At 41.9% G+C, this 136,434-nt stretch overlaps 17 protein-coding genes across 30 annotated transcripts; 11 read left to right on the forward strand and 6 right to left on the reverse strand.

Moving 5' to 3' along the window:
• Positions 1-424: 424 nt before the first annotated feature.
• Positions 425-8,313, forward strand: LOC127776335 (uncharacterized). The gene is made up of 13 exons (XM_052302686.1): positions 425-693; positions 1,633-2,755; positions 3,512-3,730; positions 3,826-4,052; positions 4,408-4,482; positions 4,849-4,920; positions 5,363-5,461; positions 5,572-5,643; positions 5,727-5,841; positions 6,051-6,119; positions 6,221-6,548; positions 6,916-7,033; positions 7,118-8,313. The coding sequence occupies exons 1-13, from the start codon at positions 571-573 to the stop codon at positions 8,042-8,044; spliced, it is 3,567 nt and encodes a 1,188-aa protein (XP_052158646.1). The 5' UTR covers positions 425-570; the 3' UTR covers positions 8,045-8,313.
• Positions 8,314-12,656: 4,343 nt separating this feature from the next.
• Positions 12,657-15,749, reverse strand: LOC127777849 (protein REVEILLE 1-like). 2 transcript variants are annotated; one of them, XM_052304471.1, is made up of 7 exons: positions 15,436-15,749; positions 15,040-15,241; positions 14,719-14,856; positions 14,471-14,582; positions 14,279-14,340; positions 13,738-14,103; positions 12,657-13,646 (listed from the first exon to the last, which is right to left on the reverse strand). In XM_052304471.1, exons 3-7 carry the CDS (start codon positions 14,788-14,790, stop codon positions 12,993-12,995), a joined length of 1,266 nt encoding a protein of 421 aa, XP_052160431.1. In that variant the 5' UTR covers positions 14,791-14,856; positions 15,040-15,241; positions 15,436-15,749; the 3' UTR covers positions 12,657-12,992. The 2 variants fall into 2 exon arrangements, with proteins under 2 accessions (XP_052160431.1, XP_052160430.1); XM_052304470.1 differs by lacking the exon at positions 15,040-15,241.
• Positions 15,750-19,717: 3,968 nt separating this feature from the next.
• On the reverse strand, positions 19,718-35,114 carry LOC127777261 (callose synthase 3-like). The gene is made up of 42 exons (XM_052303832.1): positions 34,941-35,114; positions 34,574-34,842; positions 34,372-34,472; positions 34,101-34,225; positions 33,898-33,991; positions 33,656-33,766; positions 33,419-33,550; positions 33,225-33,317; positions 33,014-33,105; positions 32,651-32,777; positions 31,414-31,551; positions 31,246-31,322; positions 31,056-31,149; positions 30,526-30,648; positions 30,314-30,428; positions 29,524-29,858; positions 29,393-29,445; positions 29,251-29,311; positions 28,758-28,839; positions 28,629-28,678; positions 28,465-28,551; positions 27,939-28,067; positions 27,645-27,833; positions 27,402-27,562; positions 27,180-27,303; positions 26,998-27,101; positions 26,427-26,553; positions 26,178-26,329; positions 25,810-25,919; positions 25,566-25,691; positions 25,353-25,421; positions 25,098-25,272; positions 24,455-24,599; positions 23,426-23,545; positions 23,225-23,343; positions 23,038-23,121; positions 22,085-22,197; positions 21,775-22,004; positions 20,897-21,694; positions 20,760-20,810; positions 20,426-20,611; positions 19,718-20,327 (listed from the first exon to the last, which is right to left on the reverse strand). Exons 2-42 carry the CDS (start codon positions 34,800-34,802, stop codon positions 20,079-20,081), a joined length of 5,880 nt encoding a protein of 1,959 aa, XP_052159792.1. The 5' UTR covers positions 34,803-34,842; positions 34,941-35,114; the 3' UTR covers positions 19,718-20,078.
• Positions 35,115-39,757: 4,643 nt separating this feature from the next.
• On the reverse strand, positions 39,758-43,724 carry LOC127776755 (phytoene synthase 1, chloroplastic). Of its 2 annotated transcripts, none has more exons than XM_052303288.1 (7): positions 43,462-43,724; positions 42,687-43,177; positions 42,527-42,577; positions 41,532-41,704; positions 40,699-40,934; positions 40,402-40,594; positions 39,758-40,288 (listed from the first exon to the last, which is right to left on the reverse strand). In XM_052303288.1, exons 2-7 carry the CDS (start codon positions 43,120-43,122, stop codon positions 40,115-40,117), a joined length of 1,263 nt encoding a protein of 420 aa, XP_052159248.1. In that variant the 5' UTR covers positions 43,123-43,177; positions 43,462-43,724; the 3' UTR covers positions 39,758-40,114. The 2 variants fall into 2 exon arrangements, with proteins under 2 accessions (XP_052159248.1, XP_052159249.1); XM_052303289.1 differs by having other exon boundaries at positions 43,317-43,463.
• Positions 43,725-53,098: 9,374 nt separating this feature from the next.
• LOC127776440 (protein argonaute 1D) lies at positions 53,099-61,524 on the forward strand. 2 transcript variants are annotated; one of them, XM_052302802.1, is made up of 23 exons: positions 53,099-53,315; positions 54,955-55,668; positions 55,767-55,975; positions 56,066-56,215; positions 56,314-56,447; positions 56,914-57,023; positions 57,278-57,384; positions 57,505-57,643; positions 57,769-57,885; positions 57,982-58,089; positions 58,285-58,356; positions 58,593-58,715; positions 58,847-59,012; positions 59,108-59,229; positions 59,309-59,446; positions 59,526-59,668; positions 59,760-59,822; positions 60,168-60,231; positions 60,299-60,434; positions 60,539-60,612; positions 60,701-60,795; positions 60,890-60,921; positions 61,034-61,524. In XM_052302802.1, exons 2-23 carry the CDS (start codon positions 55,048-55,050, stop codon positions 61,234-61,236), a joined length of 3,126 nt encoding a protein of 1,041 aa, XP_052158762.1. In that variant the 5' UTR covers positions 53,099-53,315; positions 54,955-55,047; the 3' UTR covers positions 61,237-61,524. The 2 variants fall into 2 exon arrangements, with proteins under 2 accessions (XP_052158762.1, XP_052158761.1); XM_052302801.1 differs by having other exon boundaries at positions 55,027-55,668.
• Positions 61,525-66,684: 5,160 nt separating this feature from the next.
• On the forward strand, positions 66,685-67,510 carry LOC127775715 (snakin-2-like). 2 transcript variants are annotated; one of them, XM_052302005.1, is made up of 3 exons: positions 66,685-67,074; positions 67,171-67,225; positions 67,310-67,510. In XM_052302005.1, exons 1-3 carry the CDS (start codon positions 66,916-66,918, stop codon positions 67,495-67,497), a joined length of 402 nt encoding a protein of 133 aa, XP_052157965.1. In that variant the 5' UTR covers positions 66,685-66,915; the 3' UTR covers positions 67,498-67,510. The 2 variants fall into 2 exon arrangements, with proteins under 2 accessions (XP_052157965.1, XP_052157964.1); XM_052302004.1 differs by having other exon boundaries at positions 66,686-67,074; positions 67,168-67,225.
• Positions 67,511-67,701: 191 nt separating this feature from the next.
• LOC127775713 (uncharacterized) lies at positions 67,702-73,660 on the reverse strand. The gene is made up of 7 exons (XM_052302001.1): positions 73,519-73,660; positions 72,527-72,640; positions 72,383-72,411; positions 69,065-71,836; positions 68,625-68,726; positions 68,335-68,503; positions 67,702-68,200 (listed from the first exon to the last, which is right to left on the reverse strand). Exons 2-7 carry the CDS (start codon positions 72,626-72,628, stop codon positions 67,958-67,960), a joined length of 3,417 nt encoding a protein of 1,138 aa, XP_052157961.1. The 5' UTR covers positions 72,629-72,640; positions 73,519-73,660; the 3' UTR covers positions 67,702-67,957.
• A 529-nt stretch (positions 73,661-74,189) lies between these two features.
• On the reverse strand, positions 74,190-77,382 carry LOC127775714 (photosystem II stability/assembly factor HCF136, chloroplastic). The gene is made up of 8 exons (XM_052302002.1): positions 77,020-77,382; positions 76,025-76,260; positions 75,802-75,932; positions 75,306-75,438; positions 75,081-75,203; positions 74,888-74,962; positions 74,690-74,805; positions 74,190-74,565 (listed from the first exon to the last, which is right to left on the reverse strand). Exons 1-8 carry the CDS (start codon positions 77,321-77,323, stop codon positions 74,499-74,501), a joined length of 1,185 nt encoding a protein of 394 aa, XP_052157962.1. The 5' UTR covers positions 77,324-77,382; the 3' UTR covers positions 74,190-74,498.
• Positions 77,383-80,235: 2,853 nt separating this feature from the next.
• Positions 80,236-82,160, forward strand: LOC127776635 (tRNA dimethylallyltransferase 9). Its single transcript, XM_052303120.1, has one exon. The coding sequence runs from the start codon at positions 80,344-80,346 to the stop codon at positions 81,595-81,597; it is 1,254 nt and encodes a 417-aa protein (XP_052159080.1). The 5' UTR covers positions 80,236-80,343; the 3' UTR covers positions 81,598-82,160.
• A 2,542-nt stretch (positions 82,161-84,702) lies between these two features.
• On the forward strand, positions 84,703-87,214 carry LOC127776636 (uncharacterized). Its single transcript, XM_052303121.1, has 3 exons — positions 84,703-85,077; positions 85,717-85,853; positions 86,073-87,214. The coding sequence occupies exons 1-3, from the start codon at positions 84,910-84,912 to the stop codon at positions 86,788-86,790; spliced, it is 1,023 nt and encodes a 340-aa protein (XP_052159081.1). The 5' UTR covers positions 84,703-84,909; the 3' UTR covers positions 86,791-87,214.
• Positions 87,215-88,390: 1,176 nt separating this feature from the next.
• On the forward strand, positions 88,391-91,049 carry LOC127776634 (serine carboxypeptidase-like 34). Its single transcript, XM_052303119.1, has 3 exons — positions 88,391-88,970; positions 89,446-89,541; positions 89,863-91,049. Exons 1-3 carry the CDS (start codon positions 88,550-88,552, stop codon positions 90,852-90,854), a joined length of 1,509 nt encoding a protein of 502 aa, XP_052159079.1. The 5' UTR covers positions 88,391-88,549; the 3' UTR covers positions 90,855-91,049.
• A 7,271-nt stretch (positions 91,050-98,320) lies between these two features.
• On the forward strand, positions 98,321-101,864 carry LOC127776602 (DNA-binding protein RHL1-like). The gene is made up of 11 exons (XM_052303062.1): positions 98,321-98,683; positions 98,773-98,845; positions 98,926-99,095; positions 99,206-99,438; positions 99,655-99,733; positions 99,849-99,993; positions 100,192-100,245; positions 100,344-100,406; positions 100,871-100,902; positions 100,998-101,039; positions 101,163-101,864. Exons 1-11 carry the CDS (start codon positions 98,375-98,377, stop codon positions 101,205-101,207), a joined length of 1,245 nt encoding a protein of 414 aa, XP_052159022.1. The 5' UTR covers positions 98,321-98,374; the 3' UTR covers positions 101,208-101,864.
• Positions 101,865-106,999: 5,135 nt separating this feature from the next.
• Positions 107,000-110,336, forward strand: LOC127776601 (uncharacterized). Its single transcript, XM_052303061.1, has 6 exons — positions 107,000-107,200; positions 107,741-107,833; positions 108,110-108,847; positions 108,933-109,038; positions 109,269-109,471; positions 109,748-110,336. Exons 3-6 carry the CDS (start codon positions 108,177-108,179, stop codon positions 110,055-110,057), a joined length of 1,290 nt encoding a protein of 429 aa, XP_052159021.1. The 5' UTR covers positions 107,000-107,200; positions 107,741-107,833; positions 108,110-108,176; the 3' UTR covers positions 110,058-110,336.
• Positions 110,337-112,472: 2,136 nt separating this feature from the next.
• Positions 112,473-115,620, forward strand: LOC127776696 (uncharacterized). Of its 10 annotated transcripts, none has more exons than XM_052303211.1 (7): positions 112,473-112,869; positions 113,570-113,626; positions 113,761-113,880; positions 114,323-114,427; positions 114,507-114,609; positions 114,696-114,888; positions 115,173-115,620. In XM_052303211.1, exons 3-7 carry the CDS (start codon positions 113,812-113,814, stop codon positions 115,222-115,224), a joined length of 522 nt encoding a protein of 173 aa, XP_052159171.1. In that variant the 5' UTR covers positions 112,473-112,869; positions 113,570-113,626; positions 113,761-113,811; the 3' UTR covers positions 115,225-115,620. The 10 variants fall into 10 exon arrangements, with proteins under 10 accessions (XP_052159171.1, XP_052159170.1, XP_052159172.1 ...); XM_052303208.1 differs by having other exon boundaries at positions 112,474-112,869; positions 113,696-113,880; XM_052303210.1 differs by lacking the exon at positions 113,570-113,626.
• A 779-nt stretch (positions 115,621-116,399) lies between these two features.
• On the reverse strand, positions 116,400-125,339 carry LOC127776693 (uncharacterized). Its single transcript, XM_052303201.1, has 11 exons — positions 125,059-125,339; positions 123,050-123,330; positions 122,771-122,965; positions 121,783-122,129; positions 120,411-120,702; positions 118,830-118,988; positions 117,954-118,319; positions 117,316-117,381; positions 117,001-117,049; positions 116,797-116,920; positions 116,400-116,709 (listed from the first exon to the last, which is right to left on the reverse strand). Exons 1-11 carry the CDS (start codon positions 125,336-125,338, stop codon positions 116,628-116,630), a joined length of 2,241 nt encoding a protein of 746 aa, XP_052159161.1. The 5' UTR covers position 125,339; the 3' UTR covers positions 116,400-116,627.
• A 2,226-nt stretch (positions 125,340-127,565) lies between these two features.
• LOC127776695 (uncharacterized) lies at positions 127,566-130,159 on the forward strand. Its single transcript, XM_052303203.1, has 5 exons — positions 127,566-127,804; positions 128,814-128,945; positions 129,318-129,453; positions 129,544-129,658; positions 129,782-130,159. Exons 1-5 carry the CDS (start codon positions 127,698-127,700, stop codon positions 129,838-129,840), a joined length of 549 nt encoding a protein of 182 aa, XP_052159163.1. The 5' UTR covers positions 127,566-127,697; the 3' UTR covers positions 129,841-130,159.
• Positions 130,160-131,023: 864 nt separating this feature from the next.
• On the forward strand, positions 131,024-136,252 carry LOC127776694 (signal peptide peptidase-like 5). Its single transcript, XM_052303202.1, has 14 exons — positions 131,024-131,271; positions 132,541-132,699; positions 132,781-132,892; positions 133,569-133,688; positions 133,830-133,981; positions 134,065-134,247; positions 134,504-134,538; positions 134,643-134,799; positions 134,894-134,947; positions 135,068-135,160; positions 135,251-135,393; positions 135,505-135,575; positions 135,722-135,805; positions 135,889-136,252. The coding sequence occupies exons 1-14, from the start codon at positions 131,137-131,139 to the stop codon at positions 136,026-136,028; spliced, it is 1,638 nt and encodes a 545-aa protein (XP_052159162.1). The 5' UTR covers positions 131,024-131,136; the 3' UTR covers positions 136,029-136,252.
• The last annotated feature ends 182 nt before the right edge of the window (positions 136,253-136,434 follow it).

Genomic DNA, 136,434 nt, shown 5'->3' on the forward strand with positions numbered 1-136,434 from the left:
AATAAAGAAAAGTTTTTTTTAAAAAAAATTTGAATATGAATAATTTATAAAATATTTGTGTTAAAAACATGAAGAACATATGTAAAGATTAGTCTTAAAAATTATATTTCAATAAAATCATATATTTACTAATATTTATATATATTATAACGGAGAATAGTTATCGAGTTGTTTTTTTTGAGATCATATTTTTATCTAAGTATTATCAACCTGTTACTGGAAAGGAGTATAGTAGAAACATTGTTTATTTAGTAAAGAAAAACCCTAGTGGATTAGTGGAAATTACTGCAACAGTTACAGGCTTACAGCGGAGTAAGTAGTGTAGTACTGGTGATTTTACAAAAGGGCCCTCAACATTCCAGCGAAATCGAGGGTAAGCCCTGCGCCGCACCAAATAATCTCTCGGCTTCCAATTTTTCCACACAACACAACACCCATACCCTCTCTCTCCTCTCCTCCCGATCTCGCCGCGCCGGGAACCCTCGCCGCCGGCCACCCCCGCCGCCTCCGCCGCCCTCGCGCCAGGCGAATCCGCACGGCCCCCGCTGCCCGCCGCCTCCTCCGGCCGCGATGGAGGCGGCGTTCGACGCTTACTTCCGCGCCGCGGATCTGGACCGCGACGGCCGGATCAGCGGGCAGGAGGCCGTCGCCTTCTTCAAGGCCTCCGCTCTCCCCCAACCCGTCCTAGCCCAGGTATTCAATCCCCCCGCCCCTCCCCACATAGATCTTGCATTCGATTCCCCCGACCACCTCAATCCGCCTCAATTCCGCGCTCTCCTGCCCTCTAGCCCTGCGGATTTCGACCCATGCTATCTGTGCTCATTTCTTCATGCTCCCTCATCTCATCTACTCCTACCTCTCACTCATCGCTGCTGCTGCTTTATCTGCTTCCTAATTCAATCACTCCCTTTCTCTGTATTTTTCTACTACTCATACTTACCAACTACTAGTTCACTTCTCTTACCCTATGGATTGTACCTATTTGGAGTACCTCTCAATCAATATATATATATATATATAGTCACATAGATAGGGAACTCTACTCCTCCGAGGAGTGTCATTTTCTTTTATCATTTATAATCTACACAATTTTGTGCCCCCTGTTACCTCAATGGGCTCAACTTGGATCCTAGTTACTTCTGCACTACAAGATCACACTGTTTGTCTAATTATGCTGACCTTGTACTTCACTGTTTGGAATCTACTAGGTGCTTAAAAAAACAACTCAACTGTAGCTCGAATCTTGAATGATTTATGGACTGCTGCTTTCTGATGCCAAAATTTAGGACCTTTCAGCTGTGCCTGTTTTCAGCGACATTAGGTTTCGAGATTATGTGATTTTGTTTTCAAAGGAAGGGAGTTGTATGGTTTGGTTTCTTAAAAAAAAAAAACTGGACCCTGGATCTTTTGTATCATTGTCAATATGACCCTGTTCCGTACTATCCTAGAACACTCACCTCTCAAATTTTCATGCGAGTATATTGGTTTGAGGTGAGAATTTCATTTAAAAAAAAAACCATCCGTGAACTGATCTTAGTGTGTTCCCTTTACTTTCTGGTATTCTTAACATTCTGCTTTGGCACCCTCAATATTTTGCTTACTAATTGCATGCCACTTAATTTTCTGCTGCAGATCTGGACGTATGCTGATAAAAATCGAACTGGTTTTCTTGGCCGTGAAGATTTCTACAATGCTCTTAGACTTGTCACGGTAGCGCAGAGTGGCCGAGAACTGACACCGGATATTGTTAGGTCAGCGTTATATGGTCCAGCTGCTGCAAAAATTCCCGCTCCTAGGATAAATGTTTCAACTCCACTTCCTAATGCAACTAGTGTCACTAGCCCCTTGCAACCCACTCAAGCACCTCGCCCTGCTCAGCAGAGTCCTGCTATACAAGGATCCCAGGGCCCCCTTAGCACATCACTAAATCCACAGGTCCTTCAACCTGGTAATGTTGTCAGGCCACCACAAGCGTCAATAGCAAACACTCCTGCTCAGGCAATTGCTCCAAGGGCGCCCGCAGGTGGTGTTCCAAACCATACTGTTCCAGCAACAACAGGTCTATCAACTGATTGGTTTAATGGCAAGAAAAGCGCAAGTCCATTGGGTGTAACTTCACAAACTCCAACCAGAGGTGTTTCTCCACAGGTCAACCTTGCTACCGCGGGAATACCAACACAGAGTTCAACTCCTATAGCAGGCTATGGCTCTCACACTCCAGCCAGTACAACATCTGTAAAGGCGAATTCAGCAGATTTAAACCTTCTGTCTTCACCGCCAGCTGCTAATGACTCCAAGGCATTGGTGCCTTTGGGGAATGGATTATCATCGGCCTCAACATTTGGTGTCGACCCTTTTGCTGCAACTCCACAAGCAAAGCAAGATTCATCTTCCCCCCCTGTGGTTTCAAATAGTTTGCCTAGTGCTAATGCTCTTGGACCATCCGCTGGACCTCATCACCCCCCTAAACCATTGCAGACTGGTCCCATGCAGGGTGTAGCATCACTCCCTTCACAGCCAGCTCCAAAGCAAAACCAGTTTAATTCCATGCCAAGCGCTCCAGCACCTATGGGTAGTTTTCCTGGTGGACAAATTCCTTCAAACACGAACCAGTCTCAAGCTCCATGGCCGAAAATCACTCAAGCTGATGTAAGGAAATATATGATTGTATTTATTAAGGTAGACAGGGACCGAGATGGAAAAATTACTGGTGAAGAGGCTAGGAATCTGTTCTTAAGTTGGAGGCTTCCAAGAGGTACATCACTTTTTTTTCCCATTCTAACTTCTGCGGGCTCTGCTGCCATGGCCCATGATCTGTGTGATCTATGCATTTTAGTTACCATTGTTTGTGATTATAGGCGCAGGCACCGCACCAGTTTGTGTGTGAAAGTAAAACTGTTAGTTTGGAAATTCATCCTGTAATTGTTAGCATCCTTTTTTCCTTTTCTACCTTTTATATGATTAGTTGTACATGAGTTCAGTTTATTCCTTTGTGGATGCTAAATTCATGTGGAGATTGATGTGTACTGTATACTGGTGGACATACATAAATTGTTATTATTTTACTTGGATTATTTCCTCTTAGCTGCACGTTGAATTAAACCTACTAGACTATGGATGCTAACCTGCCATCAATATCGTATTGTTTCTTGTATAGCTGAAGCTCCGTTACAGTTTGTTATTGTATTCTTGGAATTTAGCGGCTTAGCACTATAATCTTTTGGTATTCCTTACTTCTATTTACATGTTCTATTATCGATGAATAAAAAGCACACGAACAAACTTCTATTTCTTTCTTAGCATATATTTATTAGCTCTTTTTTCTTCAAGTGTAGATTCTTTCTTTCTATTTTTTTGAGCCAGAGGGAAAACCTTCGTTACTAGAAACAAGCTACAACAGCATCAGACTGTACATTCTTCTGATGCTTGCAGTTCTCCTTTGACATTTGAGTTTCCCTTCTTCTTTTCTCTTCTATATAAGTTTCTAAATACCTGCCCTCTCCATTTGTAGAGCTCTTAAGGAAGGTGTGGGATTTGTCCGACCAGGATAAAGATGGGATGCTATCTTTCCGGGAATTTTGTACTGCTGTGTACTTAATGGAGAGGCACAGAGAGCAGCGTCCTCTTCCTGATGTACTACCAGATGGTATCTGGGCAGAAGGAATTTCACTACCTTCTACGGGGCAATTTGCAGAAAACCCTACTGGCCCAGCTTCCCATCCAAGTGCTGGTATCCATCTCAAAAAGCTGTTTTGTTCATTTCCTGTTACTAACTGCTAAGGAAGTCTCTTGTCAATAACGGGTTTTAATGAATGTTTGCTGAAGGATTTACAAGTAGAGCAATGCCAGGACAACATCATGGGATGCCTCCGTCATCCATGAAACCACCACCTCGAAGGCCGCTTTCTTTGGATGCTGATGATGCAGTGCGAACAGAAAAACAGAAGCCAAAGATCCCAGTCTTGGAGGAACATCTTACTGGCCAGCTAAGCAAGGAGGAGCAAAGTGCATTAGATGCAAAGTTTAAAGAAGCTTCAGATGCTGATAAAAAAGTGTGTTCCTCATAGCATTTATTTAATTGAAATATTTCAAGAACTTGAATGTACTAAAAATTGAGACAAACAGTAGCAAATCATAAAAAAAAATTGAAGTAAATTTTACAACTGGATTCATGTGCCTAATATTTTCATTGGGAAGTGGATTCATGTTTAACATTTCCTTTGGGAAAAAAAGCTAGTGGCATTAAATCCTCAATAGATATATTTGTCTTGGCGGTAACAGCGTATATTACCTTTTTTATTCATCTTTGGAATTCCAACATAGATTTGCATCTTCATACGTGATAGAATGTGCAAATTTAGGCCTTCATGATGTGTTTTATGAACACATTTTAAATCTTTTATGAAGGTTCAAGAATTGGAAAAGGAAATCCTGGATTCGAGAGAGAAGACTGAGTTCTATCGCACAAAGATGCAGGAGCTTGTAAGTGATCTTTATCATCATGCCTTGTTACATATTTGGCACATGTGTATTGATAAGTAATACAGTTTATGTTTCTTGATATGCTTGGGAAATCTTCAGGAAGTCTTCATTGTTTCATATTCTAGTTTCAATTTCCATGAATCGTGCACTGCTTTAGGTGCTGGTACAAAATTTCCATTCAACTACTGTCATGATTAATACTCAAACCTGCTGTATCCTACCTACCACCGTGCCATAACCCAAATATGCAGAGCTCTTTGTTGATAGGCAATAGATGAAATTGGATTGTTGAACATGATCTATTCGTGCTTTGCTATTTTTGTGAACACATGTCTAACTTGTTTTTTTTTTCTTATTTTCTCCTAGATTCTTTACAAAAGTAGGTGCGATAACAGGTTTAATGAAGTTTCAGAAAGGATGTCTGCTGATAAACGTGAGGTACTGTTTCCTGTAACTTTTGATTAAGAAAATGAGCTCCATGCATACAAGTTTTAATGTGCAGACGGAGGCAAAAGAGACATGAAAATTCATATCTCTGGTCTCGGTCCTCTCATACAATGAACTGTTTACATTGTTTTACATCATGAGATATTGTTCTGTATGCATCTGTAAAAACCTCCCATTGTTGCATGCTCTTCGATTAACTGCCGGTCATAGATCTTGCAATGTGCAACTTGTCGTTTCTATAGAATTATATGTTGCTTGAGTTGAAGCCAGAATGATTGTTTTGTGCACTCTTAATTTGTGTGAATTGCAATTCAAGCATTCAACTATGCCATCTGATGTATCTTGTTGCATCATGATGTGTATTGCAACAATGGGCACTCTTTATATATGGTATTTTACTTGATCTCACAGTCTCTGCGAATTCCATGTTCAGGTTCAATCCCTTGCAGCGAAATATGATGAGAGATGTAAGAAGGTTGGAGATGTAGCATCAAAGTTATCGATGGATGAGGCCACTTTCCGTGAGATTCAGGTACACCAGTGATATTTATGGCATTATCTCAGCCAGTAGAAAATTGTTAAAAAAAAATTCATGAGATATGGACTGTGTGAGTCTGACATTATTTTTTCTGCTATCTACAGGAGAAGAAATTGGAGATTTATAATGCGATAGTTAAACTGCAGAAAGGGGATGGAAATGATGAAAAGCTTCAGGTGTTTTTTTAGGTTCTTCCAGTACCTTCCATTTCATCATACTATACAACTGTTGTTTGACCATCTTTTTGTTCGTTTTATAGGAGCGAGCTAACCAGATACAATCTGATCTTGAGGAGCTTGTTAAATCTTTGAATGAACAGTGCAAGAGATATGGGTTGAGAGCTAAGCCAACTACTCTTGTGGAGCTTCCTTTTGGTATTTGCTACCATCCTGTTTGTCTATATATTTCTATCCAACATATTCTTGTATTCTTACTTTAGTTTGCCAGGTAAACTAAGCCAAAACGCATTTTAGTTCACTGCTATTAACTTCATTTGCTCCTTGTTATTAATGAGGATCCCGCTCTTCTTTTTATATTGCTTGGCATGGTAATGGTAGGTTAACTTTACTATCATATTTTTTAGGTTGGCAACCTGGAATACAAGAGACAGCAGCTGTATGGGATGAAGAATGGGACAAATTTGGTGATGATGGTATACTAACTTGAATCTTGATTCTGTTACCAGCTATGCTATTAAATTTGTTCTTATATAACATTTCTGAATTCTACTGTTGTACACCACTTGTTCACCAGGCTTCTCCACAATAAAGGAACTCACAGTTGAAATGGAGCCACCTGTTGTACAAAAGGATCAGCCTACCGTTGAAGACAGTAAAGTGTCTACCAATGGGCCATCAGCACCTACATCAACAGAGAAAGAAGATAGCAGGGGTGATAAATCTGCCGCTGCCTCTGAGCAAACTGTAGAACCTGATGCAACTCCTTCCGATAGCAAAACGGTTGCAGCAAAAAGTCCTACAGTTAGTCCTGTTAAGAACACAAAGGATGGCCATAGTGATGAACGTGATAAAAAACAATCTGGGACAAACGACACTTCGTCACGTGCAGTTGAGAGTGTCAGGTATTCATCTTATATGAACTATACAGCAGATCGTCCTACTATGAAAACAGAAACTTGTTTCCTTCCCCCATATCATCAATTTCATACACAAAAGGTGTAATCTCTAATTGCTCTGAACCTGTCAACTTTGTTGATCAGTAAACATCCCAGGATTTGATACTGCCATTGAACTATTAAGACCGCTGGTCGCTCCTACATAATTCAACCTTACTAGTGCTTTGGTTTCCCAATATATAATTGTTAAATTTATCTGGAGTAGGGCCATTCAAATCCTGAACTTGATACGTGAAACAAGTCCCAGTCTGGGTAGTTCATTGTTGTTTACTTGTGTGAAACCTATGTTCTTATTTCATGGTAAATTTTGCAGTAACAATGGAGGAGCAGATTCCCCTGTTCATGGAGAAAAGAGAGACGATTCACATTATTGCGGCCCATCGTTTGATAATGGTGATGATAATGACTCCCTATGGAACTTCAATCGCAAGGTGCAACTCCTTTCATGCTTTTGTGCTACTGTGTCATGCTTATAAGCTTCTCATCCTACTTAAACTCTGCAATCTGTTTCTCAGGATGGTGAGAATGGTGATTCAGACCTATTCTTTGGGCCACAAGGTCTTCCTCCAATAAGGACCGGAGGCTCTTCTACGGCTGGTAGTGTTTATGGCAAGGAACAGAAACCATTCTTTGATTCTGTCCCAGGTACTCCAGTGGAGAAGCCTTTCTTTGATTCTGTCCCAGGCACACCCTTGCAGAAATCAGTCTTTGATTACTCTGTTCCTAGTACACCGATGCAGAAATCAGTGTTTGATTATTCTGTCCCAAGTACGCCATTGCAGAAGTCACTCTTTGATTCTGTCCCCAGTACTCCAATGCAGAAATCAGTATTTGATTCTGTACCAAGTACTCCTATGCAGAACTCTTTGTTTGACTCTTTTCCAAGCACCCCGATGCAGAGATCACTGTTTGATTCTGGCCCAAGCAGAGCAGAATCTCCTACTGCCAGCAGCATATATGGCAAAGAGCAAAGGGGTTTCTTTGATTCTTCTGTTCCCAGCACACCAATGTACAACTCTAGCTTCTCACCAAGATATAGCGAAGCTGGAGACGACAGTTCATTCGACACCTTCTCGCAGATGGACTCATTTGGCATGAATGACAGCAATTCATTTGGGCAGCGTGACAGCTTTTCAAGATTTGATTCCTTCCGGAGCAACGCTGATCAAGGCAGCAATGACACCTTTGGTAGATTTGATTCTTTCCGCAGCAATGCTGATCAAGGTGGTGGCAACAGCTTCACGAGGTATGATTCCATGAATAGCAGCAGCGACCATGACAGAACAGATGCTTTTGCGAGATTTGATTCAATGAAGAGCACGGACTACAACAGCCGAGGTTATTCGTTCGATGAGGATGATCCTTTTGGTACTGGACCGTTCAAGTCATCAGACACCTCTAGCCCGACGAAACATGGAACCGACAGATGGAGTGCATTTTGACAGGTATTGATTGTACTATAGAGGTCATCATCATGTGTTTGTGCACCTTACTGCAGATAAATATATATACACGTACAAGGGCAAGACAGTTTTTGCTTGGGCCTCAGCTTGCAATGGGGCTTGCTTGTGTGTTTGCTTTGTGTTTCTTATTTTTGTACCTAGGATCTGATGTTCTACCGCGCATATGTGTTGGTGGGATGGTGATTATAAACATTCTTTATACCTTGTATTATTGTACAAGATGTGAGTCAATCCAGCGGATTGAAAAATTACGAGCTGTCCATGTTTTTAGCGTTTTCATATTCTTGTGCCTTACATTTTCCTCCTGTAAATACCTTCACCCAGAATCTGGGGATGGATTGTACTGCGGACGTATTTCTGTTCAGTGACAGATTTTTCTTGTAATCCAGTGGCTTAGAAATTTGTAAGTTTTCTGTTCGAAATGCTTGACCTTTTTTTTCTCTTTGTGGATTGCACGGTCTACCGATCCTAGTTTAGAACCATGATAATATTATAGCAACGATGTTTATTTAGTGAACTTCTATCTTGTTCGTCGAGAAGCATTATTGGAATGGTGGGCCGAATTACAGGCCCATAATTCGTACATACTCATCTGTTTCTAGGCCGATGGATAAAATTTATTTTTCCCCCAAGGTTAATAATCACAAAACCTTGTGCAAGGGCTAACGTTCATGCGTTTTTACTTTTTAGCCCTTGTCCAAAACGATGAGTATCATCAATCCTGAGGGAGTACTAACAAAAACTATAGCACCAAGCTTGCCGACGGCAAAATTGTTGCATTTTTGGCTCCAAGGCCAATATTCACTAATTTTAGGCCGTAAGACTATTATTCATGTGTTTATAAGAGTATAAGACTTTATGTCCCAGGCTATACATGTGTCTCTAGGTCCCAGGCTATACATCAGTTCCTATGAAGGCTAATGTACTTGAAGTTTTGGCCAAAGGGTATTACCGATATATTCCTATGCCAATGGATAAAATTTATGCCTTTTGGTTCCAGGGTTACTCGTGAAATTCGGGACGGATAAAAATATTCATTTTTTCGTAAAGGTTAATTAGTCATGAATTTTGGCCGAAAGCTATAACTCACGAAATTATATGTCGAAGGATAGAAATCACGAAATTTGTTGTCATAATGTTAATATTCATGATTTATTTGTGTAACAATCCCTATGCTAATACTCCTGAAATTTTGGGCCATAGAAAAATATTCCTATGCTTTTTTTAAAAAAGCTAATTACTCAACAATTCCAGCCAAAGGCTACATAACTCACGAAAACCGAATGCTAAGAATCACAAATTTTTTTTGGTCATAAGGAAAATATTCGTGAATTTTGTACACAATGAGCCCAATGCTGGTACTTGTGAAATTTAGGGTAGGAGAAAAAAATATTTATGCCTTTTTTTTCCCCAAAGTTTACTACTCATGAATTTTGGCTGAAGACTCATGACTCACGAATATTCATGAACTTTAAGTGCAATGATCCCAAGGCTAATACTCATGAAATTTTGGATATGAGAAAAATAGTCATGCATTTTTTCCCAAAATGTTGGTGTTCATGAATTTTGACCAAAGGCTATATTACTCATGAAATTGTAAGCCAAAGGACAAAAACGAGAAAATTTTGTCCTAAGGTTCATTTTCACGAACTTTGTGAATTTTGGGTTGGAGAAAAATATTCATGCATTTGTTTTTCCAAATGTTATCACCCATGAAATTTGACCAAAGGCTACAACTCACGAAATTATAGGCCGAAGGACAAAAATCATGATTTTTTTGTCCTAGGGTTAATATTGATGAACTCTGTTGGTAAAGAGCCAAATGCTAATACTCATGAAATTTTATACCAGAGAAAAACATCAATGCACTTTTTTTTCTAATGTTAGTACTCATGAATTTTGGCCGAAATCTACAAAATAATAGGCAGTTGGCTAAAGATCACATTTTTTTTGGTCCCAAGGCTAATATTCACAAATATTGTGTGAAATAATCCTAATGTTAATACCCATGAAGTTTTGGACCTAAGAAAAATAACTTACGAAACTATAGATAGAAGGCTAAAAATGACGAAATGTTTTGCCCGAAGGCCAATTTTCATGAATTTTGTGTGCAACTATCCCAAAGAAATTACATGAAATATTTGACCAAGAAAAATATTCTGCATTTTTTAAAGATTAATACTCATGAATTTTGATGAAAAGGCATACGAAATTATATGCTGAAGGCTAAGAATCGCAATATTTTAGTTCTAAGATTATTTTTCATGAATTTTGTATATAACTATCCCAATGCAAATAATCATGAATTTTGGGCCAGAAAAAAATATTCATGCATTTTCCAAACGTTAATAACTCGCGAAATTATAGACAAAGTCTATAAATAAGAAATATTTCAGTCCTAAGGTTAATACTAACGAAATTTGTGCATGACAATCTCAATACTAATATTCGTGAAAATTTGGACTGGAGAAAGATTTCATGATTTGATTTTTCCACAAGCTAATACTCATTAATTTAGTCGAAGTCTATTACTTACTCCAATGAAATTATAGGACGAATTATGAAGATCACAAAAATTATGATCCTAAGGTTAATACTCATGAGTTTTGTACATAACAATCTCAAGGCTAATAGTAGTGAATTTTGAGACAGAAAAATATTCCGCATTTTTCCGAAGGGTAATACTCATGTATTTAGTTCGAAGGCTATAACTAAGAAAACTATAGGCCGAACGCTAAAAATCATGAATTTATGTTCCTAAGGTTAATAATCATGGGTTTTGATGAAAGGTTAATAGTGATGAATTTTGGCCGAAGGATACAAAATCACAAAATAATAGGCCAATGTGAAAAATCACAAATATTATCATCCAAATGTTAATATTCATGTACTTTGCACGGAGCAATCCTAATGCTAATATACGTGATTTTTTTTTACAGGAGAAAGCTAATTGTGTGTTTTCCCAAATGTTAATAATCATATATTCTGTTCAAATGCTATAACCTGTGAAGTTATTGGCCGAACGATGATAATCACAAAAACTTTGATCCCAAAGTAAATATTCAGGAACTTTGTGCACAATGATTTGAATAGTAATACTCGTAGAATTTTAGATGAGAAACATATTTATGCATTTTTTCCCACATGATTATACTCATTTTTTTTTCTGAAGGCTATAACTCATGAAACTATAAGTGCAAGGCTGAAAATCATGAAATTTTTTGTTCTAAGGTTAATACTCACGAATTTTGTGCTCAAATAACCCTAGGCTAATAGTCATGACTTGTGAAATATTGGACCATAGAGAAACATTCATCAGTTGAAAGCTATAACTCAAAAAATTATAGGCCGAAGGTGGAATTTTTTTTTCCTAAGATTGATATTCACGAATTTTGTTCATAAGAAGACAATGCTAATACCCATGAAATGTTGGACTGGTGAAAAATATTCATGCATTTTTTTCCAACAGGCTAATACTCAATTTTGGCCGAATGCTATAACTAACAAAGTTATGGGAAGAAAGATGAATATCACAAAACATTTGGTCCTAAGATTAATACTCATGGATTTTGAGCACAATGATCCCAGTGCTAATAGTCATGAGGTTTTGAGATGAAGATAAATATTAATGCATTTTCCCAAAGATTAGCACTTTATGTATTTTGTCCAAAAGTCTATAACTCACATAAAGAGGCCGAAGATTAAAAATCACGAAAGTTTTGGTCCTAAGGTTAATATTCATAAAATTTTTTTGCAAAAATTCCAATACTAATAGTCGTGAAAATTTAGACCAGAGCAAAATACTTATGTATTACTCCCTCCATCTACTTTTGATAGTCATATTTCCAAATCTGAAAATTTTATTTTTGATAAGCATATTTCACTTCAACACCCTATCATCTTAATGACTTTCTTAGATTTAATGCATGACTCTTTATTCTTCCACATGAGATTGGCTACATAGGCATCGAGAAACGTAAATATCAATAAATCGCTTGTTTACAAGGAATGACTAGTAGCATGTTTAAATGGATGATAAGTAGAATTAATTATCCTTGGTCTGTGTGCCAAGATGAAATATGACTATCAAAAGTAGATAAAGGGAGTATTTTCTAAAGATTAATACTCATGTATTTTGTTCAAATGCCATAGCTCGAGAATTTATGGGCCGTATGTTAAAAATCACAAAGAAAATGACCCTATGAAAATAATCAACAACAATCCCAATGTTAATACTCGTAAAATTTTGGAGTGGAGAAAAATATACATGTGGTTTTCCTAAGGTTAATACTCACAAAATTTTAGCCTAAGATAACTTACGAAAGTATATGCCAAGATTATGATTTTTTTTAAACTAAGGTTAATATTTATGAATTTTACATGCTATGATACCAAGAATAATAGCATGAAAAATTTGAACATGAAAAAAATATTCATGCATTTTTTTTTCCAAAATTAAATTTCGGCCAAATGCTAAAATTGACTTCTTTTCTAAGGTTAATTTACACGAACTTTGTGCGCAACAATCTTAAGGATAATAAACATGAAATTTTGGACCGAAGAAAATAGTCAAATCTGTAAAAGGGAGAAATCAAACAACCAAACAGTCCATAGAGATCAATTTCCATTAACAGCTTAGCTTTCAACCAGAGGTAAAACATGGTGCGTACTGCTTTTACAACATCATCAGGGCAGAGATTGGCATCCCCTATAATTTGAAGTACTAGTCTACATGTAACATTCTTACAGCAACAAACTGCTTACACCATCTCTGTCCTTTTTAAGGTGCAAGCAGCAAACAATTCATTAATACACCACCAATCCCCGCAAACAAACAAAAAAAAAATACAGTGATGCAAGCAACGTTCGTGCTCCTACTCTTCTCTGTTAAATTAGCAGCTTTCAAGAAAATACCCGCTTGCCTGCGTTATTGAAATTTGCATCTTTTATAAGGCACAAATCCCCTTATTACCTCTTCATCTCCGCTGTTGCTTGGCTTCACTCTTACAAACGCTGAATTTGCGCTCGGTTTTAGCTCAAAACTTGAACCTGAGTCTCGGACGTAAATCGCTCCAAGTGACTCCACTATTCTCGAGCTCTGGGGAGCGGTCATCTGCACATTTTCCCCGGAGTCCGAGCTTGATTCGGATGAGTGGCTCTTCCCACCGTCACTCTCGTCACTACCTTCAGTCTGCTGCATCACTGTGCTTAGTCCTCTAGGATGGCTAATGGGAGCAAAACCGTAGTAAGGCCACCACACGTGTAAAGGGGGAATTCTAGCATCTGCCGCTGATTCACCGAATTGGAATGGGAAAGAATTGTATGACATAAACCATCCATTTGGTGCACAATATGCCGCTGGAATCTCCCCAACCGATGAAGAAGCCTGCAACATTTCTTCATTGGAAGGCTGTGATATCTGCTCCTCACTTTCATGCTTCGGATCTGAGGAGCTTCTCTTCCTTGGATCTGGGATGACAACTGTCCTCCCAAATAGCTTCAAGCTTGTTTCTTGCACCTCTTCTTCTAAAGAATCCTCTTCAGACATATTATTCACGTCTTTTCTATCTTGGTCTATTTCCTGTGACAGAAACATGTTAACCCTAATAAGCTGATGAAGTGGCGATTTACCATGTTTGACAAAAAGATTCATTCGAAGGATGGATGTTTACCTTGTGGGACTGGGACGGATCTATCACTGTTGGTTCACAAGGCACATTATTATCTTCCCCACTCGTGAATGTGGGAATGTTATTTCCATCGTCAGATGACGCTGGGGAGGTACATCTGGTTGATGGATTGGATACTGACGATCCAAAAGCATCTGACTGCATCGCAGATAGCACCGATATAGGAGAACCATTCTCTTGATCAGAGCCAGATGAAGATGAACCAGGAGCAAGCTTCAATTGCGCTGTTGCTGGATTTGCGTCCGATCCAGAATTCGCACACTTTCGAGGGTACGGATGAAGTGGTTTTCTCTTTGGCCTAGGTGGAGGGATCTCAATCGCATTATTGGAACCGGGCTCACGCACCACCTGCTAAATAAAGCCCCCGCATTAGAAACGTTTGAGCATGCCATTTCAAGTTTACTGTTACCAATTCTGCTTTACAAGCACATGTAATATATATATAGAGAAAAATATAGCATCGGCAGTGTAGTAATAAATCAATCAGATTGATCAATTGGTACATGAAGGATTATTATATCACCTTTGAGAAAAACTTCTGGGCATGGCTCCGAATTTGGACAGCAGTCTTTGTGCCAATGTGCTCTAGAGAACAGCTTGGACAAATCAGACATACTACTCACTGAACTTGTTTAAAGCCTAATGTAAGGCAAAAATATGAAGAGAGAGAGAGAGAGAGAGAGAGAGAGAGAGAGAGAGAGAGGCCAAAACGCACCTTGTATCTGACGCCAAGAGCGACCATACAGCTTCAATGCCTCAAGGAACTTGTCGTGCTCTTCTTCCGTCCACTTCTCCCGCTGCTTGGTGATCGTGTAAGGCTTCCGAACCTGCTTCAAACATTGGGTTGGAGATTGTTAGGTACAGTGACAACGCTGTAAGCTAGAAGTACATTTTTTTCTGTTCCTCTCTGCCAGTAAGACATGCTAGTGAAGAAGGATCGGCTTGCATAGATGTCAAAAGTACCTTGACAGGGAACTCCTCCATCCCCTCGTTGGGCTGCATTGCAGTTACAGTTGCAGATGCATCATTCATCATCAAGGGAGATTTGACAAGATCCAGCGACTGGCCTTTGTTGATTGCCAAATCGGATGAATCCTTTTCCTAGATGGCCAGGAGAGGAACACAAAGTTCAGTGCTTTAGCAAAAGCATACACAAGTACTCGTATAATTTGCAATTGCCGCAGACAGTTTACAACAACAACTCCGTAGTTACTAGTACCACTTACCGCTGCAAAGGAAGGGATAATTACTAGTAAAAAGTAGTAGTAGAAACAGAATTGCTACCTAGTGTAGTGTAGTACTCCAGTAAGCAGAGGCAGAAGGATTTGTTAATTGAGGATTCGTGCCGTTATTGGAGAGAGAGAGTATAGGATGGAGGAGTATTGGCCATCCCATGTCGTTCTGGAAGCCTCTAAAGATAGATAATTATGACGTGTATCCGCCCCAGAACCAGGAGAGAAGCATCTAGAACACTCCCATTTTTTAACTAAAAAATTGCAATACATTTGTTTTTTAGGCAATAATAATGGATCGGTCCAGGAAAAATATATTTTTGCAAATAAAATCTGCAAAGTTAAGCAAATGACCACACAAATCATCATCAAACTCTCCATCAGCGGTTGCGCAAGGCCAGAAAAAGAAAAAGAAGAGCAACCTGGCTATACATGAGGAGATCTTTACCTCCAGCTGCGGTATGGAAGCCATGAGGAGGAGTAGTTCAAATCTTGCTTCCCGACCACCTCCTTCGCCGGGATCGACCAGGAACAGCCAAAAAAAAAGCGACCGAAGAAGCAAAGCCGAAAGAGAATCGAAGAAAAGTGAGTGCAAGCTCGCCGGGGGAACGAAAAAAAAATCCGGCGACGAGGCGGCCGTACGCCCGTACGGGAGTTGGGAGAGGGTAGAGGAGCGGCGGCGGCGGAGGAGGAGGAGGCTGCCGCTGCCGCTAGGATGCGAGAGGAAGAGGAAACTAGAAGAAAGGAGAGATTTTTGGAAGGAAGGAGGAGAAGAGAAGAGAAGAGAAAGAAGAGGAAAGGGCGCCACGTCGGACGTGGGACCCATCTGTCAGCGCTGGAATTTTCCAGAAGGCGCCTCACATCTTGTGGCTCTCGACTCCCCTGCGCTAGGCCCCACCTGCAGTCACACATCTTTATTATAACTATCTTACGAGTAATAGACAAGAATCCAGCACGTCACTCCATGTTTTGCTTTTCCTATTGGATTAAAATTACTACTCCTAGTAGATAAATTGTCTCTAAAACCATTCCGATTACTCTTCTCTTGTCTAATTCTTTTAGCATTATGCTTTGGCGTTTTGCACATGCGGAAAACTGTTACTATTTGGGGTTGGGGAAAAAGAAGACAGACAGATAATAAGCTGAAAATATCCACAACCGTTCAAACAGGAGAGGCCAGGAGTGAATCGATAGAGAGATATTTGTGACCAGAAACAACCGACTGGATTTTTCTTTTCTTTTTGATGAAAAAACCACAAAGGGAAAATTGCGTGATTAAGCACACAAAATGAGATATAGTACTAGTAATAATTATCCACTTGTATAAACTTTTGTCCTAGTCTAGCTGCAGGCAAAAACGGGTGGGCGTTGTTGGTCCAGCTTGGGAAATATCGGAGAGAGGAGAGCAAAGCGCAGCCACAAGATTTCTTTCTTTTGCTACTCTACGCTTTTTGGCGGACACGTCACTCCTCCTCACGACACGTGTCCCTTCTCCTCCTCCTCTTGCCCTCTTGGCTCCAGAGGGTTCCAGACAATAAAAATAAGAGAAAGATCTGCTGCATGCTATCACGGGCCCACCCTCACCTTACCTTGGCCTTTTCTCATCTTCCTTACAAAAAAAAAAAAAATTGGGTTTTGCTGCCCAAAAATCCCTGGCCACATGTTTTTAGGAGGCTGGCTTGGATCCTACTGTGCTTCAATTAGTATAATCCCGAGCGATTAACAAATGATTGCTTCTAGTTCTGTGCTCATCTAATCTGCCTGTAATTTTTAAAGATCTAAGCTGCGTATCACTATAGCTTTTACCGCCCAAAACTTGCTTATGCCCTAGTTCACCAATTACTAGCTCCAAGCAACTCCAAAATTGCTCTAAACATGTTCTATAAAGCTAAATATCGACAACTAAGTATAGTACCACGTCTCTACCAGGTTTCCAAACAGTTGGATTGCCTGCGGTACTGGTGCTCTAGCAAACACTTCCGCGTGGCCTTAGACCCATATGTTAGTCATCGTTATTGTATCACTAGTGTTACAGAGGATATATGTCCGTTTTTTTAACACAATTACGCTATTGTAAGCAAGAACTAGTTGGAAGAGGACCTACCTGCCGATGTTGTGCCATATTTCAAAGTTTTTAGAGGAGGGGAGATTTTTGAACTTTTTTTAAGGATAGCCCTGACCTAAACTTTTGAGAGTCAAATGTTATGTCACCACTAGTTGAGTTTGGAGAGGAAGGCATAACCACCAAGGTCAACTTTTTAATTTTAAGAAAAATAAAAATTTTACTAAGCATATGAATCAACACTGGAGTATTTTCTTAGCAAATGAAGCTACTGGTAACAAAGGTGACTATAATGGGCAGGAGAGTTGAGTGCACGTCAGACATATTAATTCCATGGGGCAATGCAAAAAAAAAAATCAACATATACATGTGTGGCCTACATTATATTGCGTTGCTTTCAGTATTAAACAGGGAAATAACGACGGCCCGGATGGCTTTCCTTGAAAGAAATTAGTGGACAGGAGCATGACCAAGTTGCTGACTGTATTGCACACAAAAGCTACTACACTAGTTGTATTAGGGAGCTGGCTGAGATTTACGATATGCTTGTCGGAATTGAACAAGGTGCTCATGACAGGGATGGGTTTGATGCTAATCAACAATAATATCCAACCCCCTCAAACAAGGTTTCCTTCTACTATATCTTTTTTTTTGGAAACTAATTGAGCCAAGCTCTTTTAACCACTATGAGTAAGTAAAGGGATGTAGGCTAAATCATACTCACAGTGCACTCCAGGGAGCTAAATCAACTGCTAAACTACAGCACAAAAAGCAATAATACTGTCTTTTATTTTATCAGTATTGGAAGAAAAATACTATCAGTATGAAGAAAGGTTGCAGAGTGTTTGTATGGTAGCGGAAATATCTAGCGGCTGATATTGATCGAGTTAGGCAAGAAAGAGCGTGACGCGGCTGCTACGGATAAACAAATGCAATGGGCCACCCACAACACAAGCAAACCACGCGTCCCCTTTAGAAACCACCCTAAAGATTGTCCTCCCCGATAATCCAATCCAATATGCGCCAGCTGCAAGCTCTCACGCCAGCCACTCGCTCATTTTCTTCCCTTCCTGCATGTCATGTCCTCTTCTTCTCTTCTCTTCCCTCTATGCTTGATATTATTAGTACAGCTCACCAGCAACAGGTTCACTTGAAGAAACTCCACTCTACTGGATTTTCCTAAGTCCCCCTTTAATTCAAAGAAAATTCATAGGAATTTTAAAGGATTTTATTTCTATAGGAATTTTTCCTATATAGCCCTTTGAATCAAAGGAATGAATCCTATGTAATCTCATGAAATTCCTATGAAATACCTCTTCCCATGTAAGTTTTGGAGGAAATTTAGAATGAGGTTCTACCTCATGTTAAAAATCCTTTGAGTCTTTATCTCTCCTCAAATTCCTGTGTTTTTCCTACGACTCAATCAAACGGTCATTCCTATATTTTTTCTGTGTATATAATCCTCTGTTTTACACTTTTATTCCTGTCAGAATCCTATGTTTTTCCTATTCCTCGGTTTTTTCATTCCTATGATTCAAAGGGGCCCTAAGACTATACTTCTACTAGCACTCAGTTTTCCTTTTTGAAAGCAAGGCTTAATTGGTTAATCATTATTAGTACTCCTGCCCCCAAAGTTATCTGAATAATTAAGCTATTTCTAAACTCATATATGGATCCCGCTTGACAGTCGCGAGCCACATGAATGATGGTGTTGGCCCGTTTTCTCAATGGCGGCAGTACCAGCTAGGCCGTGTTTAGTTTCCCCCTTATTTTTAATTTTTCATCAATCATATCACATTAAAAATTTTTCTACATACATAAACTTTTAACTTTTTTCTAAACTCTCAACTTTCTTCAAACTTTCAACTTTTTTTAAGAACTAAACAAAGACCACATAATGGGACGAGGATCCGCTAATTTACTACAGAACGAACACAGAGGAGAATGAGAGCCACAAAGTGCATCGTATCGTGCTAGCCTCTTTCTTTTTCTGCTCCCACAGTCCACACCTTGATTTGTTCTTTTACTATTTTGATCTTTTTTTTTCTAATTATAGTTTGTGTCTACTATGATCTAATGTTTCTTCCATTTTGCGTAGGTGTGAACATCAGGCGTTTTGGATAATGGGTTACAATAGGCGGTGGTATTGGAAGATGGAAATAAATAGAAGGTCAGGAAAAAAATGGATGGTTCAGATTAAAACTTTTTTTAATGGTAAAACCCATGCATTAACCAAGCATGCCCTGTCCTTCCACCAGTGGAACGTGAATTTCTGTAATGTGCTTACACTAACATTTATGCTTCTCCATTTTTTTAGCAAATAAGTCACCATCACTTAGCTCCAAACATGCATGTATTGAGCAGTAAAAGCAGTCAAAACAGGCGGTTTAGTAACCATACCGTCATCAGCATAGGGCTGTAGCAATTTAGGGTGTTAGTTGGAGTTGTGGGTTCGGTGGTTGGTGCACTTCATCAAAGCAGAAAAAGAACATGTATGCTATGCATGCTTGGTCAGCAATCGCCGCGTACATTACCACCCACTCAAGCAAACAGCTTTCCCATTTGTCTGTATCACCTGAAAACTTAGTATGTGCATTTCCTTTTTCTTCTTTTCTTGGAGGGGAGACACATGCATCTGCCTGCCAATGATCCATGCTCACAAGTCACAAGCCGTTGCCCAGGAGCATACTCCACTTTATAGCTTAATAGTAGCTTTGCTCTATTTCTTTTTTTCCTGGAACACAATCAACTCTGTTCACCAGATATATTACTACTAACCCAGAAGACATCTCTAAATTAGATGCTCCGATTTGCTAATGAGCAATAGAGATTTACATAATGGAGAGGTGCGAATGTTGTGAATCTGCAGATACACTGAAACATGCTGATACGCTAGCCTAGCGTACGCCTCCCCCGGTCTCTGAATCTGGTGACAATCAGAGCACACGCAAAAATGGGGGCGGATACTCCTACTAGGATAATGCATACTACTACAACAATTGGTTTGGGGGGAGCCCTCGCCCCTCAGTCTACTCCTTGTTCCGGGTTGATCGGTCTTTCTTGTGCCCGCCAAGGATACGGGAGATCTGCAGACCTCTGCTGAAGGCCTGGTTGAAGAGCATCCTGGTCTGGAACTCGGACACGAAAGGAAACCAAGCAAGGAACGCTATGGGTGTGAATAACAGGAGTCCCATTAGGATCTCATAGCCCCGGGCAAGAGCCTTGATTGATCCCCAAAGCCCAATCGCCTGGACAGCAGGTTTGATGGCTTGCGCAATCTGATAGTGTGTTTTATCAAGTCAGACATTAGAATTTCTTTCCAAACCAAAAAAAATTGTAATAATAGGAATGATAGGAGACAGGTTTAGTTGCTAACCAGAAGCAAGCCCCATCCAGTTGGCATGAAAGCAAGGATGCAAACGAAGATATCAAGAACTGTCATGTGAGGGATGGCAATTAATATCACAACAATGGCGACAAATGTTATGAATATAAGGCCCTTGATCAACCGGAAGACAAGCTGGAACTCCGCACTGAACCTCCTCCTACCGACTGAAACAGTCTGGAAAGAAAATCATAACTCAGTTTTCCAGACAAGAAAGGTATCAAGCACTGATCAGTTAAACTTCAACCGTAAAATTCTAATATAAGATACATAAGGGGGGCAAAGTCCATATGGATTCACCAAGAGCTAAGGAACAGGTTGTTACCTTCATGACAAGTAAAATTACGAAAATCACAACCCATGAAAAGCAATAAACCTGCAAATTGCATTAATTAGAAGAACTGAGTATGAATAAAACGGATGTGACCACCAGGATAAAAAAGAAAACAAGGGACAACTTACCAGTACACTGCGAGTATGCTTGGTTATATTCAAATGATACACAAGCCCATATTGGTAGACAAAGAAGCGCAACGCGAGCAGAATTTCAAGAATAGTACCACGCTTTCCAGAGTATCGAAGAGGCTCCTGCTCTTTTTCCCACCATGATTCCCAACTTTTTGTTGGTGCTACACCAATACCTCCACGGTTGCTGATCCACTTATTCCAATCAGTCCAGTCATCCACAATCTTCTGCCACTCAAATCCAGAAGGATTGAATAGGAATGGTGCAAAGAGCCAGGTGCCCACCATAAACCACATGGAAACAGTGATGAAAATGTATGTGATAGCCCCTCTGTATGATTGCCCGAAGATTTCATACACAACCAGCAAAATCATCAGCTCAATACCCTTGACAAAATGGCTGCGAGAATAAAGTCGGTAGTTGTCAGCAAACTTGGCATGAAACACCACAAATCCACGCCCAGTGGCTCTATATTCAGCTCCTCCGTGGAGTAATGTCCTTCCGTAATAATGAGTTTTGGTCCCAAGTGAAAATGTAAAGAAAACAGATGCCAACTGAAGTTGCATGAGTACAAAGTCGCTTAGTGCTGTTCTGAATCCCCTCTCCAGACCAATTTCCATCATCATGGGCAACGCCATCAAAAATCCAAGTTGAACAAAAGACTCTGATGCAAGAGCAACTTGGAGGGGTGCATTATGCACAAACTTCTTTCCAGTGGCTAGTGCTTGGTCCAGTCCACTGAGGACAAGATATAAGCGCCCATAGAGGAAAACATATACAGTCCATACTGTAATCTATAACACCAAACAGAGAAACCTGGGTTAAGATTTGACCAACATATCAAACAGAGAGAAGTAGAGTTTATATGCCATACCATTGTACTAAAATAGAAGCCAATTGTTGTGTAATAGCATGACAGCATTCTGAAGAAATCAAACCGGTGCCCTAGTCGATAAATGTCACGGCTCAGTGTTTGTTCACCATTACCATTTGCTATCTTTGCCTCAAACAGAGAAATTTGGTTGAGACCCACATCTCTTCCCTTGCCAACTTGCATGTACTCATGATGAGTGACATTGCCTTCACGCAATGTTGAATTGAAACCTGCAGCAACACAAGTCACATTAACACCAGAGCAGTTCCAGATTCCATAAAATAAGCATCGATAGGGAATAAATCGGTACCGGCAAATATATCTTCACTAAGATTGATAATTTTGGATGCTTTACTTACACCACCCCTTGTGAGGTGGAAAAGACGATCAAAGATATCAGGATGGCCATAGTGAAATCGAACCCTGCAGATTGATGTTCAGAAAGAATAATGTCAGAGCTGAGCATCAGCAAACCTTGAATCATAGTTATTGAGACCGGACCAGCCATCGAACCGGTCAGGTCCTCGGTTCGATGGTTCACTGGTTTGACCGGTTGAACCGTAGGTTCAAAGTGGTTCAATAAGGTTAAATATATAACTGATTCACTCCAGACACAAACAACAGCATGGCTTGGTGGTTGGTGCGCCATGACTCCATTCAACCCATCCTGGGTTCGACTCCCACCATACACCCCTTTTTCCTATATTCTCTCCTCCTTCTCATGCGTGCACGTGGTCTGGCAGAGTAGCAGCTCACGGTTGAGCGGTCGAGTGCTGGTTTTCTGACCGGCTTTTAAGCGGAAACCGGGCGGCCCAACCGGTTTATACCGGGTCATTTGCACAGACGGTCTTTTAACTGGACCGAACCAGCGGAGGCCCTGGTTCCAGTTTTTTCCGGTCCAACCGCCGGTCCACTCCAGTCCTAATAACTATGCCTTGAATCATGAATAATAGTACTTCCCACCTCGCTCCTTTTGATTTCACATTTTAGAACCCAACTATCAGTATGTATAAAATTATCAGGACTGGTTGTATGCAAATTATATTAGTATGTTCACCATTAAAACTGCTTTCAGATATTATGATTTTTTAGTATATGTTAGTGTAATTTTTTTTATAAAAAAAGAAGGTAATGCTCAAGTTACATCTAGAGAGCCGTGACAAGTCAATAATTTCAAACAAAAAGAATGGGATGGTAATATATTTGAAAAAAAAAATGAATAAGCAATTAATGTGGTTATCATGCCATGACACAACGCAATACCTCAGGGGGTTGGCAAGCACACGCTGTCCAATAGTCACAAAACTGGTCTCCTGATTTGACATGAACCATGCAAGGGATGAAACACTGCACAAATTTAACAAAATGAAAACAATTGAGCAAATTGAAGGCTAGATAATCCAAAATGATGACAGAAGCAGTTAGTTACAAATGAAGCATGCCAAATTACCTGCCAGTAAATATATGCTCTCTTACTCCAAGTATTGATGGATATCTCACACCATCATGTTTCTTCAGAAACTCATCCAGCAGATTTCTCATTTTCAAAGCCTCCTCCATATAATGCTCCTGTTCGATAGTATGACATAAATAAGGTAACAAAAAGCTAAAAGAACACAGTTGCTTGAAGCAGCAAACACAAGAAACTTACCTGATTCATATCTATAGTTTGGAGGCATTCACCACGAGTAAAAATAATTGCATGATTCTGATTTTCTGGTTTTCCTTCACCTAAAATAGCATTACCTGGAAGTTTTATCTTGTATATGACCTACACAAGAAGTGATGGCAATTCATCAAATTTTGCACCAAAGAGGCTGACAAGAGAATTCCCCCAACAGAAAAAAAAGAGCAGTGTAAATAAGACTAAGGATATCTAAACGATACAAAGTATTTCTATACTCCTTTAAAAGACCCCAATGCTGGTGGAGAGTGGTGAATCTGCCCACAACCCATCACCACTGCCATGTGGGTCCCCCAAACAGTGAGGTATATGGACCTTCCCTTCCCCAAACTCAAGCCATCAAACAAGGAAATTTATTTAAATTGAGATAAAAATGATGACGAATAATATGACCTAAAGATTTTTACAATTAGAATAATTTTATTTTAATTTTTGAGGCTTCAAAGTGTACGGCGGGGTTCTCTTTTTTAATTCCCGTTGCAAAGCACGGGCATTCAGCTAGTTAGAACAAAAACCGAAAGATCAGACTCCTTCCAGCTTCCATACAATCAAAACAAGTACTCCAATGAAAAAAGGATCAACATCAGTTAATTGTGCAAATAGGTTCACCTCAGCACAGCAAAAAAAAAAACAAAAAAACAAAAAAAAAATAATTTGTAAATGTGTGCTGCTAAGCTTTAGCTCTGCAGAGAACAAACATGGGAATTGTGTATCGAAAAAGCGTTTTACTATGCCAGAGCCAACATTATCTTTACAGGCTACAGCGTGTATACTTGATTTAGATTTCCTTTTATTATACAAGGGAAAAAAAAGGAAGCCTTGACTTTATCTCCTTCCAAATGGGATAAAAAAAGAGGAATTGGTCAATTAACCTCAATCAAAGTATACTGTACCATTTTCACCTAAAAAATACTTCCTCCAATCATTAATACATGCCTTTTTAACACTAATTAATGGCCATAGGGAGTACTTATTTTACATGGCATTTTGACTTACCTGATCAAGACTTTGTCCTGGTTCATTAGGTTTTGTAACGGAAGCTTTCACCAATGCTGAGTAGTAAACTTTGTCAGTCTTCTTGTTTCTATCTTGGCTAGGTGCTTCAACCTCATCAATATAAGCAACTCGAAGTGATGGATATCTGCAAAAAAGGACCATTTCTACAAGTGTCTGACACTGAATAGACAGCAAACGGAACAGTGATAATATTAAGCTGCGGATGTTTGTCCTGACTCCTGAGCAAATATAATATCTAACATGTCAAGCTTTGTTTTTTGTTGTTTCTTCAATAGATATGAAATTAGATGATACAAAATGTTACACATGGTACTCCCAGCATAGTAAATAAACAAAGCTTACATTTATTTCATTACTCGCTACCAAAAATAATGCACATGGTACTCATTGTTTTAACCCAATTCACATATACTCACAGAAAGACACTCGATTGCACTGTTGCACTAAGAACAATCATGTGTGCTCCAACTTGATTGCATAAATTATAAAAGAAATAAAGCAAGAAAAAAAAGGCAATTTGTGCTACATACAGATAACATATATCCAGATCATTGCAATATTTGATTAAAACTTACACTATCACAACAGATCTCCTGCGCATTCAAGGGAAAGAAAAACTTACACTGTCATTAGCCTCAAAATATCATGCGCACAGGCTTCACCAGAACGTTTCTGGATTCCATATTGCTGGCACGAGACAACATATGTAAATTTCATGTCAGCTATAGCTTTGCATTGAGTCATCAATTGCGAGTCCTCAGACATCAGTTCAGTTGCTCTGTAACCTTCCATAAGATCTAATGGAAACAGGAAGATGAGTCATTGCATAGGTCACAGAGGAAAGTTCAGAACATATAGACTGAACTATTAGAAATACCATCATCTTTGGCCATGTCAAGGAAAGCCTGAAGCTCCAACGCTTTTCGGTAGTACATCATTCCTCTCACTGTAAAAAGAGCAATAATGACAACATAAATGAGAATAGTACGAAGTACTTTCACTGAACCACTACACATGATACCTTTGAGTTAGATTTTCTTGTGAGAACAAAATATAAAAGGAAAACATGAGGTGGAAGGAAAAAGAATACCAGTTCTTGTCAATGTCTGTCCCCTATATGATGCCCAAAGGCGAAGCTCCTCTTCCAATGTTTCATCCTCACGGAGCTCCTCCTCGCTCTTGCGGTCCACCCTATCAAGGAAATTTTTCCATTCATCTTTGAAAATTCAAAGAGATTAGGAAACACGATATTAATTATGATGGTCATCAGGAAACCAAAGGAAATGCACATGTACCTTAATCCAAGAAAAGAATTGCATAAGGGAGGAAAGAACCTGGGTAGATTTTTTGTAAGTAGAAAAGTATGGAAACCCCATCCTCATTTGGCTCTTCCAGATTATGAGAGGAGAAAAGAACATCTTCCTTGTAATAAGGAGTCAAGACACTAGCATTGCAGAAAGTTGTTTCAGCAATCAAGAAACCCAATCAAATAATTTTATCAAACAGTACAGATGTCTAGTTATCAACCAAATAAAAAAAACATAAGATATGAATGTACCAACAGCAAGAACACATACTAAGCAAAGAATAAGCATGGAGAGTATGAGATCAAAGGAGTCGGTGCCAATTTGAGCATGATATTACAACACACTTTTGTCTAAAAAATATTACAACACACAGAAAAGTAGTAATCAAAACTTACGAGAAGGGCAACATATGCCGCACTTTTGGAGCATTAGGCATCTCCATAAAAAGAGAATTTGCAAAGAACGATATCCGTCTCCTAGCATCAAGGTTCGTAGGGACATCCATAGCAGACTCTTTCACAGTGAGAAGAAGGTGAAGCCTCTTTATCTGATTAAAAATGAAACAAAAGTATATATCATTATAGCAACAGGAGGAACACGAGCATCATATCATGTATTCACTTCAATTAGGATATAAATCAAACCTTTTCCGTCCATGCATTTGATTCCTCCACGGGGAACCTAATAGCTTTAGTGAACAACTGATCTTGTTGATCAAGTGAAGTCATTCCTTCGTGTTTTCTATTTCCACCATGTACAGAATCCAATAGTCTGGAAGGAAAGGAAAACAATAATATACATAAAACCACCGCGCAAAATAATAATAATAATAATATATATATAACCAGTTACCAGAGTAGTTCAAGCAAAATCAACAAATAATCTCAATCACCATACTCTTATCAGCAAAAGGAGGTACATTAATCACCAAAGTTCATTTAGAGACGTTAATAAGACTCCTAGTATTATTAAACAAATACATGGAAAAAATCTGAACAGTGCTGGCAGAGTATCAATCACTCCATACTTCCATAGAACAATCAGTATTTTCATTTTTCTAAGTGATAAATTTAGGCAGCAAGCAGATGTGTTAGACAACAACAGAATGGCATTAACTAAAAATATGAACGCCAAGAAAGACACCATGCTATTATCTCTGTGAAAATTAAAAAAAAAAGATAACATGCTGTTATGACAGAACCAAGCTATCCTCACCCGCCTAGCTGGTCTTGCTCATCCATTATATCCCTTGTGACCACCTCAAGCATATCTTGGAATAAAATGACAACTTGGCCCAAGTCTTCTTCCTTATTCTTTTGCTGTATTCAGAAAATGGATACAGTGAGCGGGTATCATCTATGAACACAAATTATAGCCATGATAACAAAATTTTATACCAGTAATTCAAGTAGTTCAATGAACTTCTTGCTCAGGGCAGGAAGGCTCCTCATGTTCAAATCCTTTATTAGACTTCCCCCTTCTATGTGTTCATCAACAATTGTAAAAATCTGCTGTATTACTCTGGAATAGCATGCACAGATTAAGTCAGAAATTCAAGAGAACCAAATAGAATTTTGCAGTAGAAGCAAACAAAATTGTCACCAGATAATATTACATACATTTTCTCACGTTGACCAAACACTAAAGTATTGATGATGTTTTTGAATGAACCATAGCACTCTCTGATAGCATAGGAAAAATACGGATCTGATCCCATTCTCTTCTTCAGATCACGATCTTTTCCTCCACTGTCTGCCGCCATATCCAATGCTATTGGAATCTAAAATCCAGTAAATACAAACAGTAAATGCCTGAATGCGCCAATAAAACAAGCACACTTTAGAAAATGGTAGAGAAAACACCTTGCTAGCAAGTAGGAAAGGTGGCCACTGGAATATATTCAATTCACGGTCTTTACAGTATGGGACAAGTAGCAAGTCCATCTCCCTGTTATCTATAAGATCTTCCTCACGGAAACTTGTGATAATTAGGTTCCACATTTGAGCAAATCTTGCGGCTATTTTCTCTTTCTCTTGCTCATCACCAGAAGTCTAAAAAGAGGTATATGAGATGAAACAGATGATGGTGATATTACTTCAATACTTATCTGTCAATAATCAACTCATGATGTCAAGCTTAAGACACGAATTCCATACCTTAGAAGGTTTACCAGTAAAGGCAGCACGCAAACCTTTACTCTTGTGTGAATCAGAAGGAATCAAGTGCTCATTGAAGGCCTCAGGCAGAGATTCAAAACGAGATCTCAACATTCCTAATGTCCGTATCTGATGTCATGAAACATGAAAGGTGCCTACCATAAGTTCATGAGTTGATGACAATTGATAGGCCATAGAGCACAGCTAAGCTATACACCCTCCGTCCCAAAAAAGACTTGATTTCTGGCTATGCACCTTGACAAAAAAGTCTTTTTTTTGGGACGGTGGTTGTACACCACAAGATAATGCTTCAAATGAGCAAAATATAACTGGAAAAGGTAGCTTAAACGTAGAGATGTCACTGTGAATAACATCAGTCCAAGAACATTGTTTTCTTATACGCTATTGGATGCAGTACGCGGTATATTAGACAAGAAAACTGTTTTATCAGAGAAAGCAGGTCCAACAAATCAAACCAGTCATAAAATGACTTAATGAATGCCTGATAACAAAACATTTTACCAACCTCACCAAGACGACGATAAGCCCCATAGATACCACCGATCAATGTAGAGAAAAGTGCATACCAAATTTGGGTGTCCATGAAGTAGACCTGGACATATCAATTGATAAAACACAAAATATTGGCTAATCAACTTTTGTTAACAGGAAAAAATGAACAACACTCACAAGAATTATTGGAGCCCACAGCGCAATAACAACACCAATGTTATTGTTAGCTGCAAAATGCAAATTGAGATTGAAATAAGTGTGCCAAAAATTCCAAAAGGTAAAAACATCAGTTTTCAACTTAAGTACCACGAGGGAAAAATTCATGCCACTGGAAATCCCGGATCGGCTCTTTCATTATATCTTTGGTTGGCTGTACCAGAGGCTTGATCTGCATGGAGACCATGAGAGTATGAATACACACCGCAAGGTTTCCTTTGATATTTTCTAACACTTAACCCTCCATCAAGTAGTTTTTATACTTTTTAACATAGGTGCTGATACTCATCGATATGCTGGCATCTTGAACATTCAAGACCAAGGAAAATCCCTTTTTATACTTTATATTTATGAATAACAAAACATAAGTATTGAGACCACATTTGGGACGTAGGAATTTTACTAGGTTCCTGCAAGTATTGAACTGTTTTTAAAGAAATTCCTACATACAAAATAGGATCTGAGAATACGCCAACCCATAAAGTTAAGATACTGCAGAAATGTAGGCAATATATTCACATTTCAAGTTCGACACAAGAACAGCTAGTGATGAATGTGGAATAAAGAATAAATGAGTAGATACCTCTATATAGAAGCTTACTGTCAATTTCATTGCTAAAAGGAGGACCCAGAACATGGTATACCTATCACAACACAACTCTAGGTGATTAGAAAATGTGTTATATTAGAACAATCTGCAAAGATATGTCAACAACTTAACATACTTGAAGAGGGAAAATGCGCCTTCATGCATTCCTCTGCCAACAAATAGTCGAGGCTGCAGATACATTTGGCAAAACATATAAACAACTGTGACCACATAAATACCATCAGAAACCAATAGGCAGAAATTTACCTGAGACCACCACATGATGAATGTTATGACCTTAACATTTGAACTCTCAAGAAACCTTCTGAGGAACGGGAAAAGAAACAGCATAGCAGCAAGCATGTTTGGTGCCAAATATATCACAACAGCCAAAATATACAGTGAAGGCTGATTCTGACCATTGCCAAGCCAACTTTTAATTATTCTTGCAAGACCTGTAGGACTGTCCCAGGTATATGCATAAGTCACAGGCAAAATCACAACCCATGCAGATGATGAAATTAACTTCAAGACATATCGCAGCTTGACTGCAAATGACATGCTTCTTCTTGCTTTCCAGCCAAATACAATGTCCAGAATTGCTGTATTGGTTATACTTGTCAGTAAGTATCACTATAAGTATTATATATACAGGGCATAAGAAGTATGCATACAGCTAGAAGAACAAGGTGTTTTTTATTACAAGGAAAGTAGTTAAGCATATACAGTTCAGTTCAATGTTATCAAAATCTGTTGTTGTTGGGGAAGTATTTGCTAAGGTACATGAACATGACTATCAGGCTATCAATTGTTTCTGGCCAAAGCAAAAATACAAACAAAAGGTAATAGGGTAATACTCATGGTTTTCCTCTAGACAGAGAAGCCAGAGAAGTTACTTTAAGCCCTTTGCCAAAAGTATGTTAAAGAAACAGATACTGCTAACTAGACTAGCAGAGTTCTCTATCCAATATTAAAGATACCTACCAAACAAATAGGCTGTGCCTTGCCAAGTCTGTGAGCAGGGAGAGGAAGGGAGTGTACAAGTTCGACTAAATACCTTGCCCTAACTTCAAAACTGCAGCAGTTATAAATATGCTCAAAACCTGCTTAAATACTCCAACGTCGAATATATCACTTGGTGTGCCACCATTCCAGGCAATAATAATCATGGCCTGTATTAAAATATAAGACAATAAGAAATATGTTGAAAAAGAAGCAATGGCAAGTACTCCAAAAAAAGGGATAAATGTATATGAACGGTCAACCAACCTGTAAGGATAATATCAAGAAGATCCACATTCTGTCGAAACTACGAAATATGTGCCAGAATGAACGGATCTCGACAAAATTAATCTTTCCCATCCAATGGACATTACCTGCAGATCTGTTCTCCTGCATTCGCGACCAAACGAGAAATGGGTACCCAGAGGATTAATACTCCAAGCAAGTATTTCTTTTTCTTGGCATTACATTGAAGGACAAGGCTGGAAATGTAATCCATTCCAATTATCTAAGAAAGGAAGGCAATAATGTACAAGCCACGAATAAGCATAAGAACTTAAAAGACAATGCATCAAAACTGTGCGTGTGTTGGTGGGTGTGTGGGAGGGGGGATCCAACCAAGAAATAATGCTACATCACCTAAAAAACAGAACAAGCAGTAGCAGCGAGCATCTGATCAGAATATTCTATTTATGAATAACTGGGCTTTTATAAATTGTAATAGTGCATCACAAGCCACTACTAACACTTAGATATGAAATATGCGCAAGATATATCTGTATTATCAAAGAACCTACTCCATTAAGACGACTAGGGTAAGCATCTTCAGGAGTTTTGAAAAAATCAGCATCTGCTCTCATAGGCCATCCTAGCCGGAAACAATCCACTGACCTGCAATACAGTAACAATTCCATGACTTTCTTTAAAAAAAAAATCTTGGGAGCATAGGATGGTAAAAGCGACAACTAAAATCTGATAATTGCTTACCAAAAATACTCATTTAAATCATCATAGTTCCTCCAATGTGAGTGTTTTGACTTTATGGTCTTGCTCCGTTCAGCTTCCTGTAAAATTTCATAAGGGCGCTAACTGATCAACCTGAAAATAAAAGGAAAATAGGAAATAGTAACATATTTGATACACAAGTGAATATACCTTCTCTATAACTTTGTAAATTGGAGTCACTACTTTCATCAGGAAGGCCTCTTCATCACCACCATACGCTGGTTTAACATTTTCACCAGTCATTGGACTCACGTTTCCAGCCAACATGCCATAGAGTTCAAAAGCCATCTGTTAAGATGGAAAAGCATCATTACCATCAAGATGATCTCACCAGAACAAAAACTTATACATGCAGAGTCTCATACTAATACAAAAACATCCCCCAACGATTATCCCTACAAACTACTCTTCTTTCTCCATAACATACATGATACTATAATAACGCAAAGTACATTTCATTGGCATGGTATAAATAACAAACCTATCCTATGCCTTATATTTCCCACCGTTTATGGACAGTTAGACACGAGGAATTAAATTTAAGATTTCATAAGCTCAAAATAAAATTGCAAGTATTTCTAATTCAACAATATATTATGAATCCCATCAGTTTTTTTTCTTTGGTGTGTGTGTGTGCGCACGCGCACAAGGACATAGAACTGCAGGCACCTATATTTAGGTTCATCTGAATCCTTTGAAACATATTCTTGATTCCTCATACTACTTCTTGTGTTAACAAAACAACCAGTCCTCCATATCGCAATAGTGGGCCACAAACAAGGTGAAAGGGCATCAAAGTACAGAAGAGACCAAGCGGATATGAATTCTCCTAAGCTACTACAGGTTTTGTTAGAATCAATGGAATTCCTCACAAAAATGATCTGAGATGTTCATTATTCACTATCAAATTCCTAAACCAGTTATCAGGTACAACCCACAAATGGAGAACAGTCAAACCAAAGATATGAGAAACCTCAAATCTATATCATGGGAAAGAGCAATATCCTCTCTGTTGCAGGTTTTTTTTTTACTTACCCATTGGTCGTACATGGGTTATCCTTCAAAAGCCTGGTTTACTGGACCTGGTGGTTGCGGGCTTGCGGCGTTGCGGGGCAGTTGGAGAGGGTGGTCAAGGAGTTTTTTACCCAAGGTCATGGGTGGCGATCTTAGTCTTAGGAATGAATGTTACAACCATTAATTTTCCTGGTGATCCATTATGTTTTTTCTTTGGGTGGGTGTGTGTGTCTGAGTTGGTTGTGTGCATCTTAGCTACGTAGAGGCTGGGAGTGTTCTCATGACAATTGTATCACCTCAATGTAATTTATTGAGTTCAATAAAGCTTCCATTATCTAAAAAAAGATCATGGTAAAGAACAAGATTATCTTACATGATGGTAGATGTAGCAAAGACACTCTGGCATGAACCTCAAGTTAGCCGCCTCACCCCAAATTAGCAAATAGAGACCCATGTAGAGAAGCTTACGCTGCTGAACTTCCTGCTGGATAGTTGGCAACCTGCAGATCAATTGGCCGAATCATTTTGAGAGAAGGTAGAATAGGAAGAAAGGTTGAGACCATAATATCAGTTTCAAATGGCATAAGAGCAAGACCGAAACTATAAACCAAGTTTGTTCAAGGAAGTTAAAACAATGACCAGCAAATGACAAGTATTGGCATCTCTGGGAAAATCAGTGCATGTGGTCCCTATAAATCATCCCATTTACTTGACTTCACTGAAGCACTGAACCTACCATAAACTGCTTTTGCGGCCAAGGTACTTGCACCACTTCTTATAATTCTTAAATAGCTTCTTCATTACAGCATCTAGAGCTCTGTCGTCCAACTGGAAAACAGGATTCCAAGAAAATATATCAATAAAACATCAAGTCACTAGTGTGCGAGTGATGCGAGAGGGTGGGAAAAAACTCGGTCACTCCCGGAACAAAAGTGAAAAATAAGCACCTTTGCTTGTTGCTCAGTCTTAGGAGACTGCCTTATGTGCACATTTGCAAGTAACAGTATTAGATGTTCTCTTTGGTTGGACACATTATCTTTCTGTAAAGAAAGAGACTCACAGTTAGACTATGCACATTTCCAGGGCAAACTACATGTTGTGATGTCAACATGGAGAGTTTCACCAGGAAGTGGGTAACTACCTGAAACCCAAACATGGCCTGAAGCCAATCAAGAAGGTCTTTGCCAGTCTTCTTTTCATCAGGCTTCTTTTCATGTTCCTTGGGCCACGGCAGGCCTCTAATATTCCTTAGGGCATTAACAGCTGCTTGAATCTGTGTAGTTTATGAGGAACACAATGGGAAACATTTACAAAGGCTTGATTTGGTAAAAGGATAGTATTATTTTTAAAATGGTGTTGATTTGGGATAGATGGAAACCTCTGGATATTGCATAATAGGTTGATAAGTACTCTCAGGATCGAGTGGCAGAATATTGTAAGGAACATAGAGCTTTTTCTTTTCCTCAACTTTGTTGTGTGTATCCAGAATCTGCATAACGGTCACAGGCAGAGTGCATTCGCAAGAGAAGAGGAGAAGTTGCAGTTAGCAAAGAATGCATGGAACAATAAGCTGATAAAAGAAGAAGGCGAGCATAACAAAAAGGAAGTAAAATCAAGTACCGCTTGATCGACTTCAACAGATTGGGAAACATTGACGGCTTTCAAGACCTCGAACAAGACAGCAGCAGTTTGGTATGCCTTAGTGAGCAGAGCACTGGACAAGCAGAAGAAGGACATTGCTGTTAGTAAAGGAGCAGAGTTGTGTCGAAAAATAAAAAAGAGATGGTGCGAAACGGAAGAGAGGAAGGGTGGAAGCAACCAACCGGTCAGCCTTGTCGGCAGCATTTTGAAGTGCCTGGATGTACTTCTTGTAGTATTCACGGTAGAAACGTTGCATCTCTCGAGCGTCACTCTGGTGAACCCTTCCCTTCAATGTTGGATCATTTTCCTGAGGAATGGAATGGAAAAAAAAAAGAAGAAAGGAGGTAGCGCATTACAGATGAATTGTTGGTAGTGGTGAACAAATACGGGTTGTACTACATAAGTAGTAGAAAGAAAGGGATCGGGCAAGGAAGAAATAGATAAAGAGATTACCCTTTCAAGCCTCTGCAGAAGCGCGGTTTTGAATTGACGAACACCACGGCCATTGGAGGTGGGGTCGAGGCGATGAGCCTTCTCGAAAGCATAGAAACGGCCTGCAATGCAATGATGAATGGAGTAGTAGCTAGTAGTTGAGTAACTAGTCCAGTAAGGAAGGTAAGGAAGGAAGAAGAGCATTGAATTGAATGGAACATACATAGGTAGGCGACGCGTGGGTTGGTGGCCTCGACCTCGTTGGCGACACGGAGGATGGGGGCGATCTCGACGAGCGAGGAGGGGACGACCTCACTGTCGAAGATGGACTCGCCCAAGTTGCCGACGGTCTGGGTGCGGAGCAGCCTCCTCCCGGCTGCCCCCGCCGGCGAGGGAGAGGGCGAGGCCGCGGAGGAGAAGTCGGGCCTCCTGGCGCCGCCGGGCGCCGCCATCGGAATCTCAAATCAAATCAAATCTCCTCCTCTGCAACACCTAGATATCGAGCAAAAGGAAAGAAGAGAAAATCCGTCAAAAAGGAAAAAAAGAATGCGGAAAGCGGGACGGCGCGGTGTAGGGGAAGGGAAGCTTGCCTCGGCCTCGGGTGAGGCGCATGCATGGAGGCGGAAACCCTAGATTTGGCGGCGGCGAGGCGGAGGCGGAGGAGAAATCGGTAGTAGTAGTGGCAGTGAGCTACAGCTGCAAAAGGCGAGGCGAGGAGGGATGGGCGAAGAAAGAGTTAACGGACCAAAAGAGAGAGCGGAGGTTTTGCAGGCAGGCAGCGTGGGTTTTGTTGTTTTGAATCCCATAATAATAATAATATTCCCAATTGTTTGTTTTTGGGTTTCAATTCCAACTAGGGCCTGCCTTTCCATGCATTTTACGGTCTTGCCACTCATCTCTCATCTGCTTGTTTGCTATGCAGTGGCACTTTGGGAAATACTCAGGTACGTACGGTGGCTCTGAGCCTGTGGGCCCTACCTCTCAGCCTCATTTCGTCGTTTGCCCAAGGAGAGATGCTGGTTTTAGATGGTGTTTAAATCTTCTCAAGATAAAAGATCAAGTGTTGTAGTAATAATGTGAGATTAATTGAGTTTTAATTATTATAAATTTAAAAAATATATTAATCTAATATTTTATAGCAACTTTTATATAAAAGTTTTACGCACAAAACCGTAATCCTTTTTTTGTGGCGATTCCTTTTTCTGGCGATGCAGTGCACGTAGCAGTAGTAGTACCAACGCAGGCAGGCACGGTGACCGGGATCCGGATGGCCACACACAACCAGTACTAGAAGAGAAGAGACACAGTTTTGAATGCCATGCCATGGGCCATGACTCATGAGCTCGTGCGTGCATGTGCATGTGCGATCAAGATTCAGCTCTCAATCATCAATCATCGACCAACCATTCATTCATGCTGCTTTTCATTTTGTTTGCCATCTGCTCACCGGTCAATATCAACTTTACCACAACCATCACTACAGGTCCAGTACTTTCCTCTCCAACACTCATTAGCGTGTGATTAAGGAAAAAGTACAAATTACCTCCTGAAATATTGGGTGAGTATAAATTACCCCCCTAAACCTAAAAACCAGTCATTTTTCACTCTTAACTATCGATACCAGATGAAAACCCACCAGCAAATTTGCAAGCAGTTTTGGTCTACGTGGTAGTCCAGTCAACAAGTTTTTTATTAAAAAAAGGATAAGGCCCACCTGTCAGATATCTCTTCTCTCTATCTCTTTCCTTCTCACCCCCTCTCTCTCTCTCCCGTCAGATGCCGACGGTCTCGCGCGCCGGCGGCAATGGGCGCCACCTCATCCTCGACATCGACGACATCCCCCGCATCATCGAGGCCTTCTTCCTCACGTCCACCAGTCGCCCCGGCCCGGTGTTCGTCGATATCCCCAAGGATATCCAGTAGCAGATGCCCGTGCCGTCCTGGGACATGCCCATGCGCCTGTCGGGATACATCTCCTGGCTACCAAAGCCACCGGCCGCCAACTTGCTCAACGAAGTCATCCGTCTCATCGGCAACGCCAAGAAACCCGTCCTCTACATCAGCCGGCGGCTGCTCCGCGTCTGGCGATGAACTGCGCTGCTTCGTGGAGCTGACGGGCATCCCGTTGACTGAAGATGCACTTAAACCCCCTAGTGGGTTTTGGTGACTAATGACAAGGTGGTTAAAGGGGACTAACGTGTTTATCAAGTTTATTCACAGGAGTTTAGTCCCAAAGCAAGTTGTGATAGCTAAGAATGCAAGGAGACCCCCCAATTTGAATGTTCCTAAGTGCGAAAAACACCGAAGGTGATTAGACTAGATTTTTCTCTTTCGAAATTGAGTTTAGGAAGAACCGTACTATTAAGAGGGGTTTCAAGTGTGGTTCTAGGGTATACAAAGTGCTCTTAGTCTTTTCCATGAGTCAAAATATTTTTGGAATCATTTTTGAAAAATGATTTTTCTCCCCGGGACAGAGAGGGCTACCCGGAGGTTCTGGCCAGAACTTCCGGGCGCCATTTCAAAAGCAATTTTTTCCTAAGTGCTGCCCGGAAGTTCCTGGCACTTTTGCCCGGAACCTCCTGGCAGGTTTCCAGTTCAAACTTGTGAGTAACGGCTAGATGATGTCACCTAGCCGTTATATATATGGATTTCATCCCCAAGTCACCCTTTGGCCATTCCACTTCAGTTCTTTCATGTTCTAGGGTTTTCTAGCCACTCCCAAGCTTCCTTTGCATCCTCCACTCAAATCTAGAGCCTATCTTGTGAGATTGAGAGATTAGATTAGAGTGTAGGAGTGTTTTGGAGATGGCTTGAAGATTAGGTTTGATTGAGCACTTTGGATATCTTGTGGGCTGTCACTTGGGCTTATTACTCTTGGAGATCTTCTCCTAGACGGTTAGGTGTCGTCCGTGAGCTTCCAAAGATCTTGTGGATGTCTCAGGAAAGTTTGTGAAGGTTTTCCTCACCTCCGCAAGGAAACGAGGTAAGTGAGAAAAGATTCTTGTGCTGAGTTTTCAGAGGTTGTCCTAGGTAGAGCAACTTGCACTTGTGGTCTTTTCTAGAAGGAATTGTGAGTTGGATCTTGGTGGTCACTCAATTCTAGAAAACGACCTAGAAGTGTTGAGTTGAAGGCTGTGGACTTCTTCTGAGATCTTTGCATAAGTGAGGCAAGGGGTTAATCGAGACCCGGCTCTTTGAGCACCTCAACGGAGAGTAGGATCCGTGTGATCCGAACTTCGGGAAAAAAATCGCCTTTGTCTCTCTTGTGCATGATCTGTGTTTGAATCTGCTGGTATCTTGAGATTTACATCTTGTGCAACTCTGTGCCTGATCGTCTCTAGCTAGGACCTGTTTTACTTCCCCTAATTTCGTTTTTCTCTGTTGCCCGGAAGTTCCTGGCTCAAGAACTCCGGAAGTTCCAGGCTACTCATCCTGCTCGGAAGTTCCGGTGTTCATCACCAGGAGGTTCCGGGCCCTGTCAATTTAACCGCTGCGATTGTTGAGAAAATTTCAGGAAAGCCTATTCACCCCCCTCTAGGCTACATCTCTGCACGTTCATTGACGACCACCCTCATGGGCATCGGAAACTTCCCCAGCGACGGCCCCCTCTCCCTGTGGATGCTCGGGATGCATGGCACTGTGTACGCCAACTACGCCGTCGACAACACCGACCTCCTCCTTGCGTTCGGCGTGCGCTTCGATGACCGCACCAACCGGCAAAATCGATGCATTCGTGAGGAGGGGAAATTGACGACCGCGGAGGAGGGGACGGCGGTGAGCGGAGGAGGCGCCCACTGCTGCCGGCGCGTGAGCCGCAACCGCCGGCATCTGACGGGAGAGAGAGGGGGGTGAGAGGGAAAGAGATAGAGAGAAGAGATATCTGACAGGTGGGCCATATCCTTTTTTTTAATAAAAAACTTGCTGACTAGGTTGCCACGCAGACCAAAAACGCTTACAAATCTGCTGGGGGGGTGGGTTCATCCGGTATCGATAGTTAAGGGTGAAAAATGACTGGTTTTCTATTTTAGGGGGGCAACTCGTACTCATCTGATACTTCAGGGGGTAATTCGTACTTTTTCATATGATTAATTAAGTATTACTACTTTCTCTAAAAAAAGAATTCCTAGCTAGGAACCTGAACACACATGTGTCCAGGTTCATAGGTAAAACTAGTCATTTTTGCGTAAAAAAACTTAATCTTCATCTTTAGGAGAAAGGTCATGTTCGTTTCCACTACAAGCAGTGGATAAAGTTTTGGATTTTCGTGACACGCATTTCAAACTGCTAAACGATGCGTTTCGTGTAAAAATTTTTATATGAAAGTTGTTCTAAAATATCAGATTAATCCATTTTTCAAGTTTGTAATAATTACTCCCTCCATCCCAAAAAAAGACAACCTAGTATTGGAGGTGGCATTTCCTTTCCAGATTCGTTGTACTAGGAAATGTCACATCCAATACGAGGTTGCCTTTTTTTGGGACGGAGGGAGTAAAACTCAATTAATCACATGTTATTACCACATTGTTTTATGTGAAACACTTAATTTTTATCTTCAGAAGATTCAAGTGGTGTTTGGATCTAGGGACTAAACTTTAAGTCCCTGTCACATTGGATGTTTGGACGCTAATCCAGAGTATTAAACATAGACTAAATACAAAACTAATTGCATAAATGAGAGCTAATTTGCGAGACAAATTTTTTAAGCCTAATTAATCCATAATTAGACTACATTTACTGTAGCAATACATGGGCTAATCATGGATTAATTAGGCTCAATAGATTCATCTTGCGAATTAGTCCAGGGTTATGGAATGGGTTTTATCAATAGTCTACGTTTAATAGTTATAATTAATATCTAAACATCCGATATGACATGTACTAAAACTTTAATCCCTGATCCAAATAGGAACTCAAACACCACCAAAAGAACACCACCTTAGCTATAATACTAGTGCTAGCTTTTTGGCAAATGAAGACACGGAGAAGGGTATCCCGCCCAAACCCATAAAGCGCGGGAATTCATGCTACAGCTTATATTGGGCCCAAACTAAAAAAAGCCCAACTTCAACAGCCATGAACTCTCCGCACCCTCCAGACTCCATTCCTGCCACCGCCGCCGCCGCCGGCGGCGGCTGGCCCTCCTCTTCCGGTCGTGTGAAGGAATGGCCCCAACCCCAATAATCCCCTGCCGGTCAGTGATGTCCAGGCCACAGCGTGCGCCGCCCCACGGACTCCACATGGTGAGGTGAGGTCCTCCTGCAATCTCCTTCGTCAACCGACCAACTGACTTGTTCGCTCATGGAGTACTTGCTCTGCTCTCTCTCTCTCTCTCTCTCTCTCTCTCTCAAGTTTGTTACTCATTCTGCATTTTCCCTGGATAATGTATGTATGCTTGCTTTAGTAGTACTGTATCAATCAATCAATCAATCAATCCATGGATGATGATTTTTGTTTGCTCACCTCTGCGGCCCATACATAGGCCATAGCCGGTTAGCTACTATACAGGTTGCTCTTTCTTCAGAGTCATACATACATATGTGCTGTAGCATCAAGGAAGGATATACATACATGATGTGAAGGAAATATTCAACCATCACCTAGCCTGCCTGCCTGCCTGCCTGCAGCATTTTCCCTATACATGCTATGTATGATACACACAATAATATAATTTCCTCAACATTAATCGGAAGGCAGATGCTGTCTGATTTTTCCTATCTAAGCCTAACCTGCTCATCATCTTCCCTTTATCTCCTCTTCCCGCCTCCTACTTCTGGCTATTTCTCAGTGAGTAGGGCATCAGCAATGATCTACCATATGCAACTGGAAGCGCTAGCAATTTCTTCGCCTTCCCAACGTACGCCCTCTTTGTGAAGTTGTTGTAATCGTTTGCTTCTATCTCGTCAAGGATTTGCCGGTATAACAACAGAGACGCCCAGACCTGCAACGGGGCAATGCAATGATATTTTATTTTCCTTTTGACACCATGGCATAGAAGCACCGACAATAATAATCTGCTTTATGTTTCCTTGAGAATCAAGTGACTCTTCTTACCGGCCACCGGCTTGCCTGGCTGAGCTCGGTCACCCCTCTCTCTGCCTCCTCAAAAAACATCCTAGCTCTCTTGATCTGTCTCTTCATGAAGCTTCTCCATTTGTTAGTCACAACGCCATTGAAGATGTCCTCATCAGAGAGCCCTGCTTCTGCAAGTTCATCTTGTGGTAAATATATCCTCCCTCTTCTCGCGCTGTGAAAATAAAATGAAGTATTAGGATCAGTGAACTATATATATGCCGACATTCTGTTCTACAGCTTATGACCATTAGCGAAAACCACTGTATTGACACTTACTCCTCTCCAACGTCACGGAGTATATTCGTGAGCTGGTTTGCAATGCCGAGAGCCAAAGCAGCACTGTACACACTTTCAGTTGTTGCCTTCGACTCGGGTGCAATACCCATCACAGGAACACTCATTAGCCCCACAGTTCCAGCAACATAGTAGCAGTACATGTAGAGCTCGTCGAAGTTCTTGTATCTAGTCTTTCTGAGGTCTGACCGCATCCCTTCTATCATGTCCCTGAAAGGCTGGCATACGTGCATTGCATTTGATTAGTCATATTATTATACACCATGTGGTCTGTAAAAACTCAAAGGACAGATGATAAGTTTCCAATTGTGGGTTTTCATGTGTTCAGTAAAATTCTCAGTGGAACTTTTCCTTCCTTTTTTGTCATCCTAGATAATGAGCAAGTTATTTTATTCTGTATAGAACCTGCTTAATTCAGGTTAACAACTCCATAGAATTGCATAGGAATTATGGCCTTCCCCTTAGTATTCTACATGATGGGCTGTGCTCTATCAGTTGTCTGTTCTGAAAAGTCCTACCATATCTGTCCTTGGATTGATCTTTTTCCTAGACTAATACTGTGCATTGTGGCCACATGGAGTCCTGGACTAAGCCCAATAAATTGTGTGAAAAGTTAACAGTGGCATCAGAGACTAATGGCTGACAAGTCATATGATATTGTTGACCGATCAACTATTTGGTCGTCAACTTAGTAGGTCTATTCATCTTGCACTAGAATTGCGATGTGCAGGGAATCCATAGGGATTAGCAACCAATATAGTCTAGCAGTATTACATCATTTGGATTTTCGCTATATGCATATACCAGCTAGTTACCTGAATATCTATAGGAAACTTGGAGATGGTATCAGAAAGTGCAGCATCAAGCATGTCGTAGGGGCGTCCGGTGAAGAGATCATCAAGCCTCTTCTCCCACCGGTCCAGGGCTGACGGTGTGATGTGCGAGGCATTTGGTCCATCTACAAGCTCATCTGTCCTCCTACACCACACTGCAAAAAAAAAAGGTATACATCAGATTTCAAAATTCATGCCTGAACTAGCTCATTTAAAAGTTTAAAATTGTTAGTAGTACGGATTCATATTCATTTGGCATCTCAGGGAACATGTTCTCTCAACCTTTTTCACATGTCTTGAAACAGTTGGAGCCATTTAGCCTACCACAAGTCCAATTGTGATGCTTGCATAGATAGTGGTTTTAAAAGAAATGCACTAGTAAGTACTTTATTCTTCATTGACTTTGTATCTACAGATGCATCGCATGCAAGTGAAGTCTGACGACAAAGTTTCTGTCTGTTATAACTCCCATCAATAACCTAATTCTGACCATTACATCAAAACTTGACCAATTTGTGTCTTGCTAGTCGCTGTTAAATAGTAAGTAGTACAGCAACCTTCAACTCAAACAGTAGGTTACTATTCAATACTCCCTCCGTTTCAAAATACTTGACACCGTTGACTTTTTAGTACGTGTTTGACCATTCGTCTTATTCAAAAAATTTAAGTAATTATTTATTCTTGTCATATCATTTGATTCATTGTTAAATATACTTTCATGTACACATATAATTTTACATATTTCACAAATTTTTTTGAATAAGACGAACGGTCAAATATGTGTTAAAAAGTCAATGGTGTCAAACATTTTGAAACGGAGGGAGTACTATATAGTGACCTTCAACTCATATTAAACGTGAGGGGATATCTGATGATTTGAATTAAAAAATTAAATTACCTCCGCTTTTAATATTTACTGATACATAGTTAGGGAAGCAATGGAACAGTGGGGCAAGACATGGTGATTGTTGAAGTACCATAGATGGCCCATATGGCGCGCCGTCGGTCCTCCGTCATGAGCATAGTTCCTGCCATGAGAAAGCAGCATGAATTCCATGATATGATGCATGGCAAGAAAAAATGGATGGCACGCTGCAAGGCAGGGGTGAGAATTAAGAAGATAGACATACTACATACCAAGGTAAAAGGTCTTGGCATACTCCTCGCAGATCTCTCCGCAGCGATGATAGGCCTGCTTGAGGCCGTTTCTTGGCAGGTCCAGGTCCTTGGGAATGATGGGAATGGTGTGTGGTTGTGGGCGCAGGTGGCGTTTGAGCAATGCTGCCTGCTTGAGGACGACGTCGTACACCTTCTGCTCCGAGGAGATGACGGCCTCTCCAGCAGGGGTGACGGTGAGGCTGGAGTACACCGGCGAGGTCCGGGCAATCTCGCCCGGGGCAGGGTCGACGCCAAGGCAGGCGTACTTGAGCGAGCAGAGGATCCACCTCCTCTTCTTCTCCTTGTTGTTGTTGTTGTTGGGCAGGAAGGAGGAGCAGACATGTTGGGCGTCCCGGGCGAGGGCGTCGGAGAGGCCCGGAAGAGACGCTGAACGTAGGAGCGTGATGGCCGCCATTATTATACTGGATGGGATCAATCGCTGGCCGGAGATCGATCTGCAAGGTAGCTAGCTGCAAATAATATGCAGGTATGTGTGAGGTGAGGAGGAGAAATAATATTTTAAAAAGAAACAGACCAAGCGAGTGTCGTTGCTTTAATTTGGTGATAAACACAGAGAGCAGAAACACAGCTAGTGGTGGCCGCACTTACAATAGCGGGGCGTGTGTGCTGTGTGTATGTATCAGTATCAGGCAGGCAGGCATTCAGGCGCGCACACGTATGGTATGCAGTGGCAGAGGATGAGGAGTTTGGCAGGCAAAAGGCAAGGTTGGAATGAGTTGGAGGAAACAATTACCTCTTATCACTCTAGCTAGCTTGTTCTTCTTCTACCAGCACCAGGAAGGAATGAAGGAAAGGATATGCTGGTGCTTGGTTGCAGCTCAGCATCGATCATCAAGCAATGAAGAGAGGCATCATGCTAGTGACAAAGTCGAGAGTCTGCGTGTAGTGTCGGGATGCCTGGTCTGGTCTGTGTGGAAGGAAGGAAGGAAGGAAGGAAGAGAGGGTGGATGATGAGCTATGGCTGTAGGCTCTAGAGAGGGAGGGAGGGAGAGACGTGGAGAAGACAAGGGCCAGGACAGGAGGAGGATAGGGTTATCGCCAACTCACATGCCCTCCTGCCCTCTCACTGGTGACACTTGGAAATGACTCCTGCTGGGTTTCTCCTACGTGGCACCCACCAAAGAAAGAGCACCGCTACAGTACCACACACAGAGGCAAGATTGCAACTTTGGAGGAGAAAAATACACACCATACACCCGTTTGGTGACGCTGGGCCCGCTCTTCATCGATTCTCGACATAGTTGGACCAAGGAGGACAGGTGATAGAAAACCTTCTATAGTGGCCTAAGGAAAAGTCTTCTTTTAGTTGTAGCATTTTTCACTAGTTTTCTTTTTTTGTTTTGGGTATCTCTCTCTCTCTCTTTTTTTTCAAATTGCAGGTTTTATAATAATACATACATCACATTTTTATTTATACTAAAATATTAATGTTAGATGCATACAATACATATGCATAGATTTACCTTGAAAAGTATTATATGTTCGTTATGTTTTTACAAACACATTTTTTTTGGACCAAGTTCTTTACAAACATATTAGTACAATATAAATTAATTATTGAAGCTGTATTCTATCTGAATACCATACCAATGTCAAAAACGAAAATCTGTTTATACCAGTGGAATCGAAGTAGAAGTAATAAAGATCACAAGGGACATGATACGAGAAAAATGATTCAGGTGTTTTGTTATTACTTTTGTTCATACACATTAATTTGCTGTGTTTTTCAATACAAACAAATTCCTAAGTTTTGTTTCCTGTGTTATTCACATGTTTTATACTCTGCTCCAAACATGCCCTAAATGGATGGTAGCCTGATTTTACTACTCTGTCCTTGTTTCTTTTTCATCTCAAGTACTGATCCCTTCAGTTACATGCTGTTGAGTTTATCGTTGAGAGAGTCAGTGCTGCTTACTGGTCATAACTCATACTCCTTCCGTTCCGAAAAAAAAACGAATCTATTACTGGATGTGATATATTCTAGTGTAATGAATCTGGACAGAGGTATGTCCAAATTCATAATATTAGGATGTGTCACATTCAGTATTAGGTTGGTTTTTATAGGACGGAGGGAGTACGTAGTTTGTTTTTTAGGGTATTTTCTGAAATACTCCAGAGAATTATGTATAAAATTGAAGTTATTTTGTGACATAAGTAGTATATATACTACCTCCGTTTTTTAATAGATGATGCCGTTGATTTTTTCTCACATGTTTGACCATTCGTCTTATTCAAAAAATTTACGTAATTATAATTTATTTTCTTATGAGTTTTTTTATCACTCATAGTACTTTAAGTGTGATTTATATCTTATACATTTGCATAAAATTTTTGAATAAGACGAATGGTCAAACATGCGAGAAAAAGTCAATGGCGTCATCTATTAAAAAAACGGAGTGAGTATAATTTTGCAGGATATGGAACGGTGCCACCTGCCAGTATGAGCCTACTACTGAGCAAGACTAGTGTTTTGCATAATGTCACTGTTCTCTCTCAATCATGTAAGACTGAGTTTGGGGAGAAGGGGATTGAGAAGATTAGAAAGATACACAAAACGAAGTGAGCCATTAGCGCATGATTAATTGAGTATTAACTATTTTAAATTTTAAAAATAGATTAATATGATTTTTCAAAGCAACTTTCCTATAAAAAATTTTTGTAGATAGAATTTTTTTTATAAAAAATACATCGTTTAAAGTTATCATGATCATGTAAGACATGCATGGTTTTCTATAGGTGTGGGCAGGGGTGGCTGGGTGCACCAGAAACAGGACTAGCAGTAGCAGCATTGTGTGGTGGAGCAAAGAAGGCGAGGAAAAACAGCGTGCAGCAACTCAAGACGTGTAGGACTTGGCGTTTGTGTTTCCCTTTGATTTGCTGACCCTTTTTTTTTTTTGGAAGACTCTTTGATTTGCTGACTAGTAGTAGCAGTGGTAGCTAAAGCTTATTAGAGTACTTGCACTGTTGCAGTGCACGTCAATAGAACAAGTTCAGTTCATCATATATACTAGCGTGGACTAGCCTTAGCAAGCCGCCGGAATACATTGCATCTGAATATACATGCGATGGAGACTGCACTGCACTCTGCCTGCAATGCATTCCTCTTGTTCAATCTTCTTTTGACGTGCATACCCTCTTCCTACCGTACGCGTATATATACTGTTCTGCTCCTTCTTCTCGTTCTATTTGAACGTACCTGTAGAATTTATCGACGACTGTATATATAGATATGGGGAAAATGCGGTTATGAATCTTGTATATACTGTAAAAAATGTCTACTCTTGTTTATATCTTGCTCCTTGCATTTTACTCGCTTTCGCTGAAACTGTGACAGATGAGTTGCAGACAGGAGAGGGAAGTGGCATCAGCCGTCACCATTCATTTATTCAGCAAATGGATGGCTCGGTCAAAAAGGAAACCGAACCACTTGAGATGAGAGGAGAAAGACACAGAGCGAATATCCTCCTCCGACTGCATCTGCACTTCTACGGCTACATAGCACAGGTGAGCTGTGTCTTCTCTTGTCTTGCCTTTATGTACAATCTGTTTCATTAATCTAGCATGGCAATATTATTGTTTCCTTCTTTTTACTCCATATACCAACTATAAAAATACTACCAAGCAAGAATGCTTTAATAATAAATTTACCTTACCTATATTCTATCTCCGTTTTTTTAATAGATAACGCCGTTGACTTTTTGTCGCTCGTTTGATCATTTGTCTTATTCAAAAAAAATTACGTAATTATAATTCATTTTGTTGTGAATTGTTTTATCACTCGAAGTACTTTAAGTATGATTTATATTTTATACATTTGCATATTTTTTTAATAAGACGAATGATCAAACATGTGCTCAAAAGTCAACAGTGTCTATTAAAAAAGGAGGGAGTATATATATTATAAAAATTAAAAATGATTATGTATTCATATATTATTTCGTCTGTCGCTAAGAAAACCTCTACTTCGCGCATTTCGTCCGACCCTGCAGCTCTTCTCTAGTTCTATCTCCTCAGCACGGCTAGCAGCACCTCTTTTCTTTGTTTATATTTTTTTTTTACAGAGGAGATATGTACTTGGGTTTATACAGTAGCGTGGATAAGATTTGATGTAGGATTGAAGTAAACGATATAATGGTCTAATCAGGAAGCGGTTAATATGATCTTGTACTAATGCATAAGAGGCTCTGTTTTTCTCATATTGTTCATCGAATTTTTGAAATGTTTAACTTATCTCTATAATCCAGTAGATGATCTACTTTATAATCTAAATCAAACGGAGGAAAGTTATCAAACTCATATACACCGTATCCGTATGTAGTGTTTAAAAACAACACAAAGTATCTTCTATTTAATCTATGTAACAAATATTGCGCCTGTCATGTATATAATTAATGTGTATAAGTTTTTACCACAGTCTTCCGCATAGATTATAGAGGGGGGGGGGGGGTTGGGGTAGAATTGCCCCCTAAACTATCGCAGTCGACCGAATTACCCTCTTAACCCGAAAACTAGACATTGCTCACCCTGAACTTTCAAAAACGGACGAATTACCCCCCTCGACCCAATCCAGAGCGGTTTTATCCTACGTGACGTACGCGTGGCAATCCAGTCAGCATTTTATTTATTAAAAAAATGTGGGACCCATAAGTCATACACCTCTTCCCCTCTTTCTCTCTCTCCTTTGTCTTCTCTATCTCACACAGGGCAGCGCGCAGGGGCGGGGAGGTGGGCAGCGTCGTGGGGGTGGGCGGGCGGTTGGCGGCGGAGGCGAAGGTCGCTCGTGCGCCGGTGGTTGAGACGGAGGTCGCTCGTGTGGCCGGCAGCAAAGGCGGAGGCAAAGACGGGTAGCGGCGCACGGGGGAGGGCCGGCGGTCGGCACGCGTGGCCCGTGGGGAGGAACACGGCCGCGATGGTGAGCAGGGCAAGGATCGCGGCGGAGGCGACCCGGAGGAGCGGGCGGCGGGCGGCGGCACGAGACGAGAGGAGGAACCAGTCAGCGCCGTCGTCCACCGCCCGCCCCCTCGCGCCTCCCGCCTCAACGCCGTGCCCACGCAACCTTTTAGCCGCCCGCCGCGCTCGCCTCTCCCAGCCAGGCACACCCACCCCCACGCGCCGCCGTCCGCCGCCCGCCCAGCCAGGTGTGCCCACCTCCGCGCGCCGTCGTCAGCCGTCCGCCGCCTGCCCTTCCGCGCCGCTAGCGCCCGAGCAACCTCCGCCTTTACCGCTGCCATCCTCGGTGCCACCGTAGCCCGTGCCGGTGATCCGGTGAGGGAGGGAGAAGAGAGAGAGAGGTAGAGAGGGGTGGGGAACTGACAGGTGGGGCCCACCGATTTTTTTATTAAAAGATTTGCTGACTGGACTGCCACATAAGATTAAACCATCGCGGATTGAGGCGGTGGGGGGGGGGGTAATTATCCGGTTTGCATAGTTGGGGGTGAAGAATGTTCGGTTTTATGGTTTAGGGGGTAACTCGGTCGACCACGATGGTTCGGGGGGTAATTCGTATTTTTTCCTTAAAAAATCCTTTTAAAGTTATTTAATGTCTGATGTACTTTAGTTTTTCTCGTTTCAACGCACGAGCATAGATTATGAAACAAAATGTATTTTTAGAGTTATTTAATGTTTTGTGACGCATAGATACCTTTTCTAGTAAAGTGTAAACAAATAAGATACGGACTTGGCTCCGCAGTTCATAGCGAACGAGTCACCAAAGTCAGAAGAAGAATTGCATGGATATGGTTTCAAATGCAGCCCAAGTAGGCCCATGGGCAGCTGTGTTTCACGATCTATGCACAAAGCCACAAACGTGCCCCAAAAATCGATGATTATCCCCACATCAGATCAATGCCAAAAAATTTTTAAAGGAAAACAACACGAGACTATGCCTATCCATTAAATATAGCGGGAGAAAAATACAGTCCCTATGAGTAAAAAAGGGAACCGGACATATGAGGATCTAGCTGCTGGGGCAGTTGAAAACTAGAAAAGGGCCATGTTTCTCATTGACGTATGCTGTTGTGGTTTGTTTTCGGATGACCGAAGAAAGGTCATCCAAATGATATTAAGATAGAAGAAAAAAGTTACAAGTATGTTTTTATTGATAGTTGGTTGTCGAGAAACATGCACTATAGTGCACAATCCGAAAAGCTTGACAGACCACCAACCACACAAACACATACTACTGAGAAAGGAGTCAAGTACCGAACCGATCATCGCTGAGCCTACAAGTACAACGACGCTACAAAGCAGAGACACTAAAAAAGAATGACGCCTCCGGAAAGGTAGCGACGCTAAATATACCGATTCGAAGGACAGTCCGACAGTTGCAAGGAAGAGGAACGAAGGACGCCATCGAAGGTGAAGAAGGATGCTTGCGGCTAGGAGGAGGATCCGTGGAGCAGGGCATGGAGATCGAGCGCTACTGACCAGGACGATGACTCTCGTGTGATGAGGAATGAGTGAATGATGCTTGGAGGCAGCAGTTTGGATTGCCTCCACTATCGCCTATCAGGCCACGAGAGCATTCTATGCTGCTGCTTCCGTCGCTGGTATGTGCATTGCACTGCTACGATGTTGAGGAAATATTGGGGAAGAGAGGAGGGATGCAAGCGGGGCCGATCCACGAATTTACTTATAGGTTAAATAGATGATAACTAATGGATTTTTGTGTCGTGATCCGGTTTATCACATCTAGAGATGCAAGTGGGTCAATCTATGAACTCATTTATAGGTTAAGTTAATAGGTAACCAGTGAGTCAAACCCGCGAGTTACCCACTAATTTTGCCTATAAGCAGATTTGCTGATAAGCCCGCTTGTAACCCTAGTGAGTCAAACCCGTGGGTTACCCACTAATTTTGCCTATAAGCGGATTCGTGGACAAACCCGCTTGCATCCATAGAGAGGAGGGGATAGGGAAGAAAGCAGAGAGAGAGAGGTGGGATGGCATATGCCCCCTCTCTGTTTTTCAATTCCTATGATGATTGGACTGACGGCAATGTTAACCAATATCCCCTTAATATTATTTTAGAAGTCATTTTTATTACTTTTAATAGTTAAAAGAGTCATTATATCTGATTTTAGTAGGGTAAGATCTGGCCTATATTTAAGAGAGTTAAAGTGGATTTTTTTTCCTAATTTTGTTTCAAGTTTGTGGGCATAACAAATCCCTCGGTCTTTCTCCAACCTACATTAAAAGCTAATGCTGGAAAGTAGAGTATGATGAGAAAAAAAAACAACTCTAAAATTAAGTTAGAAATAAAAATTTGGACAGAACTAGTATGCTGCCAGCTTTGCCATACCATGAAGTACCGGTGCTTGGTTGGTTTGCTTAAGATAAAGGTTTAGATGGATTAAGATAATGCATGAGTAACAAATGACATGTCTGAAACATGAAGATCCATTCATCCAAGCACCAACTAGACAACGTTTTGATGCAGTACGCTTTAGTTGACAAAATACTGAGTCATATATATATATACATATATATATATATATATATATATATATATATATATATGTATATATATATACTTTAAAGTGAAAACAAAAGCTGCTCCAACTAACTTACTAAAATGTGCAATGATCCATCCAACAAGCTTTCAAGTTTGATTTGCCGCACGGCGCCGAGCGCGTAGTTTTGATCTCGATCCTGACGTCATGCAAGATAAAGTAGTAACGTACGTGTACTGATACAATTTCTTGGAGTATATACTAGTAGTACTAAATACTAAAACATGGTGCAGAAGTGTATATACTACTCCCTCCGATTTACAGTATAAATCATTCTAGCATTTTCTATACTCATATTGTTCGTATGAGTGCACTGATGACGCCGCCTAGCTAACTTTATAGCCGCCCAAGCCAATTCATGATCAGTGAGCAAAGCAAACTTTACTGGAATCCATGCTGCTATGCCTATGCTGATCACTCCTCGCTTGAAAGGAGTGATCGATCCGGTACTCTAATTAATAGCAGTATGAGCACAATTAGCAGGACATTTATCTGGTAGTACAATCCAATCCTACCCTACGTAATGCAAATGCTGTACTCTATTAATCATGTATGTATCGATAGCTTTCTTGTTCTGCAATAACAAACTTGTTCTATTATTAATAGCGAGTTGGGAGGGAAGGAGGGAAGGAAGGAAGGAGGGTCGATTGGTCAGAGGAGAAGAAAAAAAAAAGTTGTACACTAAAGTTGAAAAGGAATAGTACTGAGAATCGTCGTGGGGTTTAAATGCCATGGATGCCTTGAAACCGAAAAGATCCTCCTATCGTACAAAAGCAAAACAAAGGACGATCCTCCTAACATGCATGTGTTTCCTGCCACTGCCACTGCCACTGCCAAAGTGCCAATGCCAAGCTGATGGATGGATGCCATTGCTTACTGCAATTGTTTGGCTCACTTATCACTTGCAAAGCCAAAGCCAAAGCCAAAGCCCCGCTTATCAAAATGATCGTTCCCCTCCTCCTGAATCCGGATGAGTTAATTGTGATACTGGCGCATAATACTAATGAAGATGATCATCACATCCATCATTAATTGTGAGGCAGTAGAAACCTGAGCACTCGATCACTCAAGCTGTGTTTAGATTCAGAGCTTAAAAGTTTTTGTCGTGTCACATCGGATATACGGACACGTATTTGAAGTATTTAACGTAGTTTAAGGGGCTGTTTGGATGGGGCTAAAAATATTTAGTCCCTATCATATCAGATGTTAGACACTAATTAGAAGTATTAAACGTAGACTAATAACAAAACCCATTCTATAACCCTGGACTAATTCGCGAGACGAATCTATTGAACCTAATTAATCCATGATTAGCCTATGGATTAATTAGGCTTAAAAAATTGTCTCACATATTAGCTCTCATTTATTCAATTAGTTTTGTAAGTAGTCTATGTTTAATACTTCAAATTAGTGTCAAACATCCTATGTGATAGGGACTAAAGTTTAGTCCCTGGATCCAAACACCCCCTAATAACAAAATAAATTATAGATTCCGCCTGTAAACTGCAAGAAAATTTATTAAGCCCAATTAATCCATCATTAGAAAATATTTACTGTAGCGCAACATTGTCAAATCATGTAGCAATTAGGTTTAAAAGATTCGTCTCACAAATCAATTACAATTAGTTATTTTTTATCCTATATTTAATACTTTATGTAGGTGTTTAAATTTTCGATGTGATAGGGTGAAAAAAATTACAGATCTTAAACATGCCCTTAAAAAATTACTACTACTACGAGTATACTTCTACTTGTGTTGAAGTATTGAAGAAAAGAGATCTTGTGTGGGTCCTACTCGAAAGGGCCCACTGCTCACTATATAGAGCGTAGTACTCCACTGTGGACTACTCGCACTGTTGTAAACCGCACTGCTGTGTTGTTGTTGGCTTTAATAATTGACCTGCTGCCTGCCTGCTGTGTCCTGAGTCCTCACTCGGCCTTCGGGGTTAAGCAAACCTATCCTCTTTTCTCTTGTACTAGAAGTATTACCGTACAGACCACTAAAATCAAAAGCTTTGCCTGAAATGAAATGGCTGGGAGTAGTTATAGTTGTATCCCAGGCAGCATGGCCATGGACACACAACCAAGGTCCAGTTTAGTTACCATCCTATGTTTGATACATGTATAAAGTATTAAATATAGATAAAAAGCTAATTACATAGATTGCGTATAAATTAGAAAACAAATCTTTTAAGCCTAATTACTTAATGATTTGATAATGTGGTGCTACAGTAAACATTTGCTAATGACGGATTAATTAGACTTAATAAATTCGTTTCGCAGTATACATGCGGAATTTGTAATTTAATTTTTTATTAGTGCCTAAGCATGCTGACTCTGATTGGGTTACAAAGCATAATATTGTCAGTCTAAACATCTATGTGTGTTTATATCCCACCATAAAATTTTACACCCTATCACATTGAACGTTTGAACACCTCGATGAAGTATTAAATACATATTAAAAAATAACTAACTGCACAGTTTGTGACTAATTTGCAAGACGAATCTTTTAAGTCTAATTGCTCTATGATTTGACAATGTGTTGCTATAGTAAACATGTTGTAATAACGGATTAATTAGGTTTAATAAATTTGTCTCGCGGTTTACTAATGGATTCTATAATTAGTTTTTATATTAGTGTCTGAACACCTCATACGACACCCTATATAATACCCGACGTGACACGATAAAACTTTACACCCCGAATCTAAACTCGCCCTATGCAGATATTTTATGTCAATACTGTATGCATATATTAACATAAAATATCTCAGCAAGCAGGCAACCAACCAGAAATGAAATTACTACTGCAAATAATCTTGTTAAGTAGGAGTGGTAGTATATTAGATAGTGGTAGAAGCAGAGGTAAGCAGGGCAGAAAGTAGAAACAGGAGCACTGCATTACTGGTAGTGGGAGCGTAAAGCTCTCTCCTCTCTTCTTCTTCTTCTTCTTCTTCTTGGCGTTTTCCCTCATCTCCTTCTACTAGTACTAGTACATCACCCTCCCACTCTTCTTCATCTTCCGCCCAGCGAGGTTCGTCTGGATGTGAGCTGAATCTCTCCGTCTGCCCAAGGTGATCGCCAGTTCTTAGCTCCTCCCTCCTACCATCCAAGATGCTTCGATCTGTTTTCTCTTTCTTCATTTCTTTCCTTCAGTTGGTTTCCCGCTATCCTGCAACTTCTTTCTCGACTTCCCTTACTTTCAAACAAGAAAAATATCTCGAGTTTCTTGTGCTTTGATTACTGATTCCTTCGCTTCTCCCTTTCTGTTTGCTTATCGTCCAACAATGTAATGTGTTCGAGTTGATTTGCAACACCGACTTGCATATGAAATGCGCCTCTTTCTGTTTATTTTCTTCTTTCTTTGCTTTCTTCTTTTGAGTTGATTCTATCTTTCTTTACTTACATGCTGCGATTTTTCTTTTTAATCGACGTCTGTGAGACTACCTAAAAATATCCCGGTTTGTGAGTTGTTTTGTTGGGAAAAGGTTGGGCCTTTCCCTTCTATGCGCAGTGTTCAGTTTTCAGGATGTTCCTGTTCTTCCGTTATCCTTTGTTCTATGGCAACATAAACATATCCTATGCACACAGGCCCTCACGTGTACGACGCAATTTGCATGTGTATTTGCGTTCGGCTTTGCTACTTTCCTTCTAGACTAAAAAAGAATGTCCGCGGAAGGGAATAGTCTACGTGGCCCGGGGTAGTCTTTCAACGTGTAGACACGTGCACACCAACTAAAAAATGTCACCAAAAAATCTAGAAAAAATCATACACATACTTTCAATTATATTACACCTAGGGTTAAAATCTTAACATCAAATTCATTATATTTTAGCCGTAACAAAAAAAAACAAAAAATCTGACAGTTTTAAGGTTGCAATTTTGTCAGAATTTTATCTTTTTTGTTATTCTCTATGTAGAATGAATTTGAAGATGCGACTTTGCACGTAGATGTAATACTATTATAAGTACATGTATGAATTTTCCTAGAATTTTTTGTGATAATTTTTAGTTGGTGTACACGGTGTGTACACGCGAGTGCCTGTGTGCATAGGATACGCTCCCTTGTTCTATCCCTGCTAATACCCTAGTGGTAAAACGCATTGATATGCGGAAATGTTCCACATTTTTATTGTTTTTTCTATGAAAGACGTGATCTTCGGCGTTTAAAAGCCCTGCCTTATCTGGTTCTTACTTTTCTTATATACTCTATTTTCCCAACATAACAGTGTTCTTCGATCTCTTCACATGTTTGAGCCATTGGTAAAACTGAATGTACTTGAGTGTTTAATTTGGCTAGTTCAATATGCAGAACTCTCTTGTTTGATCTTAAAAAAAGCTCGATCAGTTTGTTAGGTTTGCTTCTTTCTCTCTCTGGTTTTAAGCCATTTGGTGGGTGTGTGCTTTATGGTGAGCCTACTGTCGTGTTCTCCACTTCTTCAACTCCTGTTTTAATTTGTTTACCTTTACCATCCTGTTAGTTCCTCTGTAAATTGTTTCTATTCCTGATTAATTAGTTCATGCTCCGTGCGTCCGAAGCATATATATTCTCCGATGCTATCCGAGCTAAGTCTAGATAGATGGTATATATTCTTACAAACAACACCGTGTTGAACCTAAACACTGGAGTAATAAACAAGTAGTATTTGATATTGACCTCGTTAGCTTGCCTTTGTAATTTACCAACAACCTGTATAATGTCTGGACTGCAGCTGTATAGATTTTGTGAATATGAAGTTGTCTGGATTATGGTAAGAAGTCGACTTAACTCTCCTTTGTGGCAGTTGATTGAGTTGGTCGACTGAATGGGATCAAGGAGACCAAGACTGCCTGGGTTTGGTGAGGACTGTGAGCCTCGTGGTGGTGGGAGAGGAGGAGGAGGAGGAGGTGGCCGTGGCCGTGGCAGCTACTACCCACAGGCACAGCAATACCACCCACAAGGACATGGTGGCCGTGGAGGAGCAGGCTACTACCATGGTGCTGCTCCTCAACCTCGCGGCGCAATGGTGGTGCAGCAATGGCGTCCTGCTACTGCTGCTGCTGAGCATTTGGGCCATCAACAGCCCTACAACAGCAGTGTGAGACCACAGCACTATTATGGTCCGTCTGCCATAGCTCCCGAGCTGCGCCAAGCAATGGATGCTCCACATGAGCCTCCTGCCAATGTCTCCTCACCAGAAGCAGCCTCTCCGGAGGCATCATCACCACGGTCTCTTGCTCTTGAGGTCACAGAGCAGCTTCAGGACTTGTCTGTGCAGTACCAATTAAGTGAGAGCCAGGAAGAGATTGTCCAACATGTTCCTGTGTCCACCAAATCATTTAAATTTCCTCACCGCCCTGGAAGTGGGAGTATTGGAACCAGATGTTTAGTGAAGGCGAATCACTTCTTTGCTCAACTGCCAGACAAGGATCTTCATCAGTATGACGTGCGTTTGTTTTTCCATGCCACATTCCTCCTTGCTCCTCCTACATGTTTTTCAATCTCTCAGTTTTTATTTGCCACCTTGTGGTTCATCTTTGACAGGTTTCAATCACCCCGGAGCTTACATCACGAATTCGGAGCCGTGCTGTGTTGGAAGAGTTGGTGAGACTGCACAAGATGTCATACTTGGGAGGACGTCTTCCAGCCTATGATGGTAGGAAGAGCCTTTACACGGCCGGTCCATTGCCGTTTACTTCAAAAGAATTTTGCATCTCTTTGCTTGAGGAAGATGATGGTTCTGGTTCGGAGAGGTGTGCCCCTATTCCTTTTTTGATCACCATGATATTCTAGTACCAGGGCAAATCATCTTGTATATTCTGACTCTTCTTTCTATGATCTAGGCGTCAGAAAACATATAACGTGGTGATTAAGTTTGCTGCAAGAGCTGATCTTCACCGTCTTGAGCAATTTCTAGCTGGAAGGCAGGCAGAGGCTCCCCAGGAGGCCTTGCAAGTTCTTGATATTGTCTTGCGAGAGTTGCCAACAGCAAGGTAGATTTCTTTGAAACATTACGTAGAATGTATATTCAGATAATAGGAGAATCAATCCAAACTATTGAGTCATCCTTCCAATCCCATTTTTCTTACAGATATGCACCCTTTGGTCGATCCTTCTTCTCTCCTGACCTGGGGAGGAGACGATCCCTCGGTGAGGGACTAGAAACCTGGCGTGGGTTTTATCAGAGCATTCGTCCTACTCAAATGGGCTTGTCACTGAATATTGGTAAAACTCTCTCTGTTTCTGTCGCATGATCTTTCTCATGAATCATGAATATGGGTATGATCTTGTGCATATGTGCATTTATGTTTGTATGTAATAATACATTGAAGACCCCAGTCAAAAAAAAAAAACATTGAAGACTCATGGAACCAGCAATAAAGTAGCCTGGTTTTCATAAATCCTTTGCCTTAAAACATCAGGCTGAGGCCAACTGGTCTGTCCAATTTTTTTTATCCTATCACCAATGCCATGTTTGCTGCACATTTCTGAATTTGAAAAACTTAGCTTTGATTTTTTTCCCCAGGCTTATGATCATGTCATGAAGGATCTCATGTACATAAAATTTACATGTTAACTCATAAATATCAATCTTGAACTTTAAACAGAGATGCCTTTGTATATTAGTACTCTTACTTTTTGAACATTTTGCCCTCAATTTATATCTTCTTTTCTTTTCCTGCCTTTTCAGATATGTCGGCAACTGCTTTCTTTGAGCCGTTACCAGTCATAGATTTTGTCATACAGCTTTTAAATACTGACATCCGCTCGAGGCCCTTATCAGATGCTGAGCGTGTCAAGGTATGCTGGTGATCCTGTTTTACTCATCTTTACCTTTTATTTCATTGGAAGAGCTATTCCTCAAATGAACTCAGTATATTTGTTGTAATACAGAAGATATACAGATAATTATTGCATCTGTTCCCAATGATTAATCTTTAGTTTCAACGGCTTTGTTTTGTCTTATGTTTTTGAATCATATGTCTAGCTTATTTGTATATCATTTTTGTCAACTAATTAAATAACGAATTTTATGTTATTATGCAACACCCTAGATCAAGAAGGCCTTAAGAGGAGTGAAGGTAGAAGTTACTCACCGTGGCAACATGCGCCGGAAGTATCGGATATCTGGTTTAACATCTCAGGCAACTCGGGAACTGACGTATTGATCTCTCTCTCTTTTTGTTCATAACAAATGCTATTTGCCTTTTAAGTCACTAGTAGATGGCAATCCTATGCCACTATTATTGTCTTCCTGAAATTAATGTTCATTTTGCCACAGTTTTCCTGTTGATCAAGGAGGCACAGTGAAATCTGTTGTACAATATTTTCAAGAGACATATGGATTTGCGATCCAGCATACCTATCTTCCTTGTCTGCAAGTTGGCAATCAGCAGCGTCCAAATTACCTACCAATGGAGGTTAGCTAGCAAAGCTCTATGATATTGTTCTGTTTCCTTGTTTAACTTGTCCTGCCAAAATTTTCAATTCTATTTTTTTTTTGGAAGGGGGGGGGGGTGCATACTTAACTTTTATGCTTATTCAGGTCTGCAAAATAGTGGAAGGACAGAGGTACTCCAAGAGACTGAACCAGAATCAGATAAGGGCTCTTTTAGAGGAGACATGTCAGCGCCCACACGATAGGGAGCGTGACATAATTCAGGTATGTCACACCTTGCATAGAATTATGACGCTCTACCATTGTACGTGTAAGTTCACATGCTTACATAAAAAAACATTTTCTTTTGTGTGTATGCAGATGGTGAATCACAACTCCTACCATGAAGATCCTTATGCAAAGGAGTTTGGCATTAAGATCAGCGAGCGTCTGGCCTCGGTTGAGGCACGGATTTTACCTGCCCCTCGGGTAGGTGGAAACCAATTCATGTAGAAACAATGGTTTTTCAAGTTCATTTTTATCATGTTGTCACCCTTTTCTGGATGGATGAAGCATAGCTTCAATGGTCAAATGAGAAGGCACATAAAAAAATTGGATGATTAACATCGCTTCAAACTCCTTTTAACATTTTTAACCTCGCAATCCTCCTATTTGTTCATGCAGCTCAAGTATAATGAGACTGGCAGAGAGAAGGATTGCTTGCCTAGAGTTGGTCAGTGGAATATGATGAACAAGGTAGTGATAATACTTAATGCATAAGTAGTGGCTAGTTTTTACAAATCATTATGTTCATTTTTTTTTACAGCTTTTGAACTTTGTCTGCATTGCACATACTTTATGACACTCATATGGCAATGTTGATTGTGCTTACTCTAGTCCTAGCTATTATATTTTGTTTCTTAAGTTTGGTTAATCAAATAGGTGTTCCTGTTTTATCTCAAACCTTATCATTTTCATTTCTCGCTATCCAGAAAATGGTAAATGGTGGTAGAGTCAGGAGCTGGATATGTGTCAATTTTGCTCGAAATGTGCAAGAGAATGTTGCTAGTGGATTTTGTCGTGAACTGGCCCGCATGTGCCAGGCCTCAGGAATGGCAAGTATCCCTTAATGCTTCCAGATGCATTTGCCCATTGACATACAGAAGCATCTATATAGTGCATTCAATTTTACATCATTTAGACATTTACTTGTGTACAGTAGTAACTGTTTTACAAGCAATTGTAGGACTTTGCTTTGGAGCCTGTTCTTCCATCTATGTATGCACGTCCTGATCAAGTGGAACGAGCTCTGAAAGCCAGGTTCCATGATGCAATGAACATACTTGGGCCACAGCACAAGGAGCTCGATTTACTTATCGGACTGCTTCCTGATAACAATGGTTCTCTTTATGGTATATAAATTTGCAACTCTGAATGGTTAACTTGTATTGATTTATGTCCTATTGTGCTCAAAATTCAAGTCAAATGCTGACTCTGTTGGTATCAGGTGATTTGAAGCGTATATGCGAAATTGACCTTGGATTGGTTTCCCAGTGCTGTTGCACAAAGCAAGTGTTTAAAATGAACAAACAAATCCTAGCAAATCTTGCTCTGAAGATAAATGTGAAGGTTGGTGGTCTAGTGATATCTCTACTCATCTTTGTATGGATTCCTTCAGGTTTTGTGTAACATAAATTTTATCTTATAGGTTGGGGGAAGGAACACTGTACTGGTTGATGCAGTGTCGAGACGCATTCCGTTGGTAACTGACAGGCCTACTATTATATTCGGTGCTGATGTCACCCATCCTCACCCTGGCGAAGATAGCAGCCCATCCATTGCTGCTGTAAGTTGAACAAGCTAATGCTTTATATTTAGTGACCATTCTTGTCAAAATCTGCGAACAAATGTATGTTGCCCTGCAGGTTGTGGCCTCCCAAGATTGGCCTGAAGTGACAAAGTATGCTGGTTTAGTTTCTGCTCAATCTCACAGACAAGAGTTAATAGATGATCTGTATAACATCACGCATGATCCTCATAGAGGGCCCATCTGCGGTGGAATGGTCAGGTATATGCCCATGCCACACTCAACATCTCTCCTCTCTGTGTCCTATTTCTTTTTAGCACAAAGTATTAATTGGTGATGTCCACATTTTCAGGGAACTTCTTATATCCTTCAAAAGATCAACTGGTCAAAAGCCTCAACGGATAATATTCTATAGGTATGTTCTTGCATAAATTACCACTCAAGCTTGTCTGAGCCAAGCTGATTCTTCAAATACTTAGCGGTTTCAGGCTGACTACTGGAAATCCTTGGCGGTAGTAGGTTGTTGAATCTCAGCAGTCTTTGATGCTTGACTGAGCCAATATGATTCTTGACATTTTATTATTTGAGGCTCACTGGAGCCATGAAATCAAAACAAGTTAATTTCCCTATGCAGAAAACTTGAGCTGAAGGCCATGTTTGTTTTCTGGTTGATTTTTATCATGGAGTTTAGGGTTGAGTTTGATTAGAAAAGCCGCATCAGTACACTTAAGTATAAAGCTGAAGTTTTGCCTTTTCACAGGGATGGTGTTAGTGAAGGGCAATTTTACCAGGTTCTATTGCATGAGCTTGATGCAATCCGAAAGGTAAAACTTTCCCCTATTTTTCAGACTTTATGACTTCTCTTAATCTTTGTGTCTTGCTCCCTCTCAGGCTTGTGCATCACTCGAAGCAAATTACCAACCGCAGGTGACTTTCATTGTGGTTCAGAAGCGCCACCACACGAGATTATTTGCACACAACCACAATGATCAGAATTCAGTCGACAGGAGTGGGAACATATTGCCTGGTGAGTATTGTTCTTCTGTCGTTATTATGCAGGTTGGCTATAGCTTCGGGTTTGCTAGTGTCGCTGTTTATGGAGTTGTCGTTGATTCTTCATTTGCATTGCAGGTACTGTTGTTGACTCCAAGATTTGCCATCCTACGGAGTTTGACTTCTTCTTGTGCAGCCATGCTGGAATCAAGGTAAACAACAATGAGAGACATTCTACCATCTATCATCATAATATACACAAGTTGAGAATTGAAATGATGAACTCCCATCTCTCCGTAGGGCACAAGCCGTCCCGCTCATTACCACGTCCTGTGGGATGAAAACAACTTCACAGCTGATGCGTTGCAGACCCTCACCAACAACCTCTGTTACACGTAAGTTTTTCTTTACCCCATGATCAGTTGTTCTCAGGGGCTTGAACGAGGAACAGTCTCTCTCTCTCTTAACTTGCAATCACTTGTTGTGCAGTTATGCGAGGTGCACACGATCCGTATCTATTGGTAAGTGACAGTTGCTGCGAAATCTTTTCCATGCATAATTAATTAATAAATAAATATGTTGGGAGTAAGAGATTTGTGGTGGCTGAATTAACAACCAATTTTGCTGTTGCAGTTCCACCAGCATACTATGCTCATCTGGCGGCGTTCAGAGCCCGTTTCTACATGGAGCCAGATAGCTCGGACAGTGGTTCAATGGCGAGTGGTCGTGGAGGAGGTTCGTCTACATCGCGCAGCACTCGTGCTGCAGGTGGTGGAGCCGTCAGGCCCCTTCCTGCACTCAAGGACAGCGTCAAGAATGTCATGTTCTACTGTTAGAATTCTACTACTGCTTCGCTTGGCTACTACTATCAGTTAGCCTTCAAATTGCCTCCCATTTGATTGCACTTAGTTGTTCATCATGGGAAGCCTCAAATAAGAAGTATGCAAGACTTCTGAAGCCACATGCTATCATGTTGTGTGTTTCTGGGACACCATTCTATTTCACATTATCTGTAGACTCTATCCCACTATTTCATAAAAGCTGGGCTTCCCCTGGCTCTATTTGTACTCTAATTCGTATGGACCTGTTTCATCATTTCAAAATGGTCAATTGTCTTGTTTGCATTTGGATTTTCGAAATGGTTCTTTCCTGGTTTCTATTTCCATTTTTTTTGCTAGTTAAGTGAATTGGATGTCTTTGTTATGAACTTTTTCTTAAATAACGGTTCGGTTGGGGTTCAGTTCAGATAGCCCTGCAGATGACATAAAAAAACAGTCTGCAATGTGTACAGGTAGTCAAGATACCCACAAACGCCTGTTGTGTGCTTGTGATAATGAAGTGTGTATGCTCTATAAGTTTGTAATTCTCCGTTTCTAAATATTATACGCCGTTGATTTTTTAAAATTTTAAAATATATTTGATCGTTCATCTTATTCAAAAAAAAATTAAGTAATTATTAATTCTTTTTCTATCATTTGATTCATTGGTAAATATACTTATATGTATACATATAGTTTTATATATTTCACAAAAGTTTTTAATAAGACGAACGGTCAAACGTATGCTTAAAAAGTTAACGGTGTCAAAAGAAATGGAGGGAGTAAGAAGTAGGATACCGGATAAGTTTGGGACAGATAAGCAACTAACCAATTGTATATGATAAAATCAGTTAGATGGACTGAAGACAACAGTTCAGAAACTGCAGCAATTAAGTGTGGCACCTCGGAGGCTTAAAGAGCTACCATAAGATCCAAGCACACAGCCCTAAAATAGAAAAGAAGAATTGTTGTTAATGTAAAATCAAAGGTGTTTTTGATTGTTATTTTGTGATGAACAATTGGCATTGGAGATTATTGGTTTTGATATTTGGAATTTATTTACGAAGTGGTTTTGGAGATAATTGGATTTACAGGTGAATTACAGGTGCTATTATTTTATGGACCGATTAGACCAGGCAAGGGTTGCCGGTCAGACCGGCGGTATGCGTGCGGTCAGACCGGCCAGCCCGCGGTCTGATCGGCCGACTCTGTGTCGGTTTCGGTTTTGGGTTGTTTGTTTGGATATCCGTGATTGTTTCATTGTTTTGACTTCTAGATGGATACTATACGTATGTAATACTGTTGTTTGCTACTCATGAGTCAAGTTGGAGATAGCTTGATCTCGGAATATGGTTTCTTTGTTTGTTCTATGTGTAGGTGACTCGATGCCTCGGGAGAGTATTTGCGGTGATGGACCGGGAGTCGACTTGGGGATAAGACGACATCCGTGTTGGTCAGAGATCATGCGGGATACTTAGGCTAGAGTTGATGCACGTGGTTGGTGAAGATTCCATATGGCATATGATGGAGGTATTGTATGCGTATGGGATGCGGAGTCGAATTTGGAAGGAGTCCAAATTTGGTATGATTGGTTATGTAAAATTTGTGTCTTGTACTAGAGGGTTTCCTAAGGTGTTTAGGACTTCTAGTATGAATTTGGTTCGTGGCTTTAGGCTGCCTACCTCGGGTATAAATAGAGGGGGAGTGTGAGGCTTCCCGGTATCGCTTTTGAGAGCAATTGAGTTGAGAGTTGAGTTAGGGTTTCGAGTTTAGTCGAAATTTTTGTAAGAAGTGCTGTTGGTGTACTTTGTAAACACAGAGAGAATCAATAAAGTCGTTATCCACTTTAAGAGTTCTTCGATTTGTGTTTCACCGGGTTTCAGCGGTCTAACCGGTGGCGCACCGGTGGTCAGACCGGCGGCGGCGACAGGCGCAGGCAGGCAACTTCAGCAGTCGGACCGATCGATCTACACCGGTCAGACCGACGGCACAGGTGCGGTCAGACCGGCAGATCAATCTCGGTCAGACCGATCTTCATCGAATTCGATGGTAACTTTTATTTCCGCTAAAAGTTTTCAGTTTTTGGGTATACCAACCATTCACCCCCCCTCTAGTTGGCTTAGTTGTTGTGATTCGATCCTACAGTTAAGGCCTCACCGTTTGGTCTAAAAAGAATCAGCCGTTGCCAAAATTTGTTGTAAAACATAATTTTTGAAGTTAAATTTAGGGCATTTTCAATGTAATTTCTTTTCCAGCAATGACTTTTAAGCCAGTAATTATTGTAGTCACTAATAAATCGTTTTGGATTGCTACCAAAGCTTAGCCCTACCAATATTTTGGTAGTTCATATAGTACATGTGCTTGTGCTTGGTTTGGATTAAAACCAAATTATTGGTAATGCCCATGCTAGATTTGGCATCAATCTAGAATAATCTTCACTAGAATTCATATTGGCATCAATCTAGAATAATCTTCACAAGAATTCATATGTTGGCTTTATATTGGTAGCAAGCCAAATACAACTTTGCCCTGCCAAAAAATTGGTAGTGCCAAAACTCTACCAAAAAATGGTATGGTAGCAATCCAAATAGACCCATAATCAACTCTTGGCCAACCGATGGGGCTCTTAGTATCCTATTACGGCGGGTGCGGTGTGATTGGTGAGGTATAATAGTACAGGACAAATGGTGGTTGGCACCATCGGAAGGAACACAATTTCCATTTTTAGGTACAATGCAGGATGAAATTGGAAATTGTTTAGGCAGTTAAATTTATACTATTTATGTTAGTTGGGAAGAAATTGTTTAACAAGAGATGATGGTTAGCGAAAGTAAAAAAAAAAAGGAAAAGGAAAGAATTAAGGGGGTTCCCCACTCCCCAGCCAATATCAATATGAAGAAGAAAGGTAAAGCAATTTGGAAGCAGTGTTGGGATGTTATTCCTGCTGTTGGTATGAATGAAGTAAAGAAGTAAATAGTACTAGACTAGTAAGTACGAGGAGGCAAGGCAAGTGAACTAACGGATGAATTGGAGTCGTCGTTGGCGGAGGAGAGTGGGAGTGGCATATGCCTCCTTAATCTCAAGTAACCCAAGCTAGGAAGGAAGGCAAGCCTTAGGTAGGGATTGGGGCTTGCTTAAGGAAGTTGGGGTAAGGGGGCTGCTAGTGGTAGGAGGAGGAGGAGGGGCATTTGCATTTGGAGCAAAGCAAAGGTCCGCCATCGCCATTGCTGCCCACCGAAAGGAAGGGAGCAGCAAGTCATTGAGAGCTCTCCGACTTCCAAGTTCCAACCTTCACACTTCAGAGAAGAGGCCTGGCCCATTTTCATACCCCCATACATATAACGAAGCCAATAACGTTTGGCATTACTCCATAATCTTTTATCTTTACCTATTATAAAAAATAAAAGCTGGCTTCCAAACAAATTTTAATTTGTCCGTCTTCTATGCCTCGAGTGATCTGTCACTTTGTCTCCCACGCAAAACACACCCTCGCAGTTCTGATGTGATCGGATATTTGTTTTCTACATGTTCCTGAGAAGTCTTCCAAATTTATGTTGCTTTGATTGAGTCGGACACTGTTTTCTTAAAAGAACAAATCTCCATACACCATAATCCCATTTGGAAATCAAAAGGCTGACAAGCAACAAATCCATATACCCGCAGTCCTCCCCTCCGCCACCTCCCTTCACCTGACCTCTCAATCTGCTTTTTTACCTATGTTCTCCTGTCCACGGGTTCTCGATATATTCCTTTGCTAATATCCACCAAGTTGAAGACATCCTTTCAAAGCGTCACAAATTATAAATCAATTTAATAGTACGCATGACAAAATTTAATTTGTGCATATATAATCTTTATAAAAAAGCTAAGATATAAGGATTATTAGAAGAGAAGGTGGAAAAGAAGATGGTCGCATATGCCTGACATTTTAGAGTTAGAAGAAGAGAAGGTAGAAAAGAAGATGGTGTGATCGATTGATTGTGCAAAGGGCATGGTGCCCTAAGTTACTTGTGTTGGTGACACGCGCATGATTTATGTATATCATGGGTATACATGAACTAGCACCGCATGTTAATTAATATATTAGTAGCCTATGATTGCACAATCCTTAAGGCCTTGAAGGAGAGGGAGACAGTGAATCTTGAGAAAACTATCCTAGTACAGATCATTGCGTATCAAAGTCTGCGATACCATCGAAAGCTATGGAAGTTGTCCGGTTTTACGAAACCGTTAGAGATAAGGATGTGAAAATCGAATGGTTTTGGTTGGTTTTCGTACAAAGTTGATCAAAAGTGTTTCTGTCCAGCTAACAGATATTAGTTTCCAACCCAAAGAAAACAACAATATAAACCCTAGTAGGCTCTATAGGCTGTCTTCTTCCCTCAAGGTTTCCAACCTCACCTCTCTCGTTTTTATTGTGCACGCTTCTCTCAAACTGCTAATCGTGCTTTTTTTTTTGCAAAAAGTTTCTATACAAAAGTTGTTGTAATCCATTTTCTAAAACTTTTAAGCTAATTTATAATTAATCATGTATTAATTTATCGCTCTATTTTAGGTGTGAATGGAAGGGATTCCCGGAGGGGTTGCTACCCCTCCAAAAGAAGAGAGCCGTAGTCTATTAGCAGCAGAGACCAGACAAGGCATGTGATGTGGTGGCACGGGCATAGTTGGTTCCCATCTTCCAACCCAACAACAGATCAAAGTAGCGATGCGTGCATTCATGTGCTCAACAACAAGCACAGGCACTCAGCAATGCCATGTCCATGTGCATGTGCGTGCGTACGTGCTCTGCTGTCTTCTTCTTAATTGTTCCTTCACTTTTTACTCTATCGTCTGCTAGAGTAGAGTATAGTGTGTGTACATATTCAGATGCAACAACCTTCCCTCCCTCTCCACCTGCTTGATTGATTACTTTAAGAGAATTATTATGTAAACGATCTAACTGTTTGACTCACATGTGACTGAATTTGATCAATGATTATAAACGACTACAATGTATATGAATATGATCTCTTATTTTGATTGATCTACGGTTGCATGTCTCTAGTTATACAACTGGGTGCGTATAGCAATACTCTTTAATACTACCCCTTCATGCTATTACTACTGCTGATGTTTCTTGCGGTTTCATATAATTGTCACTAGATACTTTTTAATGTTGAGTGCTCGTCCTTTTTACTTATGAAGTTATATATTCTTCGTATAGGTATACTATATTAGCAATGCATATTGTGTCACAAATATAGTATATCATATAGCTTTAATTAAGAATAAATAAATTGTTTATAGTAAAAGTTGAAATACACATGACCAACGGTGACAAGTAAATGAGCACATAGCTAGCTAGGGATTAATCTACTAGCTAGTACGTACAATTGGGCATTACTAATTGAAGCTGCTGCTACCACTAAGATTGCAATTGATCGGTGATGGTCCGCGCGGCTGGGACAGTGGTCAAGATCCATGTCGGCCAGGGCAGGCAGCTTCCTCCTACCCTGCATCTGCAAATGCATCACCTATCGCTTTATTTATTTGTTTATTTAATTTCCTGCTTATTACCTTCTTCACTCACTCTGCTAGCTAGGAGTGTATATATATATACACACAGCACCTCTCAACTCTAGCTAAACCCTGTCCCTTGTTAATTCTTCTTCTTCTTCCTAACTACTCCAAGCTAGCTCAGAATCAGATCCATCCATGGCCTCCTCCGGCTCCAAGTCCAAGACCAACAATGGCTTCTTCGTCCCTTCTCCTGCAACTGCAATGGCGCCATGCTTCATCCTCTTGCTCATCTTCTTCTTCCTCCATGTCGATGCTTCTGCTGCTGCTGCTTCTTCTTCTTCCCATCCACAGCTGGTAAGGAACACAAACACAAACATACTACTACTTATCTATATATAGTTCTTGCCTTAATTTGAACGACATATATGATATGATATGATGATGTAGCAGGTGCAGCAGATGCAGGTGAAGAGGGCGAGATCCCTCCTGCAGGCTCCAAAGATAGGTATGTAAATGATACATTACAGGCAGGAGAGAAGAGGCGATGGAATAGTACTAATAAATTAAAATGGTACCACTAAATGTATAGACTGCCAGGGGACGTGCTCGGGGCGATGCGCCAACAACTGGAAGAAGGAGATGTGCAACAAGATGTGCAACGTCTGCTGCAACCGATGCAACTGCGTTCCCCCGGGAAGTGGGCAGGACACCCGCCACCTCTGCCCTTGCTACGACACCATGGTTAATCCACACAACGGCAAGCTCAAGTGCCCATGATTCCTTCCTTCCTATTAGCTGCTGCTATTGCTCTCAGAGAGATCAGAGTACAATGTACTTGGTAGTATATGTACGTATGTGTTCCATGCATCTTGATGTTCAATCCCTACATCTCTCTGGCTGTCACTACTAGCTTAGCTACTACATAGGACTGCTCTATATAATAGATGCCTTTCTACTTTCTTCAATCTCCAGCACCAGGAATAAAACAAACATATCATGATTCTCTTCTATTTCTTTTCTTCTTGTCATTGACGATGAAGATGCTCACATCAAACTTGCTTTCTCAGCCTACGTACAAGAAGAGAACGAAGGCTTTTCCTTCCTTATGTTACAACGCTAATTGCATACTACTACATATGTACACACAACTAAGACAGACACAGTAATTAATGAGAGTTGTTACGGCACTAAGACACACTAGTAGTAAGTATGTATGTACAGGCAGGCATGCAGCTGGTTAGTGGTTCTTCCTTGGCTCCTGATAGAGTTGCCGGGACAAGAAGAAGTCATGGTCTGGATGTCTGTTTGATCTGTTGGACATCACCACCTTTGCCCTGGACATCACCGTTGCAGCTTCCTTCAGCGTCCGCACTCTCTCTTTCACTACCTCGGATGCTTCCCTCCACACTGACTCTTCTTCTCTCGACTCTGCTGCATCTTCTTCACCACTGCATCTGCCCACCTCAAACCACCACTCCCCCTGCATTGCATTGCATTACAAGTATAAGAATTCTTTTAAGCCTTGCTTGGGGTCTTTGCATCACCAAGATTAAGCCATCTTCAGTCAACCTGCATGTATGTTTCAGGATTCATGGAGTAGCAGTCATTTAGTACCTTGTCATTGTAAGACTCAAGACCTGTGACTGGCAAAACAACACGACTGTCATCAGCTTGCTCTGATGCGCCCTGAACAATCCAGTGCCCAAGTGAATGGTATGTTAAGAATGCTGCCTGAAATTTACCGTCAGGTATACGGTATATGGGATACCATGCAACACAATACCTGAAATTCAACACAGTACTCTTCTTTAAGCAAGCGATCACAATTAGTTTTTCTGTGCGTCTACATCCAAAAAAGGTTGATAGACGGCAACGGGAAAGTAATACTTGAGCATACAACGCACCAGGAGGCAGGATGGAGATCACACAGGCTGAGCTCCAAATTCTTTGGGTCTCCTGATATTTGGCAGCTTGATGGCTTCACACCACTAATCAGCTCCTTTACCCTATTCACATTTAATATACTTCAATAAGAACATCTTACAAGTAAATATCCTAACAAGAGTCTAAGTGTGCAGTAATGAAATGTTCAAAATCAATGGAAGAGTGCAAGAATAATAAAATGATATCAGCGTAAGACATCATGCATACTCGAACTATATGCACAACATTTGGTACCTGCAGATGTACAATGCCCTCATTATTACTCACAAACATTGAAGCGTTTCAATTTTTACAGAGCAAATTTTTATCAACCATTTGTTCTGATTCGTTTCTAGTACAGTCTGACAACATATGGTAGAACGAAAGCCCAGATTCTCAGAGGTCTTGATTATGTACTTACTTGTCAAACAACTGTCGTCGCCAAAATGGTTGTTCAGATTCAAAAAATTCAAATATGAGCTCTCCATTTCCAAACTGCTGATCACCTTTAGTATACAAATCAGATGAGCTAGTTGTTTCACGCAATTGCTGTGGCAGAAGTTTCGTTAAGATTGGGAGAGAGCTCGGACATGGAGATGTTTTAGATGTGACATCCATACCAGCTGCTTCCTTATCAACTCTTCCAGTGCTAGCTCTCTTAGCTTGCCCAAATAATTGAACCGCAGATAGATATGGCACAAAGTAGGTGGTGAACTGATGAGGACTATTCCACAAGCCTTTAGACCTACGGAAATCTTGAGCCTTTACTTCCAGACCATAGCAGCAAGGTTCTTCATACCACTGCCAAATTCTACTTAGAGTGATATCAGTACTCTGATGAAAGCACAGGCCATCTCTTACCCATTCCGGTGAGCAGAAGTTTCTATCAGCAGGGCAAGTGCTACAGTACAGAACCGGAGAAGCAGAGGAAATAAATTGTTCAAAATCAGCAAGAGGCCTGCCAATGATAACTTGGACGTCTTCCACTCTCTGTTGGGCCCTGTAAGCATCACAAACAGCTTCTCTCATCTTGTTGAAATCAGTACCAGTATCAGTATGCGGTTGACATCTCAAATCAAGATGTCCAGACGAGTTTGGTTTATCAGATATCTCAGCAGCTAATTTGTTGACTTCATTGTTAGCTGATGCAAGAACACTAGAAACATTGGTTTCAACACCAATATTAGCAGAAATAGGAATACAATTAGTTAGAACTGAGGAATCAACAGCAGAAGTCTCTGAACCATCGAAGTGGAGTATATTTTTCTTCCCAACAGCAACCCATTTCTGTGAAACGTGTGCAGCAGCAGAGTACAACTTACATTGTTTTCCAGTAGCAGAATACAACTTAGGGCATTCTTGAGGAGTATTCTCCATTGTCAACTTCACGTAACACCTTTCTTCCATTTCTGCAGGGGAAGGATCAGCACATAGGTTCCTGGAATTCGAATTTGTGGATATGGCCTTATTTTCGGTTGAGGAAGAATGAGGATCCGCTTGCATGGTTGATGTACATTCCTCGCATGTGTCTTGTGGGACCAAATAAGAACCCATGTTGCAAGATGCTAGCGCTGCTTTCTCAAAACCAGATTGTGAGCTCCCATCTCCATCAGCTGAGCCGTTGCTACCTACTCCAGTATCAACACTGGAGTCCTTGTCATATACTAGTTGCATCATAGGCAATCCATCTTTCTGTTGCAAGTGATTCTTTGGCACCATGACAATACCGTTCTTAGGAGCATGGTAGTTCCCTGATGACTGAGAAGTACCCTGGTCAGAAGATAAACTTGTTTGTTGGTACAGTACTGATGTTTGCTTCTTGTACTTATATCTGGAAAATGCTTGACATGAGTTTAGTGCATCATTTTCTTTGGCATGCTCCATTTCAATTCTCTCGTCTGGTGAATGCTGATTACACGCTTTTCTCCTCTGATTCATTTTCATTGACCTTGTTAGATTATGTTGTGCAACCTTGTTAATGTTTTCCAGTACATCCTTGTTCTGAATAGCTGAATCAACCATACATCCTGCTCTAGATGTGTTCTCCACATTAAGTTTTTCTACTTTTTGCCACACAGAAGTTGAACTGTATTTTCCACTATGCTTGTTCTTATTAGTGCCTATTACTCCATTAGTTGCAGTCAAACTGTAGCTAGATATTTCCTTTAATCTTGTTCTGCTCCTCCCAGGAATAACTGGAAGAGAAGTCTTGCTGCTGCAGGCTTCACTACTGCACTTGACTCTTTCAGTATGATTACTGCTATCAGCAACATTCTTTGAGCAGCATGAGCTGCATCCAAAGGAATCATTTGAATCTTCAGCATGAGTTATGCTTAAATGGGCCCCTATCGGATGGCATGAATCCCTCACCTCATCATTGACACTGCAGTTCACACTGTTGTCCCTTTCCAGCTTCTTAAACAATGAATATGCTGTTGCATCATTAGAGTTAGAAACACGTGCACATAGTGATCTCTCGTAATTGTTTGATTCATCATTCAAGTAATGAACATCCTTGCAGCTAAATATCTCACCTACAGTTCTGTTAGATGAACCTGTACATCCAGAATCCCCGCCATTCTCTTCACCAAAATGAGCTTCCTTAACCAATGAGCTAGCAGAGGATGAGGTTTCTGACAATTTATCAGCCAGCAGATCAGTAAGTACCTCAACAGGAGAAGCAGCATCAATATTCTCTTCACAATGGGTTTCTGATGGCAAATTGAGCCCTTTGCAGACTGCTCTCCTGTAATGTTTCCCTTTCTTGTTGTTTCCTTTCTTTTTAGGGCTCTTTCTTGGAGGCTTACCATCATCATGCAGAATATCAGAATCAGATCTTACAGGAGCAGTAACAGATCTGGAAGAATTATTTACAAGCACATTGCTGGGAGGGAGTGCTGTCAATGACTTTTTGATTTTTCTCCTATGCTGACGCTGTCTTAAGGTGCTTCCTGGTGGTGGACTTCCACTGGAAAATGGTTTAGAATGATCGACTTGATCGTGCATGTTCTTTTCATTTGGACAGTCTAACCAGTAAAGTATTATTGACTGTGGGAACTGAATGATCTCTGTGCCAGCAGCTCCTGATGCGAAACAGCTTCTCTTGTTGATATCTTGTAATATGTTAGGAAGAAAAGGCACCAATTTCTGATCCGAGTTGTGCCCAATGGAAATAGTTGCAAATGTAATGTTCCTGCAACAGCACAAACAGACAGTAAACATGTAGCTTTCCAGATATATGAATGACAGATATCAGAATAGAAATGGATACCAGTCAAAGGGAAATGAGAAAAAAAAACAAGGATATTGAGGTACAAAGTATTTGAGTACGGTGATTGCTGGTATCATAAATAGACATTCAGACAGAATAATAATAAGGAAAAAAAACATGGTGGTACATACAGGTTGAGGACTTGAGGTAGCCATACAACATTAATAAAGTAGCAGAAGAGCAAAATCATATAATAAGATGAAGAAATATTTCTGTTGATAACTTATCATATACAGGTGGGAGGAAGCTCAGTAACCGACACATATTTCCTTAACTTCAGTGTTCTAGAGCAAGGTGATGTTTTTGGATAAATGGGAATAATTATTTCTTCTCCCGAATTATCTATATGTTCAAAAACCGTTAAAGATATTCCCGTTCAAGTTTGTAGCATCCGATATGTTCCTCTTAAGTTTACACTAGATCAGATCAAGCATACTCAAATCCAATGGATGTTGTTTGGATGTTTACCTGTTCTCAGGCTTGTGTATTAGGTGGCCCTGATGAATGAAAGAAAGAATACCAAGTCAGCAAATTTCCATGAATGAATAGATGAGACCGGTAATCTACCTAGTGAATAAGACAAGGCTTATATACAACCAGGCATAAATTAACCTTTGAAAAGCTGATGTTTGTGTTATGATCGACCAATGTGCTACACCGAGTGTGTGGTACGCTCTGTGGCCTTCTGTCAGTCACTTCAAGTGCATACGGCATGAGATGGAGAGCCTGCATTGACAATTAACATGAGCATGTTCAATACGAAACCAACCAACCAACCAACACGAACTGCCTTCAGTTCACCACGAGAATGGCGTTGAGAAAAGAAAGGGGATACAAGCCATCAACTAGCTCCGCTAAATTAGCAGAAACAGATATAGTTTGGAGCAGCGTGAGTTGTACACGTATGAGCTGACTAGTCAGCAAAAGGTACAAGCATAATCGATAGAGCACAAAACCTAGGGAGGTGCAAACAACAAAAGCACATTAAAAGCAATTATACTAGGTATCAAAGACCAAAAGCTTGTCTTGAGGATCAACATGACCACTCAGTAATAATACCATATATATATATATATATATATATATATATATGATCGGCAGGAACATGAACAAATCTGGGTAATCCGGACTTGGTCGAGCAGTTGATCGCCTTTGAATCGATCACACAACATAGTGAAATCGCTAATCGGACAGTAATAAGAGCCGAATCGATGGGTGAAGAAATAAAAAAGGGTACTCGTGGAGCTGGAGGAGAGATTACTGTTTATCTGTTGATGATGATGAATGAAAATGACACAAAGGAAAACAAAGGGAGGCGGGAGGGGATCGAGATAGACATAGACCTCGGGGATTCATCAGATTGCATGCAGAATCAAACAAAGGTTGAAGCTGCGCGGAGGAGGAACAGATTATACAGAAGAAGAAGAAGAAGAAGAAGAATCTAGCTAGAGCGGGAAAAAAATCCCAGAAACGGCGGAGCGGAAGGAAGGTTAAATTGTTGGAAAAGGGATGGCACAAAAAGTGGAGGGCCGCATAAGGCCGGCGCTAAAAATACACAGATCCCACGCACAAGCGCATGTTGAAGGGTTTTCACGTTCGCTTACTCGGAATGGGGTAGCGGCGGCGGCCGGCGACGAGGATCGAATTCGAAGCGGCGGAAGGGGAAGGAATGACACTGTACAGAAAGAGAGAGGGAGTGTGTGTGTGTGTGTGTGTGTTTATCCGAGTGGTGAGGCGGTTGGTGTGCCTTCACTCCCGTCCCGCAACGGAAAAAAAATCCTTATTTTTTATTTTTTTTTCCTTCAAAAAAAGCCACTTTTTTTCTTCCTAGGGCTAGGAGTACCAATCAGGCATCATCAGTTGCAAATCCTCTCTCTTTTCAGTTTAGAGACAAGATAAGGTTGCCGATCGTGATGTGATCCTCAGTTACTTGTCACAAAAATTCCTTCTTTCCCCTGAAATCCCGTCCATTGATACACTCACACGAGGTGTATTCTATTTGAAGCTGTGATCGATTAAGTAAAAGAAAGCTTTTTCAGCATGCATTCTGGATACTACTAAACTAGTGTTTCATATCAAACTGTCTTCAATGCCGGAATTCAACAAGAGTGGCATCATGAGATTATACGGTTTCTGCAATATTCTTACCTTTTTTTTACTGTAAAATAAATCGGATTTGAAAGTTCAATGTTCATACCTAAATTTTGATACCATCCAAAGGAGGCAAATTTTAGAAATCATTTTTCAAGCAATTCAACTCTATATATCACTGTACTGTTCCAACAGAAGTGGCATTTGGGCACTCCCATGAGTTGCAAAGGCCGCAATATCTGAATCCTTCTCACTTTACAAGCTCCATTTTATATATATCAGATATTACATGTGGATGTGCAGTTCACATATTGGAACAGTCGCTACAGTTACAGACAAGAATTTACACTCTTTTGTGGATGAATTCAACACGAATCAGCAGCCTTTTGCAGTAGGTACATAGATAGATACCTGACCGTGTAAACAAGTGTAGGTTCATATTACGTACAAAAAAGTCTAAGGACGATACAGGCAAACTGAAGCACTTTGCACGTCAGCCAACATATCGAAGCAAGACGCCGTCGTTCCCAAGCACGTATCCTTTGTTGTCACCAAGGAACCTGCATATACGCAAGATATCGCCCGATCAGCCATTCACTCAATGTCATTTGTATACCCCCACATAAACTTTCAGAGCAATGAGCTAAATTAAATCTTCAGAATGCATATCCCATATCTGCTTACTTTACAGAGTAGAGATTGGCTGCGATGTTATCAGCAGCTTTGTCGCGCACCCAGGTCTTCCCGCCATTTGTTGTTTTTAGCAGGACACCACTTCCACCGGCGGCCCATGCTTCATCCTGCAAATGGAATGCAGAGCTTTTTAATCTATTTTGCCCACACACATGCTAATTTTGTGGTTGGCAAGTCCATTTCACTTACCTTTGAGCGGTAGCCAACATCAAGAATTCCAAACCCCCGGCTTTGCACTGACGCTTCCTCAAAGTCTTCAGTTATCTGGTTTGGTGGATGAAGATAAGATATAGCATGAGCGTCATTAAGGCCTCGATAGAAGAATTGGAACTAAACTAGTACAAATAAGTTAGAGTGAACTTGAGCTGAAAAGAGTCCTCACTCCACTTCCTTTACTCAGAAAGAGTCCACCACCGCGCACTAGAAGCCAAAGGCCACCATCTGCTCTCCATCCCATATTCTGTATTCTACGTGCCACTGCCCTGTTGTGTGGCTGCCAAAATGGCTGCAAAAACAGATTTACATAAAATTCAAAATACACCTTCCAGGTGACCGCAGACAATATAACCAAAACAATGTGAAGTTAGCTACTCTCGAGCTACCGAACCTGCCCAGGTTCCCAGGTCAGATAGAAGTTCCCACGGCTGGAGACAGCAACATAACGCCCATCAGGTGACCGGTTCACTGTGTTGAAAGTACCAGTGTAGTAACTCGCTCCGCTAATTCCACTTGAAACTGTTCTGCACCAGAAACAAAAAGGCAAAATATTGGAGCAAATATTATGTATAGACCACCTAGTCATGCATGATGGCCTGAGAAGAGTAAAGAAAAGCTAAGAAGAAATGTAGTATTATATTATTTTTCAAATAAGTTTGGAGGTGGTAGCATTTCAGCCCATCAGATGTTATATGACATGACATGCCCAATTTGTCGTGGCTTAAATGGACATCCGGTGCAATGATTTTGTAAAGACGATTAGGTAGCTACTTCAAAAAAATGTAGCACTTCAAATTATGTAAATACATCTAAGAAAGAACTCTACTTCTCATTCCATTATCTAAAAAAAAAATCCATTTCACAAATTCGTTCTAATTTTTTCCTACCTGTTAAGAGTGGCTGAGACAGTCTCTTGCACAGCGGCCTTCCAGTTGTACCCTCGATTGGAAGTAACATAAATTGCTCCCTCGTCGGTGACCATCTCTGCACTTTGCTCACCTGTAGCTTTTATGTAAACCTGTCATATCACAGCAACTACCAATTTTAGGTTTCCGTTCATGATTCATCCTTGTTAAAGCGCAGACAACACGGATGTATATGCAAACTTACCATGTTCCCAGGAAGCTGGGCACTCAAGGGTATTCTTTCCCAGCTGTCTCCAGCATCAGAAGTGTGCAACAAAATTGCAGGCTTGCCAATAATCCATCCTTCTTTGCCCATGAAGCTTACAGAATTGAACCTGTAGTTGAAATCTTCATCCTCGGCGGACGGGATGGAGCGAGGGAACCATGTGTTTCCTCCATTTTTTGTTTCCAATATCGTCTGTCTCGTCCCAAGAAGAAAACCTAGAAAGATAAGGAACATTGTATCACTCATCTTTTTTTTTTTTGGTTTTGGTAACATATGCATGCATATCCATGAAGAAAGCTTTTGATGAGTTGAAACTAGAGAAGACAATATACTGTGTTCCAAATTAATGAGGCGTTTTCCTTCTTATAAAATGGTAGTACACGTTAATAACAGCACATCTCCACAAGAGACAGATGCTTTTCGAATGTGTATCCATCAATCAAATAGCAATATACGTAACATTTTGATCCCCGTTGAAAATTTACACAGGTCAGTGTTTCTTAAACAGTTGAGCTACATTCAGTAGGAAAAATAACAAGAGTTGTAAAGATTGGGTGAGTAAAAAAAGTGCAGACACGAAGACAGACAAAGCAGTGAGTGATAAGTACTACCTCCGTCCCACAATACTTGTCACTTTGAGTTTTTGTTTGTAACGTTTAATCATCCGTCTTATTCAAAAAATTATGGAATTATTATTTATTTTGTTTGTGATTTGTTTTATTATTAAAAGTACTTTAAGTGTGACTTATCATTTTTTTTATATTTACACTAATGTTTCAAATGAAACGAATGGTCAAACGTTACAGGAAAAAAGTTAAAGCGACCACTAATTTGGGACGGAGGTGGTAGAAATTAAAGTTGTGTGCACTGCAATATTGCTGGCATAGCATGTAAATGTATAAGCATAGCATTGGCAAAGGTAAGTGGCATATATAGTCATAGATAGATAGATAGAAGGAAGTAGCGTAGGGTACCGTGGGAAGGGTCGTCGGGGACGAAGGCGATGTCGAGGAGGACGACGCCGGGGTCGATGGGGAGGAGGACGCGCTCCCACTCGGAGAGCGACGGCGGCTGGTCGGCACGCGCAAGCGGGGTCCGGGGTAGGACGAGGGGACCCACGGCAGCGGCAGCGGAGGCGGTGGCAGTGTCGGCAATGAAGCGGCGTCGGCCGGTGGAGATGGAATCGGTGTGGGCACGGGGGACGAGGAGGCGGCAGCGGCGGCGGGAGGAGGAGAGGAGGAGGTGGAGGTGGAGGTGGAGGGAGGCGGTGGTGGCCATGGCAGATGAGACGTGGAAGCGGGAGGCCGTGCTGCTTGCTTGTGGCTGCAGGTTTCGGCCTCTTATCTTTGCTTCTCTCTCTTGTCAGGGTCCGCACTGCTCGTCTCAATTGTTTGTTTGTTATTAGGAAGTGAAAAGCTCTCTATCAAATGGGGATGTGGCTCAGATGGTAGAGCGCTCGCTTAGCATGTGAGAGGTAAGGGGATCGATACCCCGCATCTTCACTTAATTTCCACTTTTCTTTTTGCACCATTTCTATTTTATCTTAATTTCCACTTTTTTTTTGCACCATTTTTTTTTGCACCATTTCTATTTTATCTTAATTTTCACTTAATTTTTTTTGCACTTTTTTTTGCACCGTTTCTTAATTTTCACTTAATTCACTTTTTTTGCACCATTTCTTAATTATTTTTTTTGCACCATTTCTATTGTATCTTAATTTTCACTTAATTTTTTTGCACCATTTCTGTTTTTATGAACTCTCTTTCAAATATTTTCAACTTTTGGCAGCATTTCAGAACTCCTTTTTTCCTCTTCTTCAATTATTTTCACATTCCTTCATCGCATTTCTGAACTCCTTTTTTCCTCCTCTTCAATTATTTTCGCATTCCTTCATCTCTTTTTTTCTCTTTCAAATATTCTCAATTTTTTCTAGCATTCCCAGACACCTTTTTGTGCACCATTTCTGGTTTTGTGAACTCTCTTTCAAATATTTTTCAACTTTTGGCAGCAAATCTAAACTCCTTTTTTCCTCTTCCTCAATTATTTTGACATTCCTTCATCTCTTTTTTTCTCTTTCAAATATTATCAAATTTTTCTAGCATTTCTAAACACCTTTTTTCCTCTTTCTTGGTCATATTGTTTTTGCTTATGCTTATGCCTATTCCTACCACTTATTAGCAACGAAAAAAATACTGATGGCTAAAATTTTTATGTAAATGACTTTGGCGATTAGAAAGCAAATGTTGTATAAATAAAACTGCGATAAAAATTCACAAGATCAAGTTTAAAATTATTTTTTTTAAAAAAAACATATTTTGGCTTATAAGCATGAGCGCAACGATGATGAGGCTGTTAGACTGTTTGCAGCATTTCTGAACCCCCTTTCCTCTCTCAGATATTTGCATTTCTCGACAAGCTCAGTGTTATACTAGAACAAAACATAAACATGTTTTTGTCTTGCTCTTATTAATATTGAAAATTATGGAATTCAACATAAATAAAAGCGTTGAGAAAATAAGGGAAGAAATTGCAGGTGGAAAAGAAGCAAAATAGAAGGAATAAGTTCACCGGAGGTCCCTCAACTTAACAGCGAGATTTTTTAAAGTCCCTTAACCATTAAATCAGAAACCTTCACCCCTAAACAATATAAAACCGTGCAAAAAAAAAAAAAAGTCCCTAGTCTAATTTTTCCCCGGTTTGGCTGACGTGGCATGTGGTGGGACCACACGTCAGCGTCCTCTCTTCTCCTATTTTCTTTTTCTTTTTTTTCTTCTCTTCTCTTTGCTCTCTCTTCTTCCCCCGAGCCTGAGAGGATGGCGGGCCGGGCAGCGGCGGACGGAGCAGGCAGGCGGCGACGGGCGAGCGCGGAGGGAGACAAGGTCGCCGCTGCCGCTCGGAGGGAGGCGAGGTCGCCGCGCTAGGTGCCTCTCGTGCTGCTTCGACGGTGAGCGAGGCTGTGGAGCGGCGGCGGTGGCAAACGGCGGGCGAGCGCGGCGGCGGGCGAGCAGCGACTCTGGGCTCGGGAGGTGGAGAGGAGCTTGGGGCGCAGGGGGCGCGGCGGGCGACTGCGGCTGCGAAGCGGAGGCTCCGGGCTCGGGAGGAGCATCGGCGGCGGCAGGCGGTTTCAAGCGGCGGCTCCGGGTGCGGGAGGAGCAGAGGGGCGGCGTCGAGGGCGATGTGGACGCCGGTGAGGAGGAACCTACGGTAGGCGGAGACGAAGGGGGTAGCAGCGCACGATCGACATGGGTGGATGTTGTTTCGTTTTAGTGGAGTATTTCTTTCGTTGGTTGGTTGGTTTGGTTGGGTCAAACAAACTCAAACAGACATGCCGCTAGTTGCAGTATAAATTGACTACGAGTAGGGAGGAAGAGTAGATTTCAAATTTGCTTGATTATTAGTCCCAACGCCCAACGGTAGCAAGCAACAATGCGGCGGATGATGATGCTGCTGCTGCTTCCGACGGCGGCTGTGTCCGGCGGTGAGCTCCCTCCGTCGAACAAGGTGGTGTTCATCCTGGGCGGGCAGTCGAACATGGCCGGGCGCGCGGGCGTGGTGGGATCCCACTGGGACGGCATCGTTCCTCCCGGAGTGCGCCCCCAACCCCTCCATCCTCCGCCTCTCCCCGTAGCTCCGATGGGAGGAGCCCCACGAGCCGCTCCACCATGGCATCGACTCCAACCGCCCCCTCTCCTCCCTCCCAGGCTCACCGGCCGCCTCTCCCCCCCTTTCCAGCCGCCCACTGCCGCGCTCGCCAGCGGCCGCTGCCCCCTCTCTCTTAGGCTCCCTATGCCGCCGGCAGCCTCGGAGAAAGAGTAGAGAAGATACTCGAATAGGAGAAAGAAAAGAGAAAAGAAACGCAAAAAGAAGTGTGGGTCCCACATTTTTTCTTCTCACTTATATGTGGGCCCCATATTTTTTTTATTTTTTGCTGACACGTCAGCGAAACCAGAGATCAATACTGTATAGGGACCTTTTTTACACAGTTTTGTATAGTTTAGGGGCGGAGATTTCTGGTTGTGTGGTTAAAGGACCTTAAAAAAGCTCGCTGTTAAGTTGAGGGACCTCCGGTGAACTTATTCCAAAATAGAATGTCCAATTTGGGCCTGAAAGCCCAATACTTGTTTGTTTGTTTTGGGCCTCTACATCTGCACAGGCTCTCTTTCAGAAATCCCATCCATCTCCTCCTCTATCCTCTTCCCTTCCCTTCCACACGAAGCCGCCGCCCGCCGGCCGGACGCCCAGAACCAGAAAGCTCCTCCTCCTCCTCCTCCGCGCGCCATCAGATCTCCCAGTGCGGTATGCAGTATGGATGCAGGCGCCCCGCCGTGTGGAAGAGAAGTTGGTCCCCGGCTGCCGCCGCCGCCACCAAGAACAAGGTCATCGTCATCTCTGGCCCCACCGGCGCCGGCAAGACCAGGCTCGCCTTGGACCTCGCCAAGAGGCTCTCCGGGGAGATCATCAGCGCCGACTCCGTCCAGGTCTACCGGGGCCTCGACGTCGGCTCCGCCAAGCCCTCCTCTTCCGACAGGGCCGCCGTGCCGCACCACCTCATCGACATCCTCCACGCCTCCGACGACTACTCCGCCGGGGACTTCTTCCACGACGCCCGCGCAGCAACCGACCACCTCCTCGCCCGAGCCCGCGTCCCCATTGTCGCCGGAGGGACTGGCCTCTACCTCCGCTGGTACATCTATGGCAAGCCCAGTGTCCCGCAGTCTTCCATGGACGTCACTTCCGCCGTCTGGTCCGAGCTCTCCCGCTTCCGGGACACCGGCCGCTGGGAAGAAGCCGTCGACCTGGTTGCCAACGCCGGCGACCCCAAAGCTCGGGACCTGTCAGTCAACAACTGGTCAAGGTTAAGGAGAAGCCTTGAGATCATCAGGTCTTCAGGCTCACCTCCCTCTGCCTTCTCCTTGCCCTACAATGCTTACAATCTCAATCACCACCGTCGTCTCAGTCTCACCAACCAAGCCGATCAACCCACGGAGCTGGAGCTGGACTACGACTTCCTCTGCATCTTCCTCGCGTGCCCACGCGTTGAGCTCTACAGATCAATCGATCTGAGGTGCGAAGAGATGCTGGCCGACACAGGTGGCCTACTCTCTGAAGCCTCCTGGCTCCTCGACATCGGCTTGAGTCCTGGCATGAACTCGGCTACCTGCGCAATCGGCTACAGGCAAGCCATGGAGTACTTGCTTCAGTGTAGGCACAACGGAGGCAGCAGCTCCCCACAAGAGTTCTTGGAGTTCCTGACCAAGTTTCAGACTGCCTCCAGGAACTTCTCAAAGAGGCAGATGACATGGTTCCGCAACGAGAAGATTTACCAGTGGGTTGATGCCTCGCAGCCTTTCGACGCCATTGCGCAGTTTATCTGTGATGCTTACCATGACCGTGCTGCAAGGCTGGTTCCTGATTCACTGGAAATGAAGAGGGAGAGTTGCAGGCACGAGAGCCGTGATCTCAAGACCTACCGTTCTGAGAACAGGGTGTTCCGTGGGGATGATGATTGTTGCCACGTTTTGGATTGGATCACAAGGACACAGAGGAAGTGACCTCTACTGCTCTCTCTTGTTATCTCTTTTTTTTCTTCCCCCTCTTTTCCCGCCAGGAAACTATCCTGCTGCTGTGTTTGGAGATGTTACAATAGGAAATTTCAGCCTTTTTTTGTCAGAAAAATATAGATACTTGTTTTGCAAATGTTATACCAAAAGTGTTTTCAACTTTGGAATTCAATGAAAATTCACTAGTGTTTCTTCAGCATATTTCTGTCTGTATTAACTCTATGAAAAGAAGATATATGACATTACAGCTTAGAGGGTGTTTTGCTTGTGAATGTGAGCATGGAGTTTGCATGGTCTGAAACTGAAGTTGGAAGCATCACAAATTTTGTGAGATTCAGAGTACTAAACAGATGGGAGACTTCACTTCACTTCACTTGCCGTGTTACCTGTATCACTCTTGCTCGGTTGTGGACGCTGTTTGTCAACCTTCTTGTACTTGTGCTGCAGCACGGCAATGTGGTTAATACTAATATTTTTGTATCTGAAATCTCCCGTAGTGCTTAGTGCTGTATTTGTCAAAGCATTGTACCCATTACTGAAGAAGATGTGCAAAACCAAAATGTGTTGCTGTCTGCGGTCGCATTATCTTCCTGCTTTCCCCCAATCAAACACTATCTGCAATTTGCAATGGATAAGAGATAAAAACAAAACATAGCAAAAGGAAGAAAAAGAAAACGGCCGGGAGATTGAAAGATGACTTGTTGGGCTACCAGCCATGTCTGATACCCTGATGCATCATGCATATGGTACTCTCAAGCAACCAACGCACAAGTGGCAGCAGAGTACATATAATTCTATCCCCTTGTGTAAGGCAACCGTTGGCATCTGATCTGAGTATACTACTACCTCCGTATTTTAATGTACGACGCCGTTGACTTTTCGACAATGTTTGACCATTCGTTTTATTCAAAAATTTTGTGTAAATATGAAAATATTTATGTCATGCTTAAAGAACATTTGATGATGAATCAAGTCATAATAAAATAAATAATAATTACATAAATTTTTCAAATAAGACGAATGGTCAAACATTGGGAAAAAAGTCAGCAGCGTCATACATTAAAATATGAAGGTAGTACAACATATTGTGCCAGAAGAAGTTCCTCTAATTACCCAAACTGACATGGTATATGTTGCCCTGAAACATGTTGTAAGGCAAGGTCAATGGATTCAATTGGAAGTCAGATTAAGGATTAAGTAGTTAGCACAACTGCAATTGAAGGACCAGAATATATACAAGGTTGAATGATTGCACGTGCTCTGGACTAGCTTTCTGGTCAGCTCTTTGGACGGTCACAAGCTCTGAATATAACAACTGGTGCACTGCGTTTTATTTTCTTGCTGATCGATCATTAGTCAGGGATCCAACGTTGCCAATGATCTGTAGCACAACTAAGGAGATCATCATCATATATATGATGGTGCGGTTGTAACCGCGTGTGCACCTAACTAAGGAAAAAGAAACATGTCATTTTCGGCTGTAGCAGAGAAAGTTGCAGGACAACCCAAAATATGTATAGCCAACAGGAATACTGTTCCAAATCTTATGGTTATATGCAATGATACCCACCAAACATTTTGGAGGGATGCACTCGACATAATTTGCTCTCCATGAAAAAGGCAGGAGAGAAGGAAAATGCAGAAAAGACAGTGCAAAAGCAGTGGTGTCATGTGTGTGCCCACCTTGATGTAAAGCACCAGCTCTTATAGAGCTTCAAAAGCGTGAAGATTCTTTGTCAAACAGCAAGGTAAGTACTAGTGCTTGTCAATACTTTTTGAAGAAAATAGGCCCTCCAAGGAGCAGCATTTGTTTTATGCCTACATGCTTACTCTTGCTATACGAGTACATATGAGTAGTACATCATTTCAGGCCTGCTTGCTAGAGCTGCAAGAAGGAAGGAGCTGCAGATGCTCACAAGTCATGATTAAGGATTAATATTAATGCCGAAGCTTTTGCTAGGTCTTCATTTTTTCCTTTTAAATTTTTTTTGGGGGGGGAGATAGAGGGGATTGATCTGGTGATGCTTGGTAGGTAGCCATCCATATGATACGTACTCCAAGGTATAGTAGTAAGCCAAGTTTGATTGACCGGTATTAGTCAGGAGAAGTGTCAACGAAAGAAAGAGCATGCAGGACTCACTCACATCACACGTCGTAGTGTTGTTCTCTGTATGTAGGAGTAATTAAACTTGGTCAAATAAAGGACGAGTAGTGTGTGTGGTTAGGCATAGATTTGGCTATGGTAAAATCACCAGGTGTACAAAGGTCAATCAACAAATTTTAAAAGTCTATACACTTATTTAGCACAACAATTCTGGATCCACTATCTTCTGTTAAATAAAAGGGGTAAACATTTGCTTCATTTTTTTAAAAAAAAGGGACAAAAATGAAAATATAAAAAACACGGTAAAATCAATATTAGATATCAAAATAGGGGTTGGTTTTAAGATAGCTTTGAGGGAATTTAATGGAACTGGAGCTACAGAGTAGTTTTTATCTACCAAAATATATAGAAGGATTAATATGTAGGAGTACTAACCACGTGTATTGCTGCAGGAAATTGTAGATAAAAACAGGTAAAAGGATATTTTTTAAACAAATAAACAAGAATAATCAGTAATAATTACATTCTAATTCGATAAGTTATACTGAAATAATAGGGAGTTATAACTGTACATCATAATAATCGGTTAAGATTAAGTATGGGAGATATAAAATGTCACACATGTTAATGTGTTTGCCATTGTAAAAGGATAGTTCAGGTTGGTGCTAAAGTAGGTGAGTTGACTCGTTCAGGATGGCTGGCCACCTGTCCGCCTGCCTGCCTGCTGTACATCCATTCCAGCCGAGCGATGGTGTTTGAAGAAAGAAAGAAAGGGAAGACAGGCAGACGGACGCTGTATGTATGAAGTACTTACTGTATGGGAGCACAGCAACCACGTGGCTCCAACCCCATCAACCGCGTACTACTCTTATGTTTTTTTAAAAAAAAAAAGAAAAACGCAAAACACGATTCATTTTTTTTTTTTTTGGTTTTCAAGTGGTCGTGGTGTCAAAGGTAAAGGAAGGGAGAGGCTGGCTGGCTTTGCTTGCAATTGTGTTGTGATCTTGGGGAGGGAGGGGAGGGCCAGCCAAGCCAAAGCAAGCCATCTCTCTCTTTCTCATTCTCTCTCATTCCAAGCTAAAGCCAAGCAAGCCGGCCGCCTCCTTCTCCTACCTCCAGCCTTCAGGCAGCTGCTAAATCGAACGCGACGCCGCACCCACCGCGCCCAATTCACCGCCGAGATCTCAACCCCATACCCCATGGGGATCTCCCACCCGCTGTCCGACGACTTCGACGCTTCTCCCGTGCTCTCGCCGCCGCCGCCGCCGTCCTCATGCTGCCCCCCCGCCCACGACGACCACTACCTTGAGCATCAGGTTTCCAGGATGGACACGCTCCCCGGCCTCGCCATCAAGTACGGCGTCGAGGCAAGATTTCCTTTTTCTTTTTTTCTCCGATCCTCCCTCCTCTTTCCTTTTTATTTCTCCCTACCTAGCAATTATTTACCTACTGCCGCCGGCTAAAAAACTTGCCATCTTGCCACTACTTCTTTGATGGAGTAGATAGGAAAGAAAACTTGCCTGTGACAAAATCAAAGCTTCAATTATTTTTTTATCTTTTCTATTCGGTTTTACCGGCTGTCTGATGCTCTTTCTTATATCATATCACCGTCCTAAACTATTTACACATAGATGATTTAATGAAGTAATGTCTTACAAAAATGTTGTGCTTTCCACAGACTCACAAGAAATAGAAGTATTTTAGGACTTGGACAATTTATAAATCACAGGGTCACGTACCACTACCATTTAGCATCACTAACTGTGGTTCACAACAACTCTGCAAATCTTATTCACTCATAAGTCATCATGCATAAAAGTAAGATCAGCCTCGGATTACGAAAGCAACACAAGGGTTGATGTACTTACTAAACTATATCATTTATTTGCATATTTCAGTGCCTCATATTAGCCAAACTTAGCTTTTCTTGCTTGATTTGAGTTGTACATGTTCACCAAATTTGTCAATTTTATCAGTGAGTTAAACAATGTCCTCTCATTTTTCAGATATCTGACATCAAGAGGGCAAACAGTTTGATGACTGACAGCCAGATGTTCGCACACAAAATATTGCTCATACCTCTACCAGGAAGACCCATGCCATCCTCTGTAAGGCTCAATGGTTCTGGTCAGAAAATGAAGAGGTACGCATTTCCTTTATTTTTCCTCTCTTTAATCCATCCTGTGATGCAAGAAATCAAAACGGGACTTCACCTCAATCTCAATGCTGATATTCTAAAGATGAAACCCTTACCGTATAAATGTTTACCTTAATAATTTGTCGTCTGTCAACACTTCTTTTTTTCCCCACTGTTGTAAGTAACTGTTGATAGGCTCATTCTTAGCTTTCTGTCTATGTGCAGAGCGTGGGCTCCAAACAATCAGCAAAACAGAGATGTTACGGATTCGCTAGACTCATCCAAGTACAATTCTTCTAAGCAGCAAATGTCACTCGCCATGAGCACCTTGCAGTCCTATTATGGTCTAACTCCTCAAAATGGGGCTATGACAGATGCTGGCACTGAGATGTCCTTGTACAGTAAGGGCAGTTTGGAGCGTATCAACAGTGAAACATTGGTCACTTCATCTAGATTACCAGACACACATAATACCGACAGAAGTAGGAACTCTGAAGACACGTCGAATGGCTTTTCAGCAACAAACGGTGCCAGTGGGGCCAAGATCAATGGGACAGCCAAAGCAAAGCAAGATGGTTCCATTCGTCGGCGGCAAAAAGTTGAAGCTGATCAAGTGTCTAACACCACAGATACCCAGGACGATGTTTTTACAGACCCAATTAAGATGACCAAGAGTTTGTTGCCAAGGCCAATTTCTAGTATCCGACAAAACATGGACACAAGCAACACAGAGTCCAGCCTGAAGAGCAATGGTTCATTTCTGAGCGGATTTAGATCAGTGCGGAAGTCGCCTAGCACACCAAACTTTGCAGATGCAGAGAATGGGATCTCTATGTGGTCAAGCTCGGCATGGACTTTCAACCATGAGTCGTTCACGCGACCATTGCTTGATGGCCTTCCGAAACCCACAGCACCTAGGAGGACCAAAGCTGCTTTGGATTGAGCTGCCTGTGGCTGTAGTAGGTTTGTCTGCGATGATCCAACTTGAATTTGCCAAGAAGAAGCCGGTGGAAAATGGAAGTTGTGGCTTGGCTTGTTTTCAGAGTTTTTATTTTGACGGCAGTTGCACCCTTGACGCCAGCGCTGCATTCTTCATCTTACCTGTGGCAAAATGTAGAGCTCAATACTTGTCAGTGCCATGGAAGCAAGCGGTGGTTCTGGCATAGAAACTCATATATAATTGTATCAATATACATACATGTATTCTTTACTCTGTTATGTAGATGATGTGCTGGTATATAATTTAGTATAGAGTTTTGAGAAAGAGAGCAGAGAGGTTACAGACAGAGGACCTATATACGGAGTATATCCCATGCATTCTAATTGAGGCATGCAGTTGTGTGATGTCACAGCAAGTGCTACTCTAATTTGATATCCCTTTCTGTCAGCGTTAATGTTGTTACTTTGTTCCATATATACTCCATAATTAAAAGCTTAGCTCACATGTCAGGTGTACAACTTTGTTGTTCAACTCAAAAGTGTATTACAACTTTGTTAATTCAGACTTCAAGTATGCAATACAGAATAATACTATATTGCATTGCCGCGAAGTAAACATAGCTCAACTAGTTAACTTTCTTGTGGTGGAACCAACCCACCCAAATCCTTGACACGGGTATTTATATTTACGGTTAATTATTCTTAGTCCTTAACACGGGTACTCACATTTAACTCACATTTATAGCTAATTATTCTTTCAGGTGAGTGTGCATGTAGCCTAGAGGTTACAGTGACCTGAGTAGTATCTCAAGGTTCTAAGTTCAAATCTCCTATGGATGTAGAGGCCGAGTAAAAAATACCCTTCTCTAAAAAAAATGTGTGTTTAAAAAAAAAGGCATGGCCAACACAGGTAACCAGGGACTAATTTTGGGCGTGTTTGACGGCAGTTGAGCGTACTGTTAGCTGGAGGGAGACAGTCAGTTCTTCTCTTTTTTGTTTAGGTTTTAAAGTGTGCATCTCTATCTGTATGTTTAAATGCATTGGAGCAACAAACTACTCCTAAAAAAATGAAACGATGGAATCCATATCCAATCGAGTAAATAACAAATCGTCCGTCGATTTCGCTTGTATAGAGACAGGAACAGCTAGGTTAATCGATTGATCGGGCAACAAATTACGAGAGGAGTAAATGAAATGATAGTCTATATCCCTATCCAATGAATGAGAAGTAAATTAAATAATCGTGGATCTCGACCGCTTGTAGGCAGCTAGGTAAATGGATTGATGAGGCAGCAAATTAGGAGAGACAATTAATCACGTGAGCTGATGTTAATTGCATTCTCCTCATATATATGATGAAATCAAATCCTGATTTGATATATCATCAGTTGCAGGACGAGGCCGGAGCAGCCAGCCAAGATTGGGCGAGCGATGAAACTAGTGATGAATCGTACGTACGTTTGAGACGTAGGGCGAGCACGTACGCATATATCGGCGAGGAGTTGCAGCTGGTTAGTTTTAGATAGATAGATGGATAACGTACAGCTTAATTGGTTATTTGTTAATCTGTTCCTAAAAATGTTCAACAGAACCCCGATGTCCCGCGCGCGATAGATCGAGTTACCAGCTCACCTCAGCTTCATCAGCTTATATATATTGCAGTACTCAGCTTGCATATGGATCGATCTATATAGCTAGCACTAGCAAGATAGAAAGCAAACCAAATTAAGATCGATCGATCGATCGATCAGTGATCAGTAGGCATGGCAGGGCGGCAGCAGCTGGTGGTGGTGGGCATGGTGGTGGTGATGGTGATGGTGATGATGCAGTGGACGGGGGGTGCGGCGGCGAGGCATCATCATCATCATCATCATCATAAGAAGTCGTACGAGGAGGTGTTCGATCGGCAGGAGGCGGACCGGGTGCAGCGTCTGCCGGGGCAGCCGGCGGAGCTTGGGTTCCGGCAGTTCGCCGGGTACGTGACGGTGAACGAGACGCACGGCCGCGCCCTCTTCTACTGGTTCTTCGAGGCCGCCTCCGACGTGGCCACCAAGCCCCTCGTCCTCTGGCTCAACGGAGGCCCTGGTTGCTCCTCCCTCGGCTATGGCGCCCTCGAGGAGCTCGGCCCCCTTCTCGTCAACAACAACGACACCCTCACCATCAACCCGGAATCATGGAACAAAGGTAGTTGCTTTTTCATTTCTTCATATATACTCCTATTTATTTAGATCGATCGATCCTAGACTCCTTCCTAGTAATGAAAATAATCAAAATGATTGCATATATATATATATATATAAAATTTGTTTGGTGCTCCATGGTGCCTGGGCACCATTGTTGAAATTGAGTATATACCCAATTCAAATGAGTATGAAACTTTTTCAATTACATAGATATTAACATTAACTACTTTACTAACTAGTTCGAAGCAAGTTTGAACTGAATTTGAACTTGTTTTTGTTAGATTTTGATTCTAGGTATATAGCATGCATACATATAATTAGTTAGTTATGTAATTATGGATTGTGAAATAAAGTTAAATTTGAGTTGTTTTGTTGATAGGTATAGGTATGAATCGAATTATTACAACTAGGTATATACTCACAATTTGAAAATTTCGAAAAATTTGAGTTATATATAAATATATATATATATGCAGAGGCTAACCTGCTGTTCGTGGAGTCCCCTGCCGGCGTCGGCTTCTCCTACACCAACACCACCACCGATCTCGCCCATTTCGGCGACAATCTCACCGGTATCTGCTTGTGGCCTGCCTAGTGCTAGATATATAGTAATCCCTCCATTTCAAAAATGTTTGACACCGTTAACTTTTTAGTATGTGTTTGACCATTCGTCTTATTCAAAAAAATTTAAGTAATTATTTATTCTTTTCATATCATTTGCTTCATTGTTAAGTATACTTTCATGTACACATATAGTTTTAAATATTTTACTTTTTCTTTTGAATAAGACGAACGGTCAAACATATGCTAAAAAGTCAATGGTGTCAAATATTTTGAAACGGAGGGAGTAGAATAATGATTGATTTAAGTTAATACTAGCTATATGTACGTAGCCCATGACGCGCACGCCTTCTTGGTGAATTGGCTGGAGAGGTTCCCGCAATTCAAGGGGCACGACCTATACATCGCCGGCGAGAGCTACGCCGGCCACTACGTCCCCCAGCTCGCCACCAAGATCCTCCATTTTAACAAGAAGAAGAAGGAACATGATGATGATGATCGCATCATCAACCTCAAGGGCATCATGATCGGCAACGCCGCCATCGACTCCAGCTCCGACGACCGCGGTCTCGTGGAGTACGCTTGGGACCACGCCGTCATCTCCGACGAAATCTACGCCGCCATCAAGGGCAACTGCACCTTCCCCGACGACGGCAACGAGACGGACAAGTGCAACGCCGCATGGAACGGCTTCTTCACCGCCATGGGCGACATCGACATCTACAGCCTCTACACTCCGTCCTGCACCGCCGCGCTCAACGGCACAACCACCATTACTAATGGCACCCGCAGCCGCTTCGCCGATAAGGTGCTCCGCCTCCGCCGCGGCTTGCCTTACAACACGTACAACCCGTGCGTGGACTACCGCGTGATCGACTACTTGAACCGCGGCGACGTCCAGGCGGCGCTCCACGCCAACGTGTCGGGCGGCATCCCCTACAGCTGGGCGCCCTGCAGCGACGCGCTCACCAACTGGACGGACGCGCCGCCCTCCACGCTGCCGGACATCGCCGCCCTCGTCCGCGCCGGCCTCCGCGTCTGGGTCTTCAGCGGTGACACGGACGACCGCGTGCCGGTGACGTCGACGAGGTACGCGCTGCGGAAGCTCAAGCTCAAGACGGTGAGGCCGTGGAAGCAGTGGTTCACGAGCGATCAGGTGGGCGGCTACACCGTGCTCTACGACGGCCTCACCTTCGTCACCATCCGCGGCGCCGGCCACATGGTTCCCATGATCACGCCTGTGCAGGCCAGACAGCTCTTCGCCCACTTCCTCGCCGGCGACGACATGCCCGCCAACCCCATCCTCGCCCCCACTCCACCTTAATTTTCTTTATATTAGCAGCTGTGCGTCTTCTTATTTATTTTTAGGATTTATATATTTTGTTAGGGCATATATCTAATATGCCTGCCCTCTAAGCTTCACATTTATTTATTTTCGGCTATCAACGTACCTGCTACATATGCTATCAATATGAATGAATGTATTTATAGCTTAAAGTTATTCTATTTTGCAACAAAGATTCATGGTAGAAGAATTTTTATCTACCAATTGAATTTTTTTTTTAATTTTCAAACATGACAACCTTAATTTGCGCGTAACTAAACAAATAAAAGAAAGGAAATTGTAGCAAAAAAGATTGCCTATATATACTACTCCTAATTCAAGTTTTCCAGTTTTTAAGGAAAAATAATCCCATCCCCATCTCTTAAAATCTCGCTCCTAATCTTCATCACTGAGCGAGTTCGCGCAAGCTACGTACTGGGAAACAAGACCGACAGGGTATGGGAAAAGAAGACCAATTTTGTTTGGAAGTTTTCTTTTTTAATGTGGCCATTTCATTTTGAAGTTTATAACGTGGCCTATTTTTCTAAGGGACTAGCTAGTGTTCTGTTGACAGTTTTTTAGTCCGGAACTTTCAAATTTTTCAACCACAGGAATTGTCATCATCGATTACAGGAAAACAGCCTGCACTAGTACAAACCATGAGTCTTAGTGAATTGTTATCAACTATAACAGGAAAACAGTCCGCACTAGTACAAACCACGAGTCTTAGTGCCCAAATTGATTGAACGTCAAGAAATTGCCAAACATGTAGAATGAAAAAAAATAACTTTCAATTCAAAAGTAATATGCATATGCCCCCGAAAAAAATTACAAATCCTAATTTTATACCATGTAATTACCCTGTAACTATCATGTAACTAGTGTACATGTGTATGTGCTATATAACTACTCTGTAAGTAGGGTGTAAGTGTTATATAACTACTCTGTAATTAGGGTGTAAGTGTTACTCCCTCCGTCCTATAATATAAGGGATTTTTGACTTTTTTGCTTGCACTATTTAACCACTCTTATTAAAAAAATTTGTGCAAATATAAAAAACGAAAAGTTGTGCTTAAAATGGAGTACTTTGGATAATAAAGTAAATCACAAATAAAATAAATAATAATTCCAAATTTTTTTAATAAGACAAATGGTTAAACAGTGTAAGAAAAAGTCAAAATAACTTATATTATGGGACGGAGGGAGTATGTACATAGGATGTAAGTGAGTATGTAACTAAAAAGTGCTATTAATAATAAAAAAGTACCCCTAGCAGCGGTAACGTGTGCCGAGTTTGATGAATAGATCCTAGCTGGTTCGATGCTTGTCTAGCCCACACGAGATTTTTTTTATTCTGCCCGTATGGGCGTATATGTTGCGCGAATCCTGAAGTGCATCTAATGGCTAGAAAATCGAAAGTTTTCTAAACAAAAAATTGTCGCCAGTCTTTTAGCACAACCGTTTTTCTAAAAGTTTTAGATATCTTTCGGAGCTGAGTATATAGTTTTATCATTTAAGTCCTATTAGAGATTACAAAGATTTAGGGGGTTTGAATGTTGCAGTATAACTACTCTTACAATCAGCCATCCGCTAGGCCAAAAAGGGAGGAATTTACACGTGCTAAACAACCAGTGGTTCACATGTCAATCTCTATATACTTCTTCATCCCTCCATATCTTTCATCTCCCCACCATTGGCTGCCCACTACCCCTGCATCGTCATCCTCTCCCTACCCTCGTCACTGTTAGCCGATTGTCCTACTGCCACCACACCCGACCGTATAGGAAGGTGAGGTGCGAGGGGAGGGGGGATGATGGGAGATGACCTCCAACACATGATCTTGAGCTCCCGCACAATTGCGACGGCTATGGGGCAGAGACAGTCCAGCGGGACGTCGACCGATCTGACGTTGCCGGGAGGTGCCGCCGCCGCTGCCTCTTCGGTGCCTCCGTGCTGGGTGGATGGGGAGGCCGTCACCACCGCATCGCATAGAGGAGGATCTCGGTGATGGGAGGCTGCTGGCACTGCCACCATTGTTGTTGCCACTGTTTTCAATGGATTGATGCGGTAGGTTGGAAGACCAAGCAAGCAAAGCGAGCATAGGGCGATGGGAGAGAGAGCCAAAGGGTGTGGGACCCACACTTGGGGCAGCGACTATGGGTGGCCAAATTTGGCTAGTAGAGCCATCCAGTTGACCAATCTCTTGGAGTAGCACTTTTGCCCAATATAACCAAGTTTTGGCTTGGAGATGCATATGGCAACTCTCGTGGATCGGAGTTGCTCTAAGGGTAAACTGGGAATCACTACCCTAGAACATCTCCAATATTCTCTCCAAATATCCATTTAGTCAATTTGAGAAAAATTTAGATAGTCAAGTTTTTCTTTCACTCGTACAGCCTCTCTAACCTCCCCAACCTTCTTCTTCACCCCCCTCTCTCTCTCCCCCCCCCCCTTGTGGCGGATGGAAGGAATCCTGGCGCAAGCACTCCGTCCTAGTCGTCGTAGCCTCATATGCGTCCACTGTCCTGTGGTGGATGATGATGGGATCTGGAGGCCGCACGCCTGTATGGACGTCGGCGGTGCTCGAAGTAGAGGGAGGGAGGAGGGAGTTTGAGGCCCTACGAACGATGTTTTTCAACCTTCGCCCTCGCGCCAACCCGGGGCTTGCTGCAGGCTTCCTCTGCATCATTGTTATTGTTGTTGGCTGTGTTCCACCTCGCCATGTCTCGTCGCCCTCCAGTAGCAGTGCACCGGTGCTGAGATGTGGTTGGGAGAGAGACCGATGGGGGGGAGATGGGGGGGAGTGTATTGGCTGTGAGGCTCGGTCCATCCTTGGCTAACCAAAATGGGGTGGCCAAATTTGGCATATTAAGGAGGATATTTTTTTTGAATTTTTTTTACTTTTAAGAATAGACCCTTTCAAGTTGGATGAAGAAGTCGTTGGAGATATTCTTAATAGTATATATAAAGTGTTAAAAAGTGGTAAATAAAAATGGACATACACAGTATGATTTGAAAATAATTTGTGATATAGTGAGTGGAATTAAAGTGGAAGATGGATGTAGTCCTACTGGTACTGGTACTGGTACAGGAAGGAGAAAATAAAGTTGTGGTGTGGTAGCAGGCAGGGGCGTACGCACGCAATACACGTTTGTTGGTTTTGCAAAAGAAAAGGAACACGTTTTGTTTGTGTTGCGTGGCAGCTGCAGCTGCAGCTGCAACTGCGATTGCGATTGCGATTTGCGTGCGTGCGTTGCGTGGACACAAAACAAAATGACAAGGACGAGGCAACTACTCCTACCTAGGAGTATTACTCCTACGCGGCAGAGCCCTGCCCACACGTACACTACTACAGTACTAGTAGTGCTTTCCTGGATCCTTCCTGGCCCCGTTGCCTCGTTGTTGCTGTCCGTCCTCGTCGTCTTCTACTCCAGTATATATATATATATATATATAAGCTAGACCCCCAACCACATTCAATTCATTCAAGATTAATTAGATTGACAAATTAATTAAGCTACAGTCAGTCCTGATCGATCGATCGATTACATGGCCGCCACCGCGAGAGGCACCGCCTTGTTCGCCCAAGAGGTGCCGCCGCCGGAGACGCTTGACGTCGTCCGTAGGCAGCGACAGCTACTCCGCCGCGCGGCCGACCTCTGCCTCCACCCCATCGCCGAGGAAGAAGACGACGACACCAACGACCATGTCTCCTCCTCCTCCTTTTCCTTGTTGAGCAGCAGCAGCACCACCACCACCACCATCTCCGGCTGCCGCCGTCAGTCTTCAGATTAATTGAGGGAGGCTGCCTGCCTTTCCCAACATCTACTACTAGTACTAGTTCATTGGCTCTTCTTCTACTACTGCTACTCCAATTGATCGGTCCTGTGTGTACTCCTACAGGAGTGGCGGGGAATGAGTATATTTTTGTTTGTTTTAACTTACTAATCGACTGTCACTTTTTGAGCAACACGTACTACAATGCCACTCTTTTGCTAACTACGTACAGTAATCATCTGCCTACGCAATACTACCTCCGTCCCAAAATAAGTGGAGCCATAGATATCCGTGTTTAGCGTTTTAATTGTTCGTCTTATTTGAAAAAACTTATGAAAAAGTTAAAAAAATAGTCACATAAAGTACTACTCATGTTTTATCATGTAATAACAATAAAAATACTAATCATAATTTTTTTTCAAATAAGACGAACGGTCAAACGTTAGACATAAACATTGCTAAAACCACACTTATTTTGGGACGGAGGGAGTATAAAAAAGCTACTATATATGGCCCTGTTTGGATCCAAGGATATTTTTTAGCCTCCCTTAAATAGCACAAATAGTCAAAAAGATTCAAAAAGGTGAGCTATTTGAGGGCTATTTGAAAATAACCCACCCAAAAAACTATCCCACCTAAGGGGTGCTAATTGGGGCTATTTCGAGTGGGGCCCACTGAAAAAGTATATATTCTCTCTCTCTCCTTGGGAATGTACATTAAAATTAAAAGCCAAATAGCTCTCAAAATAACCCTTGTATCTAAATAACTTAGGGCTATTTTATTGGAGAGCTATTTCCTTGTGCTAAAAAATAGCTCTCAAAATAACTCTTGGCTAGTTCTCCAAACATGACCTATATGTAATGTTTTTATCTCAAGTCACCTCTAGCGCTCTCTCTTGTCTTTCCTTGGGTTTCTCTCTCTCTCCCTTATCTCTTCCCGTCGCTGAGGGAGCGGAGCGGCAACGATGGGCGGCTCCCCTCCGGCGCTGGCTTCGGCGAGCCCGCTCCTCCTTTCTATGACGAGTCCTCTCCTCCTCCCTCCGGTAACAGGTTAGCTCTTTTCTCCACCGCCCTCTAAACCCGATCCCCCACTTCCCCCTCCCCAACGCCACTTTTCCCTGACCCACCCTGAAACCCTAACTCTAACCCTAGTTGTCGTGACGTGGTCGGAAAACGCGCGCAACTTCTCTCGCTAGCACGTGCGTGCTAATTAGGATTCCTGATGTTGGTTTTTACTTCTATCATGATCATCTGCATCTTATCAGGAACAGGGGAGTCAGAATTATTGACATGCTTCCCTCCCTCCCTAACGTCTCTTTTCCAATGACTTCAGTTTGTACCACCAATTTTCACTGCAACCAAAGAAAATTCTTACAAATAACAAGAATGACGAATAATAACTACTAGCAGCAGCAGCTATCCAAAGCCAATTAATTTCATGAAAAAAGTACATAGAGCTTAATTTTCATGAAAAGCGGGCTATCTAAATTACAGTCTCTATGTTTTCTGAATACTGATTGCAGTGTCCTGAGCCAATTGTAAGTGAATTCTTAATGATTTTCTGAATCGAAAGCCAGTAGAATCATTACTATTAAAGTGGAAATTTTTAAACTTCATTTAAAACGTTCAAACTGTTAGCGAACATAGTATTTATTACTAGTAAAAGCAAATCTATATTACTCCGTATTACGTCTTCCGTCCAAATACAAGTGCACACAGTACAGATGTGACATTTTTATAACTATGAATTTGGACCGAATAGATAACTGTACAGACTACAGATTCATAATCTGTTTGTCTAGATTTGTAGGTTGTCTCATAATTCTAAGATAAGATACTATATCACATCTGTACTATAGTACTCCCTCCTTCCAAAAGTGTAATAGTAGACCATGTTTATATGGGACTAAAACTTTTTAGCCCCTATCATATCGGATGTTTGGACACTAATTATAAATATTAAACGTAAACTATTAATAAAAAAACCCATCCATAATCTTAGACTAATTCACGAGACGAATCTATTGAGCCTAATTAATCCATGATTAGTCTATGTGATGCTACAATAAATATTATCTAATTATGGATTAGTTAGGCTTAAAAAATTTGTCTTGCGAATTAGCTTTCATTTATGTAATTAGTTTTGTAAGTAGTCTATATTTAATACTCTAAATTAGTGTCTAAATACAGGGACTAAAGTTAAGTCCCTGGATCCAAACACCACCTAAGACTATTGTTGATGCGAAAAACATACACTGGCCTAGGAGATCTGCTTAGCTCTAGTGCAGGTCCAAAGGTTGATGAGATGCGGGCGTGCTAGTCAGTTTGATCCTTCTACTGACAAGATATATAAACAGTAGATCAAATAGCCGATTGGCTGACAAGCCAATGTAGTAGTTCCAGCCGATAGCTGATGTCAGCCGATAGCGATAGGGTTTTGAGTTATCGGCTATATGTCCAATGTAGAGTCTGACACTCGATGTAAATAATGATATAAAAGCAATCGGCTGATGATGATGTGATAAAATATATAACAATATAATCCAGTAGAAACCAATCGGCTAATAATAATATGACAGGATAAATATTGATCCGACGGTTAAAGCATTCATCGGCAGGAGGTCCCATGTCATAAAATCCACAAGATTAGATAAATCAGTGAAACCTTTTGTTGTCATCGGCTAAATCCAACTTATAGATATATGCAATCCTTATAAGCCGATGCATCGTCCAGATAACTTATCGGCTAGCACCCTGATAAGATACTAGCATGAACCTATCGGCTTAACAAGACTTATATTATCAACAACAATCTAGTAGGTCGAACCTAACCGATGCAACACGAGATTGTATATGATAATCTAATACTCGATGAGCCGATAGATCTGTCTAATGTGATGGATATAACAAATCTATTTATAACATCATTGTGATTGTAGAGATATTTCGGCTAAGACAGAAGATCAGACCTAACCGAGACAGTCCCAACTAAACCGATACGTCTGTAAACACAATGCAATTAGAGATAGAATTGAGATATCAGGTAGGCAAATATATCGTGATCCAAGAGATCGAAGCGATGCAGCCTTGAACAACACCAATGTAGACAACAGATTCACTAGGGTTGGCGAAACGTAGGACTTACCCTTTCACCGGAGATCGAAAGCCAATGCAGCCCCACGTCAGGTGCCAAGTTCCGCCGGATGACAAGTAAAAACCTCGGTAAAGAGGGTGGCAATGCGCCGAGAATAGTTGTATTGATCGAGAGATTGATAGATTATAATAACCCCGGGTGTACATATTTATACCCATGGGTAAATACTAGTCCTTGTAGAACAAGAAAGAAACTTTCCTAAAGATAAAAAAGGAAACTAACAAACTATTCATAATTAATAGATAACTTGCCATACCGCATCCTCCTTGAACTCGGACTCTTCTGGATAAATTTTCTTTAATTGATCCGACTCCACCAAGAACACAACTGCTGACGATTTGACGACTCCCATCGGCCGATTCCAAGATTCTGAAGCCGATACTGACTCTAAACCGATGATGACTTCGGGCGTACCAAATTTTGGCATTAACAACTATTCTACGAAGAAGTAAATAATTCATTTAATGTAGGATAAAACCAATGAACATTTCAAATGGAGAAGAGTGACAGAGGTGGATAAACCCGCTTTACCAGAAGGGAGGCGTAAAGTAGCGCAGGCAAGGCGAGGGGCAAAGGAGGAGGAGGGAGGGATGGTGAAGAAGAAGCCGGCCGGCGATGCGGAGGCCGACGAGCGGCGCCGCCTCCGCTCCCTCGCCTTCTCTAATGGCTTACTCCAGCGCGGGGAGCCGGCGGCGCCGCGCTCGGCTCTCGCGCCCTCCACTGCCGTGTCGCGGCTGCAGGGCCGCGACATCGTGCGCCGCGGCGGGCAGCGCAAGAGCCGCTTCCTCTTCTCCTTCCCCGGCCTCCTCGCGCCCGCGGCTGCTGCCTCGGGCGGCCGCGTCGGCGAGCTCGCTGATCTTGGCACCAAAAATCCTCTGCTCTACCTCGACTTCCCACAGGTATCCTATATCTATCTATCTATTCCGTCAGGTCAGGTAGGTGAGATGATATGATATGCATGTTTTATTGTGGGTAATGAATGTTTCAGGGGAGGATGAAGCTGTTGGGGACGCATGTGTACCCCAAGAACAAGTATCTGACACTGCAGATGACGTCTTCGAGAGCCTGGTTACTTCAAACTTCACATCTTTACTCTGCCTGCCCTGCCCTCTATCTATCTTGGAACTGGAACTTGCATCCGCACAATTGCTGCTATGCTCGTCCCTTTTCTCTGGGCTGTTATTGCTAACTACTTACTTATGCTGCTGTTTTATTTGGCAGATTGTTTTTTCTGAAGCCTGGTGGATTGGAACAAAAGAAGAAGAAAACCCACAAGAACTGAAACTGGATTTTCCAAAAGAGTTCCAGAATGTGCGTGTGCTTTCCATCCATATATGTTACTTCCTTTTTCTTAATTTTCGCTTCTTCTACGACGCTACTGTGCCTCTCATCTCATGTGCTTCTTCATTTCAAACTGGTAGGATGAGGCGGTTGCAGATTCTGATTTTAAAGGTGGAGCAGGTGCTTCCTGTGATGAAGCTGTTTCCATCAATAAACCGCCAAAGGAAACCACCACAGGATCCCTTTCCCCAAAGATTGAATCTGACATTGATTCTTCCGAGGATTCAGACCTTAAGGACGAGGATAACACACAAAGCACTAGTCAAGCACCTTCAGTTAGGCAGTCTGCTAGAACTGCTGGGAAAGCCTTGAAGTAAGTCAGTTTCACCCTTTTCTGTTGCTCTCTCGGATAAACAGAAAAGCACACGGGCTCTAGTTGCTGCTTAGCAGCTGAAAGATTGCCTACTTCCTGCATTTATTTGGCTTAACGGCTAATGTTTCTAAAAACAAATATGTTCATCTCCCACCCACCCGAAAAAAGGCAAAGAATAAAAAGGTATACTTGATAGATCCCTCGCTCTTTATACAGGTATACTGAGATATCATCTGGAGACGATTCATCTGATAATGACGATGAGATTGATGTCCCTGAGGACATGGATGAGAAGGTAGTGATACCGAATTTAATTTTATAAGATTCAGATATATGAATCAATGTCAATCAAGCTTTTATCTTTTGTAAATAATTTTATTGTGTTTATTTGCTTTCTTCGTTTGAAGCAGATGAAGAGTCCAGCAGTTAAGAATGAATCCCAAAGTGAAGACATTAAACCTGCAGATTCGTCTGCGCAGCCTATCTCAGCTAAGAAGGAGCCACTCGTTCAGGCCACTCTGTCTAGCATGTTTAAAAAAGCAGAAGAAAAAAAAGGTGGAAATGCATACCTGTTATTATAATAGTTTCTCTCCTTATGATAGCGGACAGTTATACCCTTAACTTTGATATAATGTTTGCTTGATGCATTAATTGAACCAACTTCACAACATACCTCTTTTTCCGTATATGTGTTTTGAACATTATCTGTTTTCATGCCTGGTACAAATAAATTAGTGCAGCATCTGACAAAAGGATTTCTATTTCAGAGATGTACAAGAAGCCCGAAAGGATCTCCAGCAGCAAAAGGTTCTTCATATTTACGCAATTCTAGGCTTCTTGTGTTTTCCTTTATTACACAAAGAAAATTCCTTTTGATTGGATCTGTGATTGGCATTGTTCTACAGGACCTGCTGCTAAGAAGCAGCGAGCAAGTCCAGAGGAAAAACATCCAACAGGGAAGAAGAGTGGTAAGTGCAGTAGCAAGTCTGTTGTTAGAAGCATCTAATAGACCTTGGTGCGATTACATTTGTTTTAAGCCTCTGAAGGCCTTCCTCAATGGAGAAGACTTGTTCTAAAATAATCCAAAGGTTTTGGGAGGCTTACTTGAGAAGCTTTCAGCTTTTGTCTATGTAAGGGGCATTTAAAATGTTAATCCATTTCATGAAGCTTTAGGACCATCTCAAGCCTGTCGAATCGGAATAAATGATGGAATTAAAATCTATTGCGGCGGCTCTATACTAAATATGCTATTTGAATTTTACAAGACTTGATATTGCTGGGTAAAAGCTGTGATGCATGGGGGAAAAACAAATGCATTTTAGTGGCTCTTAGCGCAACATGCAACGATCTATCAGCTTTTCTTTAACTGAGTACATCAGTACATGTTAGTATTCTTCATATGAAGCTGACTATTGTATTTACATGGATGTAGCTGGCAGAAGTCAGAAAAGGAGAAAAACACAGGTACTTTACTTAGCAACAATGATCAGGGATTTTAATTTGAATGTCCCTTCCCATTGTTTGCTGATTGCCTTTGCCCTCTCATTTTTCTGTCACAGGTAGAAGATGACGAAATTGAAGTGCTCTCAAGTTCCTCCCAGGTGATTGTTTTTCTGATAGCTAGAGTGTAGTAGATTGGTACATTATGGCCATTGTTCTTATTCTTCTTCTTGTTGTTATGAGGTTGTGCCGTCCTCCCAGCTAATCCTAACAGCATATGACAGGATAACAACGTGGACGATGATAGCGATGAGGACTGGGCTGAGTGATGTGCAGCTGAAGTTGAAAGGAATGTAGCACTAGGTGATGAAGAGTGAAGGATGCAAGATTGTGGGCAATTCTTTTCTTTGGGGGCGATATCACAATTGATGTGTTTGAGGAGCTTAGGTTCTGGCCTGACCATTGATGAGATATATCATCATAGTCTTTTCATCGCACTGGTGAAATTGAAAACCGAGAAGTCGTGTGATCTGTTAGCACTAGATTTATTATTTATTTGACTTGTTGTAATGTAACATAAACAAGAGCTGATAAATCATTGTTAGGGTCTGCAATGCAAATTAGTACTGCAATTACAGATATAAACTATACCATTGATGAAGAAAATGATTGTTGTGTATTTATTTATGGTATTGATAAATTAAACGGTTTTATCTGAACACCTGGGAGGGTCCTGGGGCTTATGGCAAACAAGCCTGTTTTTGTAAGAGAAAAAGCTGACCTGCTTCAGATTCATGGTCATCCGAATCCGATGCATTGTTGACACTGACCAATGTATATGCTCTCACTGTCTCAAGTGGAGTACAAATGCTTATTAGCAGCATGGAATGACTGTCGCGTGGCATGCAGCTAGACTGCTGGGTGAGGTTGAAAGGCTTGCAAATGCAAAGGAGTAGTAGGCACTGTGAGCTTAGGATGCACGCACGGCACAAGATAAAAGGATGTTATCATTCCATTCCTCCTCCATTCGGTCCTTAGCTGCTATTAACAGGAGTCCGCATGCAAATGCTTCGTATAGCTTCCTCTGCTCGCTTGGACTTGTGTGTTTGTATTTACTAGCAAAATTGCCCCTGCGTTGCAACGGGTGAAAAAAATAAATGCCAATACACATTTCACATGTATAAACATGTCAATGATAATGTTTGTATCGATCGTTCTTAACTAAGACATATCATAAGAAAAATTGGAACATCTTCCATGTAATAGCCCAACCTCGATGATGAGGCAACATTACTTATGCCTCTTTTACCCAAAAGAATTCGATTATTTGTGGTTGTTGACAAAAAACACGAGGCCTGGGAGATCTGCTTAACTCCAATGCAGGTCAAAAACTAGCCTTCAGGTATGCTAGCGTGCCAGTTGATTTGATCCTGCAATCAAGAAGAAATAAAGACAAAGAAACCGTGGTTAAACTTATAAATGATAGCTGATTGGCTAAGGGCCGATGACATATCATTTATCTTTGAGCCGATGTCATATATGTATCGATCGACAGTCATGAATAAATAAGAAAGAACTAAATCTACTCGATCGGCTGTAGATATTAACAATATATACTCCTTATATCGATATATACTTAAATCAAGTGATTGGGATAGATTGGTCGCCATGCCGAGACAGTATGAATCACTTAGATCGAAATATATATTAATAATGGGACTATATATGTTCATAGCATAGCCGATCAGATAGATCTAGCATGTATCGGCTAGTACTCCGATACCACTCTATACTAAGATATTAAAGCAAGTAGAATATACCAAACAAAAGTATAATATACTTAAATGCAACAAGATCTCAACGTAAAGGGCAGATTTAACATGTCAATAAAGCACATAAAACAAATATAGCTAAATCAGGTAAGATCGGCTGAAACTCCGATAATACCCTAATCGGCTGAAGCATCTAGGTCCTCGTTGTTAATTTTAGTAATTAATGACAAACGCTAATTGTGGACTAACCGTTGCTATTGAGATAATATTTTAAGTTAGGTCCACGTCATGTGTGCGCATGGATGACTATCGATGGATTAAAATTGACGGCGCAAAGCAAAGAGAAGGAAGACGGTAAAACTAGTGCTTTAATTTAGAATTGATCGAGGTGTAGGGCGATCAAATTTGCTAGTTTACTTTTTAGTTTCGCCGTACTATTAAGAGGGATAATGACCTAGCAAAGAGATAATTTTAATTGCCACATTAGGTCATTATGCATTTAGACTTGTGCTCGCTTTTCATCACACACACAATCACTTGGGATTTCACTGGTTTCGGCCTGACCAGGGGCGGTCAGACCGGCCACATAGTGGCGGTCTGACCGGCATGCCCTGGCTGGTCTGACCGTTCGCAAGACGGCGATCTGACCGGCGCATAAGGCCGGTCTGACCGGTGGCACATGAGCGGTCAGACCGGCCCCCTAGAGGCCGGGATGGTGCTGCTCGGGATGGCCGATACATAGCCGTATTCGGTCAGACCGAGCTGATGGCGGTCTGACCGAGCCAAGGTCGGTCTGACCGCCCACTCAACGCCGATCTGACCGGCCAGTCCGATGGGACCCTCTGACAGTGCTACAACGGCTAGTTTTCTAGTCATTGCAGAGTAGCACGGTCTGACCGGCCACATACCTCCGGTCAGACCGGCAAAGCACAAAGTTAGGGGATTACATCCCCAACGGCTAGTTTTGGTTGGTGGGAGTATAAATACTCCCCCTCCAGCAGCAAGGGGGCTCTCTTGGCACCCAATTCAATTGCATACACCCCTTGCACCTCTCTCACACCCACTTGAGCTTTGTGTTCATCCATCTAGTGTGTTAGGGGGTTAATTAGCCAAGAGATAAGTACATTGCTTCCATTTGTAGAGCTAGTGTGGCACTTGATTGATCATCTCTACGCCGGGTCATTGCTTGTTACTCTTGGAGGTTGCCGCCTCCTAGACGGCTTGTGGAGGAGTTGCCCGGTGACCTCTCCGAGAAGATTGTAGAGGAGGCCCGGCGCCGGTTTGTGAGTGGTTTGGAGTTCACCACCTTCGGAGTGAAGGAAGAACTACCCTATTGATCGAGGCTTGGGTAGTCCTCTCCATGGGCCGGCTCCCGCCTTGCCCATCCCTTGACGAAGGGGGCGTGCGGTGGCTTCGTAGTTAAGCGGTGGAGTTTGGCTCGCCTCAACGGGGAGTAGGAAACCGACGAGTTTCCGAACCTCGGTGAAAAATCTCTTGTCTCCTTGTCTCATTTGATTGTCGCATTTACATTTGTGCAATTTACATTTCTAGAGACATACTTGAGATCATATCACCCTAGGATTGCTAAACATTGACATAGGAGTGTGATTTACTTTCCTAGAGATATAATTGAGCCACTATCACCCTAGGTTTGCAAAACATAACTTAGTTGCTTAGTTAGAGTTCACCCTCACCAAGCCTAGCAACTTAGGTTAGTTTTGATTAGGTGTCATTTAGTTTTAAATCGCCTATTCATCCCCCTCTAGTCGACATCTCGATCCTACATCGGCAACCAAGAAGCAGGCTAGAGATTGAGACTCTAATCACGACTCATAAGATCAAACAACTGATGTAGCTATAAGTATGAAAAGAAGAACAATATCTAGATAATCAAGCCATTGGAAGTTTCATAGAGTGGTAGATATTGTATATAATCTAAGTCAACGTTGATATTTAACCTAATCGGCTGCCCTCTATTGATAGATGTTAGTCGATTGTAGGTTAGATAGCAATATTGCCAGAGATTATATGAGATATATGATAACTCGACGAATTACATAAATAATATTAGAGTATCATAAAGATGGAAGCACTAATCCCGAGAACGCAAGCCGTCATAACAAGTTTTACCTCTTGTTGAAGATCGAAACCGATGCAGCTCAACCCGAAAGCAAGAACCCATCGAAATAAACCTAAAGCAAAAGGGTGGCGATGCGCCGAGATTGTATTGAACGTGTGTGTTGTTTGATTACATGGGGTTCGGGGTCTATTTATACCCGAGAATTACAAACTATGTCCATACCGGACACGACTCTTATCTCTAACAAACTATAAGATACCATAAGTCTTTGCGGCAGACTTTTGCCCAAACATATCTCTAAGGAAACTACATAAAATATCCTAATTAATAGATACAATTGCCTTAGGACTCTATCCATGCGTGGCAATCATCTTGAAGCATATCAACTCAACCCGATGTCGCACACCAAATCGTATTGTCAGAATCGGCCGTATCGGCTTACCCAGTCTGACTCGGACTCAACCGATTTTGATCGTAGCCGATTTGGACTCCAGCCGACTCTTACTCTGTTCCCGAATCGATCTCCGACTTCGATTTCGCCTCGATCTAATCTTTATTTCCGATGCTGATATTGCCAAATTTGGTTGTTAACAGTGGTTTTACACATATAATCTGAAATACTATTTTAATCTCATTCTTGCAACTAATAATAGGATTAATCAAATCCTACCATATCTCGCATGGTCAACTCTAGACAAAACATATATTAGCTATCAAGACGCACATAAAACAATATATACGATATGATTATTTTTCATGGAATCGGATGTTTTCTTTTCCTTGAATCTGACATTTTTTTTGCATTGCACAGTGCCGAATCAGATTTTATTTATAAGCGCAAGCTTTTTTTCGCGTTGGGTCGATAATTCTTTTTAGAGCGGTTTTTTATAAACAACTTTTTTTTTTCTCACGTGGAGTCGAACGGTTTTTTCGATCCGCTTTTTCTCGTGTGGATTCAGACTTTTTTTTATTTGTTTTTATATAAAACTATTTTTATCTCACGTTGAGTCAGACATTTTTTTCGGACCGGTGTTTTTTCTGCTCGTGTTGAGTCAGGTGATTTTTCCGAACCGATTATCTTATAAATGGCATTTTTCTCACTTTTGGATCTTTTTTTCCTTTTTTTTATAGATGATGGAAACTTGCCCGTGCATTGCAACGGGTAAAGAGCGCATGGGTAAAGGTTTTTTCCAGTAGTATAATAACTATTCGGAGTTGAGGACCCTTCACCTGGCATGCCTATCCTAGCTTCCAAATACAGTCTTGTATATGTATGATGGCATAGCCGATCATCCCTATTAAATATACCCAACCTCTAAAAATTTATTGAGGTCTTTTGATCCACTTGATCTCCTATTTTTATTTTTTTTTCCAAAATCAGAGCGAATCTACAATAGGATAAAAAGGAAAAAAATAATAGGATAAAAAAGAAAAAAAATCGTCGGTCGGCCATCATTGATAATAGTTAAACGGCCGGCAAATTAAAGACAAATTGAAAAGGGAAATCATGTGGCAAAGAATGTGGAAGGAACAGATTTTTTAATTAATTAGAGGAGAAAATATATGGATATTTATAGAATTTAGCGTGGACCTTTTTTTTGGACGGACTTTTTTTTAACGGACGAGAAGTCTTTTTTTTTTGGGAGTCGGGCGTTTTTTTTTTATTAGGGGAGTTGGACATCTTTTTTCCACGTACGAGAAGTCCTTTTTTTTAAGAGTCCAGCGCTTTCTTTTATTAGGGGAGTCGGACATTCTTTTTTTTTCCAATATTTTAAGACAAAAATTTTTGTCGCCCTTTTTTATTTTATACAGACGGTGGAAACATCTTTTATTTTTTATTTTTTATTTTTTAAGTAGTAGAGATAGAGATAGAGATAACTAATTATTATTCTTTTAATGGTAACGATATATTCGTCGACAATCAGATATTTGATGATGACTTTGTCTACCTTAAGATATATCGATGAGTCTTTAGATATATTTATAGGGGTAGGATGTGTTTTCTAAAATATACAAAATATTATTATTTGAATTTACTTTTATACGATGATAATATTGTTGCTATAAAACTAAAGATTACTATGTTTGAAGACCGTATAGAGTTTGAACGTGTAGAGGCATAGAGGGAGCAGTCATGGAGCATTGGGGATTTGGGGCTTGGTGGATATTCCAGGGAATAAACAGGAGGAAGAGGAGGGCCCTTTTGTTTTTGGCCTTTAAATAAATTAAATAAAATAAAAAAAATAAAATAAGCGGTGGTGACGAGACGACGCAGAGAGAGAGAGAGAGGAGGCGAAAGAAAACAAAAACAAAAGAAAGAGAAATTGGGAGGTGAGGTTAACTAGGTTGAGGTTGGGCGAGAGAGGGAGGAAGGGAGGCGGCGCCGGCACCCCCCTCCCCGTCCCCGGCCGCCCAAGCTTCCCTCCCTCCCTTCCGCAATCTCTCCTCTCCTCTTGGCGACAGCTACCAGGTAAATCTCTCTCCTTCCTTCCTTGTGCCTGCCTGCCTGGTAAGCGTCGACGACTTCCCCCTCCATCCATGATCCATGGATTCAATTCGATTCTCCTTCATCCTGCCTTGCACTTGCACCCCCCTGCTATAGCCTACAGATCGATCGATGATTTGTTTTCCTTCAATTAATTGCGACGGCCAAGGGGGCGAATTGATTTCCTTCCAGCTTTCCTGGAACAAGTTCCTTTCTCCGAGTCAGAGTCAAAGCACCCTTGTTGTTCTTTCTTCCTTCCTTCTTCTTCCTTCCTTCTTCTACGCATCTCATTCTCCCTCCCTCTAATGCTGCGTGAAGGGAAAGCAGGAGCTCCTCCTTTCTTGCTTGCCGTGTCACCTCTAGTCTCCTCTTGTGAATTTGTGATGACGCCTCCTTCCTTTATTGTTTCTTTGTTGCAAAAGAAAAAGAAAGGCGTTTCTTCGGTTTCGTTTTTACTACCGTCCCATCAATTTCTGACTAACTGCCTTCTTCCCTTGTCTGACGAGTTGGATTTCTCGATTGCAGGAAACAAGGAAGGAGCAACGCAACAGTGGGAGGGATTAATTAAGCTTACCGGGCTTGGCTGTCAATTTGACCTCTCCAATTCCACCTCCACAGGTAAAAATAACTTATTTTGACCCTTCCGACAATGACATCATCATCAACCCATTTTTTTTTCTTTCTTCTCTGCTGAGATTATTGCGAGATTTGGTCAATTGGGACACACAAATAATGTGCCTATCATACTTGTTCAATTGCCTACGCCACGCATATGCTTTTATTAGTATTTCCAACCGAATCCTATTCAATTCAATTTTTGCAAACCGCGTGTTATGACCGGATCGGACTGACAGCTAACTCTGGTTGTTCCTTTTCTCTCCTCCTATGAAACAGGGTAGGGCAACACGAGGCCGGAGACTAAACAACAATCTGATTATTCACAACAACTTCTCTCCTCTCCATGATGGCTTCGCTCCACCGCCCCCTCTCTGCCATGGCAGTTGCCGCCTTTGCCGCCGTCTCCTCCCTTGAGCTGCCTGACAGGCTGTCTCACCACAAGTTGCCTGACACAACCGTGGATGCTGAAGCTGTCGTCTCGATTCCAGCCAGCAGGCCCGATGTATCAGCAGCACCTTCTGCTTCTGCCATGTCTCGCCTGCACTTCCTGCCACGCAATCTGCAGACTTCGCACCCAGCTAAGGCGCCTCCTGCATCTTTGCCTGTCATCCACACGGTTTACCACTATGCAAAGTTTGCCAAATACTACTCGGAAGAGGAGGCAGTGACGACTGCGATGCCATCCTCGTCATCGCCGGATGTTCTGTACCGCTGGCATCTGCCGGAACCTAAGGTCTGCGGTGACTCACATGGCAAGTCTCAGACAGTGGTGGTTCTGCTCGGGTGGTTGGGCTCGAGGCAGAAGCACCTCAAGAGATATGCCGATTGGTATACCTCCAGGGGTTACCATGCAGTGACCTTCACCCTCCCCATGTCTGACATTGTTAGCTACAATGTTGGAGGGAAGGCTGAGAAGAATGTAGAGATGCTCTCAGAACATCTCGCTGATTGGGTTAGCGAGGAGGATGGGAAGAAGATTGTTTTCCACACCTTCAGTAACACTGGCTGGCTTTGGTATTAATTATGCTCTTCCTCTCGTTAACAATTAGCATTCATTCTGAGATTTCGGGCTTAATTTTTTTTATATCTGTTGCTTCAGCTATGGGGTGATACTGGAGAATTTACAGAGGCAGGATCCTTCTGCAATGGACAAAATTAAGGGCTGCGTAGTGGACTCAGCGCCTGTTGCTGTCCCTGATTCTCAGGTATATTAGAACACGTAACTTTATTGGAACAAAAGTAGGGTTTGCTATTTAATTGCATGGTTCAAAGAACTCATCGTGAGCATTCGAGATGATTTTATGCTTCTTGAACTGTTGGCTAATTGTCTCTTTGTGCGCACCTGTGTTGCATTGTTGTGTCAAATGGACGTGCTTCATTATTATTTCATTCTTTCACATTTGCAGTTACTTTGCCATGTTTTGTTGGAACACAGGTTTGGGCTTCAGGCTTCTCAGCTGCTATCATGAAAAAACACAGCGTAGCGGCAAAAGGAGTGAAACCAAATGATGTAAGGCCCGATGTCCTAGTTGTGGAGTCTAACAAGGATCATCCCAAGCCAGCAGTTAGCGAGGCCATTCTACTTTCAGCGCTGGAGAAGTTGTTCGATGTTGTTTTAAACTACCCAGCCATCAATAGGTAAACATCTCAGCCATGTTCACAAGTAGTCATTAGCATTTTGAGAAAAGTTGGGTCTTATCTCTGTGCCTTTTATTCCATCCAATCCAACTGTTGTGGTCTGTCTCTGTCTGGTCACACCACAATTGTGCATTGTTTGATTGATGCTTAGAAAAATTGGTCCATAAAGTGTATGACTTTGATTGAATCTCAGTTAAGTATAGAAGATAGATGCAGGCCGTTGACAATAACAAATAACTGATTGATAAGCAACTTTACTTTTGGTTTTAACAACAGGAAGTTGTCGGGTGTGATGGAGCTATTGTCGTCGAAGCAGCCAAAATGCCCACAGCTGTACATATACAGCTCTGCTGACAGGGTAATCCCGGCCAAGTCGGTGGAGTCGTTCGTGGAGAGTCAACGGCGAGCCGGGCACGAGGTGAGAGCATGCGACTTTGTGTCGTCGCCTCATGTCGACCACTACCGGAGCAATCCAGAGCTGTATACCTCTCAGCTCACTGAATTCATGGAGGACTGCGTGTTGGCCCGCTGCCAGGCGAAGGAGGAGGAGAAGGAGGAGGAGGAGGAGGAGGAGGTCACCAACTAACTAAGATGATGATGGTGGTGATGTGCAACTGCCATAAAATAGAGATAGGCATACATACCAACTGTTATTTTCATTCATTCTTCACTGGCGCTCAATTGCAAAGAGAAAAATAGGTGCCAGGAGAGGAGTATTACTAGTACTTTTTTTTAGACAGGAGAGCGAGTACACTACTGTTTTCTTTCGTCTCGTCTCATACTCTCATTGGTGGGATTGACTTTCAATCAATTGTAAACACGTTGCTAGAAGAAAACAAAAAGGAAAATGGTGGTTACTGACTCATTGGTCTATCTGTTTATCACTTGTTCCTTCCACTGTAGGATTATACTCTTTTGGCACAGCACGACATGCTAGTACTAATTTTGTGATGCAATGAATTGTCAGGTCTGCTGTTTCTTTTACGGACCGAAACTTGTTATTAATGTAGTTTTTCCCCTTATATATAGAGAGAGTGTAATGTCGACAAGAGGAGAAAAAACAAGAAAGGAAGATGTGTGTCGTTTTACGAATGCACGCTTTTTAAACTGTCGACAACGCAAAAAAGGATTTGTTTGTTTTTTGTATGCATGTTTTTCAAACAACGAGACGGTACATTTTTATTTTAAAAAAAATATATATAAAGGTTAATTTAAAAAATCAAATTAACTTTTTTTAAAAAATTTAAAATAATTAATAATTAATTAGACGTTAATGACTCATCTTTATCTTCCCGATCTTTTACTTTCCTCTTCTCAAAGCTCTGCTCAGAGGTGATTGATTCAACAGAAATGCAGCAAAGCAAATTCATGCGTACATACATATAGGAATAAGTTCACTTTAGGTCCCTTTACTTGACAGCATTTTCGACCTTGAACTGCAATACAAAAACAATGAGTCCCTTAACTATCACAACTGGTGCAATATAGGTCCTAAGACAGTTTAAACTGAGGTTTAAGCTAACATGGTGTCTACGTGGCTAATTTGACTCAGTCTTCATCTGATGTGACACATGAAGCAAAATTTAACAATTTAAAAATAAAAACAAAATATGTGGGCCTATATGTCAGTCAAACAATAAGATTAAAAAATAGTGGGACCCACGTTTCAGTGCGGCCCACTTCCTCCACCTCATTCTCTCTCTCCTCTATCTCCCCCAGGCGGTGGCACTTTCCTTCCCCTTCTCCTCTCTTCCTCCCCGGAAGCGGCTGGTGGTGATTGCTGTGGGCAATTAGCGAAGAGGGGCTCCGGTGGACCTAAGTGGTAGAAGAGGAGAGGGGGTCATAGCTGTCTTCGGTGAAGTAGGAGGATACGACGGAGGCAACGGAAAAGGGCCAGTTGGGCCACCTCGTCGTCAAGCTTGCGCTGCGCCACCTTGTCGCAATGTCGCCAAGGTCAAACTACGATTCCAGATTCAAGGGAGTGAGCATCTTCGCTAATGTCGACTCTCCAACATCTCTCCCCAAATCCTTGTCTCTTTCCCTTCAAAACAAGACGGCTTGACAGTGTTGCTCCTCCTCCATCCGCCAAGCCATCGAAGTTGAAGTGGCAAGCCGTCGTTGCCGGTCATAGTGACGTTGTTCCACATAACGGGCTTTGGGCTATTGGCGCAAACAATCTCCTCAGGGCTAGTGGACATGTTGATGAGGGAGCAGCTGAGGAAGAGGAGGCCAGGCGAAGCTCGCATAGGAGAAATGAGGTACGGCGGAGACCGAATCGTAGTAGTGGTGACCGAATTGGAGAAAGAGTGGCTCCTCTCTTCTTCCTCCTTATTGTTTCCTCTGCCTCTACAAGTTATGAGGAGGCGCTTTTGGGCGCACGGGACTGGATGGTGCACGTGTGGCACCACATCCACGCCCATCCGGAGGTCGCGTTCTGGGAGCACCACACCAGCACCCCTTCTCTGCAACGGGTTGGAGCGGCTCGGTTTCACAACCCGCGCAGACACTGGCATCGGTGTCATCGTCGACTTTGGCTCTGGCCTACTCCCCTTCGTCACCCTCCTCATTGACATGGAGTCATGGACACCCTCCCCGCATCCTCCCTTCCCACCCTGCTCGTCGGCCTCCCCACTAACTTCAGCTTGCCAGCGGAGGGAGGAGATAGAGGTAGAGAGGGTGGCATTTTTATCTTTTTGTTTAACCGATATATGGGCCTCAATATATTTTATTTCAATTTTCTAGTTTTCAATTTTGCTCTTTTTTTTATCAAGCTATCATGTAAGTGTCACGTCAATGTGACGTGGGACAAAGACCTAATCAAAGGAGTCATGTAGGTGTCAAAACCAGGGATAATATTGCCGGGGAACTTTGTTTGCACTTAAGTTGGGTGATGTGTTGTATCCGGTTTTACGGTTCAGGGACCAAATCGAGGTATTTAAAGTGAACTTATTTTCCATACGTATACACATGGAGAGCAGTATATCGGAGCAGCCGGCCCTTGAAGGTATTGGGCCGAAACGTTGCCTTCCCTTGTCTCTTTCTTCCTTCTTCCCGGGGGGCCGACGACTCCTCTCCGAACAACGTCGCCGCCACCGCCGCCGCCGCCGCCGGTGGCCAAGTGCTCGCCCGCCCATCTGTCTCCATCTCTCCCCATCCTTTACTTTTCCAGCTGCTGCTAGCTCTCTGTCCAAGAAAAGAAAAACCAAAACCACCCACCACAGCGGCAGCGAGCGACGCATCGGGGCGGAAGGAAGCGGCGCGAATCGACGGAAGGAGGCAGCGCGCTTCCTCTGTAACGACTGCGCTGCGCATCGGCGGCGTGTCTCGGCAGCGGCGCGCGCATTGGCGTCGCAGTTCCCCTTTCTCATCCAAAGCTTGATTCCCCAAATCAAATCCAGGTCAATCTTCTCTCTAATCTTTGATGTTCGATCTACATCCTTATTCTGCTTTTGATAGCAATTAGTCTCAATTAGAAATTGCTTTGATTTTTTAGATGAAGAGGATAGAACTTTAAAATAATTCTACCAAGTCCAGTCTAGTGAGTCCACTCCAACCCAGAAACATCACAAACAATTTGTAACTTACTTGCATCATTTCAGCAATGAAATATTTAATGTGGTACTTGATGAAATTATTGTTGATTTAAACAATCGCTTTGCTGAAAGGTCTACTCGGCTATTGAGATGCATTACTTGTCTTGATCCAAGGAATTCTTTTACCAATTATGATGAAGATAAGCTCATTGAACTTGCTAAGATATATGCGGCAGACTATTTTGAATATGATTGTATAGTCTTCAGAGATCAACTTGACACATTTATCTGTGATGTAAGTAATCTGATTTGGATTTCTCAAGCTGCTCTGACCAAGATCAACCTTTCTGTGAGCCTGTGAAGATGGTTAAAAGTAATAGACACACGGTTTTTCCATTGTTATATCGCTTAATTGAATTAGCCTTAATTTTGCCCGTTGCTACGGCAATGGTAGAAAGAGCCTTCTCAGCTATGAACATTATTAAAACTGAGCTGCAGAACAAGATGAATGATTAATGGATGAATCACTTACATATGTAATATTATTTTCTGGATTCAACTTCAGGTTCTCCACGTAGTACTGTTAATGAATAGTGAAAATTACGAGGATACGTTGCATTAGGTATTGTACTTTTACTGTACTTCGTTGTATGATTAGAAATCGTATTTCAGTCTTGCATTTTTTTTTCAGCACTCGCACTGTACTTCAGTGTATGAATTGTCATGGATAGTTTTAGCCTTCAATTTGAGCCCTAGGCATGAAGAGATCCTGGCTCCGCCACTGAAGGACGACGAGGGGCAACCGGCATGAGGGACGTCGGCACACCAGCAGACCGTGACCACAGCAGCTCAGGCTCAGCCTCAACCTCAGCTCAGGTGAAAAGTTTCCCCATCCTCCATTTCTCCACTCCAACCCCTCCCATATACTAGTACTGTTTCTCATTATTGATTGGGAATGTAGGATCTCAATTCTATACTCTACATGAATGATTCTCTCACACCAAATCAAATACTAGCACATTATACCAACGAAATACAGCAAACATATTATGTCTGTCAGGCTATCTCATCCATTTTCTCTCCAAAAAGAAACAAGATGAGATTGCCGATGCTGCTTCCTCTTCTCCCTAACCTAACCTGCATAATTCAGATATCAATATTGCATGTCTGCAGGGATTTATTTTCTTTCTATTCTGTTTTCAATTTACTTTATATTATCTCTACGATTGAACTATTTATTTATTGGTACTCCACTGCTTTTGATCTGTGTTTCTGTGAACCTCTTTATATATGAATTTAATTAACTTTGAATACTCAGGCTAAAAAACCTGCGTCTACCAACGCTGAAGAGCCATCATCTCCTACTCGTGGCGGGCAGCAACAAGACTCACGACGGCTCCGGACCCTCTCCGACCCCGAGCTTGTATGTTCCTCTCTTTCGCCACTGCCTTTCATTCTTTTTCCGGTTTCTCATCTCCGATTGAGGGGATGCTCAATCGCAGGATTTGCTCATCACCTTGAAGGATTTGGCCATGGTATGCACGGAAAATGCCAGCCTCGCTGTGCTTGGTCACGACTATGATCTTCCCACGCTGCGTGCTCTTGGTATTTCTTATTCTTGTTTATCCTCTTTATCTATCTCGCATTGCTTGCTGATCCATGTTGGGTCGATTGTTTTATTTAATTTCCAGGGATTGTTTTGCTGGAAACTTTGAAAGAACGACTTAAGGAAACCTCAATTGATCCAAGTGTTTTTGATAGACTGGCTCTCTTAAGTGATTCTGATGCGTATTTTCCCAGCATTGCGAGTGACTCTGAGTCTGAGGGAGTCAGATCCAAGACGCCAATGGGTGCCAATGGAAAAAGGAAGCAGACGCAGGCTGGGTATGCCTTGTTCCTTCTCCCATATATTTTGTTCGTCTTGTTGTTGCTTAGGAACAGAAGAGCATCACCCTAGCATGCGTTTTTGTATTACAGACCCCAAGCTGCGCTCGATCGCTTTGCCCCTAATCGGTCTAAGTCAGATTTAGCATCCTCCCTCCGATGATACCCATCCATTTTTCAGTTGATACTTAGTCCTTTAAAATCTACAGACCAGTGCTATTCTTGGTTTCTTGTCAATGTGATATGTATGTGAGGTTACAGTTCATTTTCGTTCATAATTGCAGGTGGCTCAGCGAGGAAGGTAGAAAGAAAAGAACACCGGCGAGTCAAAGATAGCAGTGAGCAAGCATAGATAGACCATGATTATTCCTGGTAGGTTAGCACTTAGCACTGGAGATTTGGTGTTAAAACTTGCAATGCGATTGGTGTTTCTGTCTGGCTGGTGGCTCGCAAATGTAGAAGACATGGTGTCACAACTGGAGTACATGGAAATTGAAATGTTTCATGGCAGCCAACTGATCCATCCATCCAATGTAGGCAAGCAACTCGGCTGAGCATTTCCATCTTGCACTGAATCAAACTAACCACCACAACAAAGCTTGCACGCAATTTCCATGTACTCCAGTTTCTGAGTAACCACCAGTTGCATCGCATGTCACGAATGTCAGCAAATGCTCAGCTGATCACATTACTATTACTATCCGAATGCATACCGAGTTTGAAAGGAGCAAATTACGACATGGTGCGATAACTAAACAAGAATTGCCATACATATACTTGAGTATACTCCAAGGGACCCAGGGAACGCAAGAATCATCTACAAACTGGAATCGTTTCATCTTATATGAGTTCTACAATGATGTACTAGTACATAAATTCAGCTTCGCGTAGAAAGTATAGTTTTGGCTTATATTAACTTTCTCAAAGAATCAAAGAAGGTATAGTTTTGGCTTATATTAACTTTCTCAAAGAATCAAAAGTACACGATGTGTTTATTCAGCTGGTCCGTGGCAAAGTCCTCAAAATCTCTGAAAACTAGTTGTAGCTGACCTTATTCAGTTAGAATTACACCCTTTTAGGTGCCAAAAATACGCTGGAATGTCCAAGGTGCCGCAGCAAACGATACATTGAACAAATCTGAGAAAAAAAGTCGATTACATTACAGATTCAACAAATATCATGCCTAGCGATGCGAGACTCCAATTCTTTTGGCCCACCCAGCCGGCCAGCTTGCTGCTTTTGGTCAATACACTTAAAGATCAAACAAAAAAACCTCTCCAATTCCTAAGTTTTTTTTTAAAAAAAAATCACCAAACCAACCATTTTTGCAAACTATAGTAGCATACATGTACTGATATACATGTATGTCTTCGGCAGGTCCTAGCTAATGGCCTTGAAAACCAGTAGTAGGATGAAAATGCGGCAACCAACCCCATAGTCAATAGTCATAGCTAATGTCTGACTGACTTGCATCAATTAGGCTGTGTTTAGTTCCACGCCAAAATTGTAAGTTTGAAGAAATTGAAACGATGTGACAGAAAAGTTGAAAGTTTGTGTGTAGAAAAGTTCGATGTGACGGAAAGTTGGAAGTTTGAAGAAAAAAGTTGAAATCTAAACAGTGCCTTAGTCGAATATGTCAAGACAACACAACCGATCGACTCAAGTTAAGTTTTACTACAATCAGCCAATCAATGCTTGAGAACCGCCACCATCTTAACCCGGAACAGAAGGGCTTTCTTTTACAACGCTGCCTTTGGAGCCATTCCCAGTGCCTTGAGGATAAACGCATAAGTAAACGCATCTTCTCGTAGTTTCTCAAACCTGCAAGCATCCAACAGTCACTCATTTTGTTGGATCTTATTCCTTTGGTGAACACAAAGTGCGAAAATGACAGCATCTAAAGCTTACCTTCCCGATTTTGAGAAGTGCCCAGCACCAAGTTCGCACTTGAATAACAGAAGATTGTCATCCGTTTTCAGTTCCCTTAGCTTTGCGACATATTTCGCCGGTTCCGAGTACATCACACGAGGATCTGGTTCGTACAAACTAGTTAACTGTGCAGATACATCAATTAACCAGTCAACAGAAACTCAAAATGGAAAGACCACCTACCATTTAAGCCAGCAGTGACAAGGATGTTAGGGTACCCTTGTGCTTTTACCTGCAAAAATGGATAGATATAATAGTGTACAAGAAATAACATAAACAAATAGCAACACGTAGCCACCATTCCAATTCACATGTTCAGAGTCTCTACATAATGATTCCATTCTAGTAATCGCGATTTCTATGTCTGGACAAGTAAAGTAGATGGTCCGTACTGTCCTAATTTCTTGATATACTCAGCACCAAAACATCCACCGTAAATAGCATATATAAGCTTAATCCAGTAAATCTGTGCAAGAAAGCATAACAATCAGCACTTACGTTATCAACGGGAGAATATGATTTCATATAGTAGTAGTATTCTTCTTTCCTTGGATCACCCCACTCCTGCACCGAAGGACAAGAAGATGAGTTGTCGAGACTCAGAACAGAGAGAAGATAAACTAGAATAAAACATGAGCACTGAAATGGGAATAACAAGATTTTGGACATCCATATGGGCCAGCGCCCTTTTTTTAACCTGCATTCCAAGCAATCTTGGTTGACCCCATCCTTCTGACCATCAAACAAAGGTTCATACATGGTTTATTTCAGTCAGTTCAATGTGAGCACATGCAAAGTCGACTGAGCACCATACAGGCAAAATGCAGGTCCACCCTAACCCAAGTTCAATGGTTGAATGGATATCACTTGTTGATGTAGCTAGATGGTCAAAGCATTCTAGTTCAGTTTGTACTCAGCTACTGGTAACAGACATATGTAGCTTACCTATTTAGTAAAAAAATAAGGCAACGTTTTTAAGCAGGCATGATTCAGGAGTGCCAGCCTGCCAGGCAATGAGCCTTTGCCAAAAGGTCACAATCCCTACATCTTATTTATGCTAATGCACAAAATGACAAAAAGACACTGAACATGGAAATAAAAGTTAGCATAAATGCATAAGAACTGAGGATGGATACCTCCCACTCCGATGTAGTCAACGGGATAGTTGGATCAAGCATAGTGGTAAGAACATCAACAAAAGGGACTCCAGCAACAGCTGCCTTGAATAAATCAGGCCTCATATTTAGGACAGCACCCATCAATAGGCCACCTGCACTTCTTCCGTTGATGCAAAGCTTTTCCTTGGAACAGTACTTGTTTTCTATCAAGTGCTCAGCACAAGCAATGAAATCAGTGAATGTGTTTCTCTTATTCAACAGCTTCCCATCCTCATACCACTTACGTCCCATTTCACCACCTCCACGAATATGAGCTATCACATATATAAAGCCCCTATCAACTAGAGAGAATCTCGATCTCCCAAAACTCGGATCTATACATATCTGTCGGCATAAGAATGTGAAAATAAAAGGTGTGGTTAGCATAATGAAACAGAACAAAGTCTCTACTTCTTGCTGGAACTTCAAATCTGTTAATAGCCCCCAATGCAAGTTGCAAACTTTGAAGTAAAGTGGAAACGTTTTATCAGCTGTTGAATATTGCCAGAAGTAAAATGAATAAAAAACATCACAAATACTACCTCCGTCCCAAAATATAAGGGATCGGGACGGAGGTAGTAGCATTGATAACACAAGTATGAACCATGGTTCCACATGAGCAGAAGAAAAGTTCATACAAATTTATGTTTGTCAAATGAACACATAAACTTTCTAAATGAATGTTCGCGTCCTAGATGGCATTTTCAAAATAGGTATTTGCATACAACCTTTCTAACTGGTATATCCTTGATGAAACAATGTTGACATAAACAACAGACTGCTCTGTTCAAGATATACAAGATGCAGATTTTGTCTCTTGTTTCTTTGAAAAAAAAGGAAAAAAGATTCACTTACCTCGTAGGAGCCATAGCCATATAGCAGCATTGGGTCTGAGCCATCAAGATTCACCCGATCTTTTCTGTATAGAATGGTCATGGGTATTTGAGTGCCATCAGAAGCGGCAGCCCAGTTTCTTTCTGTTACATAGTTTGATGCATCAAATCCACCTAAAACCTAAAAAAATATTTAAAATCTCAAGTCAGAAAGAGTTCGTAGAAGTGCCTCTCTAATCTCAAATAATTAGCAGAGGCTCATAAAAGCACCCTTCTACTGATAGCTCAATAAGTAGATATGCTGGTCAGAGTGAAATAGATACCGAACAAAACCCTGTCCCCATCTGCCCCGCCGCCCCGTGGGCCGATGCAGGCTATGCATAACCATGGTATCATAATCCAAACCCAATAACAAATCCCTAGATTACTCATTCGCTCATTCCACTCTCTACCATTGCTGTACCGTCCTCCTAGCCGGCTTGCTGCATCCGTTGCTGTACCGTCTTCCTAGCCGGCTCGCTGCATCCGTTGCTGTACCGTCCTCCTAGCCGACTCGCTGCATCGTCTGCCACCAGCCATGATGCCCTCATCCTGAAGCACGGCAGCTGCGAGGTGCCCGTCCTCGAGCATGACGAACACTCTGCCCTTGCCCTCAATCAAGGCAGCCACAAGACTCTGAGCCTCACTGCAGCAGGACTTCACACTGTTAATGGAATCCATCTTCGAGTACAGGGGCAGAGAAAATCCATACGAAGCACTAGTACATTGCCTCCTCGTCAATCTATTCCCCCCACATAGTCAACTCCACTCAGTTCTTTGATCTGTGACTTGTGAACATATATATTTGGTTATTTCAGAATTTTGTGCATTGACACTTTCATATATGGCTTGCAATCTGTTCTTGAAATCGGTTTTGTACTTTCATATGGCTAGCAACGTTGAATTTTTTATTGCTTTCGCTGATTTCGGATAAATTTTGTTTTCGCTTACTAGTTTGCATCATAAACCAAGATGTGATTTGTTTTTTGGTGAGTAGCCCCATGGCGACCCGTTTCTCCTGGCTGGTGCTGGGGAACAGGGCATTTTTAGGTGTCAGGGGACAGAGGTGGGAGCTGTGCCCCCTGCCAGGGACAGTCCCATTACCATCCCTAATACTGGTGTTACTGCACATAAAATAGTGCTTGCACACGTGATAATTGTGCAAATTATAGTTCGTGTTAATAAAAACAAAAAAACACTGATGAAAACTTCTTATGATCAGCACCTCATTCTGATCATGAAAATCGTATCAGTAAATTTCTCACAATTAGTTATTTCTTTCATAATTTTTACGAGCATTAGGTTTGCTAGAACAAAATGGCAGTGTATACTGTTAGTGTACTACAGATCATCATCAACTATACTGTTAGAAGTAATCGATGTTCGTTGTGCTTTAAGCAACGGTGACAAACAGAGTGGAATTTAAGAAACAGGTGCACAATACATGCCTAACATGACTAACCTATTTTCAGGAACATACCTTGTTAATAAACAATGCCAACATATTAATTAGTTTGTTCAAAATAACAGAAAACTACTTAAAGCAGTGCGACTGATATCTTACAGTATCAATCTTCTTCAGCACAGACACTCCTGAATCCATGTCATAGTCGAAAACCGAGGGTGGGGTCCTCATTGAGCTATAATGGAACCGAACAACAGATGAACCAAACTGTGATTGCTCAGGTTCCACGTCATATGCTGGATCAACAAAATCAATCTCCCGACCTCCCTGAAGTTGCCCAATTGGCTCTCCAGTGGCTGGTAGGCGATAAGCAGTAACTTTCGGTAGACCATTTTGACGTTCATATACAGCAATATGATTCTCAAAGAGCTGGAAACTCTGTATTTTCACACTGGAAAGAGTTTTATAAGTTTTTAATGCAGCTGTAGTATGCAGCCCTAATACACAACAGACCCATTGGTAAGAGAGCAAAGTACAAGAAAATATGCAGAATAATTTAAGTGAACAATCAATGGTTGTGTAAAAGTTGTCCATTAGGCACTATCAGATGCAGCAAATTACATTTCTATATTGATAACATAGTTAAATTATTAAAAGTGCTTTCAGAGTGTACTTCTATCAGATGCAGTACAATACATTTCTATCTCGATTACATAATTTTAAATTCTTTTAAAAACAATTAGAGTGTACTAGATAAAACACCCTGGAATTTTATTGCAAGAATTTCAAACTTCTAGCAAGATTCCTTAAACAAACAAACATAAATTCTATATAATTTCATCAGAATTCTTCTTGATCAGTGAACTTCCAAATAGAAAAAGATCTATGTAGTGGCCGTGAGCTATCCTTGCAGTTTCGGTGTTCATACAGAAAAGTCAGTTCTCTTATTTGAAATCCTGTCAGAAAATCAAGGCTAGTACAATCATATGTTTGCTTGTGAATTGTGATATACTGATATGAATTTGAAGACTTATGTGATATGTCTTATCTCTTATGCTATTGCTAGCCCCTTTCTGAGTTGGATGGATGATGTCAAGTGAACAACTGTTATAATCCATCATTTCTGTATCGGCCCCAAATTAGCAAATGACAAATAAATAAAAATAATATAGATCAAATCACCTCAAGAATGGAGTTTCCACAATATATAAAATGTTCAAGAATGTGCTAGGCACTAGAGGGTCAGCAGGGCAATTGCCTAGGGGCACCTAGGACTAACTCGACTAGTGAATTCCAAGTAATCAGGAAGCATATTACATAAAAATTAGACAATTGAACACTAAAAAAGCAGAAGAGCCCCCAAGGCAGGTTAGCCACCTAAGCACCATCTAATGCCTAACTGCGATAACTAGGCGGCATCTAGGGCCTACTTTTTAGAACACCGTACACATTTTTTGTGTACTAGCTATATCTGAACATGTTCCATCAACCAAAAATATAATCTTAGAAGCTTAAATGACAATTAGACTACCTTTCTCTGTGTGGTAGCAAGACAGTGGTCTCAGCTACATTATCCAATGGGCAAGCAATCAACTCAGAGTTGTAGAATTCCTCACTTCTCCTCTTAATATAGAAATGGTTTCCACGATGACTGGCTGTTGTATCAATACCATAAACACGAGGAGTTAAAACCACAAGCTCCTTGCTTTGTTTGGATATATCCAAGTAGAATATAAAGCTTGTGTTTTTGCTTCCAGATTCAACAAACAAATACTGCTTGCTTTCAGAAGTTTGGAGGCCAAGTGAAAACATGTCATCTTTTTCATGATACAAACAAATATCATCTGACTGATTAGACTCTAACATGTGCAACCATACCTGCAAAAGGCCACACAATAAAGGGATCAAGTCAACATAAATATAAAACACAGTGCAAAAAAAGGAAAGGAACAGTTGTCAGCCTTGATGGTAGTACCAACATTTGGTACTGTAACAACAAGAGAGTCTCTACAGACTTTGGCATAAATGAATAGTCTGAACAGATCACTAGCATATCTTGAACAGGGATTGCAAATAGAAATCCTAGGAGAAATATCTAAGAAGAAGGGCAGATTCATTTTTCCTATAAAAAGAAGTAAAATAAAATATTTTAGCATGAAAGGCGAAACAATTCGCACAGTTGTGCAATGAATAGCTTGAGAGAGCAATGATGACCTGGGTAGTAGCACTAATATGATAATGAAACGAAGACTTCTAAAAATTATTTCTAGAGAAATGCAATTTGTTAGTGAACTGACGATATTTCGCACAGTTGTGCAATGAATAGCTTGAGAGAGCAATGACGACCTGGGTAGTAGCACTAATATGATAATGAAACGAAGACTTCTAAAAATTATTTCTAGAGAAATGCAATTTGTTAGTGAACTGACGATATTTCCTTATTTTTATTATGTTCCCTTGTATATACACCTTGTACCAAGACAAATGTCATGTAGGGGTGAGAAGAAGAGCTCACACACTTTATCTGGGCGGAGAATGGCGTCCATTGTTATGTAAACAAGGTGGTCATCACCAGCCCACTCAATGTCAGAAGTAATTCCTTCAAGTGGTTGGCCAACAAATTTTCCACTCTCCGCATCAATAACATAAACAGTGTAAATTTCATCACCTTTAGTGTCTTGTGCATAAGCAACTAGCTTACCATTAGGACTGACCTGAAATGAATATAAGAGAGGTTGTAGAGGCACATGCATAGGAGGAGTAATGAGTCTCTTACACACAAGAGGAGGAAGATATACCTTGAAAGCCCCAATGCTATAGTAGTCATGGCCCTCGGCCTTTACATTCTCATCCAAAATAATATGCTCATGAGGAGCATTGGGTCCTGTGGGCATGACATCATAGACTGTAACAGGAGCATCAGTTGGCACGAGACGCCTGCAGTGTTGCACATACTCCTTGCCAGTCAGTGTTCTGTTATAGTAGTAATACTGGCCTTTGCGAAGAGGCGCTCCTATATCATCTTCCTTGATTCTTGCTCTAATTTCAGCATATATTTCATCCTCGAGGTTCTTGACATCTAAAGAGAGTCACTGGTGGTCAGCACAAAAGTCACCACAAGAGAGAGAAACAGAAAATATAATGAACCCATACATCCATCCATCTCCCTCCTGATAACTATTTTACACCCACAACTATTCTGTACCCTCCTCCCTCCCTGGACTGCACATCTCCCTCCCAATCTCACGTTGCTCGAGCGCACCCGGGCCCGCCTCTCCCTCCCGATCGCCCCGCGAGCGCGCACGGCCGGCCCACCTCTCCTGCGCGCGCTTCCGCCTCTCCCCCGATATGCCTGGCGGGCCCGCCTCTCCCTCCCGAGCCCACTTCCCTCTCCTCCGATCCCGAGCGCCTTTCCCCTGATCCCTCCCTCAATCACGCACACTCCCCTCTCTCACGACCTTTCTCTGTCCCTCCCATTCCAAGATTATTTTCTATTGGGAGAGAAAAAACAAATTAAAAATTTGCATCCAAGGGAATTGACCTTCAACTCAAGTCCACTAGCACTAACCTATTATGATCACTTCTGCTAGATGATTGTTAGTGAAATTTTAACTCCTCCATTCATACGGTACGTGCTAATCGCTGTAATATTTGACACAACATGTAGTAACTACACTGTGATGGTTGTTATTGTACACTTCAAACCATGTTACTGCACTATCGCATATCTGTAGTAGACTCAACTATAGTAACATCACCATGTGAATTATATATTATTGCCGCAACATGAGACACGCTGCCATTTAATCCCCGTGTGCACCAACTAACAAGTCCTAAACTATAGTATTTAGTCTCACACGTTACCGCCAATTATACTACTACTATGTGTTACTACAACCCCGTAGTAACATAGTGAAATAAATAAAGTAACAATATAACTAGTGTGCAGTAACAAAGTAAATGTAATCCTGGTCTCTCTCCCCCTCACGGTCAATCTGCTCTTTCCTCTCTCGATCTCTCTCTTCCCATGAAAACCAGCCTCCCTCCCTCTCCTGAAGAAAACCAGAGCTTCCCTCCATCTACATACTCCCCTCTCTTTTCGCAGTAACGCCATCATAGAATTGTAGTAACACGCTCAGTTAGTACAAAATGTATAGGTTGTTATTATGTTCAAGCACTAGTGTTACTGCACAATTTTCACAAGATGGATGATGCGTCCACTTAGGGGTTTGACCTTGATTGGACATGATTTGATTAGTTTTAAGTAAGGTGGTTGGTTGTCTGATATCCATGTTCTTATTCCCGTCCCATTCCCTACGTGGGTCTACCATCGTGCTCCCAATGTTTCCGATCCGAGCACACGCACGCCCATCCCCTTCCCTCCCCCACCTCACATAGGCGCACCCCTGATCGCACCTCGTCCTCCTATAGAAAACCATCCGCTGGTTTTTCTCCCATGGAAAGTTGTTGGTTGTTACCATCAAGAAATTGCCGAAACTTATAGTCCTTACTACTGCACTCTTGCAAACACAACCGACAGTAGAAACAACCAAGATGGGATTGTAGCAAGTCAGCAGGCGGGTTGACCAAGATGCGACCAGCGTTTGACTGAGGGGGTACTCAATAGCTAACTGCTATTCTATATAAAATCCTTGGTGGTACTTATCAAAATGCAGCAAGCGCAGTGTGTAGAAGATTGAAATTTGGGAGTGAAAGCAACAGCGGCTAAGGAGGAGGAAGATTGATCGATCTAGCAGGATATGATTAGGTACTCGAAAACTAGTAAGGGAGGGGATTGGAAGCATACCAGACATGATGGTGGCGGTGTAGAGATTCTCGGCACGGAGGTGGGCGAGGACGTCGGGGTGGGAGCGGGAGTCGTCGCGGAGCCAGTAGTAGTTGTCCACGCGGACGTCGCCGTGCTGGGCGAGTTCCCGCGGCACCTTCCTGGCCACCGGCGGCGTGGCGGCCATGGCGAAGGCGGCCCGCCGCGAATGTGGGAGGACAAGTGCAGTTGCAGTTGCACGGCGGCTGAAGAGAAGCGGCGCGGAGGCGTGGAGTTGGATCGCGATGCGGCCGAGGTGCATAGTGTCGTCTCGTGTCCTACGACTTTTTTTATTATTATATTATTATTTACTCCACCCACCCTAACTGGGCTGGGCTGAGCTGAGCTGGGCCAATCTGTAGTCCACTTTGACTCCCTTAACTAGTAGCCGAATCTGATCTGATCGGTCTCCCGAAACTGCAATATCGGACATTTCGACCGTCCCTCAACTATTAAAACTGTGTAGTTTAACTCCCTCGGCGGTTTTGGAGGACTGACATGGCAATTTGACTTGGTCCAACCTGTTGAGTCATCCTACATGTCAGCGCAACTTCTTCTTTCTCCTCTCTTCTCCCTTTCTTTCCTCTTTACTTTATGTGGCGTGGAGAGGCCAACGCGACCCCATGCTGCCGCCATAGCGAGCAGACGATGGGTCGATGGCAGGCTCGTACGGACCCGTCGTCGGCGATGACACTCCCTACCACTGTCACACAGCTGCCCCTCTCCCCAACGAGCTTGAACTCAAGAAAATACTACGGTGACAACTATGAGTTGTGAGGATGATGGTTGCTGCCTCTTCCTTGGTCGGATTTGCTCGGTGGTGGCCAAGAGGGCGGTGCAACCACGACCCTAGGGTGGTGGCCGCCACTGAGGTAGAGCTCGTGCAGCGCTGTAGAGGTAGGCCCTCTTGGACCCCTTCCAGAAGCTTCCGAAAAGGGTCCATGAGGGCTGCTGCCGCGTGTAATGGCCGACGAGGCGAAGGCGAAGGGTAATACGATCTTCTCAGCCAGCCGCTTTTCAGGAGGTGGCGTGACACTTCACCAACCCACGATGCTCCGACCTGGGGGACCCTGCTCTCTACTCCAACCGCTCCATCGCACTCGCCTTGGTCCACCACAACTCTAAGGTGCTCGTCGATGCCGAGAAGACTATCGAGTTGAAGCCTGACTGGGCAAAGGGATACTCATGCCATCCACCTTGTCCCTCGGTGACGCCGCAAGTGCCATCGTAGCCTATGAGAAGGGCCTATAGATGGCCAAAGGGCTCGCCCGGCCTGGCCCGGCCCAGGCACGGCAGGGCACGGCCCAGGCACGGCAGGGCACGGCCCAGCAGCCATCGGGCCGGCACGGCCCGATAGGCACTTCGTGCCGGGCCGTGCCGGCCCATGGGCTGCACCTCCTGCCCAGACACGGCCCACCAGCTGTCGGCCGTGCCGGCCCGAAGGCATGGGTCGCCCATCGGGCCTTTTTAAAATAAGTCTATATTTCGTCTCTCCTCTTTGGGCTATTTCATATGTATAGCTAAAATAAAGTCTATTTTCCCTTCCTCCTCTTTGGGCTGACATATGTATAGCTAAAATAAGTCTATTTTCTGTCCCTCCTCTTCAGCTGACATATGTATAGATAAAAAAAGTCTATTTTAGATCCCTATTCTTTTGTCCATGGCATATAATATGTCTATTTTTACTCCCCTATTTTTTTTGTGTATCGGGCCTAGCTGCCGGCCCATCGTGCCGGGCCGACCGGTCGTGCCGGGCCGGCGCAACGTGCCAGTGGAGGGGCCCAGGCACGACCCGGTGGTCGGGCGAGGCTGGCACGGGCCATACCTCCGTCGGGCCGTGCCGTGCTTGGGCCGGGCCAAAATGCCGTGCCATGGGCCAGGCCGTCGGGCCTCGGGCCTTTTGGCCATCTATAGAAAGGCCTCGCTCTCAACCCCAGCAACGAGGGCCTTAAGGCTAGCCTCACCAATGCCGACCGCCACCGCCCCGTTGCGTGGAAGGGGAGCCTCGTTGCCACTCCATGTTGTCTTCTCCCCCATCGTGGTCGGCCGACGGACTCGATGGCGAGGGTTCACCATGGGCAAGCACTTGGAGGACTGCGCCGGCGCGGCTTGCCGTCACAGCATCACATCGCTGCCCTGTTGCTTCCCATGGAGAGGAAAAGTGAGGAGGGAAAAGGGAAGGAAGACAAGAAAGATAAGGGTCATTGACGTGCATGCCCCACGTGCTGACCTAGCTAGTTAGACTAGGTCAAAATGCCACATCAGCGAAACCGTCCTTCAAAATCGCTAAGAGTCAAATTACACCGGTTTAATAGTCAGAGGGTCAAAATATCCGATATTGTAATTTAGGTATACGAAACATATTCGGCCACTAGTTAAGGAAGTCCAGGTGGACTTATTTCCCATTTAAATAAATAAATTAAATTTCTTTTAAAAAAATATGTTTAAATTTTAAAAAGAAGAAGAAAAATTTGATCCAGCCCAACACAAGCCCATCAATATATCTCCGTCGGATTCGTCTTCCCTTCCACGCACGTCAGAGCTCGCCTCGCCGCCGCCTGACCTCGCCTCGCCGTGGCGCCGCCGCCCACAGACACAGATCGATTCCCTCCGACTCCGATATGGAAGACGCTGCCGCCCGCCGCGAGCGCTTGCGTGCCCTTCGCGCTGCCAAGGACCTCCTCTCCACCCCCGACCCCGCCGCCGCCGGACAAGGACAACACCACCAGTAAACCAATCTCTACTCCCCAGTCCCCACTCGTAGTAGAGTAGTGATTCATCTTCTATTTTCTTGTCTCATTACTATTATTATTATTTCTTCATTTTTCTTCCCTGCTAGTATATCTGTATCTATCTAGTATATTGCTTGCGCTCCTTTTCTAGTTAGGGCGTATCAAACTAGTATAGTACTACTAATCAAATCCAAATCCTATAGATTTACTGTCAAGACATTCTATACTGTGCTTCTTTTACAGCTGAAAAAAAATTCCCACTTACCCTAATTTTACATGTACTGCCAAGCCATAAGCCTACAACAATCTCCTTTGCTCTACAAATCGATATCTGCATGCATGACTATCACTCGCTGTTGGAATATAAAGTGAATTGCCCGTCTTTCCTCATCTGCTTAAGCTTTTGAGTTGAACTGGTCAGTGCATGCAGCTCAATATGGTATCAGAGCCAGAGGTCTTGAGTTTGAATCCTGGCTGGCGCGCAATTAAATAAAAATTGCAGCCCACTTCTATTCCACGATAGAGGCTTGAGGGGGCCTCGGGTAAAAGAGGGGGGGGGGGGGGGGAGGTTGGAATATAAAGTGAATTGCCCGCCTTTTCTCATCAGCTTAAGCTTTTGGGTTGAACTGGTCGGTGCATGGTGCATGCAACTCAATACTCGCTTGTCTTGGCAAACCCCAACTACTACATATGCCATTTTTTGCTTGCTCTTATCTCTCTCTCATTTTATTTGTTTTCCTAACATCAACTGTATCTCAATTGAACCACTCTGCTGCTGCATCCTCATTCCTTTCAACACTTGAACAAAATGGAAACGTACTAGCAACCAGCTGCCCCTTGCCATCATGCTTTTTATCCATGATGTCGTCATACTTTGATCATATTTACACCTAACTAGTTTGCTGCTCTAAAAATTATAATAACTGATAAACTTAAGCAAATGTATGTCTTTGTCGCTTGACCTGGTTCATGTATCTGATTGCCATGCTCATTGACTGCATTCAGAAATGGGAACCGTGAGACAGCACCAGAACAAGCGGAGCATCCAACTTTACCAGCTCCTCTGGACGCACCTGAGGAGGCCTCAAAGGAGAACATTAACCCCACTGACGAATCTGAGGAGGTTCAAAATGATGGGTGAGTTCACCTGGAACACAACATACTTGAGCAAGGAGCGCATCACATACCCACTCATATTTGCATTGTATACTCTGTATGTAATCAATCATTCTGACATCCTCTAGTCATTCACTGAATTCCGCATGTGATTCTGGTGCAAACTTAATTGGATGTAACTAGTTATAATTTTAATTGCAAAGGCATGATGTTTAGACCTGTTAAAATCGGTCGGTGGATAACTTACATGGCAGGTTGTTTAGATAAAAGTTCCTTTGAGTATTGGCTTGACCATAGGCTCTAAATTTGCTTCTTATTATGTTGGGTGGCTTGCTGGCCTTATTATTTGCTGTATAGTATACTATTCATAGCTCTGCAATGTTTCTGATGCAGTGATATGCCAGCCATGAAGTTCAGAAACTACCTTCCTCATGATGAGCAACTTCGGGGTGGTAAGGTGGCTCCAGTGTCCCTCCCAAAGTTTGAGGATCCAATTTCTGCTGAAACTACAGAGCCAAAGCAAGTTGAGGTACTAGTATTGTGGTATTATTTGTATAAACACACTTACCAAATGCCATACATAGCAACAATACTGTCAACATTATTTATTCTTGTGCAGAACCCCTTTGGAAACATAGCTCCAAAGAATCCAAATTGGGATCTGAAAAGAGATGTGCAGAAGAGGATGGACAAACTTGAGAAGCGCACGCAGAAAGCACTGGCTGAGATTGCATGTGAGTATTGTGAGATTGCAGAAACTTGTGTGATCCGTCCATTTAGCTCATCATTTTGTTAGGTGTCTGGTATGCATGCTTGGTTTGTTTATTTACGCATATGTTGAACTATTTCTGGAGCAGTGGAACAACAAAAGGAGAAAGAAGCACTTGGGGAAGGAAGCGATGCAGCCCAAGATTGAGGGAGGGCTCAGGGGAGATGGATATGAAGTAGCTGAACCTTTGATATGTTAAGAATGCTCAAGGGGTGCACTGTGAACTGATGAAAAGCTAATGGTAACATTCGGGGTCTAGCAATTAGTGTGCGACTATACGTTTGTAAGCATGGAAAACCTTAATAAACCTGATTCAGGTTGCTAGACCCGTGTGCTCACTGCTTGATTAAGTGTAGTTAGGGGACTCGCATTGTACTACCCCCACCAAAATGTATGTTTGTGTTGTGCTTAATTCTCTTGTAAGTCAACTGTGCTTAGATTCTGATGCTGCCTGCCATGGAAACCAGTTAAACGTATTAATTTAACATATGCTTTAATTCCCTATGTATTAGATAGATCAGGAATTCGGATTGGTTTCAAGCACATTCAACCTTTCAACACGCTGGGCCTCTACAGAAGCAGAGTGTCTGTCAGTATACCGCCAAACTCAACAGCCTTTCTCCAACTAACTACATTATTATTATCTGTTCGTTTTAAGCTTGTTTGATTTTACACCTATAATCAAAACAATGGCAGAATAGCCAAAATGGCTTTCTCTTAGTCAATGGAAGTATGGAAGATGCAACTATCTCAGATCCTTTGATTAAACACAACTAACTTCCACGTTGCATATGGTTTGCTAAAACATTTCCCACAATTGGTCCACCCATGGGGCAATGGGCTGGATGAAAGGAAATGGCATTAGAGGGAAGCTATGAGAATTAAAAGTCTGATGATAGGCTACGCGTGTAGCGGGGAGGCAAGGCGGGCAATGTGATGGCAGGCTTGAGTGGTTAGGAGGTGGATATCGGTGACGAATTGGGCAACGGAGCTGTTGGAGACGAAGAAGGAGAGAAGGTATGGAGATTCTCACGAGAGCTAAAGACGGGAGCAAGACGATGACGATAGAAATAGAGGGAAAGAAGAACGCGTAGGAAGAGGGGGCGTGGCCCATGGCACAATAAGATCATGTTAACCGGGACGGAAGAGAAGAAAATATTAATGCATCTCATGCTAATCTAGAGAAGGTGATCGATAAATAAAAAAAATATTTTAGATAAGACGAAGGGTAAAACGTTAGACACGGATATCTACGACTGCAGAGGTAGCAGTGATTTTGAAGAAATTGGGGAAGGCCAAGAAGCACAGGAAGGGGCAGGGACTAGAGTGCAAATTAAGCTGGGTGTGGGTGTGGGTGTGGGTGTGTGGGTGTGGGTGGAAGAGGAAAGGGATCTGTGTGTGATCGACACGACAGATCGGCATCGGCGGGCAGGGTAGAGTGAGATGGCCGCCGCCACCGCCGCGGTTTTTGCGCTGTTGATGGCGTCGGCGCTCGCTGGGGCTGCGGCCGGCGGCGACATCGTTCACCACGACGACGAGGCCCCCAAGATTCCAGGATGCTCCAACGACTTCATCCTGGTTGGGCTGCTTTCCAATTCCTCTTTCTCTTTCTTCCTCTCTGGATTCCATTCACCCACCGCCACCGACCTTAGCAATTTCAGTGAGGACTCTAGGGTAGGCTGCGGTCAGCCTGCTTCCTAATCCTACCCTAGTACTGTACCCTATTGCTCTGCTTCACTCAGGTTCATAGCTAGAGCTAATCTGGAGTATTTCTTAACTGACCCGACTGTTGAACCAGTTACACAGTAGCAATCTCAAGCTACATATGCATCTTGGCATCACTGGATACGCATTCTACCACCACGACTTCTTGCATCCAACCCGGTTCTACTTCTAATCCACTGGTTCATTATGTGTAAATTTGCCTGTATTCCACTTGCTCCTATATTTTTTTTTGGTTTCTGTGATCATCTTACCAAGCTGTCTACATCTCTAGGCGCAATCAGTTTCTTGTTGGTAAAAATTAACATGGACCTTATTAATTCAGTTTCATACAGATAACCATGCCTACAAAATGATAGACTAACAGGAAACAGAATGCGTGCTAGTACTACAGACTAAAGACTAACCATCATTCTAGGTCGTGCAGCATAAATACACAAAACATAACCATAGCCTATTGAGACTCTTTGTGGCTGTGCAATGTGGATATTGAAGTTGTTGATGGAGTGATGTGGCAGCAAGCAAGGCATATAGTACACTCCCTAGAAATTAGATCACTAATGTTCCGAGCAGGCCATCAAGTTACCATCAGAGGTTACACAACACCGCTCTCTTTCGCTGCAAGGCGAATGGAGGGGACTGGTAGGCAGTATGTACCTTGGACAAGTTGGAAGTTCATGGAGATGAATTCATGTTGAAATTGTTGGTGATATGACATCCTTGCATGTGCACGCAAAAGACAATGCAACATAGCTCCTGCACCACAGTCGTGTGTTGCAACTCACAAGTGAAATAATAGCGAAAACACAAAGTGCACCGCATAGTGTTAGAGTATCAATACCCATACTCTAACTAAAAATATTTTAAAACACACAACTCATGTTCTAGGAGGAGCTCACGGCTCTCACTGCCATTTGGCCTATATCTAGTTCTCTGCACCACATGTCCTTTTGAATTGAATCAATTTCTGTATTAAGTCTCAATTAATTCCAGTAGTTCGTGTGTTGCACACCACCTGTATTAGTCCTGTACAATGTGAAACATAAATTATGTTGTACTTGCATAATTTTCTTTTCTGGTCAGTACTCTCTCTGATCATTTTGTCTTCTGTCCCATTAAATTAAGGTCAAAGTGCAAAGTTGGGTCAATGGCAAAGAGGATGATGAGTATGTTGGTGTTGGTGCTCGGTTTGGCCCGCAAATAGTGTCCAAGGAGAAACATGCAAATCGAACTAGACTTATGTTGGCAGATCCTATTGATTGTTGCACTTCTCCAAAAGAAAAGGTTTCTCTTCTGGAATAAGTTACAGTTATTTTCATTCTCCCTCTCTTTTGTATCTTTGTGATTGCATCCTCCACTTTATAGGTTTCTGGAGATATTCTTCTAGTCCAAAGAGGGAAATGCAAGTTCACGAAAAAAGCAAAGTTTGCAGAAGCTGCTGGTGCTTCTGGTATAATAATCATAAACCATGTCCATGGTATGTTATCTTTCTATCTGTAAGTTATGATCTTTCTTGGTGTACGATTTTACATATGATTCTTGCTATGTTCCTTCGGTAACTCCTCATGTAACTATTAAGGTGTACCCTTGTTTGTGGGAATTATTTGAGGTGTATCCTTGTTTGTCGGAACTTAGAATGACTCATAATTTCCCATCCCTTGCATTTATCACCTTTTTATTGCCACAAAGTTCAATTTTCCTATCTAACATGACTCTAGGATTTTCTGAAAGCTCTCATGCAACTGTTGTTTCCCATACCTTGCACATAACACTTTTTTTTTTTGCTTCCACTAAGCTCATTTTATCTTTCTAACTGAGTTTGGCCCTTATGGTATGTACCTATCTATGCGTTGCACTTTCTAATTGCGAATGTTCATGTATGCACTTTTATTTTTTATTACTATTGATTTCACATTCTTGTTTTTGTTCTTTGATCACATTAAGTGTAGAATGTGGTGGCATCCAGTATTTAGTTTTTTATATTACCCCCACCCCAAAACCTCTTCTCTTGCTTGTTTGTTTTGAAAGTGCCTATTTATGGTTATGAGCAATTGAGCACATGCATTTATATTTGAAGTCCTCTGTTACAAATTACATTTGTTGACTAATATAAAAGGTTCACCTGTGAATTATGTGATGCTTCTATCTCGCAGAGCTGTACAAGATGGTCTGTGAAAAGAATGAAACAGATCTTGATATAAATATACCTGCAGTTCTTCTTCCAAGAGATGCTGGCTTCGCTTTACATACGGTTCTTACCAGTGGTAACTCAGGTAATTCGTTAACTCACTGTGGGCACCTATACTTCCATTTTCATGCGAGAGAATGTTTTTTTTTAATTCTCTTTGGCATGGAATCTGGCTATTTGTTCAATCTAAAATATCTTAGTGACTTAACCATGTATCTTCCCTTAGTTTCTGTGCAGCAATACTCTCCAGATCGTCCTGTAGTTGATACTGCAGAGGTATTCCTTTGGCTTATGGCTGTTGGTACTGTCCTTTGTGCATCATACTGGTCCGCATGGAGTGCTAGAGAAGCACTTTGTGAACAAGAGAAGCTCCTCAAGGTTCTGATCCGTTAATGCCATGACACTTAGCTTTCACCTATTCTACCTGTAATGGAGGACTGACAAATGCACTAATTGTAAAGGACGGACGTGAAGTTTTACTAAATGTTGAGAATGGAGGTTCTAGTGGCATGATATATATCAATGTGGCATCAGCCATAATGTTTGTAGTGGTCGCGTCATGCTTCTTAATAATGCTTTACAAGATGATGTCTTCCTGGTTTGTGGAGCTACTGGTGGTAATTTTTTGCATCGGTGGTGTTGAGGTGTGGTTTCATCTGACTTTACTTTCCTTTCAGTAACTTAAAAAGTTTGTGCTGCTTAAACAGTAAATAGTATCAGTTCCTCTTTGTCTTTATTAATAGTACAAGTACTGTTGTTAAGTGACTAGGTAGGATAGTCAGTGAATACTGCAGTGAAACTAATATTGTTTTGCCAGCTTGTTATGCAAACTGCCGCTTAAGCAACCTCGCTGCTTTTTCTTCCTTAAACTAATGCTGTTGTTTATATTTGCATATGCAGGGCCTGCAAACATGCCTAGTGGCTCTATTATCAAGGTATAGTGAAGCTGCGTCAGAGTTTATTTGAATCAAGAATTTGTTCTTAACTCCTCAGCTGATGAATTTTATTATTACTGACTGAAAGTGATTGAATCTTCCAGGTGGTTTAGAGCTGCTTCAGAATCCTTTTTTAAAGTGCCATTCTTTGGAGCTGTTTCATACCTTACTCTTGCAGTTTCCCCATTTTGCATTGTATTTGCTGTTCTTTGGGCTGTTCACCGTCATTTCACCTATGCCTGGATTGGACAAGATATCCTTGTGCGTGCAACTAGCTGTAGACCTGTAGTATTTTAAATGAGTTCTAATGTAACCAACTGCTACATCAATTGACATCAGGGCTTTGTATTGTCAGGGTATTGCACTGATAATTACTGTTATCCAAATTGTTAGAGTACCTAACCTCAAGGTAATCTAGCTGCTCTTGACTTTTGACTTTCTACATGATGGATGTTAAGCTCCATTGCAAGTTTTCATTTTACTTTAGCGTGGTTGTTCAAGTTATCTTTGTAACTGAGGCCATGAACAGGTGGGTTCAGTTCTCCTCAGCTGTGCCTTCTTTTATGACATCTTCTGGGTGTTTGTCTCCAAGAGATGGTTTCATGAGAGCGTGATGATCGTGGTAAGTTTTGTGGAAATTTATTCTAGACTTCTGGTAATTGGTGATCTCATTGTTTAAGCTAAGTTGGTTATGCTGGTGTGCTTCTCAAAGGTAGCTCGTGGTGACAAGACTGATGAAGACGGCGTCCCCATGTTACTAAAAATTCCACGAATGTTTGATCCATGGGGAGGATACAGCATCATTGGATTCGGTGACATCCTTCTACCTGGGCTGTTAGTTGCATTTGCATTAAGGTTAGTCTCGCAAAGAAAAAGAAAAGGTCTATTCTTACATGTGGATACAAGCAAGCATGTTAGAGATATGACTGCTAACAGTATTTTTTCAAAATATTAATCTTTTTCCAGATATGATTGGGCTGCCAAGAAAAGCTTGCAAACTGGTTACTTTTTGTGGTCAATGGTGGCCTATGGTTCTGGTAAGTTACAGCGCTGGTCCACGCAACTATTACTTGAGACAAAAAAAAGAGGCATTTATCTGTGCATCCGTCTTATTTAAGCTATTGTATTAAAGCTATTATGTGCTGTGAGGGATTAATTTGCTGAACTTTTTGCCCACATCAAGGACTCCTTATTACATATGTCGCCTTGAACCTTATGGACGGACATGGCCAACCTGCACTTCTCTACATAGTGCCCTTCACACTTGGTAATTAACTACCTAACCTATCTCTCCCCCTGGAGCCTAATGAGTTTATGGATTGAACTAACCTCTTTATATATGTCTGTCAGGTGCGCTGATATCACTTGGGTGGAAAAGAGGAGAACTGTGGAACCTATGGTCCAAAGGGGAGCCAGAGAGAGTATGCCCTCATCACATGCATATGCAGCCTCAGCCGAAGACTGGTCCAGTAGATCCGTCATCTTGTTAATTAGTACTGTAGCTATCCGTCACCAGCTGCATCCGTTTGCCTAAGTGAGCTTAATGGTGTAAAAAATCGTCTCCTGCATGTTCTTAATTAGTAAGTATTAATCTCAATGAGTTGGTCGTTTGCTGCTTCTCTATAGTGAAAGATGTTTTTGGTTCGATAAACTAGTCATGAGTAGAATTCTCTATAATTTACAACTACAGAAGAGAAGGGAACTATATATGCAAGCTTATGGTTGATAGGAAAATGTTTCTCGGTTTTTTCTATTTTCGTTATGGTTTTGTCATGTCAAGATAACTCTATGATCTGATGATATAGCGTCTCAAAACGAACCTCAATTAACAAAAATAGGTCAGCTGACAAACACGAAATTGTACTCCAACCAGCTGATGAATGGTCATTGCCATTG

This window comes from Oryza glaberrima, chromosome 6, assembly GCF_000147395.1.
Source record: "Oryza glaberrima chromosome 6, OglaRS2, whole genome shotgun sequence".
Lineage (NCBI taxonomy): Eukaryota > Viridiplantae > Streptophyta > Magnoliopsida > Poales > Poaceae > Oryza > Oryza glaberrima.

Excerpts from the sequence above, each read along its gene's own strand:
- LOC127776335 (XM_052302686.1), top strand. The coding sequence starts at position 571 with ATGGAGGCGGCGTTCGACGCTTACTTCCGCGCCGCGGATCTGGACCGC. Across the intron at positions 4,053-4,407 it reads CTTCAGATGCTGATAAAAAA|GTTCAAGAATTGGAAAAGGA; the intron begins GTGTGTTCCTCA and ends TCTTTTATGAAG. Across the intron at positions 5,644-5,726 it reads GAAATGATGAAAAGCTTCAG|GAGCGAGCTAACCAGATACA; the intron begins GTGTTTTTTTAG and ends TTCGTTTTATAG.
- LOC127777849 (XM_052304470.1), bottom strand. The coding sequence starts at position 15,459 with ATGGCTTCCATACCGCAGCTGGAG. Across the intron at positions 14,857-15,435 it reads CTTCCATACCGCAGCTGGAG|GAAAAGGATTCATCCGATTT; the intron begins GTAAAGATCTCC and ends CTGGCCATCTAG. Across the intron at positions 14,583-14,718 it reads TGGAGGAGTTCCCTGTCAAG|GTTCGGAAGCCTTACACGAT; the intron begins GTACTTTTGACA and ends TGTTTGAAGCAG.
- LOC127777261 (XM_052303832.1), bottom strand. The coding sequence starts at position 34,802 with ATGGCGGCGCCCGGCGGCGCCAGGAGGCCCGACTTCTCCTCCGCGGCC. Across the intron at positions 28,679-28,757 it reads GCATGAATTTTTCCCTCGTG|CTAACAATAACATTGGTGTT; the intron begins GTACTTAAGTTG and ends TGCATTTTGCAG. Across the intron at positions 27,563-27,644 it reads CTTTCCTACTTGCTAGCAAG|ATTCCAATAGCATTGGATAT; the intron begins GTGTTTTCTCTA and ends ACTGGATTTTAG.
- LOC127776755 (XM_052303288.1), bottom strand. The coding sequence starts at position 43,122 with ATGGCGGCCATCACGCTCCTACGTTCAGCGTCTCTTCCGGGCCTCTCC. Across the intron at positions 41,705-42,526 it reads CGCCATATGGGCCATCTATG|TGTGGTGTAGGAGGACAGAT; the intron begins GTACTTCAACAA and ends TTTTTTTTGCAG. Across the intron at positions 40,289-40,401 it reads GCCAGGCAAGCCGGTGGCCG|GTCTGGGCGTCTCTGTTGTT; the intron begins GTAAGAAGAGTC and ends GCCCCGTTGCAG.
- LOC127776440 (XM_052302802.1), top strand. The coding sequence starts at position 55,048 with ATGGGATCAAGGAGACCAAGACTGCCTGGGTTTGGTGAGGACTGTGAG. Across the intron at positions 57,024-57,277 it reads CAGATGCTGAGCGTGTCAAG|ATCAAGAAGGCCTTAAGAGG; the intron begins GTATGCTGGTGA and ends GCAACACCCTAG. Across the intron at positions 60,435-60,538 it reads GAGTGGGAACATATTGCCTG|GTACTGTTGTTGACTCCAAG; the intron begins GTGAGTATTGTT and ends TTTGCATTGCAG.
- LOC127775715 (XM_052302004.1), top strand. The coding sequence starts at position 66,916 with ATGGCCTCCTCCGGCTCCAAGTCCAAGACCAACAATGGCTTCTTCGTC. Across the intron at positions 67,075-67,167 it reads CTTCTTCCCATCCACAGCTG|CAGGTGCAGCAGATGCAGGT; the intron begins GTAAGGAACACA and ends ATGATGATGTAG. Across the intron at positions 67,226-67,309 it reads CCTGCAGGCTCCAAAGATAG|ACTGCCAGGGGACGTGCTCG; the intron begins GTATGTAAATGA and ends CTAAATGTATAG.
- LOC127775713 (XM_052302001.1), bottom strand. The coding sequence starts at position 72,628 with ATGCCGTATGCACTTGAAGTGACTGACAGAAGGCCACAGAGCGTACCA. Across the intron at positions 72,412-72,526 it reads CAAACATCAGCTTTTCAAAG|GGCCACCTAATACACAAGCC; the intron begins GTTAATTTATGC and ends TTCATTCATCAG. Across the intron at positions 68,504-68,624 it reads GATCTCCATCCTGCCTCCTG|GTATTGTGTTGCATGGTATC; the intron begins GTGCGTTGTATG and ends GTTGAATTTCAG.
- LOC127775714 (XM_052302002.1), bottom strand. The coding sequence starts at position 77,323 with ATGGCCACCACCGCCTCCCTCCACCTCCACCTCCACCTCCTCCTCTCC. Across the intron at positions 75,204-75,305 it reads TGACCTGGGAACCTGGGCAG|CCATTTTGGCAGCCACACAA; the intron begins GTTCGGTAGCTC and ends CTGTTTTTGCAG. Across the intron at positions 74,963-75,080 it reads TTCTGAGTAAAGGAAGTGGA|ATAACTGAAGACTTTGAGGA; the intron begins GTGAGGACTCTT and ends CCACCAAACCAG.
- LOC127776635 (XM_052303120.1), top strand. The coding sequence starts at position 80,344 with ATGCAGTATGGATGCAGGCGCCCCGCCGTGTGGAAGAGAAGTTGGTCC.
- LOC127776636 (XM_052303121.1), top strand. The coding sequence starts at position 84,910 with ATGGGGATCTCCCACCCGCTGTCCGACGACTTCGACGCTTCTCCCGTG. Across the intron at positions 85,078-85,716 it reads CCATCAAGTACGGCGTCGAG|ATATCTGACATCAAGAGGGC; the intron begins GCAAGATTTCCT and ends CTCATTTTTCAG. Across the intron at positions 85,854-86,072 it reads TCTGGTCAGAAAATGAAGAG|AGCGTGGGCTCCAAACAATC; the intron begins GTACGCATTTCC and ends GTCTATGTGCAG.
- LOC127776634 (XM_052303119.1), top strand. The coding sequence starts at position 88,550 with ATGGCAGGGCGGCAGCAGCTGGTGGTGGTGGGCATGGTGGTGGTGATG. Across the intron at positions 88,971-89,445 it reads CCCGGAATCATGGAACAAAG|AGGCTAACCTGCTGTTCGTG; the intron begins GTAGTTGCTTTT and ends ATATATATGCAG. Across the intron at positions 89,542-89,862 it reads TTTCGGCGACAATCTCACCG|CCCATGACGCGCACGCCTTC; the intron begins GTATCTGCTTGT and ends ATATGTACGTAG.
- LOC127776602 (XM_052303062.1), top strand. The coding sequence starts at position 98,375 with ATGGTGAAGAAGAAGCCGGCCGGCGATGCGGAGGCCGACGAGCGGCGC. Across the intron at positions 99,439-99,654 it reads ACTGCTGGGAAAGCCTTGAA|GTATACTGAGATATCATCTG; the intron begins GTAAGTCAGTTT and ends CTCTTTATACAG. Across the intron at positions 100,246-100,343 it reads AGGATCTCCAGCAGCAAAAG|GACCTGCTGCTAAGAAGCAG; the intron begins GTTCTTCATATT and ends ATTGTTCTACAG.
- LOC127776601 (XM_052303061.1), top strand. The coding sequence starts at position 108,177 with ATGATGGCTTCGCTCCACCGCCCCCTCTCTGCCATGGCAGTTGCCGCC. Across the intron at positions 109,039-109,268 it reads TTGCTGTCCCTGATTCTCAG|GTTTGGGCTTCAGGCTTCTC; the intron begins GTATATTAGAAC and ends GTTGGAACACAG. Across the intron at positions 109,472-109,747 it reads AACTACCCAGCCATCAATAG|GAAGTTGTCGGGTGTGATGG; the intron begins GTAAACATCTCA and ends TTTTAACAACAG.
- LOC127776696 (XM_052303211.1), top strand. The coding sequence starts at position 113,812 with ATGAGGGACGTCGGCACACCAGCAGACCGTGACCACAGCAGCTCAGGC. Across the intron at positions 113,881-114,322 it reads CAGCCTCAACCTCAGCTCAG|GCTAAAAAACCTGCGTCTAC; the intron begins GTGAAAAGTTTC and ends TTGAATACTCAG. Across the intron at positions 114,889-115,172 it reads AGGAAGCAGACGCAGGCTGG|GTGGCTCAGCGAGGAAGGTA; the intron begins GTATGCCTTGTT and ends TCATAATTGCAG.
- LOC127776693 (XM_052303201.1), bottom strand. The coding sequence starts at position 125,338 with ATGCACCTCGGCCGCATCGCGATCCAACTCCACGCCTCCGCGCCGCTT. Across the intron at positions 123,331-125,058 it reads CACCGCCACCATCATGTCTG|ATGTCAAGAACCTCGAGGAT; the intron begins GTATGCTTCCAA and ends GACTCTCTTTAG. Across the intron at positions 117,050-117,315 it reads CATATTCTCCCGTTGATAAC|GTAAAAGCACAAGGGTACCC; the intron begins GTAAGTGCTGAT and ends CCATTTTTGCAG.
- LOC127776695 (XM_052303203.1), top strand. The coding sequence starts at position 127,698 with ATGGAAGACGCTGCCGCCCGCCGCGAGCGCTTGCGTGCCCTTCGCGCT. Across the intron at positions 127,805-128,813 it reads GGACAAGGACAACACCACCA|AAATGGGAACCGTGAGACAG; the intron begins GTAAACCAATCT and ends GACTGCATTCAG. Across the intron at positions 128,946-129,317 it reads GAGGAGGTTCAAAATGATGG|TGATATGCCAGCCATGAAGT; the intron begins GTGAGTTCACCT and ends TTTCTGATGCAG.
- LOC127776694 (XM_052303202.1), top strand. The coding sequence starts at position 131,137 with ATGGCCGCCGCCACCGCCGCGGTTTTTGCGCTGTTGATGGCGTCGGCG. Across the intron at positions 131,272-132,540 it reads GCTCCAACGACTTCATCCTG|GTCAAAGTGCAAAGTTGGGT; the intron begins GTTGGGCTGCTT and ends CATTAAATTAAG. Across the intron at positions 134,539-134,642 it reads CTAGTGGCTCTATTATCAAG|GTGGTTTAGAGCTGCTTCAG; the intron begins GTATAGTGAAGC and ends TGAATCTTCCAG.